This window comes from Meriones unguiculatus, chromosome 6 (assembly GCF_030254825.1).
Source record: "Meriones unguiculatus strain TT.TT164.6M chromosome 6, Bangor_MerUng_6.1, whole genome shotgun sequence".
In the NCBI taxonomy this organism is placed as follows: domain Eukaryota; kingdom Metazoa; phylum Chordata; class Mammalia; order Rodentia; family Muridae; genus Meriones; species Meriones unguiculatus.
The window spans coordinates 12818980-12943091 of NC_083354.1; the positions used below are offsets into that span (position 1 = coordinate 12818980).

At 39.1% G+C, this 124112-nt stretch overlaps 1 protein-coding gene across 3 annotated transcripts; it reads right to left on the minus strand.

Annotated features, from left to right (window-relative positions):
* Positions 1-5415: 5415 nt before the first annotated feature.
* Positions 5416-120629, minus strand: Hmgcll1 (3-hydroxy-3-methylglutaryl-CoA lyase like 1). 3 transcript variants are annotated; one of them, XM_060384743.1, is made up of 9 exons: positions 120234-120626; positions 75769-75849; positions 75462-75569; positions 61552-61647; positions 59484-59632; positions 53622-53685; positions 50707-50895; positions 10239-10364; positions 5416-6639 (listed from the first exon to the last, which is right to left on the minus strand). In XM_060384743.1, the coding sequence occupies exons 1-9, from the start codon at positions 120339-120341 to the stop codon at positions 6529-6531; spliced, it is 1032 nt and encodes a 343-aa protein (XP_060240726.1). In that variant the 5' UTR covers positions 120342-120626; the 3' UTR covers positions 5416-6528. The 3 variants fall into 3 exon arrangements, with proteins under 3 accessions (XP_060240726.1, XP_060240727.1, XP_060240728.1); XM_060384744.1 differs by lacking the exon at positions 120234-120626 and adding an exon at positions 119088-120202; XM_060384745.1 differs by lacking the exon at positions 10239-10364 and having other exon boundaries at positions 120234-120629.
* Between the last annotated feature and the right edge of the window lie 3483 nt (positions 120630-124112).

Here is a 124112-nt window from a genome sequence, read left to right on the forward strand (position 1 = left end):
TTAGGAGGGAAAGATAGATTACAGAGTTTGCCTGTAACTGGTCTGGCAGAAATGAAGACATCCTAAAGAGATACTTGTATATCAATCTGACGATCAGCCAACTACCACAATGGAACAGAAGAAACGCTGGGAGAAGGAAAAGGCACAGCCAGAAGAGAAACTTGTCTCCAGGAAAGCAGTTTTACACAGTTCTTGCACCTTCTTAGTTCACTCTGCAGGATGAGACTAAATACCTACCAGTAATGGGTGGGACCTCACCTTAACCAGGACTGCTAAGCGCGCATCTATCTCCCTGGCCTTCCAATTAATTAAGCATCACTTGACTTCAGGACCCCAAAAATTGGGAGAGCGAATGGATCTTTGTCCTTCTTCCCAGTGTGGCTACATTGAATAAATCTTTCTCTGCTCTTCGTTATCGGTGTGGTTGTTTTAATTGGCTTCTGGAGAAGGGATTGCTGGTATAGACTGTGACCCTTGAAGCTTGGTAACATGAAGGAAAAGTTGTTTGATTTCTAGGTGTAACTCTCGTTTCTTCTGTAGTTCAGGAAGGATCTAGAGGCTGCCAAGCCAAGTAGTTACTTTTACTTTCACTTGTTTTATGCTGAACAATGAACACTTTCAAAACCTTGCATGAAGCAGGTACTATGCAAATAAACCATAGACGTGTATTCGTTTATCTTAATTTTTTTTTTATTTTTCTCTAGCATTCCTTATGTTTATTTGCTTTCTTGGGTTTTGTTTTCTGTTCTGGGAATGGAACCACTGTGTTTTAGGCAAGAGCTTAACCTCTGAGCTTCATCCCTAGATGTTAATAAATATCAACAACCCCTTCATTGCACAAATGTATCCATTCTTGTTTCAATCATTCAGCATATATTTTAAAGAATTTATATAAACATTTGCTCCCAAATTGTAACAAGTGACTTCTCAAAAAACATTAAGGCATTAGGAATTTTTAAAAATATAGATACTCAAAATCAGCCTTAATGAGATGGTTGACATCCTTGGCATCCTAGTACTTGAATTAAATTCATTTCTTATCCTTCTTCAAGCTAAAATGTGTTAGAAAGGTATAATGGCAGATTCCTGACTATGTCGGGGTATTAAAGCTGTAAGAAAGATACTCGAAAGTGTCTTTCTTCTGATTACATTCTGATTGGGGAAAAAATAGGCAAATAAACAAACAAGTCACATGTCTACAATAAAAATTTGGTAAGTTATTGAAATATTCTGGGGTGTGTAGCCTTCTTGGGATCTGCCTTCTTTAGGTAAGGGGCTGTAAAGAGCCTAGTCCCAGGATCAGGAATGAAATTCAGGCAAATTGAATACTTGAGCCAAGGTAAGTGAGAAATGAAACCATGGGTTCCCTTTCACCCACTTTATATCCATTTAGATTTCACCCTGACTGCATGCCCAAGCCTAGGATTTAACAAGGACTTGGCGACTTGTAACTGGATGAGTGGATGATTGACAGGTGGCAAGCCTACCATGTTTGTGAACAAAGACTCAAAGATAGAAAGACTCCTCTTGCCATGAGTCTGAATGCTTACTTTAGACTGCGCTGTGAGGTTGATAGTGACCTCTTAATTATAAGGAGCCAGTCCTGCCCAGGATGAGCCTTAGAGATGACACCAGGGTTAAAGAACCTGCTTTCTCTGCTGTAGGTTTGCATCTGGAGGGCATCCACCTCAGTTTCCAGTTTCTTGGGTCTCTTTACAATGAACTGTGCAGAGAGAGACACATGAACGGTTACAAGAAAGGAGACCATTTACTACAGGAGAAATTGGGGCCGGGGGCCTTGGAAGTGTGCCAGACTTTGCGGTGTTCTGGTTCTGGGAGAACAAAAGGAAGAAGACGCTGGGTGGTGGGACCACATGACCTCCTATGGGTAATTTGCATGGTTCTGACAGTGCTCTCTTTATTGAATGAAGTCCACAAAGACTGAAAGCTTCCAGCCTTTCCTATCTCCTCCACTTTGTCCCTTATTCTTTCCGTCAGATGGCTCTTGGTCACCTAGTTTGAGGAGCAGGGCAAAGACACAGCCTGTCGTATGATGCCTGATGAGGAAAGTGCTGCTAAATATTTCAGCTTTTGAAGCTTTTGATGCTTATTAGATCTCAAAAAGACCTGAAGCAAGCAGAAACAGCAATTACTTTCTAACTTAAGTATAAGGGCCTCGTTAAAATGTAAGCTGCGATGTGGTAGGTCTGCATTTCTCAAAGGGAACCTGGTACCACAATCTTGCTGGGCCTGAACCCATGGTAAGCGCTGAAAATGAAGGTCATTATGTGTTTTGAGTGTGAAGTTAAGGACACAGAAAAAGAGAAGGACGCCAAAAAGCAGTTGAAGTGAGGAAGACTGAGCCAGGGAGGAGGTTGGATACGGAGGGAGAAACAGGATATGCAATAGAAAAAGAAAGTACTTAAAGCAAGTGGGAATGTGTCAGAGGCTGTGTGGTAAAAGCGGAGAACAGATATGCGAGCTTGGATTTAGCTTGAAATAGCAAGAGAGCATCAATAGAGCAGGCTAAGCGGGTTGCGTCTCTGATGTTGTCACACATTCACCACAGAGCGACCTTAAAGTCTCACCATTCTTCATGATCCTTCATGTGCACGGCCACCACCAACGCCTTATGGGAATTTGCTACTGCCTGTAGGATCCCTTGCCTATGGACTCGCCCTACATAGTCAAGGCCACACCAGAATGTTTTCACATCAAACTTGTAAACCAATAATATCAGCTTCTCTGTCTTTGTTCAAACTGACCAGCCCTAAATTAGGGCAGAGAGACCACCCCAAAGACACATAAAACCCCCAGTCCTATACCTGGCTTTGGCTGTCTGAGTACCATCTACACTTTGCAGAGAGTCATTTCTCTGTGTGCTCGATATACATACATATATTTTTTTTTCGCCCACTAATAAAAACTCTTTTCTCTGACGGATTCTGTCTGCTGCTGTCTGCTGTGTTTGAGAATTTATCTCCTACTCCCTGGGGATATTTTTTCTATCTTTTAATTTTTAATTGACAAAAAGAAAAAGAAAAAAAAAAAGCCGAAGGCCCGAACTTGATCAAGACCCGTTAGACAATAACGCTTCCACATGAAAGTCGACATCATTAATGTGAACATGGTTCCTCCTCCCACCTGTCTCAAGCAGTTAGACACAGGTTTCTTCCTTGGGATTATAAGCTAACTTCTCTCCTTTCTCACCATAGCAATATTTCCATCAGGACTTCTTTACTGATTGCTCCCAGATGCCTGTTTAGTCTATCCTCCTGGTCTAGTCCTATGAAAACAAATGTCTTTAGGAAGGGCTTGTAATGACACGCTGCTCAGTGAAACATGAGAGGAAGTTTAGGAAGGTGTAAGCGCATACTGTACTTTGACAATAGCATACTGAAACCTGTGTGGAAGTCAAGGCTTGAAGAACTGCAGTGAGCTCGCACTCTCAGGAGCCAGTGTCTGGAGGTAAACTACACCTGAGGGTGAAAAAGGTACTTGTAACATGAATGAGCCACTGAGTTAAACAGTGGTGGAAAAGCAAATTCTGAGTATCTGTCAGACAAGTTTGAAAAATGATTGTTTCAGGTTTTTCTTCTCACCTACAGTTTAAAATACACTAACTGATGTGGCCCAATGTGGTATAATATGCCTGTTTATAAGGTATTCATTGGCAAAAATTAGACTGTTTTATCTTTCTTTCTTCTTTCCCTTCTCTCAGTCTGCCTATTTTCTATGGCCCTTCTTTGTACTCTCTCTCTCTTTCTCTCTCCACTTTTGCATCTACCTCATTCAGTCACAAAATCTGTATCTTCCAGTCCATAGTGCAAAATGATCATGGACATTTACTGGAATGTTCCTTGTCTATTATTTTAATTCACATTTGTTTGGTTAAGAGTCTTTAGTTCTTACATATTTACATATGAAAGGAGCAATATTTATAAATTATTTACTCAATGATGAATCCTTTGACTCATAGTGAGAATTACTTGCTTAGATAATAGAATACACTAAATTGTTAAAATTAAGAGCATATATGTAGAAATTAAGAGCCATAAACATAAAACAAAAAATGTCTTTATTAAATTTTATAGTAAATAAAATGCTAAAAATTTAATTTTAGCATAGGAGAATATTGAATTTACTAGAAAATTACCACCAGATTAAATTTGTTTGCTTTGAGTTCATGAACATAAGATTTACAGAATCTTAATTTTCAGAGAGTAAAATTATTTCTACTTGTTGGCTTGTTGAGCTGGGAGGTCCTTCTACATCCTGACTACAGTGAACTACTGCTTAGCAACAGCCCCAGCTCAGAAGCTGCAGAGCACTTCTAACATATTTGTCTATAGGGCAGCAACACCTCCGTACGATAAAATGCACTTCAAGTTCCAGGATACAGGATAAATGTTCTTCTTAACTTAAGAAAAGATTATTTTCATTTACATTTCAACAAAATCTATATCTGCTTTGTCATTCTTATGCCTATCTAGGTAGAACCAAAGCAAGAGTTGGTATCAAATCATGTATGGGTGAGGTTTCTTTGTTTGTTTATTTGTTTGTTTGTTTGTTTGTTCCCCCCCCCAATGGGTCCTCCAATGATTACAAGGTTTCCTGAATATGTTGAGAGGATCATTCTTAAGAACGTCAGACACTATAAGGAGAGAGGAGGGGATTAAAACATGAACTAGTTTGTGTTGAATGTAATTAGATAAAATCAAGGTTGTCATGAAAGTCAGCTGGTACCCTGAGGTGGGCACCAGGTGACTGTGACACTGCACTGAGGTTTCTATTTGCTCTGTCCTCAGAAGAACTTCCCGATTCGTTTCAAAACAATGCTGGTCACTATTTTCAAAAAAGCAGTTGGCATGAACATGTGCTTTCACAAATAGATCAAAACAGATCACCCCATGTCTCTGAAAGGGAAGAATCCATTTCCTCCGAAGATGGAAGGATAGTCATCCCGCCTCTGTGTCATCCACATTCCAACCTAACCTCCAAGCTCAGAACTGCTTCCAGTACTCTCGGAGAAGAGCAGGCTGGCACAGAACCAGGTTACAAGGTGACAAGTTGGAGTCTTCCAGGGAAATTGTCAACCCACAGGTTTCCATCCTAACTTTTCCCTAACATACACCTTTAGCGATAGCTTAGTTCAAATCAGTACCCTTCTTATTTTCCAGAATGCTTTTAGTTCAATATTTTTACTGTTTTCTAAGAAGTCCAAGATATTTTATGTTTATGGATGTTTTATCTGCACATAGGCCTGTGTGCTGTGTATTGTGCAGAGGTGAGAAGAAGACATTAGATCCCCCAAAACTGGAGTTATAAATGGTATTGAATCACCATATGGGTGCTGGGAATCAAACCAATGTCCTCTTGAAGAATAGCCAGTGCTCTTAAGCACTGAGCCATGTCCCCAGGCCTTGATCTTCGATGTATTAATTTCTGTTATCCCTGGCAATGCTTTTTGGCAAAATAGATAACATTTCTGCCACTGAACTTAAAATAAACATCCCACAGTCAAACAGAAATAAACAGATATAGCATAGAGTCAATGGAAACAGACTTCTCATCAGTTGAAAATTACATTAGCATTCTTCAAATCATAGCAGTATTTTCTTGCACAATTCAGAAGTATAAACTAGATATAATGGAAACAGATCATGGTGTCCATATCAGCCTTTTATCATTACTGTCTCTTAGATACCAGGATAAAAGAGATACTTTATAGTTTCTCTATATTTAAATAACACTGTGGGTTGTTTTTTTTTTTTTTTTTTTTTTTTTTTTTTTTTTTTTTTTTTTTTCTACAACCAATTCAATGTAAAACACAGCAAACTTGATGCATGGAACAAACATGGGAGGTATGATGTGTTTTCAGGATGTGGCAGCTTGCCACTGACCACAGCATCTTGGAGCGCGGTAAAGTTGTTGAAATGGTTAACAGATGTTAGCCGTCCTTGAAATATAAAAGTTCTATTGCTAGAAATTACGTGGGGTCAGTTGAAACTTTGGCTCTTGGTCCATAACGTAACAAACTTGGCAAATAGAGAAGTCGGGATCCGGAGGCAGAAAACCCATCAGGGCCACACACCCTGCAACGCGCTGGAACCCGTAAACTACTAACGGTCCGCAGTGCCCTGTGGCAAGCTGGGTTGATGAAGCATTAACACGGTACTTGGTACTTGGAGAAATCTGAAGTCAATTTTCAAGTCTGCTAGGCTAAGGATTAGAAGATCTTTGTATGGCCACACGAGCAGGCTTTGTCCACATCCGCATCCGAAAGGAAGGCCATCGGCGGTAATCCCCAGCTTGCTGTTCAACAGATGCCTGGCACTGCTCTGCATCTGCCCCGTCTCCCCAGTGATAAGCTCTCTCTCTCTCTCTCTCTCTCTCTCTCTCTCTCTCTCTCTCTCTCTCTCTCTCTCTCTCTTCTTAATTTTAACTCCTACTTCAGAATGAGTTGGTATTAACGATTCTGTGATGACCTGGGACTGGAATGGATCTTCCCACCCTGAAATGATGAATTCATTCAAGTCGGGCTTTGAAGGAGGCTTGTGCGACTTTAGAGTTTGTGGTTTTGTTCACTGCCTTGCAAATGAAGTCACCAGCTTCCATCACTTTGTAGAGATTCACACCCTGGCAAGGAAAAGAAAAGACGGCAGGAGTTATAAAGGGGATTAGAGTGAAGTAGGAAAAAAAAGAAAAAGAAAACAGATAAAGTGAATTCTTATCTTACTGTAGTTGCTTAACTGTTTAAAATTATGAGACATCGTTTTGCTTATTATCAGTTCAGATCAACATTTATTTCCACAAATGATGTAGGCAATCTTTTAGATTGTTCCACTTTATTAAAACATGACATGGAGGAGACACCTCTGGATAATAGCATAATTCATAAGCATCTCTAATGTTTAAGAAGGACAACAGCAGAATTTGAAGAGAAAATGAAGTAATAATGGATTGGAGAAATTCAGAGTTAGAAATAATGTCTTTATCCTTTATAAAGAAGCAAACTTGATAATTTTATATGGATTCCAGGAGAGAGGAATGTTTTTTTAACCATATACAGACTCAGAATTGTGACACAGTATAAAATGAGGCCCTGAGAGGCAGAGAAAATGAACAGTGTTTAATATACAATGGTATACAATGGCCCCTACTACTGTGCCTGATGCTTTGTACTGTCTGAAATGATACATAAGAGCAACTGAGGCACAGGTAAGTTCATGAACGACAGATTGTGGTTGCTGTAAAGGTAAAGGCCAGCTTCAGATCAGGGTGTGTTCCTCATCTATGGGCTTTGAGTAACGGCGGTGTTTTACCCAGCACTTTCATTGTAACTGAGAGAGACACGTTGTGGGTGTGTCCACTGCCTATTTTCCCTCACGCAGCATCTCTCATGAGGTTGTATCTTTCTTCAGCATGAACTAGAAACGGCGAGGACTAACAATTACAGTTAATCTTTGCTAATAAATTGCTAGGAGCTGTTTTAAATGTTTGTGATTTTCTCCTGAATTGGGCAAGAATGAAAACTCACAAAGTCTTTTATAACATGCTCATTTTAGTTTTTCTTTATAGAGATGTTTCAGAACACTCTTTGTTATTTCCCTTTTTAATAATGGTCAAGGAAATGTTCTGTAGCTGGGCATGCTGGGTACATGTCTTTAATCCCAGCACTCAGGGAGGCAAAGGCAGGTGGATCTCTGTGAGCTTGAGGTCAGGCTAGTCTACAAATTGAGTCCAGGACAGCCAGGACTACATAGAGAAACTCTGTCTCGAAAAACAAAAACAACAAAAAGTTTTGTAAAATGATTCTTTTAAACAACATTTTTTTTTCTTTCACATTATGGATGTGTTTTCAGGATAACAACATTCTTAGGAAATTTGTTTTTGTCACAGAGCTTCTAAGTCTATGTTTTAATTTAAATTCCTAATCCAATATTATCTAAATAGCTTCTTATGTCTTAAATTTCTGAATTTAATCCAGCAAGGGTTTGATGGAATATTTTAGTCATTAAAGCTCCTTTAACTTTGTACAAATTCCATTTCTAATGATTATGCATAGAATATGCTAAGATTATCTCAAGGAAAATTTGTTTTGGTCTTTCTCTATAACTTCATCTTATTAACTGACGTGATTATAAAAGTGCTGTATTTAATCTTAAGTCATTTATCAGATATCTAGAAATTCATGTGATATGCTGTGAGGTTTCACACAGATTGTATACTATTTTGTGTTCATGAAGCTTATGTGCACATGGGCAATTACTGACTCATAGATGTCTGTCCTACACTTAAGTCCATTGGGAAAGATACGTCCAAGTGACTGAAAAGACCAAGTAATTCATGAGGAAAGAGTTGGGAGAACATATCAGGGAAGAGGTGATAAAGGTCCAGTTCTGACTTATATTTTATGTGGTGATGGGAGTAAGAAGCTACATAGGCAAAGAAAAGTAACACCCCCCCCAAAAAACAATCTAGCACAGGATATGTGGAGGTTGAGGAAGAACAGGAGAGTCTTGGGTAACATGGGCCACCAATATCGCTTTTAACGGAGAAGATACCAACAGGCCAGAGTGTGCTCTAGCTTTGTTTAGAGGAAATATAAGCTCCCTGGCAGGTGCAGAAGCAGAAGCACGGTCTGTGCATCCTTGCAGTGCAGATAAAGTCTTCTGGTAGTGATGAACACAAATGCAAGACTAGAACTGCAAGTAATGCAGGAGATGAACACATGGAGAAGAGATAGGGTCCTATAATTGCTTGCTCTTGGTGACTAACTGGGACTGTGATCCAGGCTGCCTGTGGCACTCCATGATGCTATAATCCTCCTCAACCTAAGAAATTCTTAGGGCGACATTTGACCTTCTGAAATGCAGCATCGGAACCTAAAGTTACAGAACACATTTAACACTGGTTGTTAACTAACCTTAACTCACCACTTAAGCTCTGAGAAAGGACCCATTTCTCTCTACTTTCTAGTCACTGCCTTCTAAAACAATGATTAGGCCACAGTATAAGTAAACTGCTACTTTCATACAGAGAAGACAAATAATAGATTTTGTTGTTTATAGACAACAGCTGTTTCTCTTTGGTGCCAGGTAAAAATCTCAATAAATGTTTATTGAGCATCTTCATATTACAGACACTGAGCAGGAATAAGCTATAATGGTTGCATTTTGGCTGCACAGGAAGCTAGAAGAATAAACAGTATCATGATACAACTCTAGGGAGCATAAACAAATGAAAATACAGAATTCCAGGGAATCACCAAGTTCCTTACAGCTTTACCTGGGATGTAGACAGAGAGAGATGCTAGAGGTGGACAGTTGGCTGTACCTCACTTTCTAAATGGAATGAGATGTTATGTAAATGACCACCCAGAGCTGCAATGAAAGCATAAACATGGGAAAGCAGTAGAGAACAGAATGGAATGACAGGAGAGTTGGGTACCATAGGAGCACTTATATAATTACAGTAGGACTTGAGAGGCAGGAGGAGAGAGGGGGAGATTTCTTCAGTAAGCTGACTGATGCTTTTATGGTTTAGATGTCCAATCATCTCAGAATGGTTTTCTTGCTTTTCATAGTTTCCATAAAATGGACGCTGCCCTGTGCTTATAGATTTTGTTACTATGCATAAAGAAAGCTCAGTGTTGTCTGCAGTAGGTGTTAGCAAGCAAGACCTACATTTTAAGGTACATGGAAAGAGGCTTTTTGTGGCCCAGTGTCTTACATATCAAGTTTAATTAACCTTTGCTCTTCCATTGACCATCTGCAAGGTGTCAGAAGCCCCAGGCCAACAGAATCCCAATCTGACTGAGGATCTCAGCTTCTCTGAGGATCCGTACTAAAAGCAAAACTAATATATATATATATATATATATATATATATATATATATATAAAAGTATTATAATAGCAAAGACATGAGCTTTTGCACAGTAAGTATGCAAGGTCAAAGCAGATAATATATGGAAAAATACTTCAGAGTTCATAAAACTTTTTAACATGGAACGAGAACACTCCTGGTAGTCCTGGTAGCCTTGCTACAGCAGCAATCAGCACTTACAAAGCCCCTGAAATTCTTCCATTGTGGGTTTTTTTTTTTCTGTAGATTATAGCAAATAGCAAACATGTAATAAAACTTTGACCTCGGTTCTTTTTCAAGTTTGAGAAAATATTCCTGTTTGAACCTGAAAGGGGAGCATGGCTATTAAAACACATTAAAAGAACTTACTGTATTGAGTCCCATGCCATTAAGCATATATAGCAAATCCTCAGTGGCTACATTCCCAGAAGCACCTTTTGCATAAGGGCAGCCACCTAATCCAGAGACAGCGGAGTCCACCACATTAATTCCCATCTGAAAAATAAACCATAACACGAAGGCATGTGCATGTATGGAATATGAATCACTCGTTTCTATTTAATCTGTCGTGAAGAAACAGCAACGTTTGAGTCGGTCATCTTCACATGCTCACTATTCGCCTGTCGCTAGACTAGCCCCTGAGAGCCAATTCCTTTTCTGACTAAGTTCGTCTCTTAGAACAACAGAAACTCTGCTAAAGATCTTTGCAGCTGGGCCATTCTTACACCAAAATTTAAAGGGTAAGATTTTGTCTGTTTGTTCACTGTAACAGCACAGCTGGCAGGATTAGAGCTTGAAGTAAGTTGAACTCATCCCTGGTTTTGAATATTCTCTAATTTCTACGTTTATCTTTAAACTATTCCATGAATAACATGAAATATTTCCAACCCTACAGCTGAAAATCAGAGTCTCAGAAGACTGGAACTTGTATGTGGGTTTTAGGGATGGGGCTAATATCTACAATGGGCTTTGTGGGCCCAGTTTACCTGTCCAATTCACCTAACCTTTATGGGCACACCTTTATGGAAGGTCACATTCATTGGGCCTACACTAACTGCTACACATTGGTTTTAACGTTTTGTGAGCTTAACTCTCACCAAATCCCATTCAAAGATGCTCTCACACCACGGCCACATCACAGTGAGAAACCTGACACAGAGAGGGTTCAGACAGCATGTACAAGTGAAAGGCAGTGGGGAAATCTCCATCCCCAGAGAACACCCACTCTGCCCGTATCCATAGCATCTGCAAGCTGTACACACTAAGTGTGTCGACTGTGGGATGCAGAAGACAATGAGTTTACGTGTTTAGACTACGGGCGATATAAGCACAGTGATGTCAAGGGAAGTCCTGGGTATCAGCTGTTGCTAACATGAAGAGGAAACTAGGTGTGCCATTTTTCTGGAGAAGCAGTCAACTTGATAATCCGGGCTGAAGAAACGCTTAATCAATTCTTCACTCCTTACACTTTGCAGCCACTCTGTTTAGTAGAATTTAGACCATCATCCAAAAAGAGACAGGCATTTCAATAGACTTCAGTGCTGAATACCCACTAGCATTACCTATGGTCCCTTAAAAGTAAGAGCGGCAAGCCCTCTAGCCTGAGTGGGTCCTGCTATGTCATTGACTGGTGACTTCTTGAAGCCAGAGTCCCTATCCACCTCACTCCTTCCAATCTGGGGCATGCACCTTAAGCTCTGTACTCTGTACACCAAGATGCTAATCGTATGTGAAGACTAAACACTGACATCAGGAAAGGCAGATGGTCACGGGAAGATTTGAGGTTGAAGAGATTCAAGGTTGAGGAGCTTATGAGGAGCCAAGGGCAGATAAGACATTACCTACCAGCACACAGGCTGCTGGGTAAGGCAGCTGCCTGTAGGTACCCAGGCACATGCTGGCACATATGGACTACACACAGGCAGACACAGAAACACACATAGACCAAAGCTTCATGGAGTTAGGCACATAGGCCTACAGATTAGACGAAAGGCAGGATTTTGAAAGTAGAGGTAAAGGTCTCCGACATGGAGATCATATTTATACAAAAACAAAACAAACATCCATAAAGGGGCATCCTGCTAGAATAGTTACATTACAGACTGCATTGCTATTTACTTTGGGGGTCAAACTGGTATAAGCCGTTTTGTGCTGACTCATAGTCCTCCAGTGGCTGCTCTTGGGTATCACATCCAGTACTGTATAAGCCACACCGGTGCCATGTTGTCCAAACACAAATGAGACTTTAAACCCTTCTGTTCCAAATGCTGCAGCTCTTTAACATTTCACGGAAAGTGGTCTTAGAAAGAAGAACTCAATAGGAGGTAAGACAGCAAGAAAGCCAAAGCTGCTAGCATGGTTGATGGGGTCAGACAACCTTGTGGATGATTCACTCTTGGGATGTAAAGTCCATGAACCATGTTCATTTTCTAGCTGGAGAGAGTCTAGCTCCTGTAAAGACAGGTATCCCAGAAGAAGACTTATTACCTTACCAAAAAAGCACAGTATTAATCTCAACCGGCCTATAAAAGACAGTGAAAAGAGAAAACACTCTGTATTTTGCATTTTCTTTCTTTAAATGTATATAGGTGTTTTGCCCACATCTGTGCATGAAGGCCAGAAGAGGGCAGTGGATGCCCTGGGACTGGAGTAGCAGATGGTAGTGAGCTGCCACGTGGATGCTGGAAATTGAATACACACGCGTGTGCGTGCACACACACACACAAACACACAATGAAATATTAAATAAATGAATAAAAATACATAATTCTAAAATGTAAGGCTTTAAGAGCTGAAAGTCAACAAAAATTTCACTAGTGGGAATTGAAATTGACATTTTTAGGGTGAGCAATTAATTATTATCACTATCCAGTGTCCTCAAAACATTTTCTTTTGATTCTCTGTAAATTACATATCATGCCCCGCAACCCCACCCATCTCCCTGTCCCTTCATATCCACCCTTCACCCTTGTAATCCCCCCAAAAATAAAATAAGATAGAATTAAAAAAAAATCTTGTCATAGTAACATGTCACGTATCATACAGTATACTCTTGTCCACACATCTTTGCCTCATTACAATGAGTTGTTGGTCTGTTTTGAGGCCTCTGCTCTCTGCTATACTCTCTATACCTGATCCTTACAGGGCATCCTCTAAAATATCCTGCTGTTGCCCCGTGTCACTGAGATCCCGCAGCTTTGGACGGGACAACAAAGATGGGGCAGATGTTGGGGTGGGTCAGCTCAATGCCCTGGATCTGGGCCTGAGAAGTAACCTGCCAGCTCTCCTGTGCCTGTACCACCAGGGCGACCTCTCCAGCATTACCCTGGCTATCTCACTGTAAGGGGCAAGGTCAGCTCTTCTGCTCTCATGTCCATGGGAGCTGGCTCACCTAAGTCTTCACCACCAGGATCAGCTCTACTGTGCTGTCCAAGAGGTGCAGGACCCAGGGGAGGGGCAGGGTCAGCACTCACACTCAAGCTCTCATGACCTCAAAACCAGCTCACCCCACCTGCCACGGGCATTAAAGGGAACCTAGAAATTCTTTATCAAGGATATCCTGTCCTGGAATATTGGACATATCTTGTGTAAATAATCAGATGACTAAAATCAAATAAATATATGCACATCTGTAGGAAATGTATTACATTTTAAGAAGAAAAATTATAAAACAACTAAAATGTCACATAGTAAAAAGTAATTTAAAATGTGCCTATAAAAATTTCATGACATGTAAACTGGTACAACCACTCTGGAAAGCTATCTGGCGCTTTCTAAGACAAATAGGAATAGTGCTTCCTACAGACCCAGCTATACCACTGCTAGGTATATACCCAAAGTTTGTTCAAGTACACAAAAAGGACACTTGCTCAACCATGTTTATAGCAGCTCTATTTGTAATAGCCAGAACCTGGAAACAACCCAGATGTCCATCAACGGTGGAATGGGTACAGAAATTGTGGTATTTTTATACAATGGAATACTACTCAGCAATCAAAAAGGAGGAAATCATGAAATTTGCAGGCAAATGGTGGGATCTAGAAAAGATCATTCTGAGTGAAATATCCCAGAAGGAGAAAGACAAACATGGGATATACTCACTTATATAGACCTATAAGATATGATAAACATAATGAAATCTATACACCTAAAAAAGATAATCAATTGAGCGGACATGGGGTAAGATGATCAATCCTCATTTAGAAAGACAGATGGGATGTGCATTGAACATATGACAGGAGTCTACTGAGCGCATCTGAAAGACTCTAACTAGCAGTGTTTTCAAAGCAAAGACTCATGACCAAACCTTTGGCAGAGTACAGGGAATCATAAGAAAGAAGGGGAGTTAGTCTGATGGGGAAAGGATAGGAGCTCCACAAGGACCAAATATATCTGGGCACAGGGTCTTTTCTGAGACTGACATTCAACCAAGGACCACGTATGGACATAACCTAGAACCTCCACTCAGATGTAGCCTGTGGTAGCTCAGTAACCAATTGGTTTCCCAAAGTGAGGGGAACAGGGACTATTTCTAACAGGAACTCGATGACTGGCTCTTTGGTCTCCCCACCCCCGAAGGGAGGAGCAGTCCTGTTAGGCCACAGAGGAGGGCTTTGCAGCCAGTCCTGAAGATACCTGATAAAACAGGATCAGATGAATGGGGAGGAGGTCCCCCCCATCAGTGGACTTGGAAAGGGGCACGGTGGAGATGAGGGAGGGAGGGAGGGAGGGACTGGGAGGGAATGAGGGATCGGGACACGGCTGGGATACACAGTTAATAAAATGTAACTGATAAAAAAATAAAATAAAAAAAAAAAGAAAAAAAAAATTCATGACAAATGCTACATAAACATAATTAGGGAAAATTGGTGATACATACACTATACAGTCTTCATACCACTCTCTTAAGAATTTTATACACACACCAACATACTAACAATATTGGTAATCGTGTCCAGTGTGGTTTTTCATAATTTTTCTTTCCGGGTTTCGTGTAGCAGGCTGGTTTTGATCTCTACTTGTAGCTGCACCTAGCCTTGAACTTTGGACCCAATTGCTTCTACCCTTTAAGTGCTCATTACAGGCATGAGTCACCCCCCTGATTCTGTGTGATGCTGGAGCCTCAACTCAGATATTCTGACATCTAAGTCAAGCACTTTACCAAAAGAACTACATCCACAGCTCATTCGTAATCTCTTTTACTATAATCCGGGTTTTCTATTTTCAGTGACTCACAGTGCTCAGTAGAAAACAAAACAGAACAGTTTTGTACAAAACTGCTTAGTCAGGGTAAGAAAAACATAAACAAATGGGAATTATACTAAATAAAACTCCTGAATTTTCCAGTTAACATTATTTTGCATAGACTTGTATCTCAGGAGTCTAAGACTGAATGGATGACCCACAATGCTCTAGGAAAGGCAGACATCTTCTAGGTGAAAGGTGAACTACTGGGGAAGGCTCTTTGCCTCTTACCTAGTAATCAGCTTAGCTCTGGACTGAGCTTTCAGGAAGCTTGAACCACAGGGTGGATGCAAAATAAGTGGGCAATTTTAAACAGAGTTCTTTCTTTAGATTACCCGCGAAGAGAAATAATACATTGGTAGATCCCATGCTGGGCGTACTGGTACACACCTTTAATCCTAGCAATCTGAAGGCAGAGGCAGGTGGATCTGTGAGTTTTAGGCCAGATTGGTCTACATAGCAAGTTTCTGGTTAGCAGGACTATGTAGTGAGACTCTGTCTCAAAACTCAGGGTCAAATGAAACAACCCCCCCCCACACACACACACACAAACACTGACATGACTCATCTGGTAAAGGCGCTTGCCTTCAACCTGATTTTGAACCCTGGCACCTACATGGTAGATGGAAAAAAAATCCCCAACAATTGTTCTCTGACCCTCAGATGTGTGCTATGATACACATACCACTCCCCATAAGTAACTGTAATTTACGGCTGGAGATGCGGATCAGTGGGTAAGACTGCTTCTAGTTCTCCCAAAAGACCCAAGTTGGGTACCAAGAACCCACGCTGAACATCTTACAACCTCCTGGAACTGCAGCTCCAGGAGATCTGAAGCTTACGTCTGGCTTCTGTAGACACCTGCGTTCCCATAGCATACAGACACACGTGCACATAAATACGAAATTTTAAAAAGTTTTGAGGGCCTGGAGAAATAGTTAGGTGGTTAAGAATATTTACTGCTCTTGGTTTAGCTGACTTGGTTGCTAACACCTAGGTCAGCTGCGGGTTCTAACTCCAGCCCTCTTGTCCCTGCGGGCCCTGCACAGACATGGTACACAAAAACTCCCACAGGCACACACTTAAGCATAAAAAAATAAATGAGTATGTAACAAATAAGTCCCTTCAAAAAAATCCTTTTTTTTATGTCCACATCTCTCAGTATTTTTTAATTTTTTTTTCACAATTTATTCATTATATCCCAATTGAAGCCAACTCCCTCAACTTCTCCCAGGCCCACCTTCCCTCCTTCTTCCCTCCACTCCTTTTCCCTAGTCCATTGAAAGGGGGAGTTCTCCTCTTTTGCCACCTGTCCATAGCTTATCATGTCTCATCAGGACTACCTGGATCCTTTTCCTGCAAGTGATCAAAGAAAGGCAGCCCCTGCTCCCCTTACTTGGGCACCAAAATGGAGACTGGGCTACCTATAGGCTACATTTGAGCAGGGGGTCTAGATCCTCTCCATGCACAGTCCTTGGTGGGTGCATCAGTCTCTCCAGTACCACCTGGGCTCAGATTTTTTTAGCTTTGTTGGTTGCCTTGTGGAGCTCCTGTTTTCTCCATGTCCTTCTAACCCCTCTTACCCCCTCCCCACTCTTCTTCCATAAGAATCTCTGTACTCTGTTCAAAGTTTGGCTGCGAGTCTCAGCATCTGCTTCGATTCCCTGTTGGGTGGAGCCTTCCAGAGGACCCTCTATAGTAGGCTCCCATCCTGCTTCCTCTCTTTTACCACTTCTGGTGTCTATCCTATTTGCTGTATAATATAAAATAGGCATACTAAAACCTAAAGACCTAAAGAAGCTAAACGCAAAGGAGGACCCTAGGGAGGATATTCAGGATGGCAAACAGGATAAAAAGAATCTTTTTAAAGAAGACTAACATGATTTTGGCAAGTATTTCATCTCATTCAAAAGTCCTCAATTCTCAATTGCATGTATTCTTCTCTCTAAATAAGAAGTTTTTCAATGGGCAGAACTGATGCTTAATCTCTATTGTCAACTCGATGGGATCTAGAATTACCCAGTAACTGTGCCTGTGAAAGATTGCGCTGATTATGTTTGTTGAGGTGTGAAAATCCACTGAGGGCGGCAGCACTCCATAGGCTAGGGTCCTGAACTAAAAAGAAGGACGTAAGCTGCTCTTTCGTTGTGTTCCCTGACATTGAGCACAGTGTGATCAGTATCTGGGCTTCTTGAGCCCATGATATTCCTCCCATGACATGTGCCAAGATAAACCTTCTTCCCTGAAGTTGCTTTTGCCAGGTATTTCAGTAGAGCAACAAGACAAGTGATACAGGAATGTTATTCAGATGCTAAACTATACCCTCTTATAATAGCCAAAAAGTAGAAACAAGGCAAGCATTCATCTCTGGTAAATTATTTTTAAAAATAAATTGATTTTTTATATTTTTATATACATATATAACATATATAATACATACACCGTGAAATATTATTTAGTAACAACAACAACAAAAAGAATGACATTGTGACATTTGCAAGGAGCTGCAAATCTTTACAACAAATGAAGAAAACGAGCACAGGTAGGCAAATGCCACAAATCTCCTTATGTATGGGCGGGATATACAAAAGCAGATTTCACAGGACAGGACGGTGGAATGGGAAGAGAGGGGATTGGAAGGGTTTTTTTTTTTTTTTTTTTTTTTTGATCAGTGGCAGCAGGCTTTAATTAAATGGGAGTAAGAAATATTGCACAGTATGTCATTACAGGCACTGATGATATATGGCACACGTTAAAAGGATGGGAGAGTGATTTTTAAAAAGTTTTAAGCCATAAACGATGAGTGTTTGAGGAGATAGATATATTTAATGTGATTTAAACATTACACATGTTAGGGCGTATGTGGAGGCACCTGTCTGTAAGTTCAGCACTCAGGAGGCAGCTGGAGAATTTTCAAGTTGAGGGACCTCTGGACTACACAGTATGACTTATTTCAAGAAGTAAACAAACAAAAATCGCAATGTGCATACACGTGTTAAAACATTACATGAAACCTCACAAGTACCAATTTTATATATCCGTTAAAAATAGAAACAACAAATAGATTACATTCTTTTACTTCTAAAAACGTTACTGCAGACATTTCTAGTCAAATTTTGGGAGTGGTGTGTGAGAGCAAACATGTAGACAAATAGAGAACAGACTAAGAAGAAAAGTGTTACTCGTTTTAATCAGTTATTTATTGTAAATGGAGGGAATACGTTTAGACTTCATAAATAAACTCCTATCACCATGCGTATCCGAAAATAATGCACAAACCTCTTATCTTTACTTCAGGAAGATGATGAGCATTCGAGGATATTGTCCCTGTCATTAAACACAAGGCTGGCCTTAGGACAGGTTCTTGATGCGTGGATGTGCACAAGGATGCGCATGCGTGTGTGTGTATGTGGGGGGGGGTGAAGTACCCACTACAAACTTTTGTGCCCCCACAAAAAGTACTTGACGTTTTAGTTGCAATGTCCACCTTGAGATGAACTGCCACGGGGTGGCAGTGTAACATCACAATCTCCAAGTCCACAGCTGGGTCCCAGTCGGAAAGGACAGCTAACATGTAAAAGAATTCATCGAGTAAACAACTTTCTTACGTTCAAAATAAATGTAGGAACAACGAGGTTGCCGGATGGCTAAGGCCACAGTTAACACGCTCTTTATGTGCTCGTTTCCTTCTTCCTCTGAGCTGAAACGTTTATCAACCAAAACAGCGATCCCAGTGACTAAACATAAGCTCCCAGTGCTCATGGAGGGCAGCATCGGAAATACAAATGTATTGAACCCTGTGTCCTGTGTGCTAAGAGGTCGACTACTGGAGCCCAATCATCCCTGGGCCTCAAACATGAAATAAAGCAAATTCAACAAAACACTTGACCGAAATGTCCTTACCGTCCCTCCCCATCCACTCTTTCTGTCTATAAATCAACCCGTGACTTCACCTGTGTTTTTCAGCTGCGTGAGCTCTGTAGATCTGTGCAAAACTGATCTCAATAGCCCTCTCTGGAAAGTAATAAACTGGACATAGATATATTACAAGTGTGCAGTTTCTTTACTACAACAGTAGGTGAATGCTGAGGCCTGCTAATTTCACACCGTACTCAGCTGCTCAAACCATTCAGACATGCTAATTAACCACACAGACATGCTAATTAAAGAAAGGTTTATTCTGACGAGGTGCTCAGAAGTAATCTCCAAACAATACATGCGTGTGTTTACATTTTGAAAAATTTAAAAGCTTTCTATCCTGTTTTCAGCATATTCCATGCAGTCTAAGCCTTTAGGTATTGAAGTTATTAAAGTCTCAAGGAACACTTAACATTTTGGCAACGTTAAGTTTTTTGGGGAAAAAAAAATCTATTCTCTAAAATCTAACATTCTTTTAAAGTCTACAAAGGTGTTAAATTTAAAATAACATTTCTAGTATTGAAAATTATTCATGTTGGATTAAAATTTCTGAGGGGCAAATGTTCACCCAGGATGAAATAACAAGAGTGTACCCAGTGGGTGAAGAGAGATGCCTCCGTGGTGAAATTCCACTTCCAGGGTACATGAGCTTGGATCCTAGCAGCCATGTTGGTTGGCTCACAGCTGCCTGTAACTCCAGCCCTAGGGAACCTGATACCTGTTCTAGCCTCAGGGGCACCGAGGCAATATAAACACACACACACACACACACACACACACACACACATACACACACATATACACACACACGTAAAATCATTTTTGTTTTTTGGGTTTTTTTTTTTTTTAAATGAAACTACCATCATTTTCTGCTAATCTGGCTCCGTGTTATGTTCGGCATAGCCAGTGTTCTCTCTAGTGAAGGTCTACAGTCACAAGTATTATTTTTCTATATTTCTAAGCCAGGCATCATTAATGGATCACAGTATCCTTCTCAAGAAGTCAAGATCTTGCTAAGACATGCTTCTCGACCTACAGCTTAAATTGCTACTCCATGTTGAAGTACCCCAGACAGGGAAATCCCACTTGCCATGTACATATATGTGAAGATAACATCATGCCATGGCAACTATAGATGATAAACATTTGGCACCTGTGAATGATGCTTAATGCTTTGGCCAACTGATATATGAGTCAGAACTACTTTATCAGCCATTCTACATTTAGAAGTGAATATGGTCATTACTAAAGCTTTCATGTAATGTAACAGACCTCATCTCTGAAATAGAATTTCTTAAACTCCTTCCTTTTTGGTTTTAGAAGTGACTTAGGTCTCGGATAGACCTAGACATTTGTGGATATGAATTTTAATTGCCAGTTATGTAGAGTGAAAACAGAATCTCAAGTAAATATCTCTTTGTTCTTTTCTTCATATCAAATTTCAAAATAAACATGACAAATACATGAAAAAAAAAGAAGTGAGTTAGGTTATATCATACCTTCATATTGAAATAGAAATTAAACAGGAGTGATTAAGTGAAAACTATGTGACATGGAAATTGCCCATTTCACCTAGATTGAGAAAACAGCAAAGGTTATTGAAATTTATTTTCCACAGATATTGCACACTTCACAAGTGAAAAAGCTCCACAGCACCAATGTGAGGCAGCTAATAAGACATGCCCATTTGATGGATGAGAAAACCGAGGCGCACGGAAAGCAAGTGGAATGGGCCACATCTCATGTTCACTACGAGACAGAGTAAGGAAGGCCAGCTGTGCACTGGGGCTGACAACGCTAGTTCACACTCTCCATGAACAAAGTGACAGACACTGCCAACCACCTCACGCCCATCTTCTTCTGACCTGATGTCGTCGCTCTGGGAAGCGGTGCTGACAGTAAGAAAGGCTCCCTTTCCTTGGGAGGCTCCTTTATCCTTAGCGACATCATCAAGACATTCCAGTAAAAACATTCTTGCCCTGCTTCTTGTACTTCTGGGAGGACAGCCCAAGAATAATCTCAGTAAATGCTGACATAGAGTTATGCTAAGGTAAGGCATTCTTTGTACTATTTATTGTAAGAGTAGAAATCAGTTCTTGCGTTAAAAGTACAGCAAGAAGAAAACGGTTCATAACTTTTGTAATGGGGACTACCATGACACAGTTGATACTTTTCAAAGAATGTTTAATGGTTTTGATTCTTGAAGAAATGAAAGATAAAATAGATACTCTTGTATGTATTTGCATTTCCAGACTATAATAATAATAACTAATAATAATATTATTATATATTATTATATTTATGTGGTATAATATGTAGAATATACATTGATGTACTATTATATATACTATAAAAATAATTCTGGTATATGATTATGCTTTCTCTATAATAATTACATAACACAGGTACTTAGGGCAAATGGACTTCATTAGTGAATGTTTACTCTTTTTTTCACAATTCCCTTCCTCTGGCAATATAATAACCACAGAAGTATTCTGATCTCACCCAGCCACTCATTTATTGGATTCAATTCTGTATATGGTTGCTTTTTGTGTTACCTATTTTGTCCTTTTGGATTTGAGTATATCAACTGTATGCTACAGTGAGCTTCATGGCAATGTCTTCAGACAAGTACAATACTTCATTAAGTTTGTACAAAGCTGGGAGTGGGATGGGTGGCCTCATGAAGTTCAAGAGAAGTGGACAGCTATGGAACTGTGTAAATGGTCCCTACAGTGGCAGATGTGGCATGTTTTTATAATGACCTAAAAACCACACACACACACACACACACACACACACACACACACACGGTTTTACAATTAGGTGATAGCCAACAGCCCTGTGTGACTCATCAGTTGACTAACTGATTTTAAGCGACTTGAGCCGCTGCTCTCTGACGCTTCAGGGATCACACAGATTTCGGCTAAGAGCTGATTCTGAACAGCCCGAGTTTCTGGACTGTTTCTGGTAAGAGGTAAATAACTTCCAGTTCTGAAACAGATGCTGATGTGAGGCACCCTAACACTGAAGTCACAGCCCATTGCCAATAAACACAAGAAAGAACGGAACAACAAAGACGGGAACTGATTAAAAGAGAAAAGAACTGGAAATCCCGTGTTTGGGATAGAGGGTAAATAGTGCTACCCATATTGAGAAACCAGACAGGGCTAATGTGACTGTGCAGAGCAGCTGTCTGGAAGAAGTCAAAGCAGCAAGAAATATATTAGCATGAACACCACTCGTTTATACCTGCTCTATATGGCACAATACCTAGAATATTAGTATAGAATTACAATATCTATAGACTCCCAAGTGCAAGCGTGTCTGCACGTGGAATATAGTGGATGATGCAATCCACTCTACAGCAGCAATACAGCACTAAACATTTGAGGATAGAGGAAATAATTCATTTTACTTTATTTACTACCTGTTTTGATTTTTCTTCCTGCACAAACTTTTTTTCTTAGACACACATTCTCAGAAAAATGAGGGTTTGGAAACTGCTATGTAAATGTGTGTGTGTGTGTGTGTGTGTGTGTGTGTGTGTGTGTGTGTGTGTAATGTGGACTGAAGTTGATGACTCTTCAGGTAAGATAGCCGTGTGTCTACCACAGATCTGAAACAGAGGCAAAAAAGAAATCCATTTTCTAGATCCCTCATGTAAGATCTTCAGGCAAACTGTGTACATTGGCAAGCACAGAACTTCAGTCCTTAGCAAAAAGGGAATAAAGGAGGTTGAACCAGAAGTGAGCCTGGTGCTCCAAGCTCTTCAGTCCCTGAGGGAGCCCCACTTCTTAATTTCTAAAATCATATCTAATGAGAGCCAGAGCTGTGGTGGCAGCTATTAACTGCTCGTAAACACAGGAGAGTTACAGGAGGGTTTGTTATCCAACTTGTATGACTGAGGGAACGTGGGCATGTGATGGTTAATAACATCATGATAACTGCTGCATGGTGGATAAGACATAAAGCTGAGGTTCAGTACTGAGTGGAAGATGACTTTCTGGTCTCTGCTTTTGCCTGTGTGCCTCCTTCAAGAGGCTTCCAGGAGCCACCACTGGACATGTTTAACACACTGCTTCTACTTAGGGAAGCATGAGTCGACTACGATCACAAAGGAAGTCACTCACACGTCGCTAAATCAACGTTCCAAATAAAAAGACATGTCCTATGCACACATCAGCACAATGCACAGCTCATGAGCAATTGTAAACAAGGGTTTTGAGAAACACTAGTAAGATGAGTTGGATAGTTTGTAGAAGAGCAGAAAATGGCAGAAAGAATAAGAAGTCTGGAAAAGAGTCTGCCTTTAATCTGGTTTTGAAGGGTATTTAGGGGAGACATCAAAGGGAAGATTGAGAATGGATGAATTAAGGACATAGATGATATATATAGAAATCTTCATTGAGATGATTTTAATCGGATTGCTGCTGGAGGGTTCCACTGTGAATGAATCACAGTCCTCAATCATGAGGCACCCTTCAAGTCTTTCCAAAGGGGATGAGTTTTACCCTCTAAGAGATAAGATTTATTGAGGGTTTACCAGTCATGGCATCACCAATAGCATCGTTTCATTCCGGTCTCACTGGCAAGAGAGTTTAAAGACTGAGGCATATGTGAGTGGAAATTACAGCTGAAAACTTACTGTAAGTAGCATCAGATCATTGACGGTGAGTATTCAAAATGAAACTACAAAAAAGAATTCTGTTAGGAATAAAATTGAGATGAATTTGCGAGTTGAAATAATATGTGAATGAATGAAATGGGCCTGCCACTAACAAAACCAACGTAGTCTGTGGCTCAAAAGCTAAGCTGAGGAGGATGTACTGATTGGCGGAGGAATTGCTTCCGTAATGAACGAGGTCATCCTCTTCGAAGGCAGATTTTCTACAAATACTGAGCTTGGTGTACAAAATGTATTAGTTACTTCTCTATTGCTTTGATAAAACCATGGCTATCTTGGGAAGAAATAGTTTATGTGGATGACATATCCCCTGTCACACTCCACTGAGCATGCAAGGAAGGCACAAACTCAAGGCAGGAACTGGAAGGAAGGAACAGAAGTAAAGCCGTAGACTTTTTGTTTGCTCCTCTTGTCTTGCTCAGCTTTTTTATAGATCCCAGGATACCTGCCTAGGGGTGGTATATCCCACAGTGAGATGGGCCCTCCCACATCAACCATTAACCAAAGATAGCCACAGGCAACTTGATGGAGGCAGTTTCTCAATGGAAGTTCTTCTCCCCGGATGACTCAAGCTTTCAAGTTGACAAAAACCGACTAGCACACTCCGGAAGACTTAATTTTGTAATAAAGTCACACACACAAAAAATGTCAAACAAAATTGAAACATCAAAATCTTCTGCTATTAAAGCTTGGGGCAACAGAATTCTTCTGGTATATCTCTTCCTTAACATCTGAAAATACAATGGATCAATACCAAACAGAGAACCATGGCTTCATGTAAAGACTACACATATATATAAAATATTAGATAGCATATAAACACAACATCCAATGCTGAAAATAAAGTGATCTGCATACAGGTAACATGTGCCTGAGCAGACTGTATTTATTTATTTAGCAATATACATGTACATACATATGCAAATATGTACGTAACCACAATTAATGAAAAAAGACTGAATCTGAAAGAGAATGGAAAGACATACATAGAAGAGTTTGGAGGGAAGAAAGAGAAAAATGATGTAATTACATCTCAATTATAATCTCAAAAAATAAGATAAATAATATTCATAAAGAATAAAGTTATTGAAACCATCCTTAAAAAAAAACACTTGCTGAAAATTCTGACTTAAGACAAAAATCAATGTGTTTTCTGTCAAGGGTACCAAATACCTCTTCATTTAAAAATCTTCAAAGTAATTTCTAACAATTTTTTTATGATTTATATACCTTTAATCTTTCTAAAGAATTAAATGCAAACACTTCTTTAGTTAATAATGGAAACAAGCAGGCACAAACCTTGAGGTCTCATGAACCCATAGCTACTCCTTCATATTTGCCTTGTTGGCTTGATCACGTTAACATGAAAAAAAAAAAGTCACTTATGAAGTATGCAGGAAAATACCCTACATATTGAGTAGGGACAAAACTAGATTGATAGTTTATCGGTGGAAGAATACAAGCTAAATGTCTCAGTATCACAGCCAAACAAGAACTTTCTATACACCCAAATCCCAAAGACCAGGCCAATTAGCCCCAAGAGTTCTTCCTTGCTCTTTCTTTCTCTTCTTTGTATTTCTGAGAAACTGACCTACCTCAGTAAGCGGCATTCCACAAGCACTTGGGTCAGATGGGACCTTCTGGAGTTAGTCAAAAGAAGGTTTATATAGGATGAAAGAGCCAGAATATTGTCCCTTCTCAGTGCTATGGGTGGTATTTCCTACAAAACTCTAAGGTTTAAAATACCTGATGTTGACTCTGACAGGCTGAGCTTGTCTCCAGTGTCTTTCCGGAAATTCTTGACACTTCCTTCTTCTTGTTTGAGGGTCTCGATGATCTCACAGTGGTGGCCTCTTGTTATAGCTAATCTCCAGGAGCAGGCCTTTAAAAGTGAGCTGTCCAGGATACAAAAGAATCCCTGCAGTCTAGCCTGGCAAGGGCAGGTTCAACACCCAAGGATGAATGCCTCTTCAGATCTGTATCCTCGCTGTGTGGCTGGCCTCATTCTAATAGAGGCCCAAAGTCCTCGTCCTCGTAGTTTCTTCACTGTCCCGCATTCTGGTTTGCATCCTCCCGTCACTTGAACTCATTTAGATGTTCTCTCATTTCCGGCAACACTGGAAACCTAAGCATTCTTTACAAGGAGTTCAAACAGAAATGTTTTCTACTTCGATTTCATCAAAGGCAGGTGAGGGAAATGAGTGACATGAAAGGAAAACACCCCATCATCCTCCACGTAGGTAGGCTTTAGCATTCCATTAATGTGGACAAGCAAGACTTGTACTCGCTCGCCTGCAGAGATGGCATTCTTGGCTACACTTTTAATTTCTAGTTTTACCTTTTTTTTTCTCATTACACTAAATAGCTATGTTTGAAGAACAACTTTTCTACCATGGTTATTTTAAAACTCATAGAAAGATTGTCTGCTTATTTTTTGATAGTATATCCTGCATTCACCAGGGTCTAATGAGATAAAATTTCATTGCTTTTTAAGGAAACCATGGGGTCTGGTGAACCCAAAAATCGCAACCTTTCTTGTGGTCTGTGCTCTTCCTCTAGCCATCTCTTTTCTCTGTGTTCGATTGATTGTTCATTGTTTCCCACACAAAACCCATAGAGTTTTATGTAACCAAAGTGCTTTATCTTCTGTGCTCCAGAGAGAGAACTGGGAAGCCAGTCTTTTGTGGACCCATCTTGAAGCCACATGCTAGTTACTGAAGCGAATGCACTAATGTGGAAGAACTGGGTGTGCTGAGCCATGTCTGCCTTTTCAGCTAGGAATGATAAGAGGATTAGGGGAAGACGGTGCCGGTGAGATACATAGGCTCTCACAAAAGTACATGGCTAAAGTAGTGGAGGAAGGTCTTTCTACAAAGGGCGATAGTCTTCTGAGCAATCTGAACAACAAATATTTGCTATATACATTTTTATCTCAATAGAGTCAATATAAAGTTCAACACCAGAAAAAAATTAGATTTAGTGTCTCAGGTATCTCAATAACTCTTGCTTTTTAAGATTAAGACAGTACTTAATAGTTGATAATGATGAATGATGGTTCCACCACTACATAGATATTTGGAGTTTCTACCTCATGTGCAGTGGTAGCAAATATAGAATACCCAGTCTGTTCAGTCAAATAACTAATATTATAGTGAAAGAGAAAATACCTCAAATGGCTGTCTTAGTTAGGCTTTCTATTGCTGTCATAAAACACCATGACCACAAAAGTAACTTGAGAGGAAATAGTCTATTTCTTACAAATCTCAGAGGTCGCACTCCATCACTGAGTCTGAGACAGAAACCAAGCAGGAATGCTTCTTACTGGCTTGCTGCTCATGGATTCCTCCCCCTGGTTTCTAGACCATCCAGGGCTACCTGCCTAGAGGTGACACTGCCTACAATGGGCTCAGCTCTCCTACATCAATGATTAGTCAAGAAAATAACACGCAGACTTGCCAGCAGACCAGTCTTATAGGGGAATGCTCTCAGTTAAGCATCCCTTTTCCCAGATATATTTAACTTTTTGTCGAGTTGACATAAAATGGCACAACAGCTAAGCATCAAGATGATAAAATGATACTGGAAACCACTTGACAAAGACGAGTGCTAATGGAGGGTCATTTTTCTGTTGAAGAAGTATTTGAGCTAAGCTCTGGATGAAACAGGAAAGTGAACTACTACCTGATATGAAATAACAGTTATCACAAGTAAAATGAGCAACGTCAGAATAAGTGTCTTGAAGAGGAAAATGTTTGGCACGCTTAGGGTGTAGTAGGGAAACAGCTGTGCCCGGAATTGGAATCAAGGAAGCTATGGGGTTCGACACACAATGGAGCCGAATCTCATGGAAAAGCATTTATTAATCAAGTTATTGCTGTAATCCCCATACTCTAGGAGGCAGAGGCAGGAGGATCTCTGCAAGTTGAGGCCAGCCTTATCTATAAAGCTAATCCAGGAGAGCTAAGGCTACCCAGGAAAACCCTGTCTCAAAGAAAAAAAAATCAAGTTATTTGTGATTTGATGCACAAATAGAGCCCCAGCTCACAAATTTTTCATTGATAAGAATGAATTTGTCAACATCATTGTGAATCATGCTTTGTTTCATATCACCAAGGTGTTTTCTTTTTGATAAGTCACAGTTTTCTGAATAAGTAAGACAATGACCAAGGAAATTAAGAGGGATTCAAAACTTACAGGAAAACACTGACCCATAGGCTCATTGTCATGTTTAGTTTTCAAGTACAATATGTTTTAGATTCTTTATTCTTTGTAACAAATTGTGGGATATTTTTGAGACTATCAGAAATGAATCGACTATAGATGATTTTCTCCCTTCTTTCTGCCCCTTTGAGGTCTTGCTTCACACCCCACTGCTTCTCAGATTTACAATCTCTTCTTATATAATTGATTATAGTGACTGCATTGAGTGTTGCATATACACGCAAGGGTTGAGAGCTGACCACTTGGAATTGGAAAACCATCAGGGTGCTTGTCCCTGGAAAAACCTAAGTTTTCCTCTCTCGGCAGCCAATAGTTGACTGTAGCTATCCATATAATACTGAGGAATTGTGAAATTTCTCCATGTCCACTGGAAAGTTTACTGGTATTGTCATTATGTGCATCTTGTTTAGTGCCAGGCCATTGAGTTTTCATGTCTAGAAGACACTATATTGCCCCAGAAGTACTGGTCCTGTGACTTTTACAATCTTTCCACTCCTGCTTACTTTATGTTAGCTGAGCCTTGGGTGTATTGACTGTGTCATGGATCCCAGTCACTTATTCTCTGCATTTGGACTGGTTGTGGATCTGTATAGTAACCTCTGTCAGGTGCTAAAAGAAGCTTCTTTGATGAAAGACGAAAAGCACAAAACCACATTTATCCGTGGATATGAGAATAAGTGTTGAAGATACAGTTATATTGTTTATATATATTTATATTGTCTTTAGAATATACATTCTAAACAATGTGTTAATATATTGTTTAGAAAGATAGTGGTAGTTGTTTCTACTCGAGGATCCATGACATCTCCAGCATGAGTAGTTAACAAGATTTACAGTATCAACCACAATTTCCCTCTTGTTCAACAGGCTTTAAGTCAAATAAGACAGCTGTTGGTAACCCTCAAGATTATAAGTATCACTAAAGCACCGTTGGAATATCTTTTGTCACATTATTGTGTCACATGTTTACAGCTGGTTAGGACTATGGATTACTTTTCTCCTTGCAGTTTGCATAGCACCTTCGGATAGGAAAGCTCGTCCTCAGGGAAGAGGATTCCAGGTTAGTACCAGATTGACTCCTCCAAGTCCGGTGTCGGAAGAGCATGGTACCTTCAGTATTAGGGTCTGATATTCAAGTTCCGGTTGTCAACCAATGGCGGTGGCAATAGCCAAGATGGTTTGGGGAATCTTTGAACCAACTTGGCCAACAACTTGAGGGGTGTTCCCTTGCGTGGCATTGGGGCATTTGTCATAAAATCTATAGCTTCTGTGGTAAGCGCAGTCACTCTGTGCTGTGAAACCCCACTAAAACTATAAACACATACACATACGTGATAAATAATACGTATTTTAAGCATGCTTATAAAATAACATTTCCCCATAGCTTTTTCACACATTCTTAGTATCCACTTTCTCTCCCTCCTCATTCTCCTTTTGTATTTCCCTCTCCCTTCTCTAGCTAAGCCACCCCATTCTTGCCTTTTATATCTGTGTCCTACAATCTCTTTTTTTCTAAAACACATTCTTGCCTTCCCTCATAGTCCCTTTCTACGTTCCTGACTCCTGTGGTAACTTCAGGTTAGATAAAAGGGTTTGAAGGTAGGACACACAAATCGGAGAGAGCACACAATTCTGTTTGTCTTTCTGGGTCCGGGTTGCCTCAAGCCGTGTACCATTTTCTAGCTCTTTCCATTTACCTGCAAATTTCATTATTTCATAATTTTGCAACTAAACAGGACTTTATTGTATATGTGCTTATATAGTTATATCTGTCTATCTCAGATTTTCACTACCCATTCAACTGAAGAACACTTGTTTACATTTCCAAACTGCTGTGATTAGAGCGGCACGGCTCAGTAAGTATCTGTGGTGGAATAGAACATGGGGTCTTGTGGGCACATGCCAAGGAGTGGTACAGCTGGGTCATATGGTGTATCTACTTTTAGCTTCTTGAGAGTTCACACTGATTTTCAGAGTATCCGCACTAGTGTGCCACACCAGCAACAGTGAATGAGGGATCCCCTTCCCCACTTCATTCCCTGCATTTGTTGTATGTAGCTTTTGTGAGCTTAGTCAGTCTGACTGGGGTGAGATGAAATCCTAGGGCACTGTAATTGCTGTACCCTTTCGGATATTTCTTAGTCATTTTTATTTCTTCTTTTGAGAATTCTCTGCTCAAATCTGTCACCCATCACATAAAAAAATATTATTGATAGGGCAATGTTTATTTAGTTTTATTTATTCATTTGATTTTTGACACTTGTAACTTTTAATAGAGATGGTTCTTTCTTCATGAGGATCAATCAGTGGTCCGTATTCACTTGTTTTGTCTTGTTGAGACAGGGTCTTTCTATGTAGCTCAGGCTGGTCTCAAATTCAGATACCTGCCTGCCTGTCTCCTAGTACAATGATTTGTGCCTCTGTACATGTCATCATGCCCAGCTGATCTCTAGTTGACTTTAACTTTCTTTATTTGTTAGAAAATATATGTTATGAATTCATCAGCTGAGCTGTTCATTACCTAGATAACAAATGTTTCTTCATGGGCAGGTGAAAATTTGGCTTAGAACTGACATTACTGTAAGGTCTGATTATTTGATTTTAAACAGTAACTACGTTGGGTCTCTGTTCCAGATTGGTTTTTTTATACTAACAGCTTTGCATTGAAAGTTAATGAATTGTCAAGACGAGGACAGAGATCAACACTACAACTTTACACTGTGGGGGATGGAGGTTTTTGAAAGTGGTCCTTATACAGTCATCAATAGTTTTCAGAATATAAAACCAAGTGAACTTTCGTAAACACCCAACAAAAAAAGCACACACATTTCCTTTGACAAGTATTTCCCATGGCGATTGTTCAGACATTCTTTTCCACAGAAAGTCCTGTTTGGGCTCAGTATTTTGTTCCACTTTATAAATTTTGGCAGAAATGTTGCTCCATGGAATCACCAAAGCCCCTGGGTACTCAAACAATCCCAAGCAAAAGAAACAATGCTGGAAAGATTATCATTCCAGATCTCAAGATATATTATAGAGCCATTTTTATTGGGTTGTTTGTTTTCTTGAAACTTTGTTTTGCCTCTTTGTTTGTTTAGTTCTTTCATATTCTAATTTTCTGTCAGATGTATACCTGGCAAAGATTTTCTTCCACTCTTTGGACTTCTTCTTTGAGCAACTGATTGTTTCCTTTGCTGGACAGAAACTTTTTTAGTTTTATTACAATTATACTTTTGTTTGTCAGTTGTTGGCCTTAATTCCTGAGTAAATGGAGCTCTAGTCAGAAAATGTCTTTTAGAAGCTATATCCTGTAGAGCACTGCTTATGTTTACTTCTCTTGGTTTCAGCGTTTCCGGTTTCATATTGAGAGGTGTCATTCACTTGGAGTTTATTTTTGTGCAAGGTGATCCAGATATGGATCTAATTTTGTTCTCCTGCCAGTACAGGTCCAGTTTTCCAGGTACCATTTGTTGAACATGCTGCCTTCTCCCCTCCACCACGTGTTTTGACACTTTATCAGAAATGAGATGTATTTAATTACACACACTCATATTTGGGTGTTCTATTGTTTTGTTGGTCTAGATGTGTGTTTTTGCATCAGAACCACACGATTTCATCACCATAGGTCTGTAATGTATCTTGAAACCTGGTGTGACTATCCTTCCAGCATTGTGCTGATGATTCAGGTTTGCTTTGGTTGTCTGGAATAATTTGTGCTTCGTTTGACATTCATAAAAATACATAATTGAAGATATTTTTCTATTTTTGTGCACACTGTCATTGGATTTTAAGTAGGGTTGCACTGAATCTAAATTGTTTACAGTAGAACAGTCATTTTTGCAATATTAATCCCACCAATCATTGAGCATGGGAGAGCTTTTACTCCTTAAGTGTCTCCCTCAATGTCGTTAAAGATTCAATATTTTCATTATAGATGTCTTCCCCTCCTTGCTTAGGTTTGTTGCTATATATTTGTGAATGGAAGTCTTTCTATTATTTCTTTGTTAGCATATCTGTCTTTGGTATACAAAAAGACTACTGATTTTGTACCCTTCAACTTTGCTAGAAGTGCTTTTTTTTCCAGTTTTAAGATGAAACCCTTGGTTTTTCTTGCATATACTGCCATATCTTCTGCAAATATGGATGAGTTTACTTCTTTCCCTATTGGTGTGCCTTTAATTTCCCTTTCTTTTCTTATTTTTCTAGCCAGGCTTCAAGCACTATTTTGAAAAGCAATAGGAATAGTATACAGCCCTCTGTACTTCCTGATTTTAAGTTAGTGCTTTGAGTTCTACTCATTTAGGAAAATGCTGTCTGTGGGTTTATTAAATATAGCTTTCTGTTCTCTCTAGAATGTTTATCATGAACATTTTTTAAAATTTTGTTAGCCTTTTTCTGAATCTATCGAAATGGTCATAGGATTTTAATCTTTACGTCTACTTACATGATTTATTAAATTTGTCAATTGTATATACTGATCCATCTCTGAAACTCTGAGATAAAGCCAACCTGGTTGTTGTGGGTGATAATTTTTTTTTATATATTCCTGTATTCTCTTTGCAAGTATTTTACTGAGAAATTTTACAAACTTCACAATACAAAAGTGAGTGCTGCAAATGGCTAGATTAAACATGTTTAGATTTCATAGGATTGTCCCTTTTAATTTTGCTAAGTTAACATTCAAAGTATTAGTCTTCACCACGGTAGTTTTCACATAAAACTTGTTTTTGTTGTTTTTCTACTCCCTGATTTCTATCCTCTACCTCCTTTCTTCCTTATATCTTATATAGTCTTGTTCATCGCAGACAGGACATATAAATGTTAATTGATTAAAGTAAATATATTGGTGTGCCTGGTAGGTTATTCTGCTGACAAACAGTTTGACCAGTTGGAATGCCTTTCAAGACAAGGGCACCGTTTATTGTACTGTAGGCTTTCATACTTATCAAGAAAAATAATTCTTCCAAAACAAAAGTTTAAAATGTTTGGAAGGCATGGGCTCTCTTAAAAAGCTGCAGAAAACATTATACATTCTTGGTAGAAAAAAAATCACACCGAGAGATACTCTTAAAATTATGTACATTGCTCTGATCCGTGACAGAACACTTGTCTAAATGAGGCATATTGAATTCATTTCACTGTTACCGTTATCCAAAACGGCAGGAGCAACATTATGTAATTACTTGTGAGCTTGGTAATTCATGTATCTTAACATTCTTTGGATTGGTGCTGTTTAAACCAGCAATTTCTCTCATTTACTATAATGCCAAGTTTTAATGTCAACAGTGTTTATTTATCATCATAACATTAACTTCATTTAAACATTTAGCTATGTACAGTTAGAAAGTAGCTATGTGACACATAAATACACACTACAATGTCATCTCATAAGAGAACACTTCGCTGTATTTTATTAGGCTTTTTCTTGCATAGAGCTACTGCAGAATTTGGAACCAAAAGATCACTTGACTCTTATGTCCTATGTGAAAAAAAATATATACAACATAATTTGTAGACGAGCAATGTAGACACCTAAAGAATAATGATCCACTGTGTGTTTTCAGTCATCTATACTTTTTAAAAAGATGTATGTATTTAATGTATGTGAGTGCTTTATTTGCCAGAAGAAGACACCAGATCTCATTATAGGTAGTTGCTGGGAAATGTACTCAGGACCTCTGAAAGAGCAGCCAGTGCTCTCAACCACTGAGCCATCTCTCCGGCTCTCATGTATACTTTTTAACAGTAAAGTTTCTTAAGCAGTTTTTCTAATTGAAAGAAGTCACATGGGGTGTACTTGTCAGCTTTCTGAAATCTCTGGCAGTGGGTAACAAATGTACTAGGCTTTGAATGTTTAAGAGAGAGAGAGAGAGAGAGAGAGAGAGAGAGAGAGAGAAAGAGAGAGAGAAGCAAGAAAGGGAAATTACTTTGTAATTCTCCAAATAAAACAACACACTGCACCTTAAACACTTGACCTATCAACCGTCAGGACTGGATGGGGCCGGAGGGGCAGAGGGCTGGACGTGGGCAGAGGGAGAGCAGCTACAGCCAAATAATGCTGCAGAGGAAGGCTGTTGCTGACTCTGAAATGCACTGAAATTGGTGCAATATTTCGTATACAGTCAAAATAAGATCGTAAGTCATTTTTCCTCTCTCCCTCCATGTTACTTTTTCAAATACAATTATAGAAAATTAGCTTGTTTTTGTGCTCTACATAAAAGTAAAATGTCTCTTCAAGGAACATAAAGTTAATAATTATTTCTTTAGGACCTAAAATATAACATGGTAACTTAAACATGTCTACTATAAAATTAGAAGAAATATTTACAAATAATTATTTATATTTTAAATACAGAAGCATTTCATTTAGTTAGATTGAAATAAACAAGAAATATGCATATATGTGTAAATACTACACACACATATAATGTTAAAATGGAGTTATCATATAACATGCCAAAACTGTCCCTGCTAAACACCAGGGTCTAACAAACGAAAACCCAAGTGCCAGGAATGAATGGGCTACTTCTTTTGAAGTGCTTGGACAAGAGTTTCCATAGCCCCACCAACACTGCAGTTTACTGTCTTTGCTCTTGACTATCCTCCGGCCCTTGAAAGTAAGACCCTATCTCTGGAGACTCCACATACCCAAATCACAGAACATGACGAAATGAAGCTGGTGTGAACCTGGAAGCTTAATCCCTACTGAGTAGCTTTCACAGGGCTGGAAGGTGCTGTGCAAGCTGCCGGTGGAGAAAAGTAATATCTGGCTATAAATCCTGAGCAACAGTAATGACTAGCATGGCAAGGCATGTCCACCAGTGCAATAATGGCATGGGCATCATGGAATGCCAATTGCCTTGGTGTATCAGGAAAACGCCATTTCCTTGAAGCCATCCATTACCTCTGGCTATTTAATCTTTCTGTCGTCTCTGTACAAAGATCTCTGAGATGTGCGATACAGATGTCCCATTTAAAGCTAAGCACTCCCCTCATTCTGTTCAAGTTGGCCAACTGTAGGTCTCTGTTTAGTGGTCATCTGTTACAAGAAGTGTCTCTGATGAAGGTTGTGAGATGCGCAGGTCTGTCTATAGAGCAAAGTATCATTTGAAGTGACTTTAATACTATTTCCATTACCAAAATGATAATAGTATGTTTTTCTCTAGGGAGACATATATAACTATAGGCCATTGACTCGATTAATGGTGGGTTCCATCTCATTGAGTGGGCCTTATATACAATCAAAAAGAGGTTGGTTGCTTCCATCACAGTGCTACTAGTGCAACAAAATATCTTCTCAAGACTGATATTATTGCAGCTTGTGGGGTTCATATCTAGGTGAGGCTGATGATTACTTTGATCATCTGGCAGCATGCAGCACAGTTTACAGCACTAGGAGAGCAAATCAAGAGGGAAGAAGCCTCCAAGTGACCTGACTTCTCCATGTTCTATGACTCAGGAATGTTGTGTCTTCAGTAGTAGTCTTCAGGTTCTGCAGGTTATCCAAGAGCAATGGCAGAAGCCTATTATCTGGGGGAGGCTATGGAATGACACTTGCCAACAACTCAAAAGAAGTAATCCTCGCTGCAGGAGTTATTGTTTATTTGTTTGTTTGTTTTTGCTAAGTACATGATGTCTAGTTGGCATATTGTTCCCATGTTGTAGGGTAATGCCATTTAAACTACTTTTATATATGTATATGCACACATTTTAGGAAGCTTCCTCAGTAATAGGTTTCCTTATGGCTGTTTCAAAGGGCCTACCACGTTAATTATCTCTTCCCACATTTTCTTCTCAACTCTGACTTCCCATTCTCAACTCATTCAATCCTTCCTCTTCCTGTCTCCATTCCCCTTTTTATATCGCTGTCCTCAAAAGATATGAAAATCAGCGAGGGGTTGGGGAGAGCTAGAAATAGATTCACCACATGATTTCGGTATACCACATTGGGACTTATACCCAAAAGACTGTAGACCTTACCACAGAGATACTTGTTATTCCATGTTCATTACAATAACCAGGAAATGCAAACAATCTAGATTTCCATCAGCTGAGGGATGGACAGTGAAAATTTTATCTGTTGGAACAATGATATATTATGAAATTATAAAATTCAGTGGTAAACAAACAGACCTGTAAACAATCATACTGAGATAGCTCAGGCCCAGGAAGACAAGCACAACATGTTTTCTGTCATATGTGGATGCCAGCTTTGACTCTCTAGATATGTGGTTTCAACTACAGTGCCTATAGATGCTAGAAAGCCAGCACAAAGTGATAGGAGAAGGGAACCTAACACTGATGTTTTATGGAAAGGGCGTATTATGAAACTGTTTAAATATCCCTCATATACATAGACTGGTACTGCCCTCAGATTTGGTCAGAGGAGCTTCTTTTTACCCTATTGACTATGAATTCAGAGACTCACAAGTGGTCAAAGTGATGAACATAAGTTACTACTGAGTGGTTAGTCCTAAACAAGACATTTATAACACCTCTTCCAAGGCTCAGGAAACATCACAGAAGAGGGTGTGAAAATAATGTAAGAGTCTCATGATGGAAAAGAATTTGTTGAAACACTGCCTTCGATAACCGGCTGTAGCACTCACAAACTCACGACATTTGTGGTTACTTTCCCAAGACCTGCCCAAGACTGAACATGTCAATACTCCCTCATGGATAAAAGAGGGACCCATAAAGCCCTACCCCTTGTGAGAATCTTTGCTTTGTATGGAGTCACATTCCTCAGTAGCATGGCCACTGATACACTGCTCTTGCTTAAGTAAGCAATTTTTCACCCTGCCATGGGAGCAGTCCTCAACACAATGTGTCACAAGAAAGAAAAATGTAAGTGCTGGGGGGGGCAGTAGCTGTTGAGAAGAAGAACAAGTTCAGTGGGACTGAAAGGAAAATGGAAAGCTAATGAGACATGAATACAATCCAGGGGCTTTTTATATGTATAAACTTGTAAGAGTATATAAGATGGTAGCAATAATTTTGATTCCACAGTGTGCTTTATTGCTTCCTTTTTTATGACCTTTTTAAACTTTCTGAAATGCTAAAATCATACCATTACTTATTTTAATATTTTTGTAATTGATGACACTTCTAAATTTATCATTAACAGCTCTGAGATACTCCTTGTGAACACCAAGTAGCTCTGAATTAGTTTTAGTTTAAACAATGTTTGATCATGAATGGGTATTAAAGTTTATATATCTTTCTGTGTTTCTTAAGAAATATTTCTCCTATGATCCGTTCATTCGGATTACATCAATATTTGATGTCATCTTTTCCTTTATTCACTTTCATATAAATTTTACTTATTGACATGGTATTTGTCATCAGCAGATTCTACGTGTCACTTTAAAACTATTGCACACATTCTATTACACACACACTCCCCTGATTTGCATTCACACATCTTGGTCTGGCTTCAAGAGTCATGGCAGTTTCCCCCCTGTTGAACACACCACTGCCCTCCCGGTGATCAAAGGAAACCATTCTACTATCTACTTTTGAGACCTTGCCTCTCTAAGGTCCAGTAGTGAGGCTGCAAATCCTACCCCTTCAGTATTTATGATGAGAGAGGTAGACAATTGACTGTGATTATGCCTTGTGCATTTTATTATTTTGGCTAATCTAGAACATTATTACCAGATGTGCATGGAGGAAATTAGTTCTATGGGAAGCTTGACAAGAAAAAAAAAGCATAAAATTGTCTCAGCTGAGGGGCAGTGAATGAGACAGCAAGTGCCAGAGGACACTGGGGTCCAGATACTACTCTTTCAGCTGAGCTGACAATGCCACAATGACTTTGTTTGGCCTTTTAGACTTCCATTCTCTCTGGCACAGTAGTGAAGAACCGTGTTTCCGTTGTAACAGTTCACGACTGGATACATGTGACAACTCTTGATCATTGTCCAGACAGTCACTCATGCTAAAGGCATGAAGCTCAGCTCTGTTTCTCTCCTCATGAGATCTTATTACTACCGTGTTAAGACACGCTGTCCCCTGTGTTATTGTAACACGTGTGCCCTCCGCATAAGGCCTTCAGCATCTCCTTGTTGATGTGCTAAAGTCTTCAGCCTCCTTTGCTTTGCTTCATGCTGTGTGAATATGTCTCGTGTAGATGTGGCAGAGGAGCTTTTCTGCAATGAGTCTAATATGCAAATATCTACTTCCCACCTACAACTATTAATAGTACTTAGTCACCTGGAAGATTAAGTTCAAGGTGATTATCAGTTCTCACTGAAGCTGTTTAGGATTTGGTACCAGAATATGTAACCCCGCCTCACTGTTTATCTTCATCTCACATCTTCTGTAATTTGGCATTGTCTTAAACTTTATGTTTCAGCTAACTTCCTTGTAGCTCTTCTCACATTGTTCTTAACTGGCTTTTTTGGAATCTTTGCCTGTACCTCAACAAGTTTTTCCTCGTCTCAAAGCATTTGCTTCTTCCAAAGCACAATGTAACATCCGGGGATAAGCCCTCTTAAAGGCTGCAGAGTGCCAAATGGTCATCCCTAGGCACACACACACACACACAAGCACCACTGGAAAGAGTTGTATTTCTGAGTTTATATGCACATTACATGTATGTGTATATATATATATGGTGATTAAACAATACGAGTCCATCAATTTCAGAAGTGGTTGGAACATGGCAGCAATTAGATGGAGGAGAAAGGGGAACAAATGGCATGAATACAGTACTCATGCACTAAAATCTCAGAAAAATGCAACAATTTGTCCTCTCCATACATGCACTCATGTATCCTTTAGATTCAGCACAGACTTCAGAAGCCAGTCTTCCACTAGGAAGATAAACTACATTTTTGAGTGCTATCATTGATTTCAGTTATGTAGACGAAAAACTGAAAAATAGAGCCAATTGGAAAAGAGCAGAGGGGAAACACTCCCAAATGCTGCTGATATTTCAGCTCTACGGATGATGACGCACAAAGAACAGGAAACTTTGGTAGTTTGTCTAAAACAACAGAATAATTTTAAATGTTTATATTTTAGAAGCCCCACATTTAACTATGACGTGACATTTTGTATTTCAGAGCCTAAAACCCAGCAATAATAACAAAAGGAAAAAATCTAGTTTGTCAGAAATAATAACTATACTTTATTTGCTTTAGCTTATTAATTTATAAGTGATATCAATATATTTCTTTTATCTAGATATCACAAATGATTTTGAGAATTAGAAAAAAAGAAAGACTCTTGAATAGTATGTATTTTACGGGTAACTCGATATGGACCTATATTTACATTCAGTATTTCTTTTGTAATCCCCTTTTCTGAGCTTAAATCCATGGCATTTGTGGTTAGTATATAAAAATTTCAACACGTATATTCATTCTGAAAAGAAAGACCTAGTGACAGAAGAACCAGGAAAAGAGATAAAAAGACTGCTAGAAATGAAAGCCACAAAACAAGGAAAACAAGGAAACATGACCCACAAACGGGGACTCAGCATAGAAGACAAGAGGGAAGTAACAGTGACCAAAACCAACCTGGAGAAGAAGGGCTTATTTCATCTTACAACTACAAGGTCATTCTCCATTTCCTGGGGAAGTCGGGGCAGGGGCCCAGGGAAGGAATGCAAGCAGAAGCCATAGAGGAAGCTGCTAGCTTGCTCAGTTTGCTTCCTTTCCAGGATGGCACCACCCATAGCGGTCTGAGCTCTCCCACATCAATACTTAATCAGGAAAATGCCTGTAAAGACTTGCCTACAGCTCAATCTGAGGAAGGCAATACCTCAACTGGCATTCTGTCTTCCCAGAGCACCTTAGCTTGTATCAGGTTGACTAAAACTAATAGCACAGACAAGGAGTTTAAACCATGACCTGTTTTCCTGTAGGGTAGTTTTGTGAATCTTGTAACAACTACAAGATATAAACAGCTTCTAGAAGACAGCTGTTCATCTGTTTAGATACAGAGTGATCCCTACAACTTCTTGCACGTTAACACATTCATGCCCTAATAGATCTCTGCAGTAACACTATAGGTCATTTATCAACCCCATAAAATACATAAGTGCTTCTGTTACTTGACTTCTTGATTGTATGAAATATGTAATGCAATGAGGGAGAGAATTGGGGGTACTTGATCCAGCATAGAGGGCAAGGAGAGGGAAGGTGACGGGGGTGTGAGGAGCCAGGGGGTGAGAACGAAGGAGTTACTTGCCACTGTTTGCTAGTTTTCACTGGCCAAGTAGAACCAATGTAAAAGTTGACAAAATTTTAAAACCCAAGTGTAAACAAAGAACACAGAGGGTTGCTTGGGCCCTTTCGTCAACGCAGGTGCATATTTGTATTTTGGTACCATTGGGAAATAAAATGCTATTCTGTATTCAAATGCCATTAAGTTATTTACAACTAGATCTGGAAGTTTCATATTTATCATCGTGAAGTTTAAGGCCAAATGTCCCTTGTTCAGGAGCACCAAAGATTAACAGATTAGAATGTTTTCCACATGTCCATTTTTACTGTCAAGAGAATTTTAAAGAAGTTTTCCAGCTTCCGCAGCTGAACCAGATGTCAGCGGATCCCACAGAGAGATGAAATTGGCAGAGTAGCCTTCTCATAACCCTGGGGTTGTTTTATCAGGGATCAGTTTAATGTCTAGGAGTCATTTGTTGCTAAAGGCTATAAAGTTTTGGGGTCCGATATGCCACAATTAAAAAAATCTGCTGACTTGCAAAACCAGCAGTATTTCTTACAACTTTTCTCACACAATGCAATAATTGATGCTGATGTTGGCATAAAAACAGTAAAAGGTCTTATTTCCACTGCATGTTTCCGGTCTATAATTTCAGAAACATCGGCACAGAATATTTCATCAAGCACAGATTTTGTTGTGCAAACACAGCTAGGGGACTTTATTTACTGGATTGGTCTCTTTACTGTGTTCTCAAATTTGTATCCTAAAATAGAATAAAAATAATGTTTTATTAAATTTTAATTGATAGTTTGGTTCAGAAAATAATGACCAGAAGTTTAAATGTGGTTATAATGACATACTTTATCCCCCTACTTCCTTAACTCTTAAATTTCTGTCATTTTAAGTAAACTAAATGAACATCCTTCTGCTCCCTGAAGTTTTAGCAAATGGAGCATCACTAATACTTTGGATTCTCCTGCAAGTTCTATTCCATCATTTACTCTCTCCTCCAGAAAATTCTAGAAATTGTTTCATTTTTTACCATAAAATGTTACAATTTGAAACATTTGGGTTTTTTGTCTTACTTGAACCTTTACAGATTAGAAATATTACTTTATATGTTCCTTTGAAGTTTATATTACATGTTTTTCAGCTCATCTATTCCTTCCTTGATGATGTTCAGTTTGCTGATAATCCTAAAGCACTTTTATTTCTGTTAGTGTGGGATTGTCTGTATTACAACATTTCCTTTGAACCATTCCTTAGTGTCTGCCTATGTGTTCATACATCTATCATTTTTCACACTGCCTACATTTGCTCCTAAAGGTACACAACATATTAATCATATCTAAGTCTGACTTGACAACTCTTACATTCCCATGGCTATATTAAGACAGTTACATTTTTATAACAACTATAGAATCTGCTTTAAAAATGGGATGTGGTGGCACACACCTTTAATCCCAGCACTTGGTAGGCAGAGGCAGGCAGATCTCTGTGAGTTCAAGGCCAGCCTGGTCTACAAAATGAGTACCAGAAAGTAAGTCCTATAAAGAAAAGCCCTGTCTCAAAAACAAAACAAAAGATCAAAAAACAAACAAAAAAAATCTACAAAACCAAGGCAGAGGTTGCGAGAGGAAATGGAAGAGGGAAATGATAAAATCATATTTTGTTTCTCAAAACAATGCAAATAGAAAATAAATACATTTGTAACAGAGAGAAGAATAGAAAGCATCGACTGCATTGATATGACGTTGGGGTCTCTGCAGCAATGACTGCTTCTAAAGCAACTTTTCTGCCCAGGGTCTGGGGACATGTATCAACCCATATGGTGGACCAGGACTTCAGGTTAGAGCCCTAGCACCACATAAACACTGGACACAGTAGCATGCCTCTCTGTGACCACAGTGCTGAAGTCTGAGTGAGCTGCAGGCTGAGACGCCCTGCATCAGAACATGTGGAGAGCATGCCAGGAAGATAACTGAGAGTGACCTTGGTTCTCCACAGGCATGCTCACATATATGTATGTTCACCTGTGCACATGTGCACATACATATAACATACACAGAGCAAACAAACAAGAGAAGCAGAAACACTCAGAGAGAAAGAGAGAGAGTTTCTAAGAAATGGTTTACATATGTTTTATTTTTCAGTGATATAAGACAACTTTGAAATCATTAGTGGGAAGGAACCTCAGCTTGATTTCATTGTCTTATCTGATGAGGAAACCTCATTCACCTAATTAACACTAGGACAGGCTTCATTCAGACAAGCTTCCGATGGCGCTTTTCTGGCTGAAAGGGGATTCTTCCTATGTTAAATGGATATATTCAATATACTTCGGGGAGAGTATGCCTCTAGGACATCATTCCTCACTAGTATCTTCCCACCAAATTTAAAAACTAAAGGACTAAGGCTGCCAGTGTCCTTGTTTCTCTACTTGCACACTTACTTGGCTCTCAGAGACCATCAGTCTTGGCCCCGACAGGTACATCATATTTTACATAACATTGTTTACAGGAAGTGTTCCAATATGTCTGTGTAGTAAAAGGAACTAAGCGCTGAAGAGTTAGCCCAGTGGTTAAGAACACTGGCTGCTCTTTCAGAGGACCGGAGTTCGTTTCCCAGGACCCACATGGCAGCTCAAAACTGTGTGTCACTGCAGTCCCAGGGGATCAGATGACCTCTGTTGACCTCAGGGAGCACCAGGCATACACATAGTAGACAGACATCCAGGTAGGGAAAAATCAGCACAGATGAAAAAAATAATAAAATCAGACAGTTTTTTTAAAGAAAAAGTAAATACGTTTTTGGTCTTTACAGAACAGAAAATCTATTCTATAGGCTCAGAATTTCAATTGAAAACAGTAAGTTTGGGTTATGTAAACAAATGTCTCCTTCAAGAATGCTTACTGGAGCAAAAACATAGTAAGAACTATTTAGTGATCTGTAGTTACGGTAAGAGCAAAGTAAAAGAAAACTAATTCTCAAAAACACCCTTAAAGCTTCAATTATTTTTTTAAGCCCGTTAAATTGAGTCTTAAAAGTATTTTCCATATCCTACAGGAAAAGAGTTTCCCAAAATTTCTCAAGGTAGTATTTACATGCTTAATATAAATACATTTTAATGGTTTATATGTTAACAAGCAAGAATAACTTAGCTTTGTTATTTGGATAATTTTCTCATAGGTTGCCACACTATTTCCAGTCCTGATTTGACTAAGTGAAAGTAATTTATGGTAATAGAAAATGTCCTTGTGATACACGATATCAGATTTATTTAACAGTATCAGTGAAGGTCAAATTCAAGTTGGAAAGACAGTACTCAAGAGTTCACTAATTGCAAGTCATACACTTTGAAATCCCTCCCTGGAAGTAGCCAAACATTGTTTTTAAATCTCTTCACTGTGAAATGGTCTCATCACTACTAATTATTTGTGTCAACTGTGATGAATTATTTTAGGTTGTTCACTGAACAAAATATATTTACTAAATAGCTTCTATGCGATCTTTATCCTAATAATGCATAGATGATAAAAGCACAATGAAGCACAACCGTTTTCTTTTACAAATGTTAACTTTTATTTTTATTTACGTGTGTGTTTGTGATGTGTGTGTGCGCTGTATGTACGCAGGTGCTAGTGGGTCCCCAGACCTGGAGTTACAGATGGTTGAGGTGTCAGACAGAACCCAGGTCCTCGGAAAGAGCAGCAAGTGCTCCCAAACACCAAGCCAGCTCTCCAGCCACATCATTTTCTTCAGTGATATTTTTACTTTGTTATACAAAATGTGAAAATCCATACAAATGTACTTACGTAAGAATCAAGTTTCAACCCAGCTTATAAATTTACATTACACCAGCCTAATTTTTAAATGTGTACAAACACAATAACTGTCTACTAATGACTTTTCATATTTATTATTTTTAAGCAGTTTTGTCTTATTCTGGGGAGCTATACACAGTCACTCAGGAAACAACCTGGGTAATCCTGGTCCTAGATACAATTTCGTTTTCTTTTGTGCTGGCTGGACAGTGTGGAAGCTCACATGGTGCCATATGTAATGCTAGCACTCCAGAGTAGGAGGCAGGAGGATCAGGAATTCCAGCTTCATGGTGAACAGCAGTTCCTGGTGAAAGATCCTGGCTCAGAAACCAGGGTGTGAAGTTAAGAGTGTAGGGGGCTGTTTGTTATTGCCTGTTTGGGAGAATGATAATACCACCCAGAAAGGCAATCCTTTCCTACCTAGTTTCTTCAAGGCTTTTACTGCGAGGTTATCTGGAGAGCTGGTAGAGTTGGGCAGTGTACCTATCTGTTCCAGGAATATTCTTGTTGTGAAGTTTTAAATTATTACTTTAACCTGATTATTAATCCGTGACTGTGTAGAGTCATCTGTATTGTTTTGGCTCATTTAAGTAGGTAATATGTGTTAACAAATTTATCTGCCTCTTTTATGTTTTTCATCTTCTTGAAAATGTCTAAATTTTCCTTTAATTGTCCTTTAACTTTCAAAACTTTGTGTAATATCCTATGGTTGTTTTTTTTTTTTTCTCTGATTTTATTAAGCGGAGTTTTCTTCCGTTTAGTTAGACTGAGAATACCTGACTAACTCCTTTTTGAGACTGGGCCCAAAGCCGGGCCAAAGTTCTTGCCATGCTTCCCCATTTTTGAGTTCCTGTAAAAACCACCAAAGACAGGCAGCCAATCAGTAGCTGGCCCTGACATCCGGGTTACACTAGATATGAGGTAACCATTTGGTTCTCATGGTCAGAACCAATCAGGAACATACAAGTAAGACAAGTAAGTACCTCTTACCAGGAACCCAACCAATCCTAACAAAAGTTGGATGACCATGGCTGGAAATCCCCTAACTGGCTTTAAAAGGAGCCAGCTTTCGTATGAGTGGTGGACCCGTTCAAGCTGGCTGTCTCTGCCGAATAAACGCGCTTTGCTTTTGCATACTATTTGAGTATAGGGTCTTCAGTGATTCTAGGACCCTTACAAGACCATTTGTCAACTTTTGTGTTTTTTTTTCAAAGAACAATCTTCCTATTGATTGATCTTTTGAATTGTTCTTTATGTACATTTATTAATTTCTTTATAATTACTTTATTTTCTGTTCTGATTATCATTAGTTCATTATATCTATTACATTCTCGTCTTGCTAGTTTTCTTTTTTCTAAGACTGATAAGACATCACCAGATTGTTTTTTGGGATTTTTTTTTTAGATGCAATAACATAGAGAGAGAAATATTTCCTACTTACAGCTCCCTTTATTGTATCCCATAGGTTTTCATAATTCTTGTATTCATTTTAATTTGATTCTGAAATTTTTTAAAAAAATCATCTCCTGGTTATTTCACTAGCCAACCAATCTTTTAAAAATGTATTGTCTAATCTCCATATTTTCTATTGTCTATCTGCCCTTCTAATAAGATTTATTCATACCAAGCATTCACGAGTATATCTTTCTCTTTGTGTGGTTCTCTTCTGTGGTGCTGACTCAGTTGTTGGTCATGAATTATTTTAGCTTTATTTTTAAAACCATGGAATGTTTTTTGTTTCTCCTTCAGTTTTTAAAGATAATTTTCTGGGTATTCCAATAGTGATTGGCAGCCTTGATATACATTAGTCTCTCTCTCTCTCTCTCTCTCTCTCTCTCTCTCTCTCCTGAAAGTTTCTGCTGAAAGTTGGTGTTATTTTGATAGATTTCTCATGATAACACTCATGTTTCACAGTTTACTGTGTTTTTCCTTTGTGTTCTGCACTTAAATTTTTAACAATAAGATGGTATGAAAGAGTCTCTTTAGTCTTCTTTAGTTGGGGTTCTGTATTTGTGCTTTACTTAAATGTCTTCCTCAGGACTTTCTCTGTTCTTCGGGGATGACTTTCTACCTCTCTATGATTTGTAGCTGTTTCTTCACCTTCTTCTTAACTTCTAGAGCTGTTTATCTCTTTCTCTTCTCCTAATACGAGGTCTCCTTTGGCGCTGTAACACTTCTTACTCACAGAGTGGCACAAAGGAAGCTTATCATTTACCACCCTATCCTAAAAGTCCTCTGCATCCTTTCCTCTCTGATACATCTGCTTTACTTAGCTGTTTAAATTATATTAATAAACTGATAATATCTAATGCATGCATTTATAAAATATGTTTGCTTTCCAATGCTCTGCACTACAGCTCTACTTATAAATAAGATACATGCTAAAGTTAATATGGTTGGCTAAGGCAGTAATTGCAATGACTATTATGAGTTTGCCAACCAACTCCATCATTATCAAGGAATTCTTCTGGAAATTCTGTGACTTGTCTTAATTTTGTACAATTACACCCTTTGTAACAAGTACAAACTGAAAAAAAAAAAAAGAAGGGCTTGGCTAGGCAGTAGTGGAAATTGTTTTAAATCCTCTTTGAAAACCACATAAACCAATTACATTAAGAAAAACTTGTAGTTCGGTGGCATTTTAACATGGTTTAGTAAGAGTCTACATAAAACCATGAATGCTTTTGATGTAAAAATTAGGTTAATAATTTAGTCCTTCTAAAAGAGAATAATAAACATATGGAAAGCATTATAAGGAAAAGCAACTAGCTAGAGGTCTATTAAATTTAAGAAAAAAAAACATGTAGTATTTCTTCATGAGAAATGTTGGGCTTTCTGCTTTGTTTCTGTGCTAGCAATTAACATGTGACTGCTCTTTGTAGCATTGGATCTTATTTGCTTTACCCTGCTTTACCCAATTAGAAAGGCTCAAAACATTTTAATGGAGAAAAATGAGCAATTGTTTTATATTAAGTAGATTAACCAATTTGTTAAACTGTTGTTTTATTCAGGGACTTGGGGAATATGAAACAGGGTAAAACTCAGTTTTTACATAAAATTGGAGACAAGTATATAGGGCCACATATGTTTCTTCCATTACTAAATTGCTGTACATTTTATCACCTCATTTTCTTGCTCTATTGCTTTTGGGTAGTTATAAATATCCTACCCTTCCATCTATAATCAGAACATTTTCTCTACATTAAAAATATCTGATAATTACGAATTATTGATAATGACATACCCATGTGGTCGTACAAGTTACATGTTTAAGTAATTAAAACAACACAATGAAACCTGAAAATCTAAGAAAGATACCTCCACGAGTTGATTAGATGCGCTTTCCAGACTGAGGGGGACATTCCGTTTATAACTCCCGCTTGTTCCCTACCACTGTGGCCAAGTTTCGACTTGCTGTGTGTCTCCTTGCCTTAATGGTGACTTCTAGTTCGGAACACTGCAAACTGTTTCTCCACCCCTAAATAAAAGCAAATGATACCCACTCTACATCCACCACAAATTTTACTAGAAACCACTTCAAAGATTGCATTAAAATGGAGTTTGGCCACTGCTTCTTAAAGGTAGGGTTACCCTTGTTCCTAATGAAGCTGGACTCTCTCATTTCCCCTACACTGAAACACGAAGTATTTTTTTCCAAGTTTTTTTGTTTCTTGTTATCTAAATTTAAACCTGCTTGTTTTAAAATTGTTGCTACTGACATTTCTGTTAAAAGGTGGGGTTAGGAAAGCTCTCTACTAAGCTTCTCTTTATCCAGGACTGTTAGAGACCAGAACCCACACGTGTCTGCAGTGACATTCCAATGCCATGCCCAGCTGTCTTCAAGGGATATAAATCGTACAAGATTTCAAGATTGTCTGAATTATGTACAGTGTGCAGAAAGTGGGAGTGTGTGTGCCACTTTTCACTGTATACAACTGAAGGCAAAAATGACACACACACACACAAAGGAAATCTCTATAATTTTAAAACATTGGTTTCCTTGGCCCACATCTGCTTCTACTATTTTTTGAATTGTTCATGTATGGTGGGCTCTCAGTCCTCACGACATGTTTCCTAACACACAAGTTGCTGTGACACTTTCTATCCATGTGTTTACATTGAAACTGTAATTGAAGCCCTTGGGTTATATGGAACTGGAGGAACATCACTTCTTTGCCAGGTCGTCTTGGCCATCTTGCCTCCCTCCTAACTTCTGCCTCCAGTATGTTACGTAGAGCTTATATATATGGGAAAGGGTACAACAGAAAATACAATCACAGGTTCTTAGAGGTTTCACTAACTACAAAAGGAGCTTCTGAAGACTATAATATTCACCTCTTCTCTACACACACACACACACACACACACACACACAAATTGCCAAGCAGAAATAGCATTCTTTCAGAACAGACATATTATTGGAAATGAAGAGTCCCACTGACCCACAACTATCTGAAAGTACTTTATCTGGTTTGTCTTTAAAATTCAATGTAGAACTAAGCTCTAAACTCACACAAGTTTTATGAAATAAAAATACATATAATATATAAAGAGAGGTTTTCTATATATTTTCCATTTATAGTCAGTTTCAGTCAAAATAAGAATGCTTATCTTCCTTGTATGGGGGGGTTGTGGGGTTGTTGTTTATACTTTGATTGAGAGTGTGGCCCTTTGAGTAGTCCTGGCCACATACAGATTCTTTTCATGTTCCCTACTTGCTTGGATCCTAACTTGTATAGAGTTACCCAGAACAGGAGAAATACATTGCGAGTAAGTTGCATCATTGTGCATCATATACCGTGCTTACACAAACCCAGAGTAAATCACTCTGCATGGCCTCTTGATTCAACAGAATGAATACATGAGGCTGTGGCAAGCATTACGTGGCGCTGAGTCCCAGTGTGTTTTCTTAATAAGTAGAAGTAAAAGTAACACTAAGCAGGGCTTGAGTTACAGCTCAGTATTAGAACATTGGCCTGGCATTGTGAGGAGGCCTTGATTTTCAAGGCACACACAAGGAAGAAAGGGAAGTAGGTAGGGAGGGAGAGGGGGAGGGAGAGAGGGAGGGAGGGATGTATAAAATGTATAAGGCAAAAATATTTGTTTACTCTTGTTGTCAATAGTATATTTATACAATTATGTATACAACTCGACAACATAGTCGTAATTACTAGCCATGACTTCTGTGGTATATTTCATATAATTAGCAACACATGTTTCCTAACAGCAGCATCCCAGCACATGGCTAATGTATCACATTAAGACATCACAATAGCTACCAGATCCCCGGAGACAGTAATTTTTCAACACTAATATCACCTTATAACATCTTTACAGTCTGTGTAAATTACTGTCTACTTAAATATTAATATTTAATATAAATATAAGAAGTTACTATGTAGCATATGACTATAATCCCTCAGATATGCTTTACTTAACAATTAAAATCACAAAAGATATAAAAATATCTAGTACCTGAACAAACAGTATCGATAGGCAGAGACTAAAGAGTTTTTGTGTACATTCTAAGACTGTACAGTGTAAGCCTTCATCCAGGATAACTAAGCTATTAGCCATAGAACAATAAATATGGTATATAAATAACTTACTACTCATAATGTGAAAATACAGAAATAAGGAGTAAACATCGGGACTGGGGGAGAGCCTTAAGAAAGTGCTCAGGAACACCTAATAAGAAGAGGTGAAGCTGGACACAGGACCCTGCAGCCATGCCTAATTCTCTATTGTTCTTGAATCTAGACTACCTAGAAAGGATTTTTAATGTTCCCACACCCAAAAATAGCACAAGATGATCTCTTTTTCTTCTCACATATGTAACACAAGTCAAAATAAGCTCTTCCCACTCTTTCTAAACTTCTGCCAACAACTATGATGGAACTGCTTTTGGAAATACAGCATTAACCTTTACAAACTGGCCTTCCGTCTTACCAAAAACTGTAGCAGTGTTATCTGTAGCAGTCAAAATTTTGGCTGTAAGAATATCAAATGAATCTATTTTTATGAGAAAACTTTAAAATAAAATCATTTAGATGTATTCTTTTAATAAGTACACTTAGAATAGCATATAACTTGGTGACTCTTAGTACTCTAACATTTTAGATATCTTTCTTTAACCGTATAATGGAATCTATTTGATTAAAATAAACAGGGCTCTATTAAAAGGGAAGTTGTGGGCTCAGTGGCGGAGGGCTTGCCTAGCACATGTGAAGCCTGAGGGTCAGTTCTAAGTGTGAATGTACACACACAAAGTGAGGTGGTAAGGATTAAAAATAGTTTAATAAAATAGTCTATGTTCCTACTCCACATATAGTCATCATAGAGCAACCAAACTAATAAAAAATTAATAAAAGATTAATTGTTTCATGATTACAATAATACATGCCACTGTTTTGTGTCTTTACTTCTCAACCTATGACAATTTTCAACTCTATTAAAATTCATAGTTGAGGTAGATTGGCATTGAAACTAGAAGCCATAGATCTAATAGAATTGATACTATAAAAAGATAAAAGACTAGCAACTAGGCCAAATCATACAAATAGTCATGAGACCTCCGTCTATAAATATTCCGTGTGTGTATGCTATGTTTAAACATCATATTCATTGCGTCTCAGGATAAACTACATAATTCATATTGTTTAGGCATTAAATTTGCATTTAATAAATTTATCTCACTAACGCCCTCAGCAGGCTCATGTCACAAATAACTACACTCAGCTAGAGCACAGCGCACTGAGGATGCAAATACCTGAAGAGCTGTTAGGATATTGGCGAGGGCTTGTCCATACGTGTCATGGCAATGGACAGCAAGAGCCCCTGGAGGGATTTCTTTCATAACACTTTCCAGCATCATCTTCATGCTGCCTGGAGTTCCCACTCCAATCGTGTCTCCCAAAGAGATCTCATAGCATCCCATCCCATACAGTCTCTTTGAAACCTGTTGAAAGACAAACTGCTGGTAAGACAGTAGAAGCGAGAAGACACCAACCCTGTGCCTCCCAAGTAATCGTCATCTGGAGTTAAAAACCACACCTATGACGAGTTTGTCTGTGGAAAATATACACCTCAGTTTCCCGGTCCTTTACACTCATTAAATCTTGAGCTCCATATTAACATTTTGAATGAAATTACTGTTATTATCTTCTCTATTCAAGTTTGCTTTAGAGTCATGACTACTACTTCACATATAGCCACCCATCTATCTGCCTGTTCAAGTTCATGCTGTAATTTCACAGAGATGAGGTGAGTATTTCCCAGCTCTGACTGAACGGAAGCACGGAAGGTCTACTTTGGAAGCAGTGTTTCTCGGGGCATTATGTCATAGGCCAGGAGACGTGAGCAGTCATTTCAGTTCTGTCACGAAGTAGCTTAACGACTGGAAGAATCACTTAACATTAATAGCTTAAATTTTCTATACCGTGGGTGAAGGGACTCATCAAGGTAAATATAAAATTATCTTCAAGCTTAATGACCAATGCTGCAATGGAAGAGCAATGTAGACTGTGGAGAAGGCATGATATTTTAGCAGGGGTTCTGGAATCAGTATAGAGTTGAGCATCAGCTCTCACAGGATTTGATGCTGTGTTGATTATAAGGTTAACCTACTGGTGCTTCAGTTACTGATTTGTTGAATATAGACAAGAAAATGTCCACATCTTTCTCTCTGAAGGCTTTCTGAAACCTTGACAAAACTTAACAGTAATCGTGACAATGTTAGTCACATGCTTGGCTGCAAAAATACAATAAGTAAAATACAATTTTTTCATTAACTTGTTCGTTCAAGTTGTACTTCCCCAAGGGCACCTTATTGCAGGCACTGTTAGGTGGTGAGATTAACAAGAAAGAAAATGTTAACACAGCTTTTCTGATCTTGGATACAAACGAGGACCAAATTTTGCCAATCTCATGGACAGATGCATAAAAGAAGCTAAAATAAGACTTTGGACAAAGAAACCAGTTCTACATTATGTAGTAAAGGACACTGGCCCCTGGCATAGAGCTGTCAAGCAGGAGGGTGTAAGTGCCTTGAGATAAAGTAAGCTTGAAAAGGGTGAGAGAAGAGGGTCTGAAACGTGTTTGAGAATGTACACACATACAAAAATTAGCTGGTTCCAAGCCACTGAAATGTGAAAGGCAGAGAAAATTCCAGAGCAGGGGGAATGTCAAATGTATAAGAGAGTGCCACAAGCAAGCAGAAAACAGGGGCATAACACGTGAAAAGGGGTGAGAGTCTGCAAAAGTAATCACAGCTTCGAATAGTCATTTCAGAAAGAAAAGAATGAATTCACAAAATGTATTAGGCCGGCACAAAGGACTCTGTAGCATAGCTGCTGATCGTGAATTTGTAATACTTCTAGTCTGTCTGCAAGGCTTCAGCAGCACCCCAGTCATTATGATGTTAAAAAAAAAAAGTGTGCAGTGCCTCCATGCTACAACAGTACAACAGGAGGACAAACAGTCTAGCCTACATAGCAAGAGGTGTATAGAGGTCTTGTGAGGCCCAAAGTCAAAACCTTTGGGAATATTCTGTTAAAAAAAAAAAAGAATACTTAACAGTCTGTGCAGATTCCTAATGGAGTCTTGGATGTAAGCAAAGCAATATAAAACCTAAGCTTCATCATTTCCTCGTGCATTTGCCTCTGTGAGCAAGGACCTTTTAATATAAGAGATAATGAGACAGCCTTCATTGGAAAAATATTCAGTAAGCTTTAGAAGTTCAAATGCATGCACAAAGGAGGAATTATTTCAGCTGGGCTGAAAGCCTAATCTACATAACTTTGGGTTTTCCAATAATGTCACATGTACTGTTTCACTGTTGTATTACAAAATTTATGAAAATTTACAACCTTTGTAAGAATTAACATTAATATATTGATGTACATATAAGTTTCCAAACTAATTCTCAAAGCAGAGTATTTGGTAAAGAAAAAATTAGAATACAATAAGAAGATTCAATAATCCAAGAAGCAGATTAGATTTTTTCTAACCTGTACAAGACTATTTTCAGCAGCATTTTTTCTAAAGATTTATTTATATATATTATGTATATGAGCGCTCTGTTTTCATACACTCCAGAAGAGGGACTCAGATTCCATGGTTGTGAGCCACCATGTGGTTGCTGGGAATTGAACTCAGAACCTCTGGAAGAGCAGCCCATGCTCTTAACTCTTAACCACTGAGCCATCTCTCCAGGCCCCCAATAAGCAGATTCTTAATAACTACCATCTAGTGTCATAAAAACAACTTAACATAGTAATGAAGAATAAAAGTGAGCAGAAACACTGAAGCACACACTCTGATGTCAGTGCCAAAGGGTGAAGGAGAAAGAGCTTCCTCCACATGGCTGCACAGGGCATTGTGAAGGGAAAACATTCCTTTGGTTAAAATCATGTGCAAGCAACCAGAAAGAAGCCTTTATTCTTTCTGTCTTTAAGCATCCAAATTATAAGACTCAATTATCACCCACCTCTGGAAAGGTATAGCCAATAGGTCTATGCTAAAATAAAATGACTACTTAAGAAACAAATCTTCAGTGAAATTTTTCCAGCCAAGCGTCTAAGTCTCTGCTATTGAGCTTCGATAAATAACAAACAAAACTGTCTAAATTTTCAAATAGTACACATCATATTTCCAACAACCACAAAGGCTGGAGCTGTAACTTACTTCTGTGACTTTTTGTGGTGTGATGCTTCCTTCATATGGACAGCCCAGGGCACAGGACACATACCTACATTGAAAAATACAGAGCAGTATGATCTGTCTATCATGTACACATTTCCATTTTAAAAATAGATAACAAAGGATACATCACACACAATTATTTTGCACCTTTATTCTTCAGCTAAACAAAAACTATTTAGGAGCATTTAAAGATGACTCAACCTTTTAATCTACCAAAATTGTAATTTGATAACATTATTTGATGATTATAGGGACTAAAAAACATTATATGAGCCTGTTTATACTATGGAAGTAGTTCTCAAGTACTACTGAACAAGTAGTTGTTCAGTCTTTGGAGACTGAACAAACCTTCCAGAGGGGTCACCGAAGACCATCCAGCATATTAAATATTGACATTACAATTTATAACAGTAGCAAATTTATAGTTATGAAATAGCAATGAGAATATTTCATGGTTGGGGTCACAACAACATGAGGGGCTTTATAAAAGAGTTGAAGCATGAGGAAGGTTGAGAACAAATAGACTATAGCATCGTATAAATACTCAAAGCAGAAAACATTAGTGAAATACAGTTTTATTTAAATGGTTATAAGTTTAATATTTAAATAACCAAATCTTAAGAATTATAGAGATCTGGCACCCAAAAAAATGAAGTTTCTCTCCATACATCTGTCTAGATGTTTTGACTACAAATGAGATACAGCCATGATTCACTTCCAACCCAAAGAACTATCCACAACCTCAGAATTTATTTTAGTTTTCTCATGAGCTTGTCTAACTTGATTCAAATAGAAAAGTATTTAAAGGTTTGAAGAAAGTCTGAAAGCTTCCTCAGTACTTCATTTTCACTTAAAGACGATGATCCCTTTCCTTATTAAGCTTTATGACAAGCCTATTTAAACTGTTTTCAGTTTCTCTCCAATCTTACTTGATTGAACCAGGCAGTGGTGGTGCGTGCCTTTTTTATTTTTTTATCATTATCATTTATTACAATTTATTCAGTTTGTATCTAGGCTGTGTCCCCTTCCCTCATCTCCTCCCAATTCTACCCTCCCTCACTCTTTCCCTCTCATGCGCCTCCCAAGTCCACTGCTGGGGAGGTCCTCCTCCCCTTACATCTGACCCTAGTCTATCAGGTCTCCTAAGGACTGGCTGCATTGTCTTCCTCTGTGGCCTGGTAAGGCTGTTCCCCCATCAAAAGGAGGTGATAAAAGAGCCAGCCACTGAGTTCATGTCAGAGACAGTCCCTGCTTTCCTTACTAGGGACCCCACTTGGAGACTGAGCTGCCTTGGGCTATATCTGTGCAGGGGTTCTAGGTTATCTCCATGAATGGTCCTTGGTTGGAGTATCAATCTCAGAAAAGACCCCTGGACCCAGATTTTCTGGTTCTGTTGTTTTCCTTGTGGAGTTCCTGTCCCCTCCAGGTCTTTCTATCTCCCCCTTTTTTCATAAGATTCCCTGCACTCTGCCCAAAGTTTGGCTATGAGTCTCAGCATCTGCTTCGATACCCTGCTGAGTAGTCTTTCAGAGGCCCTCTGTGGTAGGTTCCTGTCCTATTCCCTGTTTTCTTCTTCTTCAGATCTCTGTCCTGTTCACCTTTCTGAATGAGGATTGAGCATCTTACCCAGGGATGGAGTGGGGTGGGGGTGGAAGTGTCAAGCTAGGAGGAATGCCACAAGTTTGAGGTCAGGGCAGACAGAGCTACATAGCAAGACCTTGTATCCAAAAATCAAGCCCTCGCCCCCTCCCCTACCCACAAATCAATGTAATAAACAAACTGACCAACATCCTGCCCCAGCCTCTTGTTTTACTCTGGTGCTAGGTTACATACAGGAAAGTATAAACCTATAGGTAAACACTATAGATATGAAAGATAGCTTAGCAGATGTCTGAGTTTTAGTTTTATGCATCATGTTTTGTCAACCAATTATTTGACATTTTCTTGCAGCCCAAAATCTAGGCTTGAATTTAATGGCGGAAGTTAAAAATTAACTTCGTAAGTAGCTTCAGCTAATAGAAAGATAGGGATGTATCCACAAGTGAGTTCCTCAGAGGGAATGTGCCCGGTGATGGAAGCCATTTGATAGTCAGGAGCGGCAGCGCTGCCTGCTTCTCACTGAGCACCTAGAGGCAGAGCTCCCACACACAGACTCATTACCCCTCACAATAAGGCTGCCCTCTCCTTCAAGGCGGGAATCATAATCCATGTGGCACCTGGCCTCAGGCAGTGAGGAGGATAGGACACACAGACTCCGCAGCGTGATTTAGACAGATGGCTTGGCTAATCCAGGCTGAAGGCTCCACGTTTGGAATAAATGTGTCGGGCTATAAATCATTCCCTGAAGGAAAAGTTGGGGGAGACTGCCCTTCCTTTGTTGGCAGTTGGGAAGAGGTCTGTGCTAGAAACCACAGATCAATGGAACTGAGAAACCAATTGAAAAGCAGTTGGACATTGGAAGAACTTCTTTACAGTGAGTCCTTCTCTGAAGAACTAAGGTCTATGATGCAGTATATTTGGGAAACCAAACAGACTTGGTTTAGATTCGGTTTGGGTTGACAGGTAAAAAGGAAAATAAAGACTGCGCACATTGTGGATGGAGGAAAATCCAATGCATAAATTATTACTGAAATTAAACATTATATCTCATAATTTTCTTTTGTTTTTGTACCTAAATGAAATCTATGGTTTTTTATATTAACTAATAATTTGCCTTACTCCTTAGTCTCATTAAGAAATACAACAGATGCTGATCACAGATATATATTCTTGTGTTTTGTTTTTGCTATTGTTATTATTTATTACAATTTATTCACTTTGTATCCCACCTGCATCCCCCTCCCTCATCTCCTCCCAGTCCTACCCTCCCTCCTTCTCCTCTGCCAACCCTGCCCTAGTCAGTATAGGGGAGGTCCTCCTCCCTTACTGTCTGACCCTAGCCTATCAGGTCTCATCAGGACTATCTGGATTCTCTTTCTCTGTGGTCTAGTAAGACCACCTTGCCAGGGTGAGGTGATCAAAGAGCAGGCACCCGAGTTCATGCCAGAGACTGCCCCTGCTTTCCTTACTAGGAGACCCCAATGGAGACTGAGCTGCCCATGGGCTACATCTGAGCAGGGGTCTAGTCCTCTCCATGCACGGTCCTTGGTTAATTCATTAGTCTCTGCAGGCATTTTGTAATCTTTAAAAAAATCAACAAATAACTTAGCCTCCCAATAAAAATGGAGAACTATCTTCCAAGCCTTAGGTAGCTCATATAGAGGTAAAATGACAGACTAAACTGTGCTGGCCATATCCAGATCTTTCAGATTTCATGGTTGAGAGTGGAGCCTCTGAAATTTTCATTTCGTAATACCCATTTATGAGCACATAACACAGTGTACTATACAAAGAGGACATGGAGTTGAGAGAGGCATGTGGAGGTGAATAAGAGGCAAGGGGATTTAGAAAGACTGGGAGAATGATATAATCAAAATACGTGCGCCTGTGTGTATATGAAATTCTCAAAGAATGAATAAAATACAAAAAAACATAAAAATAAATACATATTTAACTTCAATGCAAAGATAAAAAAGGAAATGCATTTGCGTACTCAAACAATTAAGGAACACACATGCTCAAGGTTATATTTCTAAAAATATTTAGTCCTCTGGAAGATCCAGAAATAAACTTCAAATTGAAACCAAAAAAAATAAATGTGTTGTGCAGGCTGTATTTTCCTACATTGCAACTCTACAATAATGATCCATGGTAATACAGTAATATGCTTTTACAGTGAGTTTCCTTAACTTTTCAGTGAGGATTACTTTCCTCTAAATCAGTGGTTCTAAACTTCCTAATGCTGTTACCCTTTACCACAGTTCCTCACGTTGTGTGGTCCCCAACCAGAAAATTATTTTCATTGCTACTTCATAACCATAATTTTGCTACTGCTATGAATCAAAATGTAAATATCTGATATGCAGGATATCTGATATGTGACCCCTGTGAAAGGGACATTTAATCCCCAAAGGGATCACATCCAATGGTAGAGAATCACTGGTTAAATATTCTTCACATTTTGAAATAGACAAGAGTGTTTATATCCCATTTCTTCTAACGGCAAGAAAGAAGGAGCAACTTTGATATTTAAATTTGAAAGTTTATAGAATAGCTCTACTTTTATATTGATTAATTTGGCCTTAAAATAAATATGCTATTATTTTATGATGATGGGTATGTATTACTTTGGCTTTAATGTTTTTTTGCAAGTTCTTTATGTGAAAAATATCTATTAAGCCCCAAAGAAATACAATATTAAAAAAATTATAGTGGAAAGCTGGGAAGATAACAATTCAAAAGAAAACACACAATATAGTGTAGAAGTCTCTGTTCTCCTAGGCTTCATTCCAATCATCACAAGCCATTTTGTGATGGACTATCTAGATTCTCTTTCTCTGTGGTCTAGTAAGACCACCTTGCCAGGGTGAGGTGATCAAAGAGCAGGCACCCGAGTTCATGCCAGAGACTGCCCCTGCTTTCCTTACTAGGAGACCCCCATGGAGACTGAGCTGCCCATGGGCTACATCTGAGCAAAACCAATTGTCTTTCACATTGCTATTATTTTTAAACATGCAGTGCTGGGGATCACTAAGCCAATCCTCTCTTCTCATTAGCTGTTGAATTATTCTGCCTCTATGGACATTGCTCACTTCAACTAATAGAATTTCAAGGTACATCAAAATCCATCCCCAGCATGAAATGAAAGTCTGTCATATCTGAGTATTTATATACTTATTAGAAAACAAGCTACTGTCATTCTTTCATATCAAAGAGCTTATCACATATTGTTCAGTTCATGGAAACAATTCCAAAGCTATGCTGCAACCACTGGTCTTGGAAGCAGGGTTCCATAGTAAGGGGAACAGGGACTGTCTCTGACATGAACTGATTGGCCTGCTTTTTGATCACCTCCCCCTAAGGGGGGAGCAGCCTTACCAGGCCACAGAGGAAGACAATGCAGCAAGTCCTGATGAGACCTGATAGACTAGGGTCAGAGGGAAGGGGAGGAGGAACTCCCCTGTTGGTGGACTTGGGGAGGGGCATGTGTGGAGAGAGGGAGGCATGAGGGAGGGATTGGGAGAGGAGGGGGGAGCAGGCTACAGGGGGGATACAAAGTGAATAAAGGGTAATTAATAAAAATTAAAAAAAAACACAAACAGACTTTCCTCCTTCCTTCGGTTCCATCACTGTTGATGGCCTCCAAATGTTCCTGTCTTTGCTCTCTGCTACTCTGTTTCCTACTGGTTTGCATATGGATCTATTGCAAGAACCCCGAGACAGTGAATTTAGAAATGACATCACATGACATTTCAATTCTGGCAACCATGTAAACTCCTCAAAGAGAAGACTGAGTTTTTTGGTCTTCTCACAGTATTTCCAACTCTGTTGTCCTTAGTGGGAGCTCCTGGAATGAAAGCCAGTGATGCATATCCAAAGCAAGGCAGTTTCTTTCTATATGAAGTGGCAGAGAGTGGGAATAATATGAGATAATATGGGATACACCTACGTTTACAGAAGTAGCTCTGATTTACTGACACAAATGAGTCTTACATGGCAGTTAACTATATCTGGATAGCTGAGTCTTCATGTCAGGTTCGCATCCTAGATCTAATATCGATGAGAGTCCACATTCCATGAGCTAGAAACACGGTAATTGTTATTAATGCGATATAACTGCATAGTGATTACTGTAAGCAAATATGGTACAAATGCTTTGCTACATATATGTAAATGGTAAAAAAAAAAGTTTATCAAGGTAATTTAAATAGATGCAAATGAAATCGAGTTGGGTTTTGTGAGTACCCTCGCACTGGGATGTCCATGTGCCTTGCAGAGCTGATGACCTCCTCAAACCTTCCCATACTTTCTTCAATGGAGCAGTTAATATTCTTCTTGCTGAAAGATTCAGAAGCTGCACCAAACACTGCTATCTCAGTGGCTCCGGCAGCAACCTGAAAGATACAGTTTACAGCCCAAAGCTCACAAGTTTTAAAACCTTGAGGCTTACAGCAGAACAGTGACTACTCTCAGGCCACGCCTGTGTTATCACGTCTCCTTAAAATTTAAAGCCAGTTCCCTCTCATTTTGCCACTTACACTGCTTTGAAGTGGAAAAAAAAAATTTTACAGTAACAAGAAGATTCCACAAGCTACAATATTCTTAAGATTCTGAGACACATAATCCACAGTGATGATGGTCCGGTTAATTCTGTCTTTCATCATGTTATCCAAAAAGCGCTTTAACCATAATTATGAAAAAAAACACATAGATGGCACCAAAGCCTTCATTTTTCTGGATAACATTATTTTGGAAGCAATTACTGAAAAAGAACAGTGCAAGGTACTTCGGTTTCTCTCTTCTTCCTATAATCCAACAGAGAATGTCTTCCCAACAGAAAGCGTTTTCCCAATTCACCATTTCGCCTTTAAATTTCACTGTTGTTCCTAGCTAGCTTCTGTTGCTTTGTATCCTGACTATCAAAGTCATGTGCTCATGTGACTAAGGTGCAAGTCCGATTGTTAGTCTTTAACTCTAAAATAATAACTGGATTAACCCTACCTGTTTTCCCCTTTGTTGTGTTTATGATACCCACAGCGTCTGCAATATACGTTTTCAGGTGTCAAACCTCCCAGTTTTCTAAGACGCACCTTCAAGACCTTGTGTTAATTTCTTGCTCGCTGCCTGACTGGGTTTTACATGCCCTCAGTTCTGAATGCCTGTTAATACATTTAAAAGGATATATATATATATATATATATATATATATATATATATCTTCCAACATTTAGAAGACTTTTTTGATCCTCTAAAATAAAATTTATATTTTGTTAAGCATGCGCTTTTTTGCCAGTAATATTAGAATTATGCTGCATGCAATTTTTGTAATCTGAAAAAGCCCTGTAATTATTATTGGGCTTCTTCTATGAATACAGCACCAACTTGTTTGCCATCCGGCCTCAGGCTGTTCGTAAGCTACCAAACAATGCTATGATTACAAACCCATAGGCCTCTAAAGCCAGCATTCATTCTATTGTTAAACTAATTTTAGAGCAGGTGTCTTGAGTATTTTCTTCAAGACAGAGACCTTCTTTTCTTTGGAAAGACTTGATGACAGCAATATTCTTTTATTTTAAAAATGTCATAAAATTATATCCAATCAAATAAAAGATAAATGGCTCCAACAGTAAATATACCAACAGGTAATGTACTGAACAGACGCTACAACCTCAACTTCATGCAGCACAATATCAAATATAGAACATAAAATCCTCATGGATGTACATAATATATACTGCAATTGCTTTGCAACGAAATATCTAAGGATAATGCAGTAAGTTTTAAAATAAAGATAATGGGAATCTTTCTCATGGTTATAGTCATTAACACTTTTCTTTAAATCATGTAAATGCCTAAGCAACACAGAATCGCAAGAAATAAAACATAAGAGGAATAAAAAAATACAGTGCCGATGATTAGTTTTAGTCTAAGAAAAGAATCCACAGAAATAAAAGGCTGGCCCCAAAATGTTGACACAACATCTATTTTAGGAACATCGATCCTTATAATGCTTCCTCAATAAATGTGTAAGGTATGCCCTACAATAGGGAAGCGCAAAATATACGTTTAAAACTTCATCCCAAATAGAGAATTCTGTTTTTCTTGTTCAGTTCTTGGTTACACTGAAGGAGCTATATGGGTATTACATTATATCCTAATAATGCAATGGGTTCTTGATTTCTATGTGTTCAAGTTAGTAAGAAGCAGATTAATTACAACTGAAGATTGGTGAATTCCGTGGGACAGCATTTTAACTTTCAAAAAATCTTCAAAACAATAAAGGCAAGTTTACAGAAGACAGAAGCACACTTACAGCACGGTGGAAACCCTGAAGATTAGGAATAAGGACAGGATAGCGAACTCCTGGGTACTGATGAATGCCTCTCATCACTTCGGTGTGATCAGCCATCTTAAATACATAATATTTTATATGTCAGTATGGAACTGAGCAAGCTATCAAATGTATTACCGGCCTCTGTGTAAGTTATAGTTACATATAAAATACATTCTATTAATTAATGTCTGACATGAGACGTGTTCACGTGTACTTAAGGAAAAGTAGTTCTCATTACCATATATGCACTATAACAAGGCAGGACTTTACCAATTCACATACCAGGATCAGAGTAAATGGGTGACTACAGAGAACCAGGATTTCTGACATTTTCTTGTAACCAATACTTATTTTCTTGCAGTCATTTGCTAGCATCAGACACTCAAGATAGAAAGAAACTTTTCAGTGCATAAAATTTTAGAGTGTTTGCAGCCAGTCCTGAAGATACCTGATAAAACAGGGTCAGATGAAAGGGGAGGAGGTCCTCCCCAATCCGTGGACTTGGAAAGGGGCAGGGAGGAGATGAGGGAGGGAGGGTGAGATTGGGAGGGAATAAGGGAGTGGGATACAGCTGGGATACAGAGTTAATAAAATGTAAATAATAATAATAATAATGTATAAAAAAGATATAAAAAGAGAAAAAAAGAAAATATAAATTGTATGACACCATTTAAATCACTTAACATGTCTGGGACCAACAACCCATATTACTGGGCTAATGTGGATATTCCAGTTAGAAGGCTTCATTTAGTATCATCATAAAATTGCTACCTGTTCTTATATATGAAAAGTTGAATAAAGTAAAGAGTGCTTGGTACAAAAACTACACTACATGATCAAAAATGTATTTTATGTGATTACTACAAATTAATTCTGGATTAAAATAGCAAATCTACAAAGTCGGTAAGTTAATTAACATAAAGATCTAATACTAAGATCAGATAGAAATATTGACATGAATTATAATGAGGATTACATACTTAAAAGTGTAGACGCTTCTGTGAGGCTTGATTTAATGACCCTCATTATTTCCCCCCTGGGCTGGAGAGTGGGCCTTGTGTTCTGTTATGTTTGCATAATAAACTATCTACACTAAGAACTAAGTGAACATAGGTTATATCTATAATCTAAAATATATTGAAACTATGGTATAAAAATGTGTACATAGATAGATAGTACATAAATAATGGAACGTGTCATAGATGAGCTTGGAGAAAGGTGTGGGAATAGATACCACTCCCAAATTACTACCCTCCAATGAAAGTGACAGTAGGAGTTATTTATCCTCTGTTTATTTTATTTTTATCATGATCACATACCGTTTTTAATTAGTAAAATTAAATCAATGAAAATATAACTATTTTACACACACACACACACACACACACACACACCTCAAAGCCCACCCCTAGTGGTATACTTCCTACCAGAAGGCCACATTGACTCCAACAAGGCTGTACCTCTTAATCCCTCTGCGACCAAGGCTGAGAGGTGCTCTACCCCAAAGGTATAAAAATGAAATACTTAGAAGACAGCATGATTGCATGTGCATTCAGTAAGACATCAGGTGTAGATTCCCATACATGCCCTGTGACCAGTCATATGCTTTGACTATGTCTTGAATGCCAGGCATGAATTCCTCCCTACTAAGCAGGCCTCATATCCAACCAGGAGGCAGTTATTTATCCCCCAAACATTCATGCCACTTTTGTATCAATGACCACATTTTGCCAGACAGATCAATACTGTAGTATGCAGGGTCTACAGTACTGAACATACATTCTCTCCCATTGAGTGGGCCTCATTTCCAACAAGAAGTAATTGATAATTCCCAAGACATGTCACTGTGGCAAGATACCTGTACCCATATCTATCCAGGCAGTTCGGTATTGTAGCATGCACCACCTAAAGCTAGGTTTGATGATGATTCTTTTCCTCCAAAAACCTGCAGAGTACCTTCTGGCACAGAGAAAAGATTTAATCATATTGTCTTGCAAAAAAAGACAATGAATGCACAAACACTGAAGGAAAACGTTTTATGACGTCATCTCCAACATTTGTGTCAGTTTTTGAAAATATTATCATAATTAATTTACAGATACTTGTCACAGTTGTAAAGTTTACATTTCTGTAGCTTAATGAGTTGTTTTTGTGGTTAAAATTTAGCACTTGTTTCCCCACCTAAATAGAATCTGGTATCATAATTATTTTGTTGAAAAGAGTCCTCTAGTTTTACACACCCAGTAAGGGGGTTTTATTCATTCTTACTATGTCATAGTATCTCTAGTTATATCTAGCTTTTAATTCTCTTAACATACTATCTTAAATTCTTTCTAGGAAACATACTTATACATATGGACATACGACTGTCCTTTCTTCCAGCTCAGCAGTATCTTGAGGTCTTTGCTTTTGTCCATCATCAATACAGAACAGTATTCAGATCTTACTGAACGAAAAGGAAATAATGTTGTAAGTTATTATTTAGAGTCTCATCTGGCCATGTCTGCCAGTGCTGCTGCTTTTTTTTTTTTCAGCAGGAAAGACAGACAGATAAGAGAACATGCAATTTCTTCAACACATGCCATCGATTAGTGAAAAAACATAAGTGATGTGGTTTCAGACCTTATAACTCAAAACTCAATATGAGCAGTTATTCCTCTTAAAGGTAACATTTGGAAACTCAGTAATGAGAAAAAAAAATGAGACTTGAGTGCTTCCTGACAATCCTGGGTGAGAGTGCTGAAGGCAGCTATGAATAGCACTATAGCTTGATCCTGTAACCATGTCTCATTCATAGACGCCTAGCACAGACCTCATCTATCTTAGCCTCGGTAGCACAGAGGAAATCTTGGTCTGCTTGAAGAAGTAAGACACTCTTAATAAATCACAGCCTTACAATAATAAACACAGGAAATCTCTGGAAAATTGAACATCCTTTTTTTTTTTTCTACCCAATACCCTGCTTGGCTGCCAAAGCTAAAATGATCTGACACCCGTACTCACAAAACTTAAGTCCAGAAGCCTTAAAACTAATTTGGCCTGGTGTATAATTTCCTGTCCTTCCTTGTTCAACTTTACTTTTGTATGCAAAGGACCTTTGTAGTACCCTCTGTTGGATGGAATGTCCATGTGCCTCAAAGGCTTCCACAATTCCCCCTCCTCTATCCCTGTGAACAGATGCTAATCAAAATTCAGTGATGTGCACACATATTCATTTTTATATTACAAGATAAACACCACCTACAGAAATGGCTCTGTGGGTTAAGAGCTGTAGCACTAACATCTTTGAGGGAAGAAATGAAAGCCTTTTTTATTCGATAACATTTCCCAGCTTAGGCAGGTAAACATAGCATGTATACATTAGTCATTCTTTTTTAGGGTCAATGCCTTTGTAGCCACCTGCCTGCTCTTCCAGTATTAAAAATATCATGTTCCCAACATCATTCTGAAGTAAGGGCAAAAGGTCTCAAAGCTCCCAGTATAAATTTCTTTCTGTGCCTGTGTAATCATGTTGCTCTTCATGTATATGCTTTTGTATATGAGATTAATGTTGCCAGTGTTGTTCTTTCTGTCGCATGGAAGCATGAGAAATTTTTAAAATAGTGGAGCAAATCGCTTTCAGTGTCTTTTGCTAATGGAGTTTTGTATTCTTAACACTTTAAACCTACAGCACTGTGAAGGGCTGCAGCAGAGAGGTGAAGTCTGGGTTACTGGGTTAAAAACTCACTACCAATCAGACACTATCAAGAAGAAAGAGATATCACAAAAGCAAGGTCTCATTACCACAGAAAGCACCGCAGTAGCATGTAATCTTGAGGCTTAAGTTTAATGTGGATGCTGGAGATTTTTGTTTTAGTAAACAGTGAAGGCAGAATTTCCAAAAGTGCCTGTATGCCCAATACCAACCCACCCAGCAATGCTAGTTATCTGGGTCTACCAGATTATAATTCATTTACATATACTAACTTTATTTTAAAATCCCTTTGTGTGTGTGTGCGTGTGTGTGTGTGTGTGTGTGTGCATTTGCCAAGCAACTGTATCCTCCCATTCACCTTAATTATAGAGTTGAGCCTACACTGTTTCTCAGTTTTGAGTCTAACAAAGGGCTCTGTATAGTTTTTAATACAGAAAAAAAAATAAAAGCTTTAAGTGGGAGAATGAATAAGTGGAAAGGTTCCAAAACATGGAGAAATGAAAATGCCTGGCCAAATCATACCAGGAATGAGTAAAAATCAGGTCACAAATTTTCTACTTCTTCATCAGAAAGTACAAGTTAAATAACAGACATAATGATATCCCCGAAGTGCAGGGAGGATGGAGGATATGGAGAAGTCGAGGAGTGTGTGTGTGTGTGTGTGTGTGTGTGTGTGTGTGCTTATATTTAGAAAACTAGGTCATACCTTTCTTTCTACAAACCGTAAGCAGATAAAATATAAGTTGAATCAATCTAAGATAGGTAGTATTAATTCTGGAGCAGGATTATCATGAATTTACTTCAATATATTTGTATCTCAAAGAATATGTAACTCTAACCTATAGTCTTTTTCAATGTCAAATGTAAATTTTTCTAGGACAGTTATTAAATTAACAGCATTTTTCCAAAGAATATCCTCTGACTTAACAATAAAAATGCTTGAATTCAGAACCCTTATCAGAACATTCTGTTATTCTAAAAAGTTTTCATCACAGTCATCTTGATTATTATTAATTTAGTACAGTTCCCAAGCTCCTTTTCGTCAGGCCTCTTGACTACAATCTGTGTCTCCCACAGTCCACTGCACCTAGATGGCTCAGCCTGTAGACTGTTCAGTGAAGGCCAATCATCAACATAGAGCAACTTCAAAGGCTAATGTAAAAAGTCATAAGCAAATATTTCTAAGGCAAAATATTCCTCTACCTGGTTTTTGTCTTTTACGTAATATGTACAGACCTCCAAGGTGTCAATACATAAAAGGTAATTATGAAGAGCAACAGTTCAACAACATGAAAATAGGAAGAAAACTTGTTGAGAAAAATAAAGGTTCCACTGGGAGAAGGAAATGGTGGAAAGGAGGAATAGGGAGTATTAATTACTAAGGTAACTGAACACATGTATGAAACGGTCAAAGAATTTGAAAATGTTTTCAGCTACACACAGAAGTGTCTTTTAAATGTGACCGAAATGTTTTTGAAAACTTATTTCTATTCTTCATGGATAAACACAAAAATTTTGATAAAGATGACAAACTGAATGAAACTGAATATAAGATGAAGTACAATGTTTCATTATAACACTTTACCCAATCAAATGAACTAATTATATTATTGAAAAGTAGTGCACATTACTTTCTAAGTGGAATGAATTTTAGAGGGAAAAAGAAATCAAAATAAAATTAGATTATACCTTCTTTTTAAACATCTAAAAATCAAAATAATGATGTTGATAGAACGCTGTCAGCTTTGCTTTTCCTTTGTCATAGTAGTAAAAGTACATCTTAGAGAAGAAATTACTATACAACACAATGTAATATAATACAGTGTTACCAGCATTTTTTCAATGTTTATTGAAGCTAAATTGTAATCGAGTTCAAGGGCAGAAAAATAGTACCTACTATGACAACCTGTCTAAGTTTTATTCACATTTTTCTATCTTTCTGAGACAAACAAAGGAGTTTTAAAAATTTGCAAAGTGGTTGCAAGCTGTTGTTTCCCCTATAGTGCAGTGGAAGTTAATCACTGATTTCAAAACACACACACAAATGATTACACAACCCTTGACACTTCTGATAGAAAAACAATCTACATCATCATTCTAAATAAAGATGTACTGATGCCCATTGATACAGAAATAACACTGATACATATGGATAGATACATATGGGTCACAGGTGCCACAGTAGAGAGAGAAACTCACCAAGATGCTAAGCCTTCATGTTTCTGAGAAGCAGAGGGGTTCAGCCTCTTTGGGAAACACTAACACACATTAGCTCACTCTAGCTAATTTAGTCAAACATTATAAGCTTAATTGGGTCTGGAAAAAGTTCCAACTATCAAAGTTATCTTGCCCTTGCTGCCTACAATGACAGAAAACCTCCACGAATCTCAGTCCTTTTTGGCCATGGCTAGCTATAATCAAAAATAAGAACTCCAGGTTTGCCAGGAGTGTCTTAGAACCAAGGTCTGTGCAGCTAGAAGCTCTCACATATTACCAAGTACAGATTCTCTAAAGAGACAAGATTTCTTCAATGTTCAGACAGTCTCTAAATAATTTCTCAGCCTCTGGTGATTAATGCAAACATAGCAAAGGCCATGTTGAAACATTTCACCCAAAGCCAGACACAATGCCTTTACTATACATTTCACTACAGATACAGGATAGAAATGAAATTCACTCTGCACAATATAATACCTACGATAACATTCATAATACACAATCTTTTCATTAAAAAGAAAAAGCTGAATACTCTGATTAGTATATTTTAAGATAACAACTTAAAGTGAGAAGCATTTTGTGCTAATGAAAATAACACTGAATATCTAATTGCTACTTTCATTTTTGGAGTACATTGGCATTAGATGTTGAAAAGAGGCTTTACTCTCATTTGTTTCCCTTTAAAAGTAGAGATTCTGTGTCAACAGTGTGTTAAACTAGGTCATGCTGGGCATCTCCTGTTCTACACTGGACCCTCCACAAAGATGATGGAGTGATTCTCAGGTGAGTGATTCTCGGCCTTCATTTCCCCCCTCCCCCGTCTACTGTGAGCTATGTGTACAGACAGGTCTGGGAAAGTGCTGGGTTCCTGCAAAACACATGTGGTTATGAAGGCCACACCTACAATGTGCGTCAACAGCTTCTCCCTCATGTCTGCCTTACCTAAGCAGGTCAGAATGAGCAATAGACAGGTCGTGGAGGCAGCATTCTTCTTTCTCATTTTGCAAGCTGCTGAGGCAGCATGCTTTCCTTCACATATCCATATGAATTGGTTTTTTTAGGCAAAACAGTTTTATAAAGGAAATGTATTAGAGAGAGGCGTGTATGAATAGTCCAATACTTACCTGGGCTAAAGCAAGTGTTTCTAAATTTAGGGGTTTTAAGAGGTAGCCCATGGCAGCTCAGTCTCCAACTGGGTTCCCTAGTAAGGGGAACAGAGACTGTCTCTGACATGAACTCAGGGGCCTGCTCTTTGGTCACCTCCCCGTGATCGGGGAGCAGCCTGACCAGGCCACAGAGGAAGACAATGCAGGCAGTGCTGAGGAGACCTGATAGGCTAGGGTCAGACAGAAAAGGAGGACTTCCCCTATTGTGGACTGGGGGAGGAACATGGGTGGAGAAGAGTGAGAGAGGGTGGGATTGGGAGGAGATGAGGATGAGGGGCCTACAGTTGGGCTACAAAGTGAATAAACTGTAATTAATAAAAAATAAATTAATTAAAAAATTTAGGGTTTATATCACAGACTTTGTTTCTCTGCTGATTGCATTTATTTTTTAATTACTACTATGAAAAAGCAAATATTTAAAATATTTCTATATCGGTTTTTAGGATAAAACTGTGACACTTGTAAAATGATAGTCCCGATATTTCCTTTCTCATAAAGCTACACTATAATTTTTTTAAAAAGTGGTTTTTTTCTCCCTTCTTTGAAACTTGGTGGGCTTCATAACTGTCTTAACTAATAGGTTCTGCCAAATCAAAGCTATACAAATTGCAAGGCTTAACTATACAAAGCATGTCACTTGTAGACCACTAAGCATCGTCTTAGATGTTAACAAGGACTACACTGTGGAGGACCTCATAGAGAGGTCCTTAAAGACACTTAAAGAATGAGTAGCATCCAGCCAGTCCCTACTGCCTCGACCATATGTGCGCTTGAGTTCTGTTCTAACCATCATCTACTTTACCTTACTCCTAACCCCTAAGAAGTCTCTGGAATGCCTGACCGGGTATTAACTGAATTGTTTATGGTTGAAAGACATAAGCCACTAAACTTTTTTAAGTCGCTAAACTTACGGAATATTTTGTATGCACACAATGAAAACCTGTCTGGTTCAGCTGTCAGGGCTGAGTGGTACCTGCAAGTGTTTGGGTACATGCATGTAGACACATTTTCCCTACAAAACAGACGACACAGGGTACACATTCAGCGAAAGCAAGCACACTGGATCCCTTAAAGCAATCCACAGGGTCCGTGGCTTGTGTATTAAATGCTAGAAACAGAGTGAAAAGGCAAAAGCATCTATGCTTTCAATTTTTCTGAAGGGCTAATGGTGCACCTACTCAGGTAGAAGTGCTCCTTTCCTGTAAAACCAGGAAACAGATGTCAAGTTCACCACAATTCCCATAGCACCGTTTCTCCCACATAACTTTAAAAGCCATGTGATGCCATTTACATTATATCAATTAGAATCTTCACTCCTATCCAGAGGACGAATTGACTACACAGATGTATTTGATGCGTAAGGAAACCGATGTGCTCAGGTAAATTAAGAAACAAAACAATACAGTCATTTAGTCCCTGCTTCTAAGAAAGATATACCATTTGATCTCATCATGTCGATACTTTTTTTTTTAAAGAAAGTATGATTAATGTGTATACCTGGAATATCAATATAGATGAGAAAATAAAATAACTTTCTCAATGGAGATTCTTGGTGATTAAAATATTTGGTTCCTAAAGCTGTTTGAAGTCATTAAATAAATCTATCTCTACTGCAAATATATGAGGGACCTACAGGTACAGACTATGATAATGATGGAGTCACAGGTTACAATGTGGCTTTGGCTTCCATGTCAGCATGTAGCAGCACAGAACTAAGCACACACAGGTGTGATCCACGTAATTCTCCTCTGTGGAGACTTTGGATTCTGTGTTTCTCCCCCGTAGTCTGTCAGTTTCTGCTTTTGGGTAACAGCAGGGACTCCTGGGTAACACTAAGGACTCCTGGGTAATAGGGTAAATGGGGTAACATCAGGAAATAGGAAGTATTGCCTCAGTTAGCTTGGCTTAGATTCCCTTGGTGGAAATGTCAGGAGTCATGTTTAGTTCATGTAAGTAGAGTGGACATCCTTTCGTTGGAATCATCTCGAGAGCTTTCTGTGGCCTAGCTATGTCTCACAAACCAGCAATCTGGAGGCATCCTGCTCCCTCTTCTTTTCTCTCCTCTCCTCTCTCCTCCCTCTCTCTCTCTCACGCTCATCTTCACAAAATTGTTATCTCCCTACCATCTTACTATCTACACTCCTTGTAAAGAACACAGACAGAAAGACTAAGATGAACCAGATTTAAATAATGTGGTTTCTCACATTTCATAGATGCAAATTTAAACCTGGTATGTCAATCAGGTAAATGTACTTCCATTTCAATAAGAACGAATTGTCCTCCACAGTGGAATGAGTGTACAGGAAAGGTTACAGAGGTCTCCTGGTTAATGTGAGCCTTAACCTTATTTACAAATGTTAGAGTGACTTGTAAAAATAATAATAATAATAATGCTACTGTCTTCTATGTTTGTTTGTTTCTACTCTTGTAAAGAAAAACTCACTTCTATCCCTTTGGGGAAACTTCTTATCCATTTATTCCAATAGGCAAAAGCTTCATCATGGATAAATAATATTTATAACTGACCCATTGTATATGATATATATATGTATATATATATATATGGTGATACATACTAAATTTATTCCTATTTTCAAACAAAGTAACATTCATTTTGATCATTTATACAAATAAAACACAAATCAAAAGAACAGGTTAATGTCTAGCACAAAACTTTAGTTGTTTAAAAATACGGTAGTTATAATAATTTAAATAGCTTACTAGTAACAGACACATTCCAAAGGTGCAGGAAATCTGTTTTTAATGTGTTTTCTTTCTCATGCTATTGTGTGTTCCATCTAAATGAGGGGCTACCTGGATTAATTTCAAATATTCTTATGTTACATATCACTCTAAGGAAATATTTTTCCAGATAAGTTATAAAGAACATGTATTTCTTAATGGCAGGCATTTTATCATCTGTGATCATTTAAAATATAGGTGTAGGATCCTGTTTTATATGGCACCATGCTACCGTGGAACTTTTCTTTAAGCTATTTGAGTTAGACAGCCCCTGCCAAGCAAAACAGTAGGAGGGAAACTGTAAAAAAGCTTTAAAATGCTAAAAAAAGAAGTAAGTGAACAAGCAGCAATCTAAACATAAACTGGAGGACTATTCCCATGACCTACGTCTGATACGGAATCCACTCCAGGGAAACGCAGAACCCACAGAGTGCCAAGAGAGCACCAAGAGGACCGCAGGCATTGTCTTCAGAAGCAGAGATCGCTGCAGACAAAGTGGGAGCAGCTGCTACCCCAGAATTATTGTGTGCAAATCTCAGACAGTTCTTTAAAGGGCTCTGAGACACGGTGTTCTTCTAGGATGAGAAGGAAAAGCTTTAGAAGAGAAAGCTTTCCAAATGCATGTTCAGCAGAACCTGAAGCAGACACACGCGAAGGACACACTACAAAAACACGTTGTTCCGCAGGCTGCCTTTAGAGAAACGGTCGATGGGCTCAAAAGCACGGCGAGTGACTTTGAAAGATGAAGTCTGTAGCATTTGTCTTTGATTCAGGCACACTGCTCTCTTGTAGCTATATGATTTATTGAAATCCCTTTTTTTGCTTTAGTACGTGGAACCGGATGAGGCTTAAAGTGAACACCTATTAACAGAGTCATGGCGGGAATGACTGAACACTAGTCAGGAGGTAGGCCCCGTGATCACGCACACACAGGGACCATTGATGCGACTGCCCCTTGGTGGCTACCCACAGCCATCCTGTGCTGAGGGCATCTGTGCTACAGTTTCTAAGGTCCGGAGAGGTTAAGTCCCATACTCAGCTGCGTGGTATGCTGGGGAGAAGGGCACAGGTCTTCTCGGGAGCTGTGTGGTGCCGGCAATCCAGTCACTTGCTTAATGTTACTTTGAGCTTAAAATTGGGCTCGTGAATTTTCAGTAGGCTAATCCCAAATTCAGCTTGGGACCCAACTCAGAATGAATTCTGTCATTTTATATTCCTGTCATGGGTATGTCCAGGAGGCCCACTCCAGCTCCTACCTATAAAGAGGCTTCATTTCTTTTTCTTTTGTGATATTTTCTTGTGATTCGCTACAAGAGAGTAAGTATGGCCCTTTAGAAATTGTTCTAGCCTCATTCTTTCAGATGTCTCTGTGAGCATCATGGGTGGGTCTGAAGGATAGCCTATCAAGCAATTTCTATTACCATATAATAATAGTAGCAGGAAAGCATGGATATCTTCATATTAGAAGAAAAATATTTTGTATGCAACTTTTTAAATCACCGGGGAATTATTAAATCTCGAAGATATCAAGACAGTATCTGAAATGAAATTTTGGTTAGAATTTATTATTAACATTAACAAGACCTATCCACTCTAGACTAATTTTATAACTAGGCCAGTGTGTCCTGTCCCTTCCTAGGGATACACCAAATATGTAAAAAGGGGTAGAATGTGCCACAAACAGAGCAACTTCAGTTCTTAAAGATGATGAAAATTTCTTGCAGTCGCTTAAAATCAATGACAGCTAGTGAAAATTGTTTCACAAAATAATCAAAAAATGTATTCATATCAAACAATGTGTTCTCCTAAGGAAGATAGCTGTCTACTTAATTATATAATTACATAAGTATTACAAATATTTTCTATGTTGGAATATATTACATAAATAAGAAATAGTATAATATGTTATATAATTATATAATAACATAAAAAGCAGGGCTGCTTACCTATAATTGGATAATTATATGTTAATTGGAGATAATATGTTACGGTCCTTTTAAGCTGATTGATTTATTAATCATTTCACAGTAATTTACTGTATACCTACATACTATGGCCAAAGCACTGCGGATGATGAACAAAAGAGACGCAGACATTACCTTCATGGCCCAGTGTGAACAGTAAATAATCAGAAAAGATTTAGAAGTGCATAAATGAGAAAAACCATTATCTGACAAGAAATGATAGTAACTCAGTAAAGAGTGAGTTATTACTGCGTGGTGTTCTCTGTTAACACCAAATTCACTGTGATTGGGAAAAAGTCACTTTTCACCATTCCTCATCATCCTGTATTAACTGCAGGAGGATACAGACACTGAGAGGTAACTAAGCAAATGTATGTGTTCAGTGCTTCGTATGCTGGTGCCCATGTTCAAGAGCCAGGAGGATAGGAACAAGAATCAGTTGGTGTTGGCTTTCAGCAAAGAGGACGGCATTAATGGAGCTCGGGTGGAGAGGAAAACCGGGCTCACACATGCCAAGACTTGAATGTGGATTTTCCAGGCTTCTTCGGTGTTAAAACGTTAGAATGTGTTTGTTAGAGCTGATTTTTCTGGGAGCCTATCTTAGTCCCTGTAAGACTTATAGGGAAAGAAGAAACAATGCTTCTATATTCCGTGTAAGGGACTGTAATATCTTGTCGGTTGCTAATATATCTGTGGACTTGAAAAGGAAAAAAAAATAGTATAGAATACAATCGAGACTAGTTTCTTGCACATGTAATCATGTGTGTGTTTGTTGTAGGGGGGAGTGGGTGTGTGGATGTGTTCGTGTGCATTGCATGTATGTGTGTGTGTGGGTGTGGGTGGGTGGGTGGGTGTATGTGTGGGTGTGTAGGTATGGGTACGCCTTAGTGTGGGTTTGAATCTCATGAGACTGCGATGCCAGTTTCACATCCAGTTGAAGTATATCATAATCTAAGCCCTTTGTTCCTCAGCAAAGTGGCCGTTGTTGTAAGAGGCACAGTGAAGAGGAAGATCTTAGGCAGGCAAGAGCACTAAAAGCAGAATATCAAGAGAACCGAATTTTAGCAGGCATGAGACAGTCTCACAGATAAAAGAAAAATTTAACATGAAAGCAGCTGAATTAAGAGAGCAGAGAATTATGGGAACTACAGGAAGGGGATTGGAAGTAACCAATGAAATGAAGTACAGAGGGGAGAGTCAGGGATTGGGTGTTATAATGGCACTGGGTTAGGAAGGATGAAGCCAACTGGTCACTAATTACTAATCATGCCTCAAACACTCTAATCAAGTCTCAGGATTGATGAGTTTTGTTAAATGTCTGAAATTCTGGATAAAGTACAGTATCTTTATATTTTTAATGAGAAAACTGTAAATGACTTATTTCTTCTATTGTGTCTCACACATTACATGCCAGCAAATATGAGTGATAAAAGAAGCAAATGAAGAGCAGTCCTGCTAGGCCACAGAGGAGGACTTTGCAGCCAGTCCTGAAGATACCTGATAAAACAGGGCCAGACAAAAGGGGAGGAGGTCCTCCCCAATCCGTGGACTTGGAAAGGGGCAGGGAGGAGCTGAGAGAGGGAGGATGGGATTGGGAGGGAATAAGAGAAGGGGATACAGCTGGGATAGAGTTAATAAAATGTAACTAATAATAATAATAATAATAATAATAATAATAATAAAATAAAAAAGAATTATCTCTGCTTCACTCATCTGTTAGTGTGAAATTCTACCACACTTGAAGATACTCAGGTTAACCAAAATGACAGTCATAAATGGTAAATTCAAGGCAGGCCCCAAAGTTGCTATAAAGCTTTACGTACCTTTGAATTTTTGGATCATTTGTTTATATAATATTAGCATATGGTTACAGGTTACTCTTTAAAAATAGCATAATATTGTATTTATTCTTAGAGAGCATTAGGATTCAATTCATATATCAAATGTTTTCCAAGTCCTATCAGAATACAAATTAATAATTTGTAATATATGGAAATTATTATAGCAATCATATCTGATTATGATATATATCTATACATCTGTGTGTATATTAGAGCAGTCACTAAATTTAAACATGTTAAACTATATAATTACAAATTTGAATACCTGTGGTACCCATTTGGAAGACACAAAGCTGGTTACTTCTATTACAGACAAGCCAGTTTGGGAAAGTTGATTGATGAATTCAATTTTTATTTCTGTAGGAACTATAACCTAAAAAAATTATAAAACATATTGCATAAATGAATTGTATAAAATCTACTGAAGCACAAAATATTACTCCTAATTAGAAGCAAAAACAATATGATTTAAAAATTCAAACAGTAATTACCACAATATAGTTTAATATATAAAAACCTATATACCATTAACATTTTAAGGAATTCACTAGGTAAAGCTGATCTAAACCTACCTTTTCATTCTGTAATCCATCCCTAGGTCCAACTTCTACTATTTTCACATATTCAGGGAGTCCAGATAACTGGGATACTTCCTGAAATGCAAGAATGAGTACAAGAAAAAAGATATTACTTGGATTGCCAAACTATTTGTAATGGTTTGAATGATAATGTCCCTCATAGGCTTGGATTTTGAAACACTCAGTCTCCACTTGGTGGTGCTATTTTTGGAGGTTTATAGATGTTGCCTTGATGAAGAAAACATCTTACTAAAGGCTGAATTTGGAATTCATAGCCTTGCTTTACATCCAGCTCACTCCTTTGACTCAGGACCTTCCCCAATTCCTGCTCCTTGTTACTGTGCATCAGACAGACTATCACCAATCTAAAAACCTGTAATATGCAGCAATAGTTAAGTATCTAATATAGTAGTTGGTTACAGAGAGTAAGCTGTTGCTATGAAGAATCTAACCATAGGTGTGTCTGTAGTTGCTGTTGTTGTTTGGGGACGTGGAAGAATGAGACTTAGGCCTAGAAAAGTGGTTACATGTTGAACATAGAAATTAAGCCACTATTCTAGCAGGAGCCTGAAAGACAGTGCTGAAGACAAAGCAAATAATAGAAGCCTGGCTCAAGAGGTTTCAGAGGGAAGCAAAGACTTTTAACAACAACTGTGCGGGAGGCCATTTGTGTGATATTTTGGCCAAAAGTCTAGCTGCTTTTTGCCCATGCCCTAAGAATTTAACTGAGGCTAAATTAAAAAGAAATAGGCTAACCTTTTGTTAGAGGAAATTTCAAGGCAGTATAACAGTGAATCTGTGCCATGACTGATACGGATAATGTTTTTGCAGGTCTGCAGTGAAACAAGAACAAGCGGAGCAGAAAGAAAGACGCTAAGAAGCTTAGCGATCCAGCCAAGGCATGTGCTGGAAGAGCGGCTGTAATTGTGAAGGAGATGAGTACAGTTAAAAGGAGGTCTCCCGCTCTGCACTGGAATGAAGAGAAGGGTGCCTTCAGGGAAAGACCTCACCGAGCTAAGCTTCCAACTGCTGTAAGAAAACCTGGGGCATTTTCTGAAAGCAACTAAATGAAAATACTGCTGCTAATGTGATTCAGGTGGCCAGGGTCCATCCCGAACTGGCAGCCTAATGTGGCAGTGCTGTCCATGTGGTTTTGGCTCTAAAGACATAAAGCACAAAAGAGTGAAGAGGTCCTGGACTCTTCCTCTGTGGTTTCAGAGAACCACTAAGGTCGAGCAGAGGAGTCCCTTCATGAAGGGTTTTAGAGAGCCATATGCTTTGAGAGGCTATTGAATGATGCTGTGAAAATAAATCCTGAGCTGTGGTGAAGACCCTAAAATGTTGGAGATTTCAGAGCCATGGCATATCTGTCAAGGATGACTGCAAACGGGAAGTGGACCGAGCCAGCCCAAGAGAGATGAATGTTGCAGGCAGCAGAGCTTGAGAGGCAGGGCCGTTTAAAACGTTTGACACCAGACATAAAGCTACAAAATTTGCTACGTTCTGGTCCTGCTTTGATTCAGCATTTACTAACTATGTCCAAGTCTTCCATTCTGTATCATCATATGTTTGAAATACGTAATGTGTTTTGTAATTTAACAAAGAATTATAATTAATACATTGCCATGAGTCTCCAAAGATACTTTGGACTTTTCAACAGTGTTGATACTAAAAAACAAAAACAAATAAACAAAAAACAACAACAAACTATATGGAGTTTTGGAGTTGGACTAAATGCACTTGAGGTTAAGATATGGTCATGGTCAGGCATGGTAGTGTATGCCTGTAATCCTAGCACTCAGGTAGGCAGAGGCAGGTGGATCCCCGTGAGTTCCAGGCCAGCCTGCTCCTCAAAGTGAGTCCAGGACAGCTGAGGCTACACAGAGAAAGGCTGTCTCAAAACACCAACAAATAAAGAAAAAATGGTGGTCAGGGAGTGGTTGAAATGAGAATGTTCCCATTGGCTTAGGTATTGGAACATTTGATCCTCAGTTGGTGGTGCTGTTTAAGATAGTTTAGGAGGTGTGAACTTGCTGGAGGAAGGATGTCACTGATGACAGGTTTTGTGTATTTATGTCCAGTTTGCTCTCTCTGTTTCCCGCTTGTAGTTGAGGATGTGAGCTCTCAGCTTCCTGCTTCTGCCCCCATGCCTGCCTCTTGTTGCTAGATTTCTCACCATGATGGACTCTTCCTCCATTGGAACTGTAAACCCAAAGAAACCCTTCCTTCTCTAAGTTTTCTTGACTATGGTGTTTTATCACAGCAACAGAAGAGAAAGCAATAGACTAGGTTCTTTTTTTTTAAGTTAAATAATTACACTCTGTTAAAATCATTCTAACTCCACAAAATTAAAACAGTTTAAAAAAAATCAATGGAATATAATCCTGATACATCACTATACTATTTGCAACATTGAAATAATTCATTTATTATATCTTTGTGATAGGCATTATGATTAGAATCCCAAAGGTCAATTTTTTTTGAATAATTCAATTTCACTGTTACAGATCATTAAAAAAATCATTACGGGCTATTCATCTTACAGACAGTAATATCCACAATAAAGAATTCAAAGTGATCTAGAGTATCTGAAGAAAAACAAAAACAAAAACAAAAAGTTAAGCAACAAAAGAGCAAATAAATTAGTCAATATGTGGGCAAAAGAACTTAACACTTTTCAAAGTAAGAAGTACAAATCTTTAATAAATATAAGAAAATAATGGTTCAACCATCTTAACCACAACCACAATGAGAATTCAGATTAACACTGCACCGCAATTCCATCTTATCCAAGTCAGAATGGCTGTCAAGGAAAAAAAAAAGTCTGGGCATGAATACAGGAAAATAAAAAACATTTATGTACTATTTGGTGGAATGTAAGTTAGTCGAGACACCATGGAAACAGTATGGTGGCTTACTAAAAGGCTAAACATACAACCATCATGCGATCTGGCTAGGCAGTTCCTGGATACATACCCAAATGAACCAGTGCCAGCTTACAATATAAATATCTACATACCCATGCATAACGTGGATGGCACTATTAGAAGAGCCAAGTCAGAAAATCATAGGTGCCTATGAAAATAGAAAATGTAGTCTGTATTTTATTTGTCCGTAAGGAAAAATTATGCTATTTTCAGGAAAATAGATGAAAATGGTTATCATCATGCTTTGCCAAGTAAACCAACTTCACAAAGGTAAATATATTTTATTGAATATATGAATTTACTTGGAAAGGGGCAAAGGTGATGATGCTATGAGAAGGTGGAAGAGCAAGAGAAGATGAGGATCAGAAAGAATAATGAAGTTTTGAAGAGAATTTGATTCAGACACCTTATATACATACATAGACATTCATAACCAACCCGTTACTTTGTATGGTTAATAGGTATTACTTTAAATATGGACTTTGCATTAATCACAAACAATCAAGCAAGAAGCCACTATTGCTCCCTGAATTTGAATGCGGGTTTGATATTTTGGCTTGTGCATAGACAGCTGAGGCTAGAGACGAAGGAAAGAGTGCTGTTTATTTTTTCCCATCTCACACATCATTTCTCCCAACAAATGCTGCTTCCAGATTGACACTCTCCAAACAGGACCAAATCTCCTAACTGCCTAGCCTACCCTGCTTTTACTCCATAGCTGAGACAGCAAATGGTCTGGATTCTGGAATCTTCAGTCCTACAAATCCAGTTTAGAAGATACATTAGATGTATTAATAAAATATTAGATAATTAAATAGTAATTAATAAGAATATGTTAATAAGCATATTAGTAGACCAAAGTATGCTTAATTAAAAGGTCAAATTTTTTAAATTTTATTTGTTATTTATTTTTATTCACTTTGTGTCCCCACTGTAGCCCCCTCCCTCATCTCCTTCCAATCCCACCCTCCTTTTCTCCCCTTCTGCCCCTCCTTTAGTTCACTGATGTGAGAGGACTTCCTCCCTTTCTATCTGACCCTAGCCTATTATGTCTCATCAGGACTGGCTGCATTGTCTTCCTCTGTTAAATAGGAAAAATTAGGCTCATTCTAAACTTTATATGAAGTATAAATGAAATGTGAGCTGTATCATTCATACTATACAAGCATCATAACTTGCCATTTCTGAGCCGAGTGTAGAGAACTCATCATCGTGTCTTCAAGTAAGAAGATAAAATCAGCTTAGACACTCAGGACCTGAGCTTCCAAGTATTTTGTTTCTTGAAAAATACAGTACACCCAAGTTAAGCAATTTATACAGCTGATTCTGTCCTTGGGATAACACATGTTCAAGAAGGAGATGGCTGTTTCTGAGAACTTCATAAATGTGTAGTTTGTAGTTAGATCTTTTCCCCCCTTCCTCCCCTGTCCAAATCTTTCTACCCTGCCCACTCCCTCTTGAATTCATGACCTCTTCTAATAAAATTATCGTTGCTATACACACATAACCAGCATATGTGCATATTTGTATTGCTCACATGTACAAATGTCAACAGCTGACCATGCAGAATTGGGGGCCCACCTATGAAGAAAACTGATTTCCCCTTAGCATCCACTGATGACCTATGTAGGTCTTTATGTAGGCATGCAGCCTTGTGGAATTTTGTCCCATCCATGTTGGCATGTTGACTGTTGTAGTTATTGTAAATCTTGTGCAGATGACCATCTTGTCGAGATGTCATGTATGCAACATCCTTGTCATGTCCAGAACACAGTGTATCCTAGTAGTCATCTATTCTCAGCCTCTAACCATTTTTATATTCCTCCTTCAATGTCATCGCACTTTAGGTGTAGGTATTGTGTTATGGGTACCCCATTTGGGGGCTGAGCACCACGGTAACTTATTCTCTGCATGTTGACTAGATGAGTACCTCTGTAACAGTCTCTGCCTTCCGCAAAAAGGGCTGCACTTTTTGGATATGAGCCTAAGAATTAAGAATAAGGTTAGAAATCACAGTGGTTTGATGAGTCGTGGGTTCTTGTCTAGGGTCTAGGGCTCTCCAGACAGTGGTTCTTGCCTAGGTTTATTGTATCATGAATAAGTTCCCTCCTTTTGAACAGGCTTTAGATTTAATTAGACAACTTTGGTTACCCCAAGATCTAAAAGCCACTTCAGCACCATTGGAGCTATCGTTCTGGGCCTGTTGAAGTGACTATTTTTGATGTAGGCCCGTGTGTGTGTGTGTGTGTGTGTGTGTGTGTGTGTGTGTGTGTGTAGCAGAAAAAGAAGCTCACTGGTTTATTTGGCATCCAAAGTTGTGATTGACTTGATTATCATCCTCTGCTAATTTCTAGAAAGAATCCAGACAATCCCTGATAGAATTCTAACAGCCTTTGATGATTTCTGTGAAACTACAATTCATTAACAAAAAATAACAACAAAAAAAGAATTCTCATTTCTGTATCTTCTCCAGTTGTGCACGAATTAACCTGGGAGAGCGGGGGCTAAGCGGGGAGCACAAATTCCTCAGCTTTAGGTTCAGTTCTGGATGACAATACTGAAATCATGCCTAATGATGGAGTAGTTATAATCTAACCAAGAAGTAAGAGGTAAGGCATGAGCAGATGGAGTAAGGAGAGACACTCCCTTATTTTTATTAACTCTCATCCTCAAATGGCAGAAATGAGACAAGAACAAAATCAAAACCAGGCGACTGTAAAATGTGATCTCATTATCATTGTTTCCACTGCATTTTCATCATGAATTATCTTCCAACACACATGGACAAAGAGTACTGCTTTATTAAAGGGGACTGTTTACCAAAAAAAGGAAGAACAGCGTGTTTTGGAGGTGAAAATTATATGTCATGTACAATTAAAGGGCTGCGTATTTTCCTTTGCATCTGTGTGATTCGGTTGTCATTATTTACCAGTATATGAAGAAAACAAAAAATAATGACCATTTCAGTTAAGTCAGAGCATCTTCTCATTTGATGTGCTTTTACTTTCTTCTTGGATCTAATCCAATTAAACCAATAACAGAAGCAATTTCCCAATACCTTCAGCATAACCGGATTACACACAGTCCTTGTGTCATAAGGAGTGTTGAAAGATAAGGAGTTACAGATTTTTTTTTAAAGTCAATTAGAAGCAGTAAGAAAGAAGGTAAAATGGGTTATCTAAGGTCCAGTAGGCTCTCAAGGTGAGACAGTGAACGACATTAATTTAAATCCTTGAATTCTAACTACATGCACACTTACATCAGTTATTCCATGAGGTTTTATCTGTATATCTATAAAGTTTCCTGGAAAGCCAATACATAGCTAGATTGCTTGGAAGAGACTAAAGATCGACAATAGAGAACTTTTATATTACACGTATTCAAGGATTACACATTAAAGCTGAAAGACAAATGAGACACTGGAGGCCACAAGTGTATGTCTCCACAGAAACTGGGTTGCCTTCTTGGAACCTCATTTGGAGGGTCTCAATGTTTAATAATGTGTAGTGAGAATTATCTGCATTTTCCAATACCATTTGCTAAACCAACATTCTTGAAAAGATCAGCCTAAAAAGGACCTTACTTCTTAACATGTTAGCATGTAAGAGACCCATGAAGAATCCATTCCCGGTGTTTACTAATATCAACAATAAGTTAAATTCCTCAACTATAGTCTTCATTATCTGTCATTCTATTTGTCAACTATTTGAGAAGACTTTAGATGGAACTTTTCCTTTCTATGATCCAATAACACTCTATAAAGCTCTATCTTAAAATATATCTGCAAGTCCTTCTTTGTTTATCTGTCAAGAACAAACAAATTAACAACTGATCTAATTTTTTAAAAATGGAATATCTGCATTGCCCACATGGCACGCCTGGGTTGGCTACCCAGAAGCTATTTAAGCTGTGGGCTGGCTTTCCCCAGGGTCCGAGGATTGTTCAAGGTTTCTGAATAAACTGCATTGAAAAAAAAAAAGAAAGAAACTTAACCCTGGACAAAAAAACCAACAAGCATTTTCCACTTACTAAGCTTGCCTATCACTTTCCAATGTGTAAGAATTAAAAGAATTTATGAACAAAAAAAAAAAAAAATGGAAGTTCTGGTGAATCAAGTCATTCCTAAAATTTAGGAAAGTAAAACTGGCCTTTCATTTAGCCAACACATTAACTAATATTTTTAAAGTTGTTGGGTAGATGTAATGAACCATACAACTAAAACTTCATGACCATAACTTACCATAGCATATGACACAAAGCTCTTCATGCTACGCTAGGGCAGGGGATGGAGTGTACTTCTTCCACATGGAACATGTGAGAGTCAATGCATGATTAACAAGTTACAATGAAATGAGCTTTTGAAAAATTACAACCAGTACAGCTACCACTTTTGCCCAGATCCAGGGCTTTGGGTTGGCCCACCACAATATCTACCCCACTGATGAACTGCTGGAGTGCATGAGGGGGCCAGTCATACAGATCCAAACTGCAGGATCTCAGAGACATAGAGACACAGGATACCTGAGAGGAGTCCTAGTGGTGACCAAGTATTGATAGTAGAGCAAAAGCCTTGAATCAGACCAATTACTCAATGTAATGAACATTTGCAAGCAAAGAAGTGTGGACAAAAGAGTATCCAGTGGGAGATCCAAGATGATGGACATGACCATGCAGGGTGTCTGAACAGCAGCTCAGCAGTGAGAGCAGAGCGACCAACAGACCATACTGTGGATCCCAAAACCATGACATTTGTGTTTTTCAGATGAGAGGAGAACCCCCGGGGAAACACAAGGGTCCAACTTCAGGCCACCCAGCTAATCCCGAGAAAAGTTCCCTGTGGTCTTGCCCAGCACAGCCACAGCCCTAGGCCGCCTGCTTAGTCCCACCATCTTTGGATACCTTCCAGTACTCAGGGCAAGGCAACAAACCCAGGCCCACTCTCACTGTCCTGGGGACACCTTCCCATATCTGAGGCTATAGGTTCAAAACTCAGGCGACCACTCTCACTGCTCCATGGAAGAGATACCTTCTAGTACCAGGGTGTTCACGGCTCCAAACTCATTTTTACCAACGCAGGCACAAGGCCCCACCCTCAGGTCTCCTGATGCTCAGGACCCATGGAAGCAAGCCCAGACTTTGCTTCAAGGCTCAACCCATCGCCATAAAGATACCAGGAGAACCTCTGAGGTCACATGTTTGCTAAATAGGCTGCTCCCAGCAAGCAGTGTTTGAGCACAGCCTGGGCTCACTAACCTCACAGCAAGAAAGCCAGTGGCAGGGCAGCTGACTCGAGGACTTCCCTCTGCAAAAGGAGGATCCCTGAGCTCCTGGTGAATTCACCTCGCCCCCAATATGAAACATCTGAAGAGACCCACAGGCAAGTCCCTGAGATCCACCCACCAGTCCAATGATCATTCCCACCAATCTCAGAATCTCTTCTGCAGGAACATCCAGCTTCCTGTCCAGGGCTCTTCCCACACCCAGTAAGCAACTGGATCCGACAGCCAATGCCAGACACAACCAAATGGCTATAGGTCAGCATAAAAATACAATCAACAAAAGCCAGAAAAATGTGGCATTCCCAGAACCCAGTTATCCCAAGGCAAGCAACCCTGGATCTCCTAACACAACCCAAACACAAGAAAATAACCTAAAATCTATGCTTATGAAGATGATAATGAAGGAAATGAATAAAATTTGTAAATAAATACAGGAAGATACAATCAAATAGATTGAGGCCTTTAGAGAGAAAATAAATCATTGAAAGAAATACAGGAAAGTCCAAATAGGTGAAGGAATTAAATCACTTAATGGAAAGTAGGAAAATACAAACAGGTGAAGGAAATCAACAAAATGGTTCAAGATCTGAAGATGGAAATTAAAGAAAGCACAAACTGAAGAAATCTGAGAGAGGGAAAACATAGAAAAGAAAACAGAAACTACAGAGGTAAGCATCACCAACAGAATACAAGATAAGGAAGAAAGAATCTCAGGTGTAGAAGACACAATGGAAGAAATAGATGCATCCATCAAAAAAACAAAACAAAACAAAATTAAATCCAAAAAGTTCCTGACGCAAAATATCCAAGAATCAAGGACACCACGAAAAGAAGAAACCTAGGAATGATAGAATAGAAGAAAGAGAAGATTCCTAGCTCCGATCAGCAGAAATTATATTCAACAAAATCACAGAAGAAAATTTTCCCAATCTTAAGAAAGAGGTGCCTATAAGCAGATAAGAGGCCTACAGAACACCAAATAGATTAGAACAGAAAAAAAAATCATCTTGCCACATAATAATCAAACATTAAATGTATAGAACAAAGAAAAATACTAAGAGCTTCAAAGAAAAATGTCAAGTAACATATAATGGCAATCACACCTGACTTCTAAGCAGAAAGACCCAAACAGGCATTTTTCAAACCCTAAGAGACCTAGATGGCAGTCCAGACTACTATACCCAACAAAATTTTCAATCACCATAGATGGAAAAATCAAGATATTCCACAACAGAACCAAATTTAAACAATATCTATGCACAAACCCAGCCCTATAGAGGATACTAAAATAAAAACTCCCACCAAAGGAAGTTAACTACATCCAAAAATACACAGAATATAAATAACTTCACTATAACAACCCCAAAAATAGACAAGTACACAAACACACCACTGCAACCAACACCAAAATAAAAGGAACTAAGGTCAATGGTCATTAATATCTCTAAACATCAATGAATTCAACTCTCCAATAAAGAGGCACAGACTAACAAAATGGATTCATAAATAGGAACCATAATTCTGCTGCACACAAGAAACACACTTCAGTCATAAAGACAGACAGGGCTGGAAAAGGTTTTCCAATCAAATAGACCCAAGAAAGAAGCTGGAGAAGCTAATCTAATATCTAATAAAATAGACTTTCAACCAAAACTAATCAAAAGAGAAGAAGAAGGGCACTTCATACTCATCAAAGAAAAATTCCACCAAGATGACATCTCAATTCTGAACATCTATGTCCCAAATACAAGGACACCCATTCATAAAAGAAACATTAATAAAGCTTAAACTACACAAATCTATCCCCACATCTTAAGAGTGGAAGACTTCAACAACCCACTCTCACCAAAGGACAGGTCAACAAAACAGAAACTAAAGAGAGAAATAGTGACATTAACAGATATTATGTATCAAATGGACCTAATAGACATCTACAAAATTTTTCATTCAAGCATAAAAGAATATACCTTCTTCTCAGCATCTCACAGAACCTTCTCCAAAATTGACTATATAGTCAAACACAAAGCAAGCCTCAACAGATACAAGAACATTGAGACAATCCCTTGTATCCTATTAGACCATGATAGACAAAAGCTGGACCTCAACAACAACAGAAACAGCAAAAAACCTATACATGCATGGAAACTGAACAACTCTACTCAATGATACTGGGTCAGGGAAGAAATAAAGAAAGAAATTAAAGACTTCCTAAAACTCAATAAATATGAAAATTATGGGACACATTGAAGCCTGGCTAAGAGGAAAGCTCATTTTAAAATAAAATAATAAAATAAAAGAAGACACACCCAAGAGGAGTAGTCAGATGGAAATAGTCAAACAGGGTTGATATCAAAAAATTAGAAACAAAGAGATCAATTCAAAGAATCAACAAAACCAAGAGCTGTTTCTTTGAGAAAACCAAGAAGATAGACAAACATTCAGCCAAACTAACTAAAAGGCAGAGAGAAACTATCCAAATAAACAAAATCAGAAATGAAAAGTGGAACATAACAATAGACACTGAGAAAATACAAAGAATCATTTGGTCTTACTTCAAAAGACTTTATGCCACAAAATCTAAGTAAAATAGAGAATGTTTTTGATAGATTCTGCTTACCAAAGCTGAATGAAGATCAGGTAAATAGTGCTATATCCCCTAAGGAAATAGAAGCAGTCATTAAAAGTTTCCCATTCGAAAAAAAGCCTAGGGCCAGATGGTTTCAGCACAGAATTCTACCAGACCTTCAAAGAAGAGTTAACCCCAATACTCTTCAAACTATTCCACAAAATAGAAACAGAAGAGACATTACCAAACTCATTCTATGAGGCCACAGTCACCTTGATACCTAAAGCTCACAAAGACACAACATAGAGAATTTCAGACCAATTTCCTTTATGAACATTGACAGAAAAATACTCAATAAAATACTCACAAACCAAATTCAAGAACACATCAAAGATATCATCCACCATGACCAAGTAAGTAGGCATCATCCCAAGCATGCAGGGGTGCTTTGATATACAGAAATCAATGTAATCCACCATATTAACAAACTAAAAGAAAAAACAACACATGATCATCTCCATAGATACCAAAAAAAAAATTGACAAAATCTCATACCCATTCATATTTATAGTCTTGGAGAGCTCAGAAATATAAGGCACATACCTAAACATAGTAAAAGCAATATACAGCAAACCTATTGGGCAACATCAAACTAAATGGAGAGAAACTTAACTCAATCCCACTGAAATCAGGGACAAGGCAAGGCTGCCCACTCCCTCCATGTCTCTTCAACATAATACTTGATGTTCTAGTGAGTGCAATAAGACAACTAAAGGAGATCAAGGGGATACAACTTAGAAAGGAAGAGGTCAAAGTGTCACTATTCACAGGTAATATGATCGTATATAGAGAGACCCCCAAAAAAATCTACCAAGGAATTCCTGCAGCTGATAAACATCTTCAGCAAAGTGTCTGGATACAAAATTAACTCAAAAAAAAATTATCCCTCCTGTATACAAATGAAAAAAAATGGGCTGAGAAAGATATTAGGGAAACAACACCCTTCACAATAGCCACAAATAACATAAAGTATCTTGATGTAACTCTAACCAAGCAAGTGAAAGATTTTTACGAAAAAACTCACATCTCTGAAGAAAGAAATTGAAGAAGATATCAGAAGATGAGAAGATCTCTAATGTTTATGGATTGGTAGGATTAACATAGTAAAAATGTCCATTCTACCAAAAGCAATCTACAGATTCAATACAATTTCCATCAAAACACCAACACAATTCTTTACAGATCTTTAAAGAACAATTCTCATATTCATATGGAAAAACAATACTGTACAATAAAAGATCTTCTGGAAGTATCTCTATCCCTGATCTCAAGTTGTACTATAGAAGAAAAGTAATAAAAACTGCATGGTACTGCCATAGAAACCAACTGGTGGATCAATGGAATCTAACTGAAGACCCAGAAATGAACCTACATGCCTACAGACACCTAATTTTTGACAAAGAAGCCAAAACCATACAATGGAAAAAGAAAGCATCTTAACAAATGGTGCTCGTCTAACTGGATGCCTACATGTAGAAAAATGCAAATAAATGCACATTTATCACCCTGTACTAAATTAAAGTCCAAATAGAATAAAAAACCTCAACATAAAACCAGACACACTAAATCTGCTAGAAGAAAAAGAAGATTCTTGAACCCATTGGAAAAGAAGACAACTCCCCAAACAGAACCCAACAAGCTCAGGCTCTAAGATCAACAAGCAATAAATGGTACCTCCTGAAACTGAAAAGCCTACAGACTGGCAAAGGATCTTCACCAACCCTACCCCTGACAGAGGGCTAATATCCAGAACATATAAAGTACTCAAGAAATTAAACACCAACAAACCAAATAATCCAATTGAAAATGGGGTACAGAGCTAAACAGAGAGCTCTCAATAGAGGAATATCAAATGGTGGAGAAACAGTTAAGGAAATTCTCAACATCCTTAGTCATCAAGGAAATGCAAACCAAACGACTCTGAGATTACATCTTACACCTGTCAGAATGGCTAAGACCAAAAACTCAAGTGGCAGCACATTATGGAGAGGATGTAGAGAAAGGGGAACACGCCTCCATTGCTGGTGATAAGTGCAAACTTGTACAGCCGCTTTGGAAATCAATCTGGCGCTTTCTCAGAAAATTGGGAAAAGCACTATCCCAAGACCCAGGTATACCACTCCTGGGTATATACCCAAAAAAATGCTCTACCATACAACAGGTTATTTGCTCAATTATGTTCATAGCAGCTTTATTTGTAATAGCCAGAATCTGGAAACAACCTAGATGTCTCTCAACTAAAAACTGGATAAAGAAATTGTGGTACATCTATACAATGTAATACTACTCCGCTATTAAGAATAAGGAAATCATGAAATTTGCAGGTAAATAAATGGTACTAGAAAAGATCATCCTGAGTGAGGTAACCCAGAACCAAAAAGATGTGCATGGTATATACTCCCTTATAAGTAGATATAGCCATACAATACAGGATAACCATACTAAAATCTACAGACCTAAAGAAGCTAAACAAGGAGGACCCTTCAGAAGGGCAAATAGAATAGACGCTGGAAGTGGTTGAAGAAAGGGAACAGGACAGGAGCCTACCATACATGTCCTATGAAAGACTCCACGCAGCAGGGGATTGAAGCAGATGCTGAGACTCAGAGCCAAACTTTGGGGCAGAGTGCAGGGAGTTTTTGGAAGAGTGGCGGGGGGATAGAAAGACCCAGAGGAGACAGGAGCTCCACAAGGAGGCCAACAAAGCCAGCAATTTTGGACCCAGGGTGTCCTGCAGAGACTGATGCACCAACCAAGAACCACGCATGAAGAAGACATAGACCCCTGCTCAGATATGGGCAATAGGCAGCTCAGTCTTCATGTGGATTCCCTGGTAAGGAGCAGGGGTTATCTCTGACACGTACTCTGTTGCCTACGCTTTGATCACTCCCTCTGGCAGGGTGGACTTGCCACGCCACAGTGGAAGAGAATCTAGGCAGACCTGATGAGATGTGATAAGCGAGGGTCAGATAGTAGGGGAGGAGGTCTCCCCCTTTCTGTGGACTAGTGGAGGAGGAGGAGGAAAAAAGATGGAGGGTGGAACCCGGAGGAGATAAGGGATGGGGCTACAATCAGGATATAAAGTGAATAAATTGTAGGAAATTTTTTAAACTAGTATACTGTGGGACACACTGTGATTTGTGTCATACAAGTTTTTTGTTTTCTTTTACTTTTGGGGGGAAGGTTGCAAGAGCAGAGAACAGGTATGAAGGAATGGTGAGAGATGAGTGGTATTGGGGTGCATGATGTTAAATTCATAAAAACAAATCAATAAAAGTTAAATAATAAAAGAATTGCTTTGCAGAAATGAGCAATATTCTAATGTGTAAATGTACCACATTTTCTTTATCCACTTTTCAGTTGAGGGACATCTGGACTGTTTCCAGATTCTGGCTATTACGAATAAAGCTGCTATGAACATAGTTGAGCAAATGTCCTTGTGGTATGATTGAGCGTCTTTTGGATATATGCCTGGGAGTGGTGTAGCTGGATCTTCAGGAAGCGCTATTCCTAATTTTAATCTCTCTTCCTTCATCATTCTTATCTTTGTATTAAAATATAACAGCTGAAAAACAAAACCCCAAAACAATTTTTCACACACTATGCAGGTGAGTTTTATGTCAACTTGACACAAGCTAGAGTCATTCGCCAAAAGGATAAAATGCCCCGACTAGACTTGCCTGTGGACAAGTCTGTGGTGGTTATTGACTGATGTGTGGTGTTTCAGCTCACTGCGGGCAGTGCCACTCCTGGGTGCTATCAGAAAGAAAGTGGGTCAGGTATGTTTAGAAAGTGGGCTGAGCAGGTCAGAGGAACAGGTCAGGAAGCAGCAGTCCTCCATGCCTGCTGTACCCTTTCCTGCCTTCAGAATTAGTCCTGTCCTGATTTTCCTACAGGATGGAGTGAGACTTACAAGCTGAAATAAACCCTTTCCTCTCCAGTTGCTATTAGTTATGAGGTTTTTGATTTAGCATAGCAATACCCACATGGCTAACCTAAATTATAGAATAAATTCCATTTTCACCTGAAAAAAGTTACATGAACACTTCCAAAAACAATGACCTTGCAAAATAAAAGAAATAAAAGAGAAATTAATGGAAATAAGTACAAGAAATATAAATACAAGAACCTGAAAACAGCGATTTTAATGCAAGCATTTAATAAAACATCCCACAAAGCATTAAAATAAGTTTGAAAATTTCACAACAGGAAGACTGTCAATGAATTTATAGAGCTGAGGTTGTGTGTACATAATTACTTTTTTAATTGCACCTTTTACTTGGTTTCAAAAAATTATTGTACTCATAGTAACTTAATAATAAAACTATAAGAAACTAGGCAGTATGGACTCTAGATTATTTATCACTATTATCAAGATTTTATGCACTAAGATGAAAATGAAATGCTAATTAAAACCCAGAAGAAAAATTTTACCAGCAATATTTTAAGAATGAAACTTTTTTCTTTCCTCAGTATTATTATGAATAAAGCCTTTCTGATCTCTTACTCTGATACCTTAATGATGTCACTCCCAACTTTATTTTTGGAAAACATTAAAATTCCTTTTGCAATTTCAAACATGCAATTATCAAATTGAATTATTCAATTCATAACTTAAGTTGGTGTTGACAAAAATATTGTTCATCATGCTTCAGTTACACTATGTTTTTGAATAAAAATGGCAGCTTGGGGAATCAAATCAAAGATGTGCATTGACCTACTACTTTAATAATCTTTCTTATATACGATTAAACTATTCGGCCATCTACTTGATGTGTTTAAACTGAAATGTTTCAGACTTTAATGAAACTCATTTAAACATTTGTGTGTAATGTTTGTTTTTGATGGCTGAGATAAGTTAAGATTTATGCTCATTTTCACAATCACAGACATGCATAACTATACTCAGAAAATAGCAAAGCAGGGTATGGTATTTTATACTTCCTGATACATAAACCATTGGGAATTTGTTACCGAGGTCTTCTGAGTCTGAAATAAGTGTGACAGAAATGCTACCATTTGCCAGTGAGACATGAAATTAATAAATATGCTGGGAAAGAGATAGTGGAAACAACTGATTCACAACAGCCTCAGAAACTTACAGTGCCTGGAAATGAACCTAATGAAGGATGGGAAAGACATCTACCATGAAAAACTTAAATCTCTGAATAGAAATACTAGGAAGACAGACCTCCCATGCTCATGAACTGGTAGAGTTGATATTATGAAAATGACCATTCAATCAAAAGCCGTTTAATGCCCTCTCTATCAAAACCCCTATGACTTTCTTCACAGAAATAGAGAAATAACATCCTAAGATTCATATAGAAGACCCCCCCATCCAAGGTAGACAAAACAAATCAGAGCAAAAAGAAAAATGCTAGAACCATCACCACACCACAAATCAGTTCTCTTAAAACTGATTAGACAGCTGGTGAATACAAAACCTTGTGCCACAGCTTGGCCAAAGAAAATTTATTTGGATACAGAAGCAATATTAAAGGAATAACCATGCTTAAACATGTCTAAAACAAAGCATTAGCCATTCTAGCATCTGATTCCAATAATGCTATTGAAGCAAGCCCTAGAAATGAATGAAATGATGTTACAGTTGGTTGTGCACTGTAGTCATGAAAAAATATAGACAAACGCCCCGACGCACCATGATCTGTTGTACAAATGCCAACAATGAACCATTTAATTATTCTTCTTTCCCATCTTATGTTGAAAATGTGAATAATACTACTTACTCTTCAGGAGAATGAGGCAGGGAGATCTAAGGTTTTGAGGACAATCCATACAAATTAACAAAATCCTTGTTTCAAAACGAAAGAAGGAAAGGAAACAAAAAGAAGAAAAGGTGAAGGAGTGTTAGGAATGTTACCTTAGTATTAGAGCCCTAAGCTTGCCATGAACAGGGCCCTCTGTTCAATCCCCAGCCTGTACCGGAGGAAAAAAACAAAATCAAAAGGAGTGATCCTGGCCATCGGCCTGAACTTCACTGCAAAGATTTATTGAGGTTATGGCTGTAAAGCATGCAGCCTGCTGCTTACTGAAGAGTTAACACGTGAGGTGGGTTGTCGCTTGCTCTTAATAAAAATAACTTGAAGATGGGATATTTTTAAATTGTAATATTTTTACAGAAAAGTTGGCATAAATGATCTCATTGTTCGCTGTAGAATGTACTTATTGATTTAAACATTTCTAACAAGATGAACCGTTGATAGTAAAGGTACATTACCCTAAATAGAACTCTTAACCACAGTCAAAATAAGTTATGGAAATTATTCAAGGTCTTTTGGGTAAATAGCTCAAAATCTTTGGAGATATTATCCATCTGCAATTTGCCAACACTTTAATTAGCCTTCAGTGCTGACCCCGACAGCTCCACCCATCCTGTTCCACCCAGCAGTGCCAACCAGGGGCTGAACCTCTGAGCAGCCACAGAAGGGGTACTCACTTCAGCATCAGGGAAAATGAGGGCTCGGGTTCAAAGCCTGGCTGAATAAAGCCACATATGAACACAGGGCCAGTTACTGACTTGCTGGAAATGGTTTATGGAAAAATGCTAATTTAAAAGGCAAATTAAACACGTTAACAATTGTGACTGGCACTGGACGCTCAGAGGCCAGCTCACTTCTGAAAGCCCTATAAACACTCAATAATGCCGGTGTCAGTTTCTCTTTCTCTTTCACGTCACAGATCTTTCTTTGGGCTTTAAAGCAGAGCTCTAAGCACAGACACAAGTGGTTTGTTGTTGTCGTTTTGTGCATGTGTGTGTTCTTATGTGGGAATCCAGATGCACAGATGCCACAACATGCCATGAAGGTCAGAGGGCAACCTTGGGTGTTGGGTGTCATCACGTCTCACGTCATGTGAGACAGGCTCTTCTTGTTTTCTGCTGCTATGTTCTCCAGGGCTAGCTGGCCCAGGAGCTCCTATGGACTCTTCTGTGTCTACCAGCCATCTTGACGTAGGGACCGCAGACATGCAATACCGTGCCCATGTTGTTCCCAGGGATTCAAACTCAGGTCCTCAGACTTACGCAGCAAACATTTCACTCACTGGTCAAGCTCTCCAGTACAAACTCTTAACTTTGAAAATGCAGAGCATCTTATGATAAGGGGCATTTAGATAAACAGGAATTCAAATGGCCTACAGCTTGGGCACCAGGGACCTTCATCAAACCTTCATGCAACCCAGTTGCTCACTATGCCATCATTATTGGGGTGAGACAGGGTGAGACACTTATTCTAACTGTGCCGTGGGTAATGTCAGAAAAACGTTCACTGGTCTCAAAAATCTACTAGAATTTTCAGAAGTCGTCTCACATGGGATGCTCATATTTTAAGAGCCATGAAATACACTGAGAAGAGTCAAGCAGTGGAACGAAGACTCGGATGATTTTGAGGAGTGACACCCAGTCAGAAACTGAATGTCAGGCTCTCCCTCGATACCTGTTTCCCCTAAAGCTTACCCCATCTGAGTGAAGACATTTTTAAAGTTGTCAGAGTGGACATGTGTACTCATCACTGACAAGCCACATGGGGATTATTTATAAATCATGGTTTTGTTTGCTTGGAAATGACTTCTTACTTGTATTGCATAAGAGGACAGTGAGTAGACTCTTAGCTTCCACTCTTGCCAACTCTACTCTGAGGAACCGAGCAGCCTTCCTGCTGTTTCAAGTCATATCACACCACTTCTCTCTTCAACACCTCCTATGGCTTCCCTTGGTGAAAACTTTGCTCTTTGCCAAGGCTATGAAGGTCCCCACGGTCCTGACATCCTCCTTTTCTGAGCCCTGACATCCTCTCCCACCTGCTCTTTACCTCAGCTCCATGACACTGGGTTCTCTGCTGTCACTTGAACATTTGCACTGCACCCTGAAAAACTGCTCTTCCCCCATATCGCTGGGGCTCACTCCCCTTATTCCTAAAATCTTTTCATGAAATAATATGAAAATAAAATGTAACAAAGAAACCCCTTTCTATGCACTGTCATCCTCAGTCTTCATAATTGTTGTCTGTCTTTTCCTATTTACCTTAAATATGGTTCCAAAGTAGACAAACGCAATGATTCCAGAGAAGGTGGACCCGTGGGTTTGTGTAGATAACATAGAGTGGAAAAAAGAGTACCTTGGAGTATTTATATTACTGCATCACTGAAAAACCCACCCAAGCCTGGGCACTCACTCACAGAAACTGCATCCCTGGGGTCTCCCTGCTGAACGGCAGGCCGCCCTGCCAGCTGGAGAATCTTCACTCCTGGATATTGCTACCATTTACATAAGGAACAGGAAGAGCCCTTGATGACACTGAAAATTTTCAGGAGCTTCCTGTGCTTTGGAACAAAAGCAAATAAAAAAAGGAAGAGTCTGATTGTCTGAGAAGCCATGGCAGAAGGACTTGAGTTGGCATCTATAAGGAAAGAGAGGAGGATGAAAGCCCATGCTCAGCACATTTTCTCCTTTTTGTCTAGTCTGGCAATGGATCTTGCATCTCTATTAACCTAATCTAGAAAATCTACAAAACCCACTACAGACTGGCACAGAGGTTTCTGGCTCCAAGGTGATTCTACATCTCATTACAGTCACAGGTAATACAAACCATTGCACCTTGTCAGCCCTGCCTAATTCTTGTCTTTTGAGCCTCCTTCCTGCCTCCCTCCATGAGAAAATCCTCGATGTGGAGAAGATAGTTGCTTCCATCCCTCATCACCAATGAGTGTGTTACATGTGCAAAACTTGTTTGTCATTCGTTTTTCTTTTTCCTCAATAATGGAGCCTGTGTAGAAATGTACACTTGTTTCAGCACATCTCCACCTCTTAGAATAGAGCCTGGCATAGAGAAGATCCTCAATAAACATTATAAAATAAATTGATGTGTTCCACCCAGAATTCACAGATGTGCGATTGTTTAATATTTAGTTATATAACCGAGGATGCCATTTGGATTTTAAAATAAAAATCCATGACACACTGGAAAAGACAAGTATTGCACATTACAGGTCCAAGGTGAGCCGTAAAAAAAACACTTTGGATGAGAGCTACATGTAGTATTGAAGTCTCAAAACAAGACCAGTCTGAAAACTTATTTTCTAAAGAACAGAAAGTTCTGTGCCTAAAGGAAGGTACTTGTTTAGGCTGTGAAGGTTCTGCTGAGCGGGGTGGAGCAGCTGAGCCTTGACATTATAGAACTGGTGATACTATATCAATAATTCTTAACACCAAAGTTCTAACATCTTACCACTCTGCAGGATCACTTCAAACCAGAGGGGGTAAATAAGTGTAGCCCGTCTTTGCCATTGCAATAGGATGCCGTCATCTCCAGATAAGTTGGGCCAATTCACAGGTTCCCAGGACAAATGTACCCAAGGCTACAGGTTGGGCATTCCTCAGGGGAGGGTTGTTACCACAGTCAGTGGAATCAACTGTGTATCTGTGGGCAACAGTAAACTTGACTCTTTTCTTTATTCATCTGGTACACCTTGGCACATAGGAGGGCTCTTTCTTTGCATAATTTCTAGATGACACTAAAATTGTAATAACTACAATATATGGCAGTAAGGAAATCAAAGGGGAGGCGAGCTGGGGAGACAGCAGCCAGATTACAGTTTTTACACAGTTAGAACAAAATGAGGTGGGTGATAGGGAAGAGTGCCAAGCTACACGATACTGGAGAACAGTCAGTGCAGTGTTCTTGAGTTGAAGGGGGAAATGAGCTAACTGTTCCAAGAAGAGCCAGAAGGCAAGGATTAGAGAAGTAGTAGAAAGAGTAACTTAAAATATCAGGATTGCAGATTTAATTTAAAAAGGACCCGGGAGGAAATATTTATTCCCAGGCAAATGCAAAGCTTTGGGGAGGGGCCCAGCAACTTTGGAGCAGAGCAGGAACATGGCCTCAGGAGCATCTGATAGCATCGTCTCTAGCTGTTGAGAACAGGAGAGAGGCTGGGCAGAAACAGTAAGACTACCAATTAGAAAGCTATAGAACGTTCCAGATGGCAGACAATGGAAGCACAGATGAGAGTCCTGCAGGGGCAAGACCAGACCCTGATTATACAAGTTACAATCCTAGAAGTCTGATTCTTGAGCTATACACAGCAGATGTGTATCTTAGATACTGATTTCCTCCAGAAGTTCAACAATGTAAAATGCATACAAAGGCAGAATATTTATGAGAGGGAAATAGTCCCCAATGTAAGAAAAAGTAAGTTGTTAAATTTATTTAAAACTTACATCTCCATTAAACTCTTTTCCTACCTTCCCCAGAACAGTACTAAATATTTTCCTACAGGAAGCTGCCTCACACTTTATAAAGTTAGATTCAGTCGCCCTAATGATGCCAACATTTCGCTCTCTCCATTTTATTTACAAGGTCTCAAAATTGAAAACTCACTTACAGACACTAATTTATACAAAACCTTTATAAAAGTACTTCCCCCCCCCCCAATCTACCTTTAAATTATATCACTGTCTAACCATTTCCCACTGATGAGTATATGAAGCTAAGCACCTTGGTCTCACTGCCTATAACATCCTGAAACATCACTCCCAGCCCTGGCCAACACAGCAAAACAACCATGCTTCAGGTTGCCTGGCAACAGGTCTGTGTCTCCTGGCAGAACTTGTCAGCAACTTCGTTTTGGTCTTCAGTGACTTCTAGGCTGTTTCTCACTGACTGTCCGCTCACCAGGCTTGGCTTTCTAACAGCCGTCTTTCCTGGCCCTCATTCTAATTAAAATGTGTGTTGTGTTTCCATAGCATTCCGTGTACTGCCGATGGGGTTGCTGCTGCTTTTATTATCCATTGCTTTCCAGGTGGCCTACCTCATTTCAGAGACGCCATATCTCGAACCCCGGAGGTGTCTCTAATGTTGGGAATGTAAACAGGCTGATGAGGGGTGGTCCAGGGGCCACTGCCTTTAAATCACACTTAAATCACAGCATGTGTATTTTTTATCCATTCCATGTAAATCTAGATCCAGCCATGCTTAAATGCTCTGCACATACTGGGGGCGGGGGGCTGCTGGATCAGTTATGGGGACCGAGCACAGCTGGTGCCCATTGTGAAGACTGGGCCTAATTGGTTCCACAACCTTCTGTCCTGAGCAAGTTAACAAGAGTACACAGAGACAAATGTTTTGCCATTTGTGGTCAGCCTAAAAGACTCCTACCTCGGTGAGGATTTGGGAGGAATCTAGAAAAGCCAGACATGGTACAGACTCCTTAAAGAGAACATCAGTGGGGTCTGAACAATGACTAAAGCGGTGGGTATGGGAGGAGAGAGTGGGGCTGGCTGAAAGGCAGTGGGGATAGCTCATCTTCCACACAGGGAAATGCCAAGTGCTTATATTACTTAGGTGTGTGTCGGGTTACCAAGTAAGGTTCTCTTTTCTATCAGAATTCATATAACATAGGATCGCATTTAAGCCGCAAGTTGAGAGGGCACTGCCTGGGAGAGATACCTATGTATCCTGCCGCTTGATTATGACTTCCCATCTACACCTGGTTGTCCAAGGCAATTTATCCCCCTTTACCCTCAAAGTGTCTTTTGTTGACTATCAATCACATTAAACTTAATAAAGGTTATAATCTAAGAGAAGACACACTTAAACGTGGTATAGGCTGGTTCTAGCTTTCCAAGAGCACAGAACTTTCACAGAGTCACAAGGTCAAGGTATCTACACACAATCCATCCATATGGATTATGACAAAGAACAGTCACAAGTACAACATCCCATTCAGCAACCATTCATGCCAACACATGAGTGCCCCAGAGACAGAGACCCTGGTGACCTCTGTGTTTCCATAGGGCTAAATCTCCAGAGAAAATACAGGGTAAAATTTAGGGAAACATGAAACAAGAGACTTGTTTTCAGCTCTGCCTTCCCCCAGATTCGGTCCTTTTGTCTTTTTAACTTTTGTATTCTTTCCATCCTTCTAGGATCTGCCATCACCAAAGGCATCAAAACTACTACTCTTTCTAAATCTCACAAAAGCTTGTCACAATCCTGTTAAAATCCAAAAGAGCCATGGTTATGAAGGAGATGTTTTTACCACAGCCTAGCTCAGAATAAACATGAGGCTCACAAGGACTTTTAGACCTTTTACTATCAATGTAATTAACCCTAATCATATTTTAACCATATGGAACCCCTCAAGTTTTGACTGTTCGGACCCATTAATGAAACAATCACCCCAAGGGAAAGAGAATGCTAGTCTAAAGTGCGGGAAAACATTTAAGTAGAGTTAAATAAAATGAGTTTTAAAGCTCCAAAGTTTGTTCTTCAAAAGCTCATGTAACAAATGCGCTCTATATAACCCTCGACTTAACTATCCCAGCCACACAGTCCCTGACGGTAAAAATTCCTTTTACATTTCCTTATCATCAGGTCTCTGCATCTACTCCCATCTTCTGTCAAAGGAAGCCCCTTTGGAGTAGCCGCCAATGTATGAGTACAGCAGAATATCACTGGGAATCATTTTTGGACAGTCATGTTTGGTTCCACTCTAGGTCTCCCGGCCACCCAGGCAGTGTCAGGTATGGGCTCTCTCTCCTATTGTGCGCTTCAGGTTAGACCAGTTATTGGTTGGCCAGTCACACAAGCTCCAAGCCACCATTACCCTAGCACGTTTTGCAGGCAGGACAGGTTGTATGCTGGATCCTGGAAGAGGGGGAGGAAGGACTGTAGAAGCCAGAGGGGTTGAGAACCCCCAGGAACACGGCCCACTGAATTAACTAAGCAGGACCCATAGCGGCTCACAGAGCTTGCACGGGCCAGCGTTAGGGCCTCTGCCTATATGATGTGGTTGTTTAGCTTAGGATTTTTGTGGAACTCCTAACTGTGGGAGTGGGGTGTCTGACTCTTTTACCTGCTCTTGAGACCTTTCTCCTCCTAGTGGGTTGCCTAGCCTAGACTTGATATGAAGATTTGGGTCTAGTCTTACTGTATCTTGTTATGATATGTTGGGTTCATATCCATGGAGGTCTGCTCTTTTCTAATGGGAAACAGAGAAGCGGATCTGGGGAAGAATACCGAGAAGCATGGAGGGCAGGGAAACTGCTGTCCGGATATATTGCATGAGAGAAAAATAAATTAAATAAGTAAATAGTTTGGAAATAAAGAACGGCCTGGAGGTTTGCCATAAATGATTCTATGACAGAAGCTGATGTGAAGCTGGCTGGCCGAGTCCCCTTCCACAATCACACACAGGATCTACTATTTAAATGGCAAGAAACGAAGCACAATCATGTTAGTCCTTGACCTCCAGGGTAGGAGGCGCATGTTTCTTTCCCCTGATCTCTTTTCCTATCACTCAGCTAATTAGGAGGGCCCTAGTGAAGAGTAGGGACACAGGAGGACCCTGGGTCCCAGAATGGCCACCCGCTCTGCACTAGGCTTGAATAAGCACATCTCTGGTTATTTAGACATAGGCTTGGAGGTTACAGAGCTGTACATGCTGGCTCTAAGCGTCAGAAAGAAACGTAAGGGCTAAGCATTCACTTTCAAAATCCTAAAGACTAAAGGTTTTTAATCTATGTGACTCCTAGGAGCAGTGCCTAAAGCCGGACTCCAATTTTATGCTGCTGAATACCTATTTAAAACTTCTCGGTTTTCTAAGATGCTATGATGCCTGACACCAAAAACAAAACCATGTTTAAGGGAAATTTTGACTTTGCTTTTAAAGTAGCCTTTTGGGGGGAAAAAATAGGTATTACCTTTTTTTTCTAATCTAAAGAGAAATGTATCTCTTTGTTCACTAATTAGTTTGTTTGCCCATTTATGAATGAGACTGGACAGGAAGACCTGACTGACTGTTCACAAGAGAAGTGTTTGCTCAAAGTAATTTAAAGCAACACTGTCTGCTGCATCACGGACAAGTTAGTACGGAGCTACTGCTGAACCAAAACCACTCACTTGATCAAAGCTTTGGGTCTCCTTTTTCAAAGCCTGAGGCTTTGTTAGGGCTTTAAAGCAGGGCCAATATAATTGGAGAAGACTATAAAGCTGTAATAGGAGGATGTCTTTCCAGTTCTAAATACGGTCTCCAGTGGCCCTGAATAGCTAGACATCATCACTGTTCCTTACTGTTCCAAAATAACGATACCCGGTGTGTTCTGTGTTGTGTGAGTCTGTGTTCTGTCTCAAATGATACCTACAAGCTGTTCTGAAAAATGTCCAACTCTCATCTTATAAATTGCACCATTGATACACAGTTCATTCTAAGTCTTTTCCACAATCCCCCCCCCATTCCATATTATATACACACCATCAGGGCTTCCTTCCCGCCCTCACATCCTAACACCTTCATTTAATCACCTCTTAATCATTTGCCTGAAAACTAAACCCGCAGTCCCTTATTGTTTCCTTCCAGATGCTGCCGTGGAATGGCTCCCGCTAGACCTCACCTAGCGTTCCAGCCATGCTCGCTTGGCTGTGCAGACTCTGATCCCAGCGCTCCGGACGGAGCCTTTAAGCACTTTCTTTCCAAGAAACCTCATAGCTAACACCATTATTTCCTCACAAAACATCGAACATCTGCAGACCGAGGCATCAAAACAGCAAAAAGATTTTGCACAGTTCTTCTAAACTTGGATGAAGACTTTATCAGCCATCCTAGGCTATAAATCAACGTTCTTTTCAGTTTCTAGTAAATAAACCATAGTGGCAAATTTCAACTTCCTCTCAAAGGAGTAATTAACAAACATGTACTTGCAATTACTAATTAGTTTTTATGTCTTCCAGCTAAGTGAACTAAACCTTCCTTTGGAAAACCAATGTCTTACACAATCATCAGGTTGCTCTAAAGCTCAAGTTTATCCTTTGTATATACAGTTGATTTAACTGAAGAAATAAACTAAAATGTTCCACTGAACTGCTTATTTTAAGCACATACTTTGTAAAGTTTACCAAAATTATTTATTCCTAGAAGACACTGATATAAATAACAATAAATATAAGCAAACTATATTATCTTACAAAAATTTAATTACAACTTCGGACTTATTTATCCTACCATCTCAGTAAATGAAGACTGCTTTTATGGACTAGGAAAATAAGGCCTCTACAAATAAGACAGAATCAAACCTGTAACTCTAATTCCCCAGCTGTTTCCTGTGTAGATCATAATGGCTTTTAGTCATGGGCTTCTTAGATCAGGATTCTTAAAATTTAGCATGCATCTAAATCCCCTGCAGAGCTTGTTAACCCAGCTTCCCAGGGTCAGTTCCAAGGAGGATGCTTCATTAGGTCAGGCTGTGTCTGTGGATTTGAATTACTAATTAGCTCACAGGAGGTGATGACCCTGCTGCTCAGCAAGAAACAGAGTTACAGCATAAGCCAGTTTTGTACAAAACATATGAATATGCTTAAGCGATATCCAGCACTATCAACTTAAACATCAAATCCCATTATCACTATAATGTAGCAGGAATTAAAAGTTAAGATCCAATGTTTATAATAATATTGTATTCTACACCAAACTTTGAGTAACACTTCCCCAATTTTTCCACTAAATACTTCTATTTTATTTTCCAATGTGAATGAATTTTCTTTCTTTACTTAGAATATGCTGTGTGTCCTCTAAGAATAACACCACATTCTTTGGCAATTTTAAAAAATTCAAGCTATTTTAACATTTGTCTACACCTCTTTAAGGATGTAACAGCATTTTAGTGATACTAATATTAAATATATGTATGTATTATGTACTTATATATGCATTATATATAATAACGTAATAAAATATAATATACATTACAGAAAATACACACAAAGAGACACTTTTACTAATGCTAAACACTTTGTGATAATGGGGGAAGTTGGCTATCCAGGAAAGTCCTCATGGTCAGCCTCCACTACCATACACCCTGCTTTCTTGAGGGCCTTTGTTTAATTCTTTGGAAAGAAGGAACTATGGTACCAATACTCAGCTTACAAAAGTTCGGTCTAATCGTAGCAAGAGTGGGACCTACTGTCCAATGTCACTTAAGAACAGATCAAGTGACTTTAAACAGCCATGTGACAGTTTACTGAAATTATGTTTTGAAGACCAGCAAAACAGGCTAAGTAACCAACAAGCAGAGAATGTATGGTAGTCAGTGCCTTCCAATGCTATCTCCTACACACAGCCTGTCCATGCCACACATGCTCTTGTCTTCTGTAACTTGAAGGACACCCAGAAATTGTTCATATTACATATGACATCTAATAATAACTTTACCATTGCATTTAATGAAATGCAGTTATTTTTAGCGTAACTCACTTTCGTTTTTAAATAACACTTTGAACGTAGTAACTGTCCTTAGTGCTCATTCTGTGTTCTCCCTAACAGAACATGTCTGCAACTATCAGTGAGTCTTCATGCAGAGAAACTAGCTATTCTGCTTTGAGCAACTAAAGATCTTGAGAGCAAAGTTTTATTTGTGGTTTTATGAAAACAAATCAAATAGAAACTCATCTGGAGCAAGTGATCAGGATTATGTGTTTATTCTTTATTCCCAGTAGGTTGAAGAGTTTCTGGGTTTCTGGTCTTGTTTTCAGACTGGTGGTTCTCAACCTGTGAAGGACCCTTTCATAGGGGTCAAACATCAGATATCCTGTAGGCCAGATATTTCTATTATGGTTCGTAATGGTGGCAAAATTACATTTATGAAGTAGCAATGAAAACAGTTTATGGCTGGGAGTTACCACGGCATGAAGAACTGTATTAAAGGGATGCAGCAGTAGGAAGATTGAGAATTACTGTTTAGACAAAGAAGAACCAAGGGTACCAGCTATCACAAGGTTTACTTGACACAGAGCCCTGGGTGAGCTTCAAAGGCTCCTTTGAGGGAGGTGAGAGAGAAGCCACTGAAGGCTTGGGAAATCCTGACCATCCCAGTACACATTACTCCCACCAGTCTTCAGAGAACCAGTAGGCCAAAAAGAAAGGATATGAAACTTTACTGGAGTGTATTCCGTGATCCACTGACGGCTTGATACATCAAGCTCCTGGCTTGATACATCCTGTTTTGCCTTAATTGATCAGTTGCATAACATTGATTTTCCTCTAAACACTCTGCTTTCTAATGCTGTGACCCTTTAATACAGTTCCTCATGATGTGGTGACCCCCAACCATAAAATTATTTTCTTTGCTATTTTATAACTGTAATTTTACTAGCTATAAACCATAAGGTAAGTATCTGATATGCAGGATATCTGATATGCTACCCCTGTGAAAGGATCATTTGACCTCCCCTAAAGGGGTCACAAGCCACAGACTGGGAACCTCTGTGGAAGACCAAAGATTCAGTAGTTAAAGAAAATAGATTTTTCCAAAACAAAACTTCTCCAGGAATTTTAAGTTTTATATATATATATATATGAAGTCTATGCTCAATATTAAGACTAAGTTTAATAATATACTTTTCACATATTCCAGCTTTAAAAAGACTGAGTCAATTGGATTTGCCCTGAATTTTAACTATCTACTGAAGAACTAAAGAGAGATTTATAGAATAGAATTATCTTGTAAGTCTATTAGCGTGTAATGACACAGAATAACTCATTTCTAGGGGCAGGGTTTTGATTTCATCCACGCTTCTCCCATCTCAGGTTGGAAATATCAGATCCCCAAATGAATTAATAACAGAAGATAAATCGCCATTTCATCCGAAGCAGTTACAATCAGTAGAGGTTTCGTTCCTCAAAGTGACAACATAACCTGTAACCTGATTATTGTTTTTTAAGAAAATCTTCAAACGAGAATGAAATAATTTTATTCCTATTCTGCAAGAGCAGAAGCCCAGAAACTTCTCAACAGGCCACCAAGAAGGATACCTTCTCAGTGCTGGTCCTCCTGGGCAATGCACACTGTCAGGATATGACAGTAAAAGCAACGGTGTGCTGCCTGACGCAAGGTTAAATCCAATGCTTGCAGGGTAATGGCCTGGGAAGAAATTTATTAGCTTTCAGATCCCCTGTTGACTCATCTAGGAAGTAAGAATAACAATATGTTTTTTGTTGAAATATATGCTATTTAGAAAAGCCACTGGAATTATTTCAATTATCAGATAGAGCAGTTGTAATCCTTATTACATGATTACAAAAACCCGTTACTAATTTTTTAATATTTAGTGCATCTACCACTTTATCACGTACACTCTTTGATCTGTTCCATGTAATAAACCAGTTGCAGATCCACAGCAAGCATGCTAAAATAATACTACTCCCCGTATATAATACATTTTGATATTCATTTAATATATCATCACTGTAGCTTTCCCATTAAAAGGTCAACAGCTGTACGCCTATTTCAAAGAGCTAATAGACTGGAGAGACCTGCTTCTTCAAAGATGAGTATTTATGCAAGCTTTATGTTCCATCTTCTTTAGCTAACGTTTTCCTTTCCATATTTGCTAGAGCATACATTCAGCAGAGTTATATTAAATGAAATATTAAAATCATGCCATAAGGGAATGAGGGCTAAGTGATAGCAGACACTCATGAGTGAAACCCCGAGTAAGTACATCTGTTTCTCCACAGGCCCTGGAAATGTCTTTTAAACACAGCTCTGAAGCCCAGGCAGATGGAGCGCCAAATTACCTTGTGCCATAACATCTGAGCAAGTCCACAGCTTTCTGAACGAGGTCTGAGCCATCCCGTATCATTTTAAAAGTCAGAGAAATCTTGGCCTGTAAATCGAAATCTCAGAAAAAGTAGAAATTGTGCCTGATGAAAATAAGATTCCTATTTTGACTTCAACATTAACCTACGATCAGTTTCCATTTCACAGTGAAATGAATACATATTGAGTGAAGAATTTTAAAAGTGAATGCCAGACTCGGTACAACCAGTGGGTTACAGATGGAGAAACTCGGTGGCAGAAAACCACTCCTTTAAACTCCAAAAAAAAAAAAAAAATTGGAAGGAAACCCTGAAAGAAAGATGTCTGACAAATTCTCTGGGGGTTCCAGCTGCCTTGTTTGCCAAGCTTCCGAGACCCTGTTGCTTATTAACAAAGTTCAGCAAAGAGACCTTCTGAACACTGATTCCTCAGAGTGGAGCATGCATTAAAGGAGTTTATGATGCAGTTCAAGTTTCCTGCCATCTGCATTTCCCTCCTTCACAAACCCAAAGAAACAGGATTTAGAAAATCACAACCATGAGGTGTCAGTTGCTGTGTGAACCATCCAGGGATGATGCCTCTGATCTGTGAAGTACAGCTTAGCCTCAGCAACAGGAAAGATGCCCAACTCGTGAGATATCATTTTAGGTACCTCAGTGTTTATCTTCTGGTACAAGGAAGAGTGGAGGGGGGAACAAAACAATATACACTGCATGAATTAACTCAACAGAAACAACCACTGTTGAGAAGGAATGAAAAGCTAGAACCCAAGTTTTCTGATCTTCATAACAGTAGCCACAAAAGAAGAAAAGGAAACAGACTTTGAACTCCCATTTTACTAAGGCAAAAATAGGTAGTATATGAAAAATAACAAAAAAACCGACAAATTCTACCTAAAATATACTTAGTAAATCTCAGCACTACAATAATAGCAATAGCTTTCATAAAACTAAGTTTACATTTTTCAAATAAAGGAAAGTAAGTAAAAAAGCTATTATCATTTATACCAATGAATTCTGCTGTACCCATCAAATACAATTTATTTGCTTCTATAAACATTTAATGAAGCCATAAAAGAGCTCAACTCAGCTACACACACACATTTAATATAGCTATATTTTCTATTTAACCACATTTGGTAGGTATATCTGTCTGCATGCAGGATACATGGATGGGACCATTAAACATGCTTCTTTCAAACTGGGGCTGGCAAGAGGGGAGTTAAAATGTGTTAGAGTGTACACAAAGTATTTATAGCATTAATATACAAAAATCAAAAGAGTGTCTAACCTCAGATCAAACTGAAATCACACAGCAGAGCAAGTTTTAAGATTATTGTTCTTCTCAATTGTTTTATTTAAGGATACAAGAGACTGGAAAGATAAATCAAAGTCTATGTGTAGAAGTTACATCTATTTACATACACTATATGCGTACATTGCCTTATTTATTATGGATACGTGTGTGCGCCTAAGTGTATGTACATGAAACATGTGTGTGCAGGAGCCCAGAGATGTCAGAAAAGGAAATCAGAGCCCCTGGAAGTAAGGTTACAGATAGTTGTGAGCCAGCTTGTAGGTGCCAGAAATAGAAATGGGTCTTTCAGAAGAACATGGTGCTCCTAGATCCCCTTCTCCTTCTCTATGGGAGGGGAACAACACCAGAATTTCTTGATCAAAGCCTCAAGAAATAATCTTATATTTACCTAGAATTTTATGCAATGCATATAAGTGTATTATACACAGAAAGAGAGAGAGAGAGAGAGTAAGAGAGAGAGAGGGAGAACATGGATATAGAATACGTCTTAGTCAGAGTTTCTATCGAGTTTCTATATCTGTGATAAAACACCATGACCAAAGAAGCTTGGTTAAAAAACAGTTTATTTGACTCACACTTCCACATTGTAGCCCAGCATTGAAGGAAGTCAGAATAGGAACGCAAACAGGGCAGTAATCCGGGGTCAGGAGCTGATGCAAAGTCCATAGAGGACTGTTACTTACTGGCTTGCTCTCTATGGCTTTCTTGTAGAACTTAGGACCATCAGTCTAGAGGGGCACCTCCCATAATAGTCTGGGCCTGCACACCTCAATCATTAAAAAAAATGCTCTACAGGCTTCCATACAGCCCAATCTTATGGAGGCATTTCCTTAATTGAAGTTCCCTCCTTTCAGATGGCTTTAGCTTGTGTCAGGTTTATGTAAAACTACATAGCACAATGTACTTTTAAAAAATGTCACCTAAGGTGACAATACTCAACGATCTATCAACAGACTAGCTAACAAAAACCCAGTACCAGAAATGAGAACCTCCATTCAAGTTCTTGGTCATGGTAGTCAAGTGACTCCTCAAACACCTTATGCTAAAGCTGTTGCCCTTGGCTACCTCCCAGGAATTGAAGGTAAGCCCCTATTGCTCAAGGCATTGCCCAGTTAGGACACAGAAGTGGGATGATTTGAGTCGGATCTAACCTGAAAGCCTCTTTCCCGTGGTCTATCTTCTACAGTTCCAGAAAGTACTGTGCAAGCTGCCAAGGGAGGGAAGGTATTATCAGTCCTCTCCAGCTGTAACAGGTATGACTCGGAAACTGACCAGCATGGCAAGATATCTGTAACAGTGTGACAGTGACACTTGCATGTTGGCAGTAGCAACTACTCTCTAAGTGGACTTACAACCCACTGAACAGGAGGAAAATCCTGCCTGGTACTGGAAACCTAGGCAAGCAGGCAAGACTAGACTGGTCATGGATCTTAAAAAAGAATCTACTGCCACTGCCTTTTCAGACCAGCGTAATTCCTAACTTCATTCTAAAATCTATCCTTGTACCCACACAGAAGTGTAGCTCTTCCTCACCCACCCCTTTAAAGAAGGAAACCATTACAGAAAACCACAACTAGAGACAATGGAGAGATCAATCAATCATAGAGAGCTCCACCCAAAAGAACAAGTCTAAGACATAATTCCTATACCTGAGGCTCAGGAAATGTGTCACAGGTGAGACCAGGAAGACTGTGAGAGCTAGAAGTCCAGGAAGTCAACTGTAAGTCTGTGTCTCCTGGAAATGGCTGCTTAGGCAAGGCCTGAAGGATGACAATTCAACAGACATGCTAAGGAAGACGTGGGGGAGGGCGTCTCGTAGGGCTCCACCCCTAGACAGGCAACTACAGGCAAAACAGGCAACTAATGACTGCTCAGAGAGGAAAACGAGCCCTTCCCCCAAATGAACACTGAAGTGGTTATCCGATGCAAAGTAGTCAGACCTGAAATTGTATGCACAAACAACAATGAGGTCAGCAGATTGCACATAAATATTTGCCTATCTGCATACACATACATGTAACAGTATTAACCCGAGAAAAATGGATCATCAATTGAGAGGGAGTGATGGCGGAACATGAGAGGGGTCAGATAGGAGAAAGGGGAAGAAAAATGATGTAATTACACTTTAACTAAAATATGTTTTGGAAAAGAAATAACTCTCCGTGTTTCTTTCCATCAACTCTGCACATCTCGCTCTGACGAGAAATGCATTCTTACCTATTCAAATTGTATTTGACTCTCAATTCTACCATTTCCATAAGAACTGCCATTCCTGTGTACCGAATTTTAAAGTTTATGGATTTGTGTTTTTAATATGATTGCAGGGACTGGAGAGATGGCTTAGCGATTTACAACATTTATTTCCCTACAAAAGACCTGAGTTTGGTTGCCAGCATCCATAAGGGACAGCTCACAACCGTTTGTAACTCCAGCTCCAGGAGATCACAGGCCTTTGCCTGGACTCTGCTGGTACCTGCATTCACATGGACACTCATCTACAAATAATTATAATCAAATAATTGATTAAAAATCTTTAACTGCAAGAAAGAATTGAAAAATAATTACTTAAATAAAAAGCAGACTAGAGAAGCTAGATCGTAAAGAAACAGAGCAAAGCAGAATGTAAATGTGACCTTGGAGAGCTAGAGAAATCCACAAAGAGAAGTGCTGCTCTTGCAGAAAACCAGAGTTCAGTTCCCAGCATATACATGATAGCTCATGAGAGCCTGTAGCTACCTATCTTGAGGGAATTTCACACCTTCTTCTGGCATCTGGGGACACCAAGCATGTACATGGTATACATACATACATGCAGCCAAGCCACGCATACACATAAATTTAAAATAAAAAATAAATCTTTAAAAATGTAGTCTTGGCACAAAAGTTCTACTGGTTTTATTTCCCATAAATCTTTGTTTATCTTCACCTAAATGGTTCTTATCACGCTGCAACAGAACTCCAGAACTCATTCTTTCATCCTTCTACTCACAACACTGCAATTACCAGAGAATCAGATTTTTCTAGAATAGGAAAAGAAGCATCAGTTCCTTCTATGAAAACCATGATTAGAACTCACAGCTCTTGCGTGTTAATTGTCCCTCTCCATATTCCCTCCTTTACCCTGTTCTCCTTTCCCCTTTATCTCTTTATAACACGATATTCTATTTTACCTTCCTTGGAAGATCTTACTAGGAACCCTAACTCTGTGGTTATCTGGACTGAAACTCGCAGATGACCCACCTGAAAGATATACTTGTGCAGTAGTGGCACAAATGATACAGAAAGTAACCAACCACTTTCTGGTTGATTTTAAGGCCCACTGTAAGAGACAAAACTCATTTCCGACACTGCTAAAATGGCCAAGAACCTGAGACTAGCCATATTAGAGGCCTAGGGAAAAACCTACCCCTATTATTCTGCTAAAGAAATATAACAATAAAACGGCTGCTAATGACATATTGCTACACCCATAGATCAGCGCATCACTCAGTCCTCACCAGAGAAGCTCCTTCTTTCAGTGGATAGTAATTAACATGGACACCCGTGTGCAGGAAGTAAGAGACTTTGGCACGCTCAGCCCTAAATGGGATGTTTTTTTCTTTATCAAACCTCTGCCCTCTCCCTCTGCACAGCTATCAAAGCAGAAGAGGTGGCAGAAAGACCCAGAGGTGATTGATAATTGCAAAGAAACCGCATCTTCTAGATGCAGCAGGAATGAAGGGTTGATGAGCTCACAGAGACTGTGACAGCAAGCAGAAGACCTGCACAGATTCAAGAGACAAAGTCTGAGAACTAAGAGGGGGAAAGGGACACGAAGTTGCACCCAGAAAGCTATTTGAAATTGATGCCTGCTGAGTAAGAGAAAATCCGTTTTCTCCAGTGGAATGTCACTGGGTATGTCCCCACACTCCAGGGTGGCTCATGCCCAGGAGTTGTTGGCAATACAAAACACACTCCTTTTCCTTTTCTTTCGTCTTCTTCTTCGTTTTATTGTTGTTGTTTGTTTTGTGTTTTGTTTGTTGCTTTGGTTATTTTTGTTGTCTGCCTGAGTGTGTGTGTGTGTGTGTGTGTATGTATGTGTATGTGAAGGGAAGTAGCATTGACACTGAAGGAAAAACATGATCAAAATATATTTTATAAAGTAGCATTTTAAATTTAAAAAGAAAATTAAAAAAAAAAGAAAGAAGCCACAGATTTGGTTCCTCTATGACTATGCAGAAATGACAGGACAGCTTTTCAAGTTCTTTTTTAACACAGGGCATTAAAATCAGAGTTTTCATATACTAGGCTCTGCACACAAGCCTTTTAAATTCGTTTATCTATTGAATGTGTCTAAATCTTTGACATCAACATAAATTATGAAATTGTGAATAAATCAAAATACAAACCTTCATAGGCCTGTGTAATTTCTAAAGTCTTTACCTAGAATTGTTTTAATGTGATGATTTATTTTGGAATAAATGTTTTTGAGGATAAGATTCACTATTCAATATTTCTGTAAGAAAATATAAAAATGAGTTGTAAAAATGGTTCGATCTAACAGAAGAAATTAAAAACTCCTGCGTATTAATTTAGGGCTGAATTCTTATTATTTGGAAAAGGACAGTGTTCAAATGGAAAAATGGCAAGCTTCTGATGCCTTAAAGACAAATCCTGCCAACTAAATTATTGTGAAAAATAGAAACGTCTTGAACAAGCTCATTATGCTCTTTCCACATAATTTTCCACCAAACAAAATGTCCCCCAAACAAATCTTCCTAAGCACAGGAAGCAATCTGATGCCTAAGACAGCTAGAAAGCAAATGTATATACAGGGATTGTTTTGTACCTACATGTTTAAGCTCAGTACAACAAAATAAAATCTTTCCAGAGATGAAATTTTCTCAGCTAGGCAGCTATTTGCTCCTCCTCCATAGATTAATAATTGCCAGGCTACTCGTAGGAAACCAGAATTCTAAGAGATGCTTTTGTTCTTAGGACTTTAACCAGGCCGGCCAAAACATTCAAATCCAGAATCCAGTTAAAATGATCCAAATGTGATCTGATTTTGTCTCTCAAACACCTCATGTCACCTGTATGTGACGCATGATGTTTCTGAGTCTGCAGTCTGGCCTCCTGGTTGACTAGGAAAAATGAAAAGAAACAGAGCTAAAAGCTAAGCGTGGAAGAGGACGGGAAACAGAAGAAAGGGTCAGAGAAAGTTACAGCTCAGAGTGAATAACCGTGAGACTCGGAGGAGCTCGAAGCTGACGAGGAAATAAAAAACCAAGATCACAGCGTAGGGGGAAGGAAGGATGGAAAAGCCAGCTGGAATCAGAGAACACAAGGAATCCAGGAGCCAACAGAAATCCAAGGACAGAAAGTATTGAAGATTGAAGGGAACAGGAAATTTATTGGAAACTGAGTTGTTTTTCCTTTTGTATCCAATGCAATTCTATTCCAGACTGAATTCTACTCTGAACCTCAGGGAGGGCAGAAGCGAAGTCAAACTTCACAGCAGACTCTCCCCAACCTGCACCCCCATGAGCAGGGGCCAAGAGCTCAGGAAAGACAGAAAAGGAAACGCGGTATGAGCCCACGCTCTGACTACAGTTGGTAGACGGTGGCAGCAGCAGCCGGCCCAGAGCTTACCAGGACAGGGTGAAGGAAAAACAAAGACAGCTCGGAGCCAACTGAGTGCTGCTGGGTCTGAGCTTCCAGCACAGTCAACAAACTCTTCAAGCGCTTCCTCTCGTGGTTGCAAGGGAAACAAGGGTGCAAACTGAATGTTCTGGAGGTGGAACTTCCTGAGTTCCCAGCCTAACTCTGCTATTCTCTAGCTGCTGTCAGTGAGCATGTTTATTTAACCATTGTGCGCCATAACTGTGGAACCTACAAAACAGACTACTGTGACGATTCGATGGAGCAATCAGGAAGCACCTGGAAAGTACTGAGCACCCAACACTGATATCCATAAAAAGTGCTTAAGACAGGAAGTCCATACAAAATAAAATGGTTTGATTAAAGAAGATGAGGGGGATACAAAATTATTGCACTTTTTTTTTTTTTATGGAACACCAAGAAGAGTGCCTCCTAAGAGGATAAACACTTAGACACTCCCAGGGTTTCTAACCTTCTTTCCACATACACACAACAGGCATTCCCATTCAGGAATCAAAGTGTGACCAGAGTTGATCCAGCTATTTGAAAAGTCATAGTATAAGAATGTAGAAATGTTCTTCCTGTGGGTTTAGAAAGAAATATTTAGAACACACTTAGAAATTACACTGGTTTATGAAAGTGGCAGTGGTAGGTTCTAATCTAGGTCCAGGACCTCACTAGCAGCTGGTAGGTTGGGTGAGTTTATAAAAGAGGCATGAATTCATTCCTATGAAACAGGCTTTGGGTGCAATTAGACAGCTATTGGTTACCCCTAAAATGTATCGTTATTGTCCTCCTGGGATAGCTTGCTGAGCTGTCATTCATTGTTGTGATACACAGGCTTCATGGTTAGATAGAATGATCGATTGCTTTTCTCTGCTGGCTTGCATACAGATCACCTCCAGATACTCTAAGAGCTGGTCCTCAGGGGTGAAGCCTTTGGGCCAGATCCAGCTCAATTTCTCCAAGTTTTGTGTCTGAATTGAGTGGTGTCTTTTATTTTGTTTCTCTCTCTCTCTCTTTTCTCTCTCTCTCTCTCTCTCTCTCTCCATAATGACTGTAACCTACCATCTCCCTTTCTCGCTCTCATCAAGGAAGTTTCTTTTTGCACAGATAACAGACAATTCCAGAAGTCCACAACTGGTCAAAATGCAGAGAACACCCACTATGGGCTGCCCATCTCCTACTGATACCTCTACAATACAATCCCTATGCCTGTGGCCCAGGGAACATTATGGAAAAGGAGGCAGAAAGATTTAAAGAGCCAGAGGACCCAGATATCTGAGACAGCGCCTTCTCCGTATGACACGGGTGCTGTTCCCATGTCATCTCAACAATATAATCTCTAAGGCCAGCATTATAGCAATACCAGTTGATGTGCCAACACAGATGAGGGACATCAATGTCCCACATCTAGATGAAGAGCTGTAGGCTATCAATGGCTGCTGAGAGAGAAAGAGACTCAACCTCCCCGGGAACAAGGCACCTGATTAGGTGGTGATTCTCTCTCAGGTGCTCAGCCACAAACATACATACATAAGAGCAACATTAAAAGGACTCAGTATGTTGCATTTACATATACATATATACATGCACGTTTATGCAACAATAATAACCACAGAGGAAGTCATAAACTTTAGAGGAAGTTGAGGAGACACAGGAGTTTTAGGGGGAGAGGGAGGGCTAGAAATGATATAAACATAGCACTCACATACGAAATGCTCAAAAAATGTAAGTAACAAACAATCATTTCTCCTAGATGATAGTTCAAATTCTCAGCATTAAAAAAAAAAGAATGAAGCAACTTTTGAAGTGAGCAAATGCATTACTTAACATATATCTTATTTCCAAACAACAGTGTTTATTTAAATATTTTAAAAAATCCCTTAAATCTCATGAACAGGGGAAGGAGGGGCAGCCTTGCCAGGCCACAGAGGAAGACAATGCAGCCAGTCCAGATGAGAACTGATAGGCTAGGGTCAGATGGAAGGGGAGGAGGATCTCCCCTGGACTGGAGGAAGGGCATGAGAGGAGAAGAGGGAGGGAGAGTAGGACTGGGAGAGGATGAGGGAGGGGGCTACAGCCATGATACAAAGTGAATAAATTATAATAAATAAAAAATCAATTAATTTTTTTAAACTCATGAACATTGTTGAAGATAGGAATTTTGGAGTGGTGAAGACAATAGAATATAGGGAAGTTCTAATAGTCAAATCAAACACAATTAAACTTTACCTAAAGATGGTAAGTCATCAGAGCACTGGATTTTAAGAGAGATTTATATCAAACTAACACATAAATGCAGAATATAAAAGTAGAAACATTTTCTAGCATATCACATATATGTGAAGAGATACAGTCATACACATATATTAAAAAGAAGCCAGCAGTGTGATGTGAGAGAGAGATGGAAAGATAAAGAGAGAGAATTCAAAATAAAAGTATATTTTAAAGGTTGCTCAATGAATACAGTATGAAGTTCTGGTGTGTGGCTGCACAGTAGAATGAATATAAATAACAATAAAATGCTGTCTATTTTACAAAACTAGAATAAATTACTTCAGAGGTTTTATCATAAAGAAAATTAAATGTTTGATGTGTTTATTTGTATGTGTGTGTGTTTAACCTAATTTTAGCATTATATCTGTATCAAAACACTATGTATATAACTATTTTTGAGATCAAGGCTCAATAAGGAGATAAGACTGGTAATAGCTGTAGGAGTTGTCATTGTGTAGAAGGTTACAAAATCAGAGTCTGAGTGATGATAAAAGGGCAAGCTTTTCCCAGCAAAGTAGACCAAACTTCATGTTGGCTAAGCACCTGGTTATACAATCTGAATTCAGTAGTCATACCAGGAGGACAAATATAAAACAAATTGAGTAGAGATATGCATGTTGAAATTAGCACACATGGAACCCAAAGCAATTCATAAACATTTGAGATGTAAATAGTCATGATAAGACAATGGACAGACCCCCAAACGAAGATGTATTTTAACTCACACAGACATATTTTAACTCAAAAATTCTAAAAGCTCCAGTGAACATACTACTGGGGCTCCCTGAAGAAATATTTTTTTATTTCTTGTAAGTAGCTGTCTAAAGGTCATCACACTTTTTTTACATGAGAAAGGGAAGAATTATTCACCTCTTATTGAAATACAGGTGGCTATTTGTTGTATTTTCTAGAGAAAAGGAAGGATGAACGTGTATATAGATAGACAGATACCAAATCTCGGAGGAAACCAAGACGGGAAGTGCAGACCTTTTCTTCCACAATCTGCTGATGAAAATAGTATAAATAGTATTCATCTTTATTGCCTTTGAAGAGTCATAAAATTAAGACTATGGAGATGGATCATTGGTTAGAGGCTTGCAGCTGTCCCTGTTTCATTTATTTTGCACTGATAAAATGTCCTGAAAAATGTAACTTAGAAAAGGAAGGGGTTAATTTCAGCTTACAGTTCCAGGGAAGAGTCCATCAGGGCAGAGAAGCTACTGTGGCAAAGGCTTGCATCATATCCACAGTCAAGGACAGGGATAAACAAGTACATTCGTGTTACTTGCTTGCTTGTGCTCTGTTCCATTTCTCCACTGACACAGCCCAGGATCTCCTTTCTAAGGAATGGTGTTGGCCAAAGCAGGCTGGCTCTTCCATATCGATTAATTATTTAAGACAGTCTTCCACAGACAGTCTTCAGGATAGCCCAGGGTCGGAAGCCCCTCATTCAGACTCTCTTCCCAGGTAATTCTAAATTGTGTCAAGGTGATAATTAAAGCTAACCATCATACTGCCCAAGCACAAGGACCAGAGTTCAGAATTCCAGCACCAACATAAATGCCAGGTGGGTATAGAGGCCCTTCTGTAATCCTAACACTCAGGAGGCAGAGACAGGAGATGTCTACAGCAAGTCAACTAGCAAAACTAGCAGAATCAGCAAGATTGAGGCTTAAGTGAGGGACCCTGCCTCACTGTATAAGATAAAGCAAAACCAAAAAAGACATCTGATGTCAACCTCTAGCCTCCAAACACATGCACACATGTGCACACACGTGCACACATACCTGCATGCACACATGTGCCTACACACATTCAAACACATGCACGCATGCACAAGCAAACGCACATACACACCACATATGCTTACATATATAGGCACACATAAAAAACTGTGAACCCTAAAATTACAGAAGCCAATAAATTAGACTGACACCAAGTTAGACAAAGTTGAAGAAGGAATCAATGCAAAGGAATATAAGGAAATACACATACTGAATGCGGAAAGTATAAAAAACACAGAAAGAAATTCAAAATATCCACAAGTATCTAGTTATTAGAATTGCTACACACCACTGCCTAGACAAATGAAAACTGTGACTGGAAATCGAAGGGGGTGAAACATAGTTACTATCAGACAAGAAGTAAAACAAACAGCTGACATTTCTTATCAAGTCTTCCCTTGTAACTGCTGAGATTCCTGCATTCTTACTGCCGTTATGTATATAAATTATTTATTGATTTAAATTCTTTGTGTAGGATGTGTTTTAATTAATATTCTCTTGTAACTATTGTATGACACACACACACACATGCTGAAAAAAAGCAATCATCACTGATTAATTAAAAAAAAAACAAGTAAATACTTTTTTGTTTGGTACTGAGGACTGAACTCAGACACTTGTGCATTCTAGACAATCACCAATTATTCCGTATCATCAACTACTCTTTAGCATTTTATTCTGTGAGAGTATTTTACTATGTTTTCCATATTCTCACTAAGTTGTGTCCTTCCTCAGCCTCCCCAGTACCAGAGCTTCCAGGCTGTTGTTCTCTTTTTAAATTTTCTTAAGATTACATTTATTTATTTGTTTGTTTATGTGTGTGTGTGTGTGTTCGTGTATTTCTTTACCGTCTGTGGGCTGTGTCTGTGTGCACGCATGCATGTACGAGTGCATATGCAAAGTGGTGGGAGGACAACTCGTGGGAATCAATTCGCTCCATTTACCATGTGGGTCCTGGGATTGAACTGAGGTCATCAGATTTGGCTGCACCTGCCTTTCCCCGCTAAGCCACCTTGCTAGCCTTCAGACCAGAAGGTTCTCAATACGGTGGAGACTAAAGTGAACAGTCCTGGTTGAAGAAAAGCCATCTCTGATGCAAGACTGAAAACAAATAAATGAATGGAGGCCAAGGGAAAGAGAAAATATATGCATAAATATAAATTGACAGTGACTGAGTGCACATATTTTATAAATATCTCACATGGAGAATAAATACATACAAACCCAAGGATCAAAAGTCACAAACAAAAAAAAAAAAAAAAGTCACAAACAGGAGTGGAGTTAAGTGTTATGGCTTCAGTTTTAATAAGTTATAACACCGATCACTGTATTTTAGTAAGTCAAGATTAGACATCCACATATTACAGTGAACAACTAGAAGCATAGTTAAAACAGCATTTAACTGACACGTTGATTCAGTGGGGACATTAAAAATAAGTTATTCCAAAATAAACCAGGTATGAAGGCAAGAAATTGAACAAGTTAACAATGAACATTCAAAATAAATACATGCAGTGAGACTGTTTCTTTTTTCTAAAAATTTATCTCAGTCCTCACACGCTCCTTAGTAAGTATTCTAAAGCTACACAGTCACAAAACATATAGAGTTTAGATTACTCTCTCACTAAATTTAAGCAGAAATATCATATACAGAGTTTAAAAACAGAGATAGGTTGGCACTAAGCTTTACTACTCTGATTAATTGATTTTTAAGAGATCACCTCTAATTCATCTGGATATTTTATATTTAATGCATACAAGAGAACGTACAGTGGAGGAGGGCTGATCTATGGACAAGGCGACAGAGATGCGCAGGGTGCTGTAATATACTGAGTAAGCGGGGAAAATGAAGAAAGGAGGGAGGATCTCGTTTTCAAGCCTGTTACTACCTAGCATCCCCTCACATAAAGAAGTTTCTGTCAATCGCAACTGTAACCAAGTTATCACGCAACACATCACCCTGCCCTCTCTATCCTCTTATCTCCAAAAGTCTACAACGAGTAAGTCGTAAAGTTTCTGGTGGTTTGTCTATGGCATTCAAACTTCATTTTCATCTTTTCTTCACCGTCAAATCCTGGCTGGGGTCTATGTAACAAATAACAACACCCATACACGGGTATTCAGCTGACAAGACTCAACTGATGCTTGTTCTCTTTCACTCTGAATTCATTTAACAGCTATACTATAATGTGCTCATCATAGTTTAAAGAAGACTTTCCCGAATACGCATGTCCTCTGCTTCATCATCTTGACGGGAAAGATGATGAAACCATCTCCTATCAGCCTGCTGTTAAACACCAGCCACAAAGCCGACAGATTGTACAAATCAGAGCACTGGGGCGCGCGCACAACCATAACGATCACCCAAGCAACAAAGTCCCATGATTTCACCCTGAAGAATAAACATTAGAGATTCTAGACTGTGTCAGAGGAACTGACAGTTAAAGAATGCTGATAGCAGGATACATGGAACCTCAAACCAGAATACGTGGAAATTAGCCACGATGACGCGGGAGGAGATAAAGCACGGCTTTCCATGTCACCGCCGTCGCCGTCAGATTTTTCACTGGAGGGCCCTTTTGTGCATTTTCATTAGTATATATTACTTGTAGAAAATAGTGGTTTACCTTGCGGCACTTTCACATGTGCGTATTATGTACTGGAATCACAGCATCATTATCTTCACTTATTACCCCTCCTCCTTCCTCTCCATTTCTCCTATCTCTCCTCCGTCTCCTTTCATTACTGTCTCTCCCCACTCAGGCAACACAGGAGACATGCAATACCAGTCTTTTGGGCTCTGACTTATTTCACACGACATGAAGACTTTCTGTTCCAGGCACCTACCTGCAAACCACTTGATTTTGTTCTTCCTTCTGAATAATAACCCATTGCGTGATCACGTCGTATCTTCTGTATTGTATCCGTTCATCAGTTGACAGACACTGAAGCGATTCTAGAACGTGGCGCTTGCAAATAGGACTGACCGTAGTCTAATTAACGAGGGGCAAACTATCTATAAAACAACCCACAAAGGCTAAGTCCTACTTCTAGATCTAAGTTTTCAACTTCGGGCGTTGGAACGCGGGACTGAGACTGCACCGTAAGAAAGTGAGTAGCTGCCGTTGGAAAGGCTGGTGTAACCACATAGCGAAACCAGGCTAGCCCACTGAAGTCCTAAAATAACAAGATCTACCTTCTTCACAACGTATACAGACACCTGTACATTAAAAAGGCTAATAGCCAAGGCCTCACGGAGCCCTTGACTCACAACAGGTTTCAACATTTATATACCGATTATTAACCGCCATGTCATGTTATGTTTAAAGTTTAAGCTTCCCTGTGAAAAGCGAATTTCTTTCTATACCTTACCTTCACTTAACTGGCACGTTGGCCGATAGTACATTAAATCATAAATTCATAAACACTAAGCAGGCTATTATTGCCTTTATTTGGCTCTCAAGAAAAATGCAGGAATAATTTTATGCTGTAATAGTTTTATTTGTTTGTTTAATTTTGTGGACGCAAAAAAACACACGAAGGCCAGTCCATGTTCTGACCTGACGTGTGATTATAATTGTAGTGCGTCTTCCTAGTGTGCATTGGCTTCATCCTTTCTCTATCACACAAGGTGACATGCTTGTAGGCTGTCATCACAAGCCTGCGAGTGAGAAAAGGACACTGTCCTTGAAAGAACGCCTGTGGACCTCGATTGCATTAGATAATGCATCCTTTCCAAGGGAAACACACAGACGAGATCGCCCCTGTAGGTGATCTGCAAATGGTCTGGGGTAGGGAAATGTGTAGGCCTGGAAGGACAAGCCTGCTGTTCCCAGCAGAGAGGAAGAAAGGCGTTTCAGCTACAGAGCCACACTGACAACACAGCTGCTGCGGAGAGGGCCCTGGCATCCAGAGGTGACACAAAGGGGATGAAGGTTGATGGGGAAGAGGCTGTGCCGAAGGGTGGGGGCGCCCTAGGCCGCGCGGTGGTACCTGCGCCGGGTCCAGCGCGCCTGCCACTGAGTCCCCGCTCCAGAGATGCTCGCGGAGAAGCTGCTGGTAGCTCAGGCAGTGCTTCGCGGCAGATGGTAGATTCCCCATGGCGCAGCCTGGGTGGCGCGGGCGGTGCTGGATCCCGCCGCCGGAGCTGGGAACGGATAGGAGCCGGGAGCGCCTCCCGCGGGTGCCCGGGTCCGAGCTCCACTGCGGCGGCGCGGTTCCCGGGCAACGCCCAGGCAGGGATACAGCTGGCACCTGAGTCCTGCGCTGAGACCCAGAACCCGGATGGAAGCAGTAAAGTGAGGCAGGGTAGCCTCACCTTTTTCTTTTCTTTTCTTTTTTATTTTTTTTCTTTTCTCACAACATGGAGCTCTCAGCCCTGATCCTCTGCAGGTGCTCATCAGACACCTCACCTGAGTCAGAGTTGCGGGGGCAGAACAGAGGCCTCTGAGGGGAACCAGCCCAGAACTCTCTGTACAAACATTCTTTCATTCCCAGCCACAAGCCTGTGGGGTTGTCACTAGGAATTCGTTTATGTCCTGGATTGAAACTCTATTTAAAATTGCTGAGGTGATTTTGCAATATTCAAAAACATAAACCGTTCAAAAAGGATCCAAAATTAGGGGCATATCAGAGGTAGATAGCAAACCACTACGTTATCAATAAAGACGGTGGCACAAGATAAATGTTGAAACGCTGAATTCTTTTTGTTGTTTTACATTTACTGACTTGAGCGGTTCTTTCCTTTCACTACCACATGGGAGTCAGGGATAGAACTCAGACTGTCTGCCTCTCTCTGCCTCTGCCACAAGCCCTTCTAACCATCTTCCTGGGCCTGAAGAGCTGTTTCTTTAAAAGAACTGGCACAATTACTAAAGCCCTACAGGCTGGACACATTCAAACAGAAACAAGTCCCCAGAGATTAGAATTAAGGATTTATTTGGTACCTTGGGAGGGAACAGACAATGCCTGTTTCATTCTGAGATGGCAATCCTCTACTGCTCAGAGTTGTACAGGGTCCTTGCACTCTCCTGGAGACCCAGCTGGATGCCTGTGGCCGAGATGCTAGTTGGTCCTACAGTTTCCACAGCTAGTAAGACTCAGGAGTGGGCAGATGCACGCGCTTGCACAAAGGATGGCTTTGACAGAAGATTGACTTCTGAAGCATAATGCGAGCAGATTTTGAAGGGCTTCACCATGAAGGCCGGTTAAAGACTATTTCTATTAGTTCTTTGAGAATTTCATACAAGGTATTTTGAATACATTCACTCCATGTGTCTCAAATCCTTCCAGCCACCCTTTCTATCCTTTCTATCCAAGTTTAAGAGAGCTTTTCAAATTTTACTTTCTCCTTCAAGTCCAGTTTGCGTTGCCCAGCTACTCTCGGCGGTGGGGTGTGCTCAACTGACTCTCCCTCTCCAAGCAGCTCTCACAAGCCAATAGCTGCTCGGCTACTCCTCCTCTGCACCAGAGTTTTGTCTGACTGGAGCTCTTTCAAGAGCTATGAGTTCTCCTTTGTGCAGTTGCCCTCTTGTGCCTGAGAAACTGTTTCCTTGATGTTATCCTCCACCTGGGTTCTTGCCATCTCGACGCCCTCACTTCCGTGAGCCCCGGGAGTTGGAGTGTGACATGTGTGTCCCATGTAGGGCTAAGCACTCAGCAGTCTTATCTTTTGCACTTAAGCCTAAAAAAGTCCAGGTAAAACAGAGCTTTGGAGCAGAGCATAGTTCTCTCTCCTCGTTTGACAGGTGAACTAGAGAGCATGTTCGCTCTGTGGTCACGTGTGTGTACAGTTCTTATAGAGAACTGGAGTTTGGCACCCATGTAGGGTGGCTCACGACCACCTATAACTTCTAGCCCCAAAGGGATCTGACTCCTCTAGCATCTGGGGTACCCCTGCTCACATGCCCATATACATTGGGGGGTTTTTTTTGGTTGTTGTTTGGCTTTCTAATTAAAGAAAACAGAAAATAGATTTATTTAAGTTAAAAGGGAAACTTGGATTCCAAACTTAGTGCCCTGGAGCAAGACTATAATCATACTGCTCAGGAAGCTAAGGCAGAAAGATGGCCATGAGGTTAAGGGCAGACTAGGCTACTTGGCTAGATCCAGGCCAGCTAGATCCAGGCCAGAGAAGGATCCTGTGTTGTACTACCAAGAATGAAACTTGGACTCCACAGGCTGAAAGAGACAACACTTCTAAGCCATCAGATAGGTGTCAAACGCAGTATCTTGAACCTCTTTTTCTACCTTATATGACTAAGCTGTTTCTGTTTTAGTGTTTCAATAACTGAAATATAAAAAATATAAACACGGACTGAAAATGTACTAAATTTCCTGTTTTCCCCGGTGATTTTATTGATTTTAAGTAATGTCTCAAAGGTACCTGTCTTTTATTGAATTCTGCCTATCTTTTGTGAAATTTTGACTCCCTTCTCTCTTTAAGCCCTCCATCCAACCAACATCAAATCCAATCTGCCAATAAATATTTCAAACATCTTGAACACATTGACAACCTTTTTTCTCCTACTATGATCTTTTCCTGCCCACTCATATTTGGAAGACAACACAACTCAGTGGGAAAAAAAATAAGAATTGAATTTTACATCACCTGTGATCAGGAACCCTTCAAAGGACTGGGTGACTTGAGGTAAGTTCTTTAGTCTTTGTTTTATCCTCTAGACGGGGTGATCACAGAAGTTCTTAGTAACGGAAAAATTCAAATGAACGACAATATACAGTGTTCAACAGTCTCCAGCGCATACAAAGTACATGCTTAGCTGTTGAGGACATCTGCAATAACAGAACACCTTAATTTGTGTTTTTCAACCCCAGCCACATTGAAATTTTGATATTTGCAACTACTTGTTGTGCAAACTATCAAATGTACAAATGTACTTTTAAAAAAAAAATCCATGGGTGTTTTGTTTGTATGACCGTTTCCCCACAAGTGAGCCGCGCCTGCAGAAGCTAGAGAGGATGTGAGTTCTTCTGGAACTGGTGCTAGAGATGATGATTAGCAACTGTGTGAGAGCTAGGAACAGAACCTCGGTCCTCTGCACCAGCACCAGAGCTCTTAACTGTTGGAACATCTCTCCCGCCCAACATAAAAATAATTGTAACAGAATCTTTGACTACACCCACTAAATATCAGCTGATATGCAAAATTACCAGTCCTGATAGAGAACCAGAGCTGCTGATGTGACTGATGGTGATGGTGACGGTGATGATGATATTTGCTGAACATTTATCATGAACCACGTACAGTTCTAAGGACTCTCTGTGCGTGCTACCATTTTCACAAGGAAGATCCTGTGAATCTCATTACACAGATGAAACAATCTGAGCACAGAATCTAAGCCACTTGCAGTACAAACTGCTTAGTAAGAAAGACAGAATTCCCCCTCAGTAGTTTTGAATTCAGTCCATGTCTTTGAAACACTGATGCTGAAATCCCACTCAGCCAAATATATACTGTTTGAGGCATAACTTCTTTTTACACTACCTCAAACATTTAAACCTTAGATGAGACATATTACAAATTTCAAACCCTTCAAGATAAAGTAACTGACTCCCCTCTCTAGAAGTTATTAAAATTGCATCAGAAACCAGAATGCCCAGGCAGAGAATGTCAGGTGGAATCCTAGTTAGAATCCTAGGACCACATTTGACAAATGCACATTCAACCATAAATATCAAAGACTGTAGTGCATCTCATTACATTTTAATCATTATTAAACTATCAGTAGTGTTTTGTTTTATTATCAGTAATTCAGAAGGAATCATTTTCATTGTTTTTAAAATTCAGTAATATATGTCAGCACTTAAATGTTTTACTTAAATCTCTTCAAAAACAGTATATGAGATAGCGGT

What these genes read in the sequence shown, in the direction of transcription:
- Hmgcll1 (XM_060384743.1), bottom strand. Translation starts at nt 120,341, where the DNA reads ATGGGGAATCTACCATCTGCCGCGAAGCACTGCCTGAGCTACCAGCAG. An exon ending in CTTCCAAATGGGTACCACAG is followed by an intron (nt 61,648 to 75,461) that starts GTATTCAAATTT and finishes TATGTATTTAAG; the next exon opens with ATGGCTGATCACACCGAAGT. An exon ending in ATGGCATGGGACTCAATACA is followed by an intron (nt 6,640 to 10,238) that starts GTAAGTTCTTTT and finishes TTTCCTTGCCAG; the next exon opens with GGTGTGAATCTCTACAAAGT.